The following is a 144,179-nucleotide window of genomic DNA, read 5'->3' as shown; positions in this document are numbered from 1 at the left end:
AATCTGAAGAATAAGAAGGAGAAAGTTATGGGAAGAACACTGTAGGGGAAAGAGTATTCTCAACACAGGGAACAGCAAGTGCAAAGGCCCTGAGGCACGAACAGTCTTCCAGTGTTGAAACAGTGGAAAGAAGACCAGAGTAGCTGGAGTGCAGAGTGAGAGGGAGAAATGTTAGGAGAGGAAGCTGAAGAAGTGGGCAAAGGCCAGATCGCTCAGGGCCTTATAGGTCACAGGAAGGCACTCGGATTTTATTCTAAGCCGAATGGGAAATCACTCAGTTTTAGGCCAAGGAGTAATATGATCTGATTCACTTTTTAAATAAGTTTTTTATATTAAAATAATTCTAGATTTACTGCGAAGTTGCAAAGATAGTACAAAGATTTTCCATATACCTTTCACTCAGTTTCCCCTTAATGTTAACATTTTACACAACCATGGCATTGCTCTTAATTTTTCAAGATATTTAAATCATAAAGAAATGTTGGGTCATAAAATATCACATAACATCATTACCCAGAGAACATCTCCTAAATAAGATCTGACTTCATTTTTAAGAGATTCCTTTGGTGTCTGTGAGGAGAATGGACTGTAGGTGGGCAGGAGTGGAAGCTCTGAGATCAGGGAGGGGGCTGATGAAAAATGTGGCATCACTGCTCTGAGCCTCAGTTTCCTCATCTGCAAAATGGGAATGATATATCTCCCATCTCAGAAGGTTGTTGTGAGAATGTACCTTACCCTGTACCTGGGGAGATAAAAGTAATAATGAGGACAATGATGATAATGATGAAGATAATAATAGTAATAGCTAGCATTTACTGAGTGCTTACTGTGTGCCAGTTTTTGTGCTTCAGGCCCTTCATGCAGAATCAGGAAAGCAGATTCTCTGGGATGTTCCCAGAAGCCTTGGAGAAGGGGGATTAAGATGGGTCTTTCAAACCATCCTTGGCCCTCATAGAGTACATGTTGATGTTGGGTGTTTCTCTGTTTAAGAAGGCCCCAAATATATTTTCATCTGGACTTACCTAACAGAGAAATTAGGATGGTTATTGCCTTGCTAAGTGTTTCTTAGCTTCACAGAATGACTCACTCCAGGTTGGGAAAGTAGCAAGTCGTCCCGATATCTAGAGGGTGGATGACACTGTTGTTTGGAACTAAGTCTGGCAAAGGGAAGCTCATTTTGGTGCAGGGCCTCTCAACCTGGGCACAGCTGACCTTTGGGGGCAGATCATTCTCTGCTGTGGGGCTGTCCTGGGCATTTAGGATGTTCAGCAGCATCCCTGACCTCTACCCACCAGATGCCAGAAGCATTCAAAAATGTTGCCAGGTGCCACCAAAAACCACCCTCCCACTCCTAGATGAGAACCACCACTTTGCAGCATCTGGGACCTGTGGCAAAGCGGCTTTGAAGTTGCTCTGTTCTTCTGTCAGTCTTAACCCTGTGTGGTAAGTGCTTTGCCAGAGTAACTCCTCAACTACTAATACTAATATAATAGCCATCATTTATTCAGATTTACTATGTGCTAGGCATTGACCCAACTCTTGCTTTATCTATCTATCTATCTGTCTTCCAGCTTTACTCCCACTTAATGCATAAGTCATTATTCTCCATATATAGATGGAGAAACAAGGCTCAGAGAGGTGACTTGACGAAAGACACACAGCTAAGGAGCGACAGAGCCTGGATTTGAACCCAGATTTATCCAACTCCAGGGGCCATGCCCTTTAACCACTCTGCTACTCTGAGCCTCTGGAGCCAGAGGTGTTAGAAAATCATGTGGGGAAAAATATTTTATAAACAGTAAAGTGCCATTCTGGTATCAAGTAGGAGAAGCAGCATGGAGAGAACTTGTTCTGGACTCTCAGGTTGGAAAAGCCAAGTTCTAGTGCAGAGTTCACACATGACTCATTGTGTGGCCTTGAGCAAGCCACTTACTTGACTTACTAGGTGAAACAAGCTTAATAAGCCCAGCCCCGCCTTCTCCCACTATGAGCAAGATGGCACACAGTGCTGGGACTGTGATCTTTGCATATGTGTTCTTTTAAATTTCATCCACAATAATTCTAGGAGGCACAAGCCCTCCCTCCACCCCCTTTTTGAGTTGAGATGAAATTCACATAACATAAGACCATTTTACAGTGTACAATTCAGTGCTGTTTAGTACATTCACATGTTGTGCAAACACCATCTCTATCTAGGTCTGAAACATTTTCATCACCACAAAAAGAAACCTTGTACCTATTAGCAGCCACTCCCCATTCCTCCTTCCTCCCAGTTCCTGGCACCACCCACCTGCTTCCTAACTCTGTCTTTGCCTATCCTGGATATTTCATATAATCAGAATCATACAATACACGACCTTCTGTGCCTGGCTTCTTTTTTTTTTTTTTTCCCCAATAAATTTATTTATTTATTTATGGCTACTTTCGGTCTTCGTTTCTGCACGCGGGCTTTCTCCAGTTGCGACAAGCAGGGGCTACTCTTGGTTGCGGTGCGCAGGCTTCTCATTGCGGTGGCTTCTCTTGTTGTGGAGCACGAACTCTAGGCGCGGGGGCTTCAGTAGTTGTGGCACGTGGGCTCAGTAGTTGTGGCTCACGGGCTGTAGAGCACAGGCTCTGTAGTTGTGGCGCACTTGCTCCATAGCATGTAGGATCTTCCCGGACCAGGGCTTGAACCCGTGTCCCCTACATTGGCAGGTGGATTCTTAACCACTGCGCCACCAGGGAAGCCCTGCCTGGCTTCTTTTACTTAGCATCATGTTTTTGATGTTCATTGACATTGTAGCCTGTGTCAGTACTTCCCTTTTATGGCTGAATCATATTCCATTGTATGGAGTGACCACATTTTGTTTATCCATTTATTCATTGATGGACATTTGGGTTGGTCCAGCCCTTTTTTCAGATGAGGGACACAAGACCCAGCAAAGTTAAATGACCTCACCAACATCACAGAGGAATTGACAAGCTGCTGGCTCTGGATTTTAAACTATGAAGACCGAACTGTCTTTTACCTGTCTTATCTATACTGGAAATTTCCTAACACTGGTTGATGATGAAAACATTTCAAATGAACTACTGAAAGCTTAGAGCAAAGCTTGGATTACCCTGTTCACAATCTAGAGTTAACAAATGCTAACATTTGGCCATATTTGACTTGGACTTTTTTTAGGTAACAAAAGAAATAAAGCATTATAGTTGAGACTCCCTTTGAACCCCTTCTCCCTTCTACTCGCTTCCTCCCCCCTCCCCAGCGGACCTTGCCTGAGATGTTGTGTAGGTGATTGTGTTCTTACCAGTATACTGAACAAACTAACAATCAACAAGGAACTAACAACAACCTTACCCCCCGGGGGGGTAAATGGAATGCTCTTCTTTTTGGCTGTGCAGCATAGCTTGCAGGTCCTCAGCAGTGAAAGCACCATATCCTAACCACTGGACCCCCAGGGAAGTCCCTCAAATGCATTTTTATAAAGCCAGATTTATTCCAATAAAAAGACCATCTTTGACTCTGAGAGTAGGGCTTTCCAATTTTATTTATATTAAAATGTCCTTCCTAAAGTGAAATGGTGGTGATAGTGACAGCTATTTTTTGAAATGTTCCACTTGGCAAAAGAAAAAAATCCTATAATGGGAGGATGGAAAAATAACTTGTGGCATGTTTATGCAGTGATGGAAATGAATGAAACCAAGCTACATGTCTCAATATGGATACATCTGGAAGCTAATGTCAAGTGAACAAAAGCCAGCTGGGGAAGGATTAGGACTGTACCATACTATTTACATAAAAGTTAAAATGACAAAATATGTTATATATTAGGACAGTGTTTTTTAAACTTTTGGGGGGCCACAGTGCTCTGTAAGAAAGATATTTTAAAAATAGAATTACTATATGACCCAGCAATCCCACTACTGGGCCTATACCCAGAGAAAACCGTAATTCAAAAGGACACATGCACACCAATGTTCCCTGCAGCACTATTTACAATAGCCAGGTCATGGAAGCAACCTAAATGCCCATCAACAGACAAATGGATAAAGAAAATGTGGTACATATATACAATGGAATATTACTCAGCCATAAAAAGGAACAAAATTGGGTCATTTGTAGAGATGTGGATGGATCTAGAGACTGTCATACAGAGTGAAGTAAGTCAGAAAGAGAAGAACAAATATCGTATATTAACGCATATATGTGGAAACTAGAAAAATGGTACAGATGAACTGGTTTGCAGGGCAGAAATTGAGACACAGATGTAGAGGACAAACGTATGGACACCAAGGGGGGAAAGTGGCGGGTGGTGGTGGTGGTGGTCTGATGAATTGGGCGATTGGGATTGACGTATACACTGATGTGTATAAAATTGATGACTAATAAGAACATGCTGCATAAAAAATAAATTAATTAAAAAGAAAGATATTTTATGTCTCAACCCAGTACACATATATACAGATGTAAAACTTGAACAAAAATTTCACAAGACATATTTACCTTACTATGTATCATACACTCTGATTATTTTTTAATCCTATTCTATCCTTATTATTAAAATGCTGGTTGTGACCGTGTAAACTGATTTTGAAAAATACCAGTGTAGGAATATACCCCATGCAGTTAAAAGTATAAAGACAAATGAGAAAGAAACATACAACATTCAGGAAAGTGTTTCCATGTAGCGAAAACATAAAGACACATTCATGAAGCACATCATATTTAGGAGGAAAGGAGAAAGGAGGAGATTGGGGAGGGGTACACAGGGGTGCAATTTTCTTTCTAATGTTTTGTTTCCTGTATTGGAGGGTGGGTATGTGGGAGTTTGTTACATTACTTTTTAAAAATCAACTTCATTTGAGGTACACTTTGCATACGATAAAGACAACCATTTTAAGTGTACAGTTTAATAAATTTTGACCAATGAATATGCTCATGTAACCACCTCCACAATAAGTTATAGAACATTTCCAATACCCCCAAAAAGTTCCTCCAAGCCCTTTTGTAGTCAACCTCTCTCCACCCCCAAATCCCGGTCCCAGGCAATGACTGATTTCCTGTCTGAAATTGTAGACTATAGTGATCTTTTCTAGAGTTTTAGATAAATGGGATCATACAGAGTGGGCTCTTTTTGTGCCTTGTTTCTTTCACTCAACGTAATGTTTTTAAGATTGGTACATATTGTGTGTGTCAGTGATCCTTTTTATTTCTGAGTAATATTCATAGTATGGATAGATAATAATATGTCTATCTATTCACCTGTCGGCAGTCATTTGGGTGGTTTCCAGTTTTTGGAAATTTTTTTGATAATGTTCATGTCCAAGTTGGTTTAATAAAAAATAAATATACAATTTGAGATAGTTCCAAAATAATAAGAAGAAAAGGGAACCACAAAAAACAAACAAAAAATAATAAGTATAATCTACAACACCCCTCCCCACATCTGCCATGTTATTCTGGCAATTTTTCTGGTGTCACATCCCCGAGTCAACGCTTCCTCGCCAGCAGTCTGGAAAACCACTGTAGGCCACCTGCAGCGGAAGTTAATGATGGGCCACTGGGCAGAGAAACCGGAGGTCCCTAGAGCCCATCTTGGGTTTTGCTCTGGGCTGGCCTTTTCTCCTAGGAAATATCGATCACAGTAAAGGGGCTGCTGGCTCGGCTTAGAAGCCTTCTGGGGATCTCGGATCTGCGAGGAGGTCTGGAATGCCCAGCCCTCCAGCTCTCTTGCTGAGGCTCTGAGCCACACACTGACAGTTTCTGGAAGTGCTTTCCACCAGCCCTTCCATCTGCCCACACACTGGCCCCTACCCAGCCCAGCAGCGAAGTTCCATCCAGATTTCCAGGCCCTCCAGAACCAAACCAGATCAGGCTACCAGGGCCTGACTCAGAGCAAATTGTCTTTTTTGCCCATGAGTGTTCAAACCTCATCTCCTCTTCACAGCCCTGAAATTACAGTAATGCTGTGGTCTTGGACATAGTTGGGAAATAAAGGATAACCCTGGGGAGGGCAGAGGGCTATGAGCGGGCTCAGAACAGCCAGTTCTGTGCTGCTGGCTGCCCCCTCTCTGGGTTCACCTCCAAAGGCCATTCTCTGCCACCCCCATATCTGTTCCACCAGGTGCTTGCCTGTTACCTGGAATCAAACTCCAGCTCTTTCCCCTTAGTAGCTGAGTAGCTTTGGGCAAGTGACATCGCTGAGCCTCAGTTTTGTGAAGTGAGGTTAGTGCAGGATTGAATGAAATGATGTATGTGGGCTGCTTAACATGGTACCTGAAACATAAGGCAGCGAACTGTATTTTCTAAAATTGGCCATGATGATATTTCCGGTCCCATTTGCTCTTCTATAACCTTACCACTCCCCTATCAAGAGATGGAATCTAGGTTCCCTCCCCCTTAAGTCTGGGTAGGAGTCTCTACAGTGGAAGTGATGCTATGTGGCTTACCTGGCTGGGTCTCAAAAGGTAATATACACCATCCCACTCTCTCCTGGCCTGAAATAAGTCAGAGAAAGACAAATCCTGTATGTTCTCACTTATTTGCTGAGTCTAAAAACGCCTAACTCATAGAAAAAGAGAGTAGAATGGTTGCCAGGGACTGGAGGGTTGTGTATGGGTTGGGGAGATGTTGGTCAAAGGGTACAAACTCCCAGCGATAAGATGAATAAGATCTGGAGGTCTAATGCACAGCATGGTGACTATAATTAACGAGGCTGTATTGCATACTCACAGGTTGTTAAGAGAGGAGAGCTTAAATGCTATCACCACACACATACAAAATGGTAATTATGTGAGGGAATGGAGTTTTAACCTAATTGTGGTAATCATTTTACAATATACACATGTATCTATCTAATCATCACATTGTATACCTTAAACATGCATATGTTACAGGTCAATACCATCTGGATAAAGCTGGGGAGAAAAGGTAGAATGACTCCCCCAGCTCTCTCTGGTGACACTGGCTCCGGGAACCCTGCCACTGTGCTGTGAGGAGGCTAAGGCCACATGCCGAGGGTCCAGGCAGGTGTTCTGGCTGCAGCCCCAGGTGAGGTTCCAGTTAACAGCCAGCATCGACCATCAGACATGCAAGTGAAGAGTTTTCAGAAGGTCCTAGCATCAAGCAGTCCTTCCAGGCCCCTTCCCTTACAGCAGTCACTTCCCTCCACTCCGGGCAAAGATGAGCTAAGTGAATGATCGCTATTGTTCTAAGCCGCCAAGTTACAGGCTGTTTTGTTGTGCTGCGATGGATAACCAGAGCACAGAAAGGCCACAGTAAACCTCGGTGGATCATTATTGCTGTCTGTCTTTTGCTCACACTCCATGTTCCCCGTTTACAGCAAATCCAAACACATCCCAAGTCCAACCCTTTCAAGTTCAAGCCACCGTCACCTCTGGCCTGGAGGACTTAAAGTAAACTGTTTCTACTTTGCCTTCCTGTTGTCTCTTCTCCACCCAGCCTGCGAACCAGCTCTTAGAAACAAAAGTATGATCATGCCTTTCTCTGCTCTGAAGCCTCCAATGGCTTCCTGTCGCACCTGGAATAAAATCCAAACCCTGACTGTTGCCTACAAACACTGGTGTGCTGGTAAGTGGTTATGTCTGCTCTCAAAAAAAAAAAAAAAAGCCCTGATTTATAGCATTTGCCAGCTCTTAGAGTCCATATGAAGGAGGCTATGACACACGACAGCTGCCAGGCCCTGTGTCACACTCCAGCCTCAGACTCTATCTACCACCTTCCGCCTTGCCACTGGCAACCACTCTGGCCTCCTTGCTATGCCTCAAACATTCCAAGCACGTTCCCATCCTGAAGCTGTTCCTTGGATAGAAATGCTTCACCCTAGGTATTTGCTCCCTCTCTCCATTCAAGTCTCTGTTCAGCTGTCACCTTGTCAGAAGGCCTTCCCTGACCACCATACCTAAAATAGCCCTCTCTCCCCAACCCTTCTGTCCCCCTTTCTCCCCTCACCTTCTTCTCTTTTTCTCCATGTCACTCCTAGTTTTATCTGCCATTGTATTATGTCTTTGTCCACCTATTTTCTGTCTCCGCATGGGCAGGGATTTTGTATGCTTGGTTCACTGCTATATTCTGGGTGCCTGGCACATGCAAGATGCTCAGTAAAAATCTGTCAAACAAACAAATACATCGAAGCTATTGAAACAGAGAAGAACAAACCTGACTCCATATTGAATCTATTCCTTTAGCTCTAACCTTTGTGCTTTGTTGCTTCTGCTGAGTCATGCTGGCTCTGCACCTTTTGTAAAAGAATGTTACGTATAAACTGAAATATACAGGATAGCCCAGTTCTCAAGGCTCTGACCTTTAAAGCTATAACACTTTCCCATGCATATAGAGATAAAAAGTGGCAGAACTAAGAATAACATTTGTCTAGTTGGAGGTTTATAAGGAACATTGTGACCAGACCTACTGGACAGCTATAAGAACAAAAAATTCCGGCACCAAGAAATTTGCAAAAACTAGCCACACCCCCTCCCCTTTTCATATAAAAGAAGCCTGAATTCTAACTCTGGCAAGATGGTTCTCTGGGATACTAGTCCACCAACTTCTCCATCTGCTGGCTTTCTGAATAAAGTTGCTATTCTTTGCTCCAACAACTCATCTCTTGATGTATTGGCCTGTCCTGCAGAGAGCAGTGCAACCTAGGATTTGGTAACACTGTTAATAATATAGCTGCAGGACTCCCCTGATGGCAGTGGGTAAGACTCCACACTCCCAATGCAGGGGGCCCAGGTTCCATCCCTGGTGGGAGAACTAGGACCCACATGCATGCCGAAGCTAGGAAGCCCGCAAGCTGCAGCTGAGAAGTCTGCATGCCACAATTAAGACCCGGTGCAGCCAAAATAAATAAATAAAATAAACTGATTCCTTTAAATAATAATAATATAGCTGCAAAATGGGGATAATAATAGTTGGGGGCAGAATTCAATGAAATGATGCAGGTAAATGCTTAACACAGAACTCTTAAGTAGGAGTGTGTTGTAAGGTTGTTAGTTACCTCACATCACAAGGCTGTCTGAGGCCCAGGGGACAGTACCTGGGGACAGTGAGGAACAGTGGTCATCTCTGTGCATTTCATGTGGCAGAGCAGGCCTCTGCCAGGCACTAGAGTGTCCATCATTGCAGGGTAAGAAAGCAGTCCCTAGGGCCGAGGACACTCTCTCTGGCCTCACTGCTTTATAGGCTAAGGATGGAAGAGCACCAAAGGGATTCTTGGGGCTTGAGAAACCTTGCTTATTTTGACGGTAGGAATGGAGGTGAAGAACAAATGGCTCTTTATTGATTTTATTTTCCAAGTTCCAAATCAGCATTGCAGTGTCATCAAGAGACATAAAAATTAAAAGAATCATCATCTCCCTTCCCCAAACCACCACCTCTATTCTTACTCCGGTTTTCATTCGTTTGTTTTGTGGTTTTGTTTAAAAATAAAAACAAGGTCCTGATCTTTGGTAATAGTTACTGAAATATTTGTGGGTGAAATGACATGATGTCTGAGATTTACTTCCAAGTAACTTGTTTGCAAGTTGGGTTCTTTGGAAGCAGGCATTGAGATGGAGGTTGAGGATGCAAGATGTATGTACTGCTTTGAAAACAGACAATGATTTATCTATTGTTTGGTGTAAAAAGCAAGTTGCAGAGCAGTAAATAAAACATCATCCTGCTGTGCAAAATAAAAAGCATGAAGGTAGAGGATGTTTCTGGAAGGATATGCAAGAAACTGTCAACACTGGGGTAAGACTGAGTGGGAGTAGGTGTCTACAACCCCTTGCCACCCTCTGCACTGTTTGAATGTTTAAAGTATTGGACACACATTACTTTCATACTAAAAGTCTCAGGCTAAAATGTTGGCCACGATTGTTCCTCCACCTTTTAAAATATTTAACATTCTACTACTCATTTTTAAGTAATGCATCTAATACATGGGCTAGGGGCTGAACTGTGTTCCCCAAAATCCATACATTGAAGTCCTAACCCCCAGTCCCTCAATGTGGCTGTATTTGGAAATAGGGTCCTTAGAGGTAATTAAGGTAAAATGAGGTCATTAGGGTGGGCCTTAATCTAATATGACCGGGGTCCTTATAAGAAGAGGAAATTTGGACACAGACACACGCAGAGGAAAGACTAGGAGAATACACAGGGAGAAGACTGCCATCAACAAGCCAAGGGGAGAGATCTTAGAAGAAACCAACGCTGCTGACGTCTTGATCTTGGACTTCTGGCCTCCAGGGCTGTGAGAAATAAATTTCTGCTGTTTAAACCACCACTACTTTGTTATGGTAACCCAAGCAAACTAATACAATGTATCAAATATTTGGAAAATGAAGAAACGTGGAAAGGATAAAATCATACATAATTCTACCACCCAGCAAAACCCACAGGAAGATGCCACTTCTGGCTCAGAGTGAGAAACAAGGGGCTCTGACCACTCTTCTCCCTCTGGAGAAGGCGTTCCTGGCTATTGCCTTCAGAAAGGTGGGAAGAATTTTGCATCGAAAGAGCCTGCTTCACACAAACTGGATGGCATTTGGCCTTTTCAAATTGCTGTGGGCTTTTTATTACAAAGAGATGCTTCCCTTAAAGGTGATAAAAATCCACACCAAAGAATTTGAGCGTGACATGATTTAGAGCAGGGGTCAGCAAACTTTTTCCATAAAGGGCTAGACAGTAAATATTTTTGACTCTATGGGCCAAACGATCTCTGCCCCAGTTACTCAATTCTGTCACTGTAATATGAAAGCATCCCAGACAATATGTAAATGAATGGGTGTGGCCATGTGCCAATAAAACTTTATTTACAGGGCTTCCCTGGTGGTGCAGTGGTTGAGAGTCTGCCTGCCGATTCGGGGGACACGGGTTCCTGCCCCGGCTCGGGAATATCCCACATGCCGCGGAGCGGCTGGGCCCGTGAGCCATGGCCGCTGAGCCTGCGCGTCTGGAGCCTGTGCTCCGCAACGGGAGAGGCCACGGCAGTGAGAGGCCTGCGTACCGCAAAAAACAAAACAAAACAGAAAAACTTTATTTACAAAAACATGTGACAGGGGACTTCCCTGGTGGCGCAGTGATTAAGAATCCTCCTGCCAACGTAGGGGACACAGGTTCCAGCCCTGGTCCGGGAAGATCCCACATGCCACAGAGCAACTAAGCCTGTCCGCCACAACTACCGAGCCTGCGCTCTAGAGCCCGCAAGCCACAACTACTGAGCCTGTGTGCCACAACTACTGAAGCCCGCACGCCTAGGGCCCATGCTCTGCAACAAGAGAAGCCACCGCAATGAGAAGCCCGCACACCACAATGAAGAGTAGCCCCCGCTCGCCGCAACTAGAGAAAGCCCATGTGCAGCAACGAAGACCCAACACAGCCAAAAATAAATAGTACAAATTAAAAACTAAATAAAAAAAAAAAGTGACAGGCTCATGGTTTGGTCTGACAACCCTTGGTTTAGAGCAGTTATTTACTTTTGAATATAATTTAATATTTTAATTAGAAGCAATGATTACCTTAAGGAGAAAGTCTCAGTTATTGCTAATAAGTCCTAACCTTGATAATCTCTTTTTATATATTTATATATTAAAATTTATTTATTTATGGCTGCTTTTTATTACATATGTAATAATACATATGTCTCAGTCTGTTTGGGATGCTATGACAAACATACCATAGACTGGGTGGCTTATAAACAACAAACATGTATTTCTTACAGTTCTGGAGGCTGGAAAGGCCAAGATTAAGGTGCCTCAGATTGGGTGTCTGGTGAGAGCCTGCTTCCTGAGCCATAGACAGCTGTCTTCTCACTGTGTCCTCACATGGCAGAAGGGGCGAGGGAGCTCTGTAGGGTCTCTTTTATAAGAGCACTAATCCCATTTACGAACCTCAGTTTATTCTCTGTAAATTGGGATAATGATGGCATCTACTTGGGGGAGATTGGGGAGTTAGATTCAGTCAGGCAATTCATGTAAAGGGCTGAGAGTTTCCCTGGCAGCAGCAAGAATTCAGTAAATGGTAGTTGTCATGGTGACTGTACTGTCCTCAGAATGATAAGGGAACTTCAGTGCAATATAATGTAAGAGCAGTGGACTTTGAGCCAGGATGATTCAGTATAAATGTTAGATTGTCCATTAATTAGGCCAGTCACTCTGGACACGTTAAACTTCTCAGCTTCAGTTTTGCTTATCTGTAAAATGGGGGCAAGGTCCAAATGGGGTTTAAATATATATATATATATATATATATATATATATATATATATATATATATATATATATATGATAGCCTCTATTCAGGCCCCTTTATTTTTCTATTAAAAAATTTATTGAGCATCTACTATGTGCCAAGAATTATTCTAGGTTCTAGTGCTATGGCAGTAAACAAAACAGACCACTGCTCCCCCCAAAAAAGAAGCACTGGGAAGAGGTGGGGGAATACAATAGACAAGATAAACAAGTAAACTATAGAGAATGTTATATGATTATATAATGAGGGAAAAGGGATAGAAAATTGGGACTTTTATTTGCAAGAATCAGAAAGCCAAACTCCAAGTGGCTTAAGCAGAAAATTTAATTGCTTATGTGCATGAAAAATGCATGAACAACTTAAAAAACATTCAGGTGTGGCTTGATCCAGGAGCTCAAATGATGATATCAGGGCTGATCAGATATCAGGGATGATAGCTCCTCCCGTCGCTCCATTCAGTTTCCCTTTGTGCTAACTCCACTCTCTCAATTAGATGCTGCCCTGTGGGTGGAAAGATGGCTGCCAGCAGCCCCTACTCTCATAACACCAAGACCAGCAGAGCAGAGAGCCAGCTTTTCCCTAACAGACAGAACAAAAGTCCTAGCCTGACTCTCAGTGGTCCAAACTGAGTTGGCAATCACAGCAACCGGAGGCATGTGAGGCTCTGATTGGCCAGGTCTGGGTCACATGACCATCCTGGTCATCGGAAGTGGAGTTGCTATCACTTACACCAAAAGAACCACTGGTTGGGGGAGGGGATGTCCTGAGGAAAATTGAGGTGTTGTTCCTTGAAGAGGGTGAAAAGATGAGGGTGGGTGGGTAGCGAAACAGAGTAAGGTGATCAGTAGATGGCAGCCAAACTTGAAGGGAGTAGTTGGCTTCCTTTTTCCAAAGTTCTAACCTGTCTATCCTTGGCTGAGTCGGAAAATTATTTCTGAAAAATTTTCAGCAGTTCTGGTGTGTTCTGCCAAAAAAGAAGTATCAGTCAAGATATAAAGGCCTAGCTGCTTAATTAATGGGCCTGGCAGGAAGAAGGACAGGTGTACTGTGAGTACAATGAACACCCAGTGAGGTCGGGGCAAAGGGGGAGGGGAAGAAGGCTAATGTGGTTTCAGGGCAGCTCCACCCCCTCAGACATGATCTGATGCTGCTGCTGATGTTTCCCCTTCGTGTCTTTAGAGAAAGTAGGAGACACCTGGTTGGATCCCTTGGACGGGTAACAAGGTGACTAAGAGGAGGGCTGGACTCCAGGGTGGGAACAGGGCAGCAAAAGTCTGCAGGAGTCAACCTGGAAATTGTTTCCTCTTTGCAGGACTTGAGAACTTTCCTGGGCAACCACCAGATAACACAGTTCTCCTATGCCATGCCCAGAGCATAAAAAATAATAAAATACAAAGAAGGATGTACATCATAGAATTAACTTTGGCTGCATATAACAGAAACTCAGTACATATTAGTTTGTTTTTCTCTCACTTAAAACAAGTCCATGGGTGGGCAGCTCAAGGCTTGTGTTGCCACAAAGTCATCAAAGACCATTTGTCTAACTTTGCTCTCTGCTTTCTTTTGAATTGGCTTATGATCTCAAGGCTGCTGGAAAGTTTACTCTGCCCACTCAAGGGAGGAGCAGAGCAAGGGCATGAATGTGTGATTCCATTACGGGAGGAATGAAAGAACTCCAGTCCCCCAAAAGGGCCAAGACAGAGTGTTAACACTTCTTTTTAAGAGCACTCACTTCCCATCTAAGTGTCTTGCAACTTGCGGGTGTGCAGTAAATATTGCCAAGTGAATTATATCTTCCTGGCTGCTCCAACACAGCAGCAACTTCCTGCTCGTATGGAAAATTGAACATGCAGCCATCTCAGCTAAGATTTATTGCACATTTTCAAGTCAGGCACACTGCTTAGAGAAGCATCTTGCATGCATCTTTTTTCTAGTTGTGAAGTATCTTATTATTTAATAATGATTTTAAACATCAGGGATCTGAGGCCCAGAGAGCTTAAGTGACTGGCCCAAGGTCACACAGGGATCGGGGACTTGAACCCTCATGTGCCTGACTCCAAAGGATCTTTTCTTAACTATTAGATGAACTTGCTTCCTTGATTCTCAAAAAAGGTCAGTACTGTAATATTCATTGCAAAGTCATCAGAGCTAACGCTTATGGGAGGCTTATTGTATGCCCAACTTTGTTCTAAGCATTTTATGTGAATCATCCCATGTAATCCTCATGCACAATCCTAAGTACTATAATTATCCCAGTTTACAGATGTGGAAGCTGAGTCACAGAGAAGTTAAATAAGTTGTCCTTGAGTGGCGGAGGTAGCATTCAAACACAGGCAGCCTGACTGCAAAGCCTGTAGCAGATACTGTCTGTGCCTCCCGCATATCCTTTCAGCAATCACCTTCTTGTGCAAGCTGATCTCTGATGGTTCACACTTCCCACCCTGCACTTGAACAACCCTAACAGTGAGTGCTGCCTCAAAATTTGTAACCTGGGCACCTCACTCACCTCCCTCTAGTCCTGGACCTGCTAACTTCCAGAACCTGGACTTGGCTCTGTCCTCCAGGGCTGGCTGGGCAAGTATAGGGGCAAATCAGAAGTGCCAGGGAATTAACATCCCCTGGGGAGCACTCCTCAACCAATGACTGACAGGAGTTGAAGGATAAATACACCAGCTCCCTCCCCTCAGGTGGGATCATGTTCTACACAGTTCCCAGTGTTCCTCAGAGCCTCAGCTGCCCACAGTGGTACTTTGTACCATTTTATTAACTTCATTTCCTTCCCTTTCTCCCTTCCTTACTCCCTTCCTGATATTTCCTGGAGTCATCTCTCCAATAAACAATTTGCAGTAGAATCCTTGCCTCTGAGTGTCTTTGGGGGGAACTCAAACTAAGTAGAGCTTAAAGTTCCAGCCACTACACCGATTGCCTACATATATCAAGGTTATTTGTAAGCACAAACAAAACTAGCAACTTAGAAAATACCTGGAGGGCACCTAAACAGGGAACTGGCTAAATCAATCTTTGTGTGCATGTGTATATCTTGCTGTATATGCATGTGTGTATGTGTGCATGGGTGTGAAGTTGTGTGTGTACAGACCTCTCAGATGGGCTTCTTACCTTAAAGCTCAAGGTCATCCAGTCCAGCCAAGAGGAGGCAAACTTTGAAGAGTGAACCAATTTCTCTTTCCAAACAGTTTGACAGGAAGGGCATCTATTATAGATAAGATCAGCACAAACGAATTTGCCATTTGTTGTGAATTTTCAGAGTTCAAGCCAGAGGACCTCAACCTGTGGGTATTCTGTTCTTCTGGGGTTTTTGGTGGGGAAGGGCTTCTTTCAGACGGCTGCATTCATTTTAATAAAGGTATAGTTGTTTTAACAAAGAGACACCAACTAGTTGTTACTGAAATTAGATAGAAACTATTCTCTTTCATATAAAGATATAAATACAGAGCCTGGGGCTATATGGCATCCCTAGAATCATTAGATGTCCAGATTCCTTCCATCTTGTTTTTCTTCTATCCTCAACATGTGCCTGCCAGCTCATGATACAAGACGGCTGCCTGCCATCATGTCTGCATTTGAACTATGGAGAGCTTGTTAAGCATGTCCCCTACATTTTTTTTTTTTTTTTTCGGTATGCGGGCCTCTCACTGTTGTGGCCTTTCCCGTTGCGGAGCACAGGCTCTGGACGCGCAGGCTCAGCGGCCATGGCTCACGGGCCCAGCCACTCCGCGGCATGTGGGATCTTCCCGGACCGGGGCACGAACCCATGTCCCCTGCATCGGCAGGCGGACTCTCAACCACTGCGCCACCAGGGAAGCCCTGTCCCCTACTTTTAAGGACACTTCTTAGAACTTACACATACCACTTCTGTTTACATCCCATAGGCTGGAAGGTAATCATATGGTCATATCTTGCTGCAATGGAACTACAGTGAAGTGTAGTCTCTATTCTGGATGGCCATATCTGGTCTTATTACTGAACAAAAAAAGGAGCAGATATTGTGGAACAAGTCTCTAAGGAGGGCCTCACCAAGCCTATTGGCACCCCAGACTAGTAAATAAATAAAACCACTACTCTTCAAATGTGTGCTACATATTAGAGCAGTTTATAGCAGGGGCTGGACTTCGCAAGGGGAAGGGCAGAGAAAGAAGTGTGGGAGTGGTCTGGTTGGTTTCTCCTCTGGCCCCCAGATTAACAAAATAAAGCCCCTCCTTAGAATGCTAGTATGACATGGGCTTGCATTTCTTTTGGGACTTCTGCCCTTTACTCAATGCCAGCAAACTTTTCAAAGGCTTCCTTCTGATTACACTCATCTCTAAGGTGAGTCCCCGTGAATGGCTTTCTTGTTCTGTCACTGCGCAGGGTTAGCCCCGTGAGTGATGTGTTCAGACTGCTGCTCTGCTGCTTCCTGGCTGTGTGACCTTGGGCAAATGACTTCACCTCTCTGAACTTCAATTTCCTCCTCTGTGAAACGGAGTTAAGAACAGTGCTTTCCTTGTACAGCTATTGTGAGAGGAGAGATGAGATCACAGATCTCAGTCTGACCCAAGAGCACCTGATATAATTGAACTATTATTACCATTCTCAGTGAAATTTTAAAAAAAGAGTGTCTCGGGACTTCCCTGGTGGCACAATGGTTAAGAATCCACCTGCCAATGCAGGGCACATGAGTTCAAGCCCTGGTCTGGGAAGATCCCACATGCCACGGAGCAATGAAGCCCGAGCGCCACACTGCTGAGCCTGCACTCTAGAGCCCGTGAGCCGCAACTACTGAGCCTGTGTGCCACAACTACTGAAGCCTGTGCGCCTAGAGCCCACACTCCACAAGAAGAGAAGCCACTGCAATGAGAAGCCCGCGCGCCAAAATGAAGAGTAGCCCCCACTCGCCACAACTAGAGAAAGCCCACGTGCAGCAACAAAGACCCAATGCGGCCAAAAAAAATAAATAAAATAAATTAATTTAAAATAAATAGATAAAATAAAAATTAAAAAAAATAGTGTCTCCTTGATAAACTGTTTACAAGGGTACTATCCATTGGAAGTAAAATATTAGCCATATATGGAGTTTAAACTTTTTCTGGTCGCCACATTAAAAAAGTAAAAAGAGCAAGGGAAATTAATTTTAATTACATATTTGATTTAACTCAATATATCTGAAATATTATCATTTCAATATGTAATCAAATAAAGTATTCATGAAATATTTTGTACTCTTTTTTAGTGCATTAAGGCTACAAAATCCAGTGTGTATTTTACACTGACAGCACATCTCAGTTTGGACCAGCAATATCAAAGTCTCAGAACCACATGTTAGGAATGGCTGCCCTGTGAATGCCATAAGCGATAAGCCATCCTTCTCTGGTTTTGTCTATGTGTAGAGCCAAAGAAGCGTTATTATGCATCCAAATCTCTGGGACCTTGGCCAAGCCTATCTGCCGGAAGCTTTCAGAGTATTTATAGGTAACTGATCTTCAGAAAATGGAAAGTAAGACCATCTCCAGCCCCCACTGTCCTCCTTCAATCTCAGGTTTGCTGCCTCAACTACTGTTTTCTAGAGGCCCAGTGGGAAGGGTCTGAAAGGAGTAGTTAAGTACCTATGTAAATGTGTAGGAAGAAGTCCGGAAGACTTTTCACCAAATTGTCAACAGTGGAAATGAGGGGTAACATCAAAGCAGACTTTAGTTTTATCAATAATACCCCTAATTTTTTCCACCAAGAATGTATTCGTGTGTTACTTATGTAAGCAAAAGTAGAGGAAGAGATACAGAGAGAGAGATAGAGAAAGGCAAAGAAAAGTAACCATGATTTGAGGTAAATCCCCAAGAGTTTGAACAGAAAACACGGTGAGTGTGTGTGGGTTACCAAGTGGGCTTTGGTGCCAGCTACTTGCATTTGCGCCTCAGCCCTGCCATCTACTAGCTGGGAGACCTCGAATAAGTTTCTTATGCTCTCTGGGCCTCAGTTTCTTGATCTATAAAATGGGGATGATAATGGAACCTCCATCTCTGGGTTGTTTTAAGGATTAAATGAGGGAATGTGTGGAAGGTGTTGTGATCGTGTCTGGCATATAGAAAGTGCTCAAGAAATGTTTTTGAGATTTCTGATGGGGAGAATGTAGCAGGAGACTCTCTTGGTAAAAATACACTGGCGTGAGAGCTGGGAGATCTGGATGCTAAGTCTGGGTCTACCATCAACTAATTTGTGTGAACTTGGGCCTCATTTTTATATTAATACAAATACTAACAACAGCAATATACATTGTTTTAGGTACTTCCTATCACCCAGGAGCTTTACGTGTTTAATTTCATCAGACTTCCCTCTGGGAAGGTACTACTATTATTTCCCTTCTACAGATGAGGAAACAGAGGCTTAAAGAGCTGCAGTAGTTTGCCCAAGGCCACAAAGCTTCTACCTTCCAGTGGAGGGATATACATTCATGCTGTCTGCTTGACGCAAGAGCCCGAGATGACGCCCACTGCACCACGCTGCCTCACATAAGGTCTTCTCCAGCTTTGCTGGTCTGTGATGCTGGGAGTTGAGTTGCTTGCTGGGAGTTAACAGTTCTGGGTTACAGAACTAGTTCTTTTGAATTTTTGGGCCCCAGAGTTTGCCTATCAGCTTTTTCATCTGTAAAACGGGGTCAAGAATAACACAGTGCTCTGCCTTTGAGGGGTTTCTTTCCAGCTTTCTCCTTAGGTCCTCCTCTAGACCTTCCTACCTCATTTTCTTTTCTCTTTCCAAACACTTCACTCGAGAGATCACGATGAAGATCACAGGACACAGGTGGAAGGTCTCTGAGATGCTTAAGATGAGATGTCTAAGCCAGACAGCACAAGAAGAGGAAAAAGACAGACTTTGCAGGGAAGGAAATCTGAATCAGATTACATTAAAGTATATGAGTGGGGGCTTTGAGAGAATGGTGACATGTGCATTGTGGGACAGGGTCCCACAAGGGAGCACATGGTGCATACATGTGTGCATCCTCACACAGACACGCTGTCTGAGACGCCCTGGTGGCCGATGTTCTGGGGAAAACAAGGAAGTTGTTAAAATTATCCAGCTGTTCTGTCTAAATATGTTGCAAATCTGGTAGCCTGGAAACCTCTGGGTGACTTTTTATTTTATATTCACTGTCTTGCTGTCTGGACCCAACCTCAGGGCTCTAGAGGAGGAAAAGGGGGAGGAGAAAAAGAGAAACAGGGGTGGATTAGAGGCAGGGGGTTGGGGAGAGGAAAAAGCACAGAGAGAGAGAGAGAGAGAGATTGAAGGGCAAAGACAGAGAGACAGAGACAGAGACAGAGATTGAGGGTGGATTGGAGGCAAGGGGTGGGTGAGAGGAAAAAGTGGGGTGGGAGATTCACTTAGAGAGACAGACACAAACATACAAAGACAGAAAGACAGAGGGAGAGAGACAGATGGACAGATAGATAGGAAGCGGGAGGAAGAGAGAGAGAAAGGTAGAGGAAACTCAAATAAGGAGATGAAGAGAGATAAACACAGAGAGAGTGATGGAGAAAGAGAAATTCATATAGAGACAGAGACAAAAACAAAAGAAGAGGTAGAAAATAGATGAGATAGACTCAGGAAGAGAAAGACTGACACAAACATACAGAGTAAGAGGAAGAAATTGACAGACTGAAAGCAAGAAATCCACATACAGAGATGGAAAGGAAGACATAGACAAACACACACACACACACACACACACACACACACACACCGAAATATTCAAAGGGAAAGATTCACATAAGAGAAGGGCTGCCAGTCCACTGGGAAAGAGGGGGACAGAGGTAGAGAAAGACAAAGAGATTGAGACTGGGAGAGACAAATAGACACACGGAGCAGAGAATATAAAGAGACAAAGAACAAGAGAAGCAAAAAGAAAAAGGCAAAGAAACTGAGATCCACGCAGAGAAAGAAAACAAACCATTCAAACAAAAAGAGCCATCAGGATTTTCTGTTCTGCCAAAACATCCTGGGAGTCAGAGTGAGTTGTGTTAGGCCTTCATGCAGAACATTAATCTTTTTGAAGGAAAGAGTGGGCTTTAAAAAATGTTTTTGATATAAGTAATTGCTCCCCAAATGGGGAATTATTTTATTCCTTTTTCCTTTTCTCTTTATAACATCAGAACGTTCTGAGGAGCACCAAAGACAGCATTTGAGAGTTGATATACTTTCCAAAAATATCTAGCATCAGCAGTATCTTTTTAACAAGAGAAAAAAAAGTTTCCAGACAAGAATGAGACTTCTCGATGAATGCTGTGGGGTGCAGAGCAGACTGCCAAGTAGAAAGTACTAGATCCGGGAAGGAAATACCCTTGCACTTCTCACATAGTGGCTTCCCAGAGTGCTGCAGAAGGAGGAGTTCTGAGGCCAGGTCTCAGGGAGAAAGAATGCTGAGATCTATAACGTTGTCGCCACGCTCAGGGATGGGGCAGTCTTGGTGGTGTTTGCCATATATTTGCCGTTCCGTTACCAGAATCTAGTCCCTGCCTGAAACACTGGCACAGTCTGAGATAAGAGTGCAAGTGGAAGCCCAAATACCATATGTCTAAATACATTAAAAGTTAGAAAAGGATGCGGAATGGTATGAGGTAGCCCTGGCAAGGAAGGGTGTGAGGGAGCCGCAGGTGAGGCAGGGTGAGAGGCAGCCCCGCGTGAGGGAAGGTGAGAGGGAGCCCCGGGTGAGAGGAAGTCCCGGGTGAGGGAAGGTGAGAGGGAGCCCCGGTGAGGGAGGGTGAGAGGGAGCACCGGGTGAGGGAAGATGAGAGGGAGCCCCAGGTGGGGGAGCGTGAGAGGAAGCCCCGGGTGAGGGAAGGTGAGAGGGAGTCCCGGGTGAGAGGAAGTCCCGGGTGAGGGAAGGTGAGAGGGAGCCATGGGTGAGGGAAGGTAAGAGGGAGCCCCGGTGAGGAAGGGTGAGAGGGAGCCCCGGGTGAGGGAAGGTGAGAGGGAGCCTCGCGTGAGGGAAGGTGAGAGGGAGCTCCGCGTGAGGGAGGGTGAGAGGGAGTCCCGGGTGAGAGGGAGCCCCGGGTGCGGGTGGGTGAGAGGGAGCCCCGTGTGCGGGTGGGTGAGAGGGAGCCCCGGGTAAGAGTGGGTGAGAGGGAGCCCCGGGTGAGGGAGGGTGAGAGGGAGCCCCGGGTGAGAGGAAGTCCCGGGTGAGGGAAGGTGAGAGGGAGCCCCGGGTGCGGGTGGGTGAGAGGGAGCCCCGGGTGAGGGAGCCCCGCGTGAGGGAAGGTGAGAGGGAGCCCCGCGTGAGGGAAGGTGAGAGGGAGCCCCGCGTGAGGGAAGGTGAGAGGGAGCCCCGGGTGAGAGGGAGCCCCGGGTGAGGGAGCCCCGCGTGAGGGAGGGTGAGAGGGAGCCCCGCGTGAGGGAAGGTGTGAGGGAGCCCCGGGTGCGGGAAGGTGAGAGGGAGCCCCGCGTGACGGAGGGTGTGAGGGAGCCATGGGTGAGGGAAGGTGAGAGGGAGCCCCGGGTGAGGGAAGGCGAGAGGGAGCCTCGCGTGAGGGAAGGTGAGAGCGAGCCTCGCGTGAGGGAAGGTGAGAGGGAGCCCCGGGTGAGGGAAGGTGAGAGGGAGCCACGGGTGAGGGAAGGTGAGAGGGAGTCCCGCGTGAGGGAGGGTAAGAGGGAGCCCCGGGTGAGGAAAGGTGTGAGGGAGCCCCGCGTGAGTGTGGGTGAGAGGGAGCCCCGGGTGAGGGAAGGTGAGAGAGAGCCCCGGGTGAGAGAAGGAGGGAGGGAACCCCGCGTGAGGGAAGGTGAGAGGGAGCCCCGCGTGAGGGAAGGTGAGAGGGAGCCCCGCGTAAGGGAAGGTGCGAGGGAGACCCGGGGGAGGGTGGGTGAGAGGGAGCCCCGCGTGACGGAGGGTGTGAGGGAGCCATGGGTGAGGGAAGGTGAGAGGGAGCCCCGGGTGAGGGAAGGCGAGAGGGAGCCTCGCGTGAGGGAAGGTGAGAGCGAGCCTCGCGTGAGGGAAGGTGAGAGGGAGCCCCGGGTGAGGGAAGGTGAGAGGGAGCCACGGGTGAGGGAAGGTGAGAGGGAGTCCCGCGTGAGGGAGGGTAAGAGGGAGCCCCGGGTGAGGAAAGGTGTGAGGGAGCCCCGCGTGAGTGTGGGTGAGAGGGAGCCCCGGGTGAGGGAAGGTGAGAGAGAGCCCCGGGTGAGAGAAGGAGGGAGGGAACCCCGCGTGAGGGAAGGTGAGAGGGAGCCCCGCGTGAGGGAAGGTGAGAGGGAGCCTCGCGTGAGGAAAGGTGAGAGGGAGCCCCGCATGAGGGTGGGTGAGAGGGAGCCCCGGGTGAGAGAAGGTGAGAGGGAGCCCCGGTTGAGGGAAGGTGAGAGGGAGCCCCGCGTGAGGGAAGGCGAGAGGGAGCCCCGCGTGAGGGAAGGTGTGAGGGAGCCCCGCGTGAGGGAAGGTGAGAGGGATCCCCGGGTGAGGGAGGGTGAGAGGGAGCCCCGCGTGAGGGAGGGTGAGAGGGAACCCCGCGTGAGGGAAGGGGAGAGGCAGCCCCAGGGTGAGGTTGGGTGAGAGGGAGCCCCGGGTGAGGGATGGTGAGAAGCAGCCCCGGGTGAGGGTGGGTGAGAGGGAGCCCCGGCTGAGGGAGGGTGAGAGGGAGTTCCGCGTGAGGGAGGGTGAGAGGGAGCCCCGCGTGAGGGAAGGTGAGAGGGATCCCCGGGTGAGGGAGGGTGAGAGGGAGCCTCCCCACCAAAAAGAAAGGAAAAAGGAAAAAAAAGGAAATAAATCTTAGAGATCAGGTTGCATTCTAGCGGGTCTTGTCTTCTTGCTCATGACCCTGGCAGCCAACCCCATGGGATTTCCCTGCCAACCCACAGACTAAAGGAGGTCAGTGCCTCTCTGGGCCAGTCTTGCCACTAGCAGTCCAGAGTGGCAGCTGGATATGCAGGACAGGGCAGTGTGACCGCTGGGTCCAGGCCAGGGATTGCCCGATGGTGACTGGACCTGTGATGGGACTTCCCAGTCAACCTGCCTGAGGATTTCCAGACAGTCACAACCACCTCCAAAATTATACTTCCCTAGTAAATGATAGGGAGGGAGAATAGTTATCTGGGGAACATAGCCCAAGATAACCAATTTTGGGTCATTTGAGGAGGCCAGCTTTAAACCAAAGCAGCCTCTATGCCCTCACTGCCCACTTCAATTCTTGGGCATAATACATGGTCAGTAAATATTTGGTGATAAAAAAGAATGAATTCTTTTTTTTTGTTTTTTAAACATGTTTATTGGAGTATAATTGCTTTACAATGTTGTGTTAAAAAGGAATGAATTCTGTAAAGATACTTCTCTGTAGATGAGTGCACTGAGTCTCAGCTCCTAGAACTCAGTGATTCCTCCCAAAAGTGAGGGGCCATCGAGTGCTGGGAGGTGGGGTTGCTGTTTTTGTTTTATGAGGGGGCTGGCAAAGTGACATTTGAGCCAAGACTGAGGGAAGTGAGGGAGCCAGCCATCAGGATGTCTGGGGGATGATGTTCCAGGCAGTGGGAACAGTCAGTGCAAAGGTTCAGAGACAGGATTGTGCCTGGCATGTCTGAGGAACAATGAGGAGGCTGTTGTGACTGGAATGAAGTGAAGAGCCAGAGCAGTGGGTGATGTGGTCAGAGGTCCCTGAGGCCACCTCCCATAGGGCCTCATGGCAATGTTAAGGGCTTTGGCTTCGACCCTGAGTGAGATGGGGGCCATCAGAGTTCAGAGCCCAGAATGGAGTTATATTTTAAGAGGATCCCTCTGGCTGCTGGGTTGAGAACAGACCAGACAGAAGCGGGGGCACCAGTGAAGAAGCTGTGGCCTAGTCCGGTGAGAGGCAGTGGTGGCTGGGCTAGTAGCGTGGAGATGGGGAGAAGTGCTCAGATTCTGGACATCTTTTGGAGGCAAGAGATGACAGGATTTGCTAACAAATTGGATTTGGGATTAGAAAGAACAAGAGAGTCAAGGGCGATGCAAAGATTTGGCCTGAGCAGTTAGAAGGATGGAGCTGCTGCCATTCCCTGAGTGCAGGAAAGACTATGGAAGGGGCTGGTTTAGGGCAACAGATCAGGAGTTCAATGTCAGACATGAATTCTGGGGCGGGATGATGGAGTTCTTCGGCAGGCAGTACTGCATCAGGTGGTTGCTCTTTCTTTTTTGCTCCTTGTGGAGCCTCTTGGCTTCCTTTCTATATTTTGATTCTTTTTCTTCTCTCTGCAAATAGGTTTGCTCTGTGCTTCAATGGACTTCAGCATGGAAGCACCAACCCCGTTCCTGATTCCAACACTACTTGACCAGGTTTGGCCTCTGTCTCTTAGTTTATTGTTTAGAGCAGCAATTTTCAAATTATGTGCCAAGGTACCCTGGGGCTTGTGGCCACATCACTCCAGTCTCTGCCTCAAGGATGGATGAATGAGACAGACAAGTGAGTCAAGACTGACAGATGCAACTCTGAAGTGTTTCTAGAGCATTTGACCCAGCCTGGAGAAGTCAAGGGAGCCTTCCTGGAGGAGGTGACATTTCAGTTGAGACTTAAATGACTAGAAGAACCTAGGTAGGTGGGAGGAGTTGAGGAAGTGGGAGAGGGCATCTCAGGAAGAAAGAGCAGCAATGGTAAAGGCCTGGAGGTAAGAAACAGCACGACACACTGGGGAGCATAAGCAGTTTGATGTGGTTGGAATAAAGGGTGGAGGCAGTTAAAGAAGTGAAAGACTTTGCATGCTAAGCTAAAGAGTCAGAAATAAAATATGAATTAAAAAGTATACATATTTTAAAAGGATTCATACTTGTGTGCTTGTTGTAAAATATCCAGAGGTATATTAGAAATCAAAGCCCCCATAATCCTAACTGTTACAGGAGATGATATCTAATAATATTTGGGGGTATACCTCTTTTTTCCTTTTAAAAGATTGAGATATAACTATATACAGGAACATGTGCAATTCTTAAGTACAGATTGACGAGTTTTTACCCATCTTTATACCTGTGTAATCATCACTAAGATCAAGATATAGAACCAGCAAATGTGGGGTCTTTCTAGGTTTTTTTTCTGTTTATTGGCCAATAACCATACACATGTAAATACTAACATATATGGATATATAAATGCGCATGCTAATATGCAATATAATTTTATGTATATATAAATATATATGTACTTATAGCACATACATATATAATAATTTTGTATATATAATCTGCAGTATCATTTATGTATATATACTTATAAAAAGTAGAATCATTCCTGACATAATATTCCGCAATATTCTTTTTTCACTTAACATGGACATTTTTCCATATCAGTACATAAAGATCAAGAGAGAAAACATCTGGTTTATTCGTGCATTTATTCATTTACTCACTCATTCAACAAATATTCTTTTTGAGGTTGTATGATATGTTCAACTGTGTGTCACTGAAGGGATTTAAACAGAGGAGGGTCATAAAGAGGAACAATAGAACAGGCTTTACTTTTTAGATAGATCATTCTGGAAGAAGTATGCTATCCCTCACTCCCTTTGGTGGAAGAGGAGGGGTAAACAATTTTCCTTCTCAAATATTAAGCAGTTATTTTTGAATAGGTGTTACATTCAATGATTCAATATTCAAAAGAGGCAAAGGACATTTTAGTGAAATCTTCCTTTCAACCATCCCTCAAGCACCCATTTCCACTCTGGAGAGAAAGCTATCATCACTAACTTCTTATGCATCCTTCCAGAGACAGTGGCTGGATACATGAGCAGACACGTGTACATTTTTTTTTTAATCCTTTAAAAATTCATCTTTTCGTACTCAACAACATCTCTTAGAGACCACTCATATCAGTGCATAAAGAGCATCCTCGTTCATTTTTTGTGACTGCACAGTTTTCTATTGAAGGGAAGGACAAGTTCTGTTTTCAAACCTTGCCCCAAAGCCTGGCATCTTTTAGTCCCTGCCAGACTTCTCTCTGCCCCTGGTCGGTGGACACCTAGGTTGACCAGGAGACAGGGCTCTGAGAGCTGGAAATGTTCCGTGACCTGACTGGGAGTCTCAGAGGCTGAACGTGGGAGGCCCCTAGGAGATGTCTTGTGGCCTCAATGCTGTTCTCACTCTCTCTGTTATTTCAAAAAGCTGCCCTGGCTTGTTTATGGTCCTGTCCCCCTTGTTCCTGTGCCTGAGTTTGTCAGCAGTTGGCCTGAGGGTCCTCCTGCCCACATCTGTTCTTGGTCACTCTCCCCCGAGGGCATCCAACTGTTCCACAGCTGTCTCAGAGCCCCCAGGCCTGTGCCCACATTTTCTAGCAGACAGGGTCACCCTTGGCCATGGGATGAAAGTACTCATTTAATGAATACCTACTGTGTGCCAGGTTGTCTGGTAGGCTTTTACAAGTTAGTTCATAACAATTCTACCATGTATACCATTTTATGGATGAGGAAACAGAGGCTCGGGTAGGGGAGGTCAGAGCTGGGTAACGGTGAAGCCTGAATTTGAACCCACCAACACCAGACATCTTGGTTCTCCTTGTATCCTGGGGCTCCCTGAATCATTAAGGAGTAAGCACTCAATAAATATGTGCTGACTGACTGAATGAATGAACTTGAGAGATATTTCCTGAGGTCTTGTTTGTCAGGCACTGGTGTAGGCACTAGAGATGGGGCAGTGAACCAGAGAGACTTCTTAGAGTGAAATTCTAGTGAGGAAGACAATCAAACAAGCAAAAGTAAGATAATTAGGTGGTAATAGGAACTGTGGAGGAAAGATAACAAGATGTGGAAGACGGGTGGGCCAACTTTAGATAGGGACAGGACAGGATGTGTATGGAGGTGACCTTTGGATTGAGATCTGAATGGCAAGAAGGGGCCAGCTATACAAATAAGTGGTAGGGAGGAGAGGATTCCATGCAGAGGAAACAGCACGTGCAAAGGCCCTGAGGTTGGATCAAGCTTGATGTGTTCAGGGGACAGAAAGAATGCTAGTGTGGCTAGAGCAGAATACAAAGGACAGTAGGAGGGGGTGAAGTTCAAGATCTAGGCAGGGGCCAGATCATGCAGGGGCTTACCAGCCAAATAATGGCTTGGAGGGCTTAGGTAGGGGAGTAATATTTTCTCAGGTTACTGTGTGGAGGATAGGCAGGAGAAAAAGCAGGCAGCATGGTGAGGAGGCAACTGTGGTCCCTGGTCTGAGATGGAAGTGACATGGACCAAGGTGGGAGCCATGGAGACAAAGAGAAGAAAACATACTGGGGATATATTTAGTAAGGAAAGCCAACAAAATTTGCTGATGAATTACAGTTGGGTGGTGGGAGAAAGAGAAGAACCAAGGATAATTCCTTGGTTTCTGGCTTGAACAACTAGGTGGATGATGAGGGAACCATTTATTGAGATGGGCAAGATGGGGGAGAAGTAGGTTTTCCTGAGGGCTATTGGGAGAGAGGAGGATGAAGTAGAGTTCCATTTTGGACACAGGAAGTTTGCTATGCCCATTAGACATCCCAGTGGATGTATCAGTTAGCAGCTAGATAATGAGTCTGGGACTCAGGGAAGAAGGCAGAGCAGGAGACTGATGAGTCATCGTAAGTAGGGTATTAAAGCCACAAGCCTGGTGAGAGTGTGTGGGGAGCGAGTGAAGACAGACCCTTCATCGAGAGAGGAGGAGGATGAGGATGCATGTCACCGAGGGACAGGGGGAACTGGATTCCAGAATGATGACCAGGATATCCAGCTACTCAGTCTCAAACCCAGAGGGGACCCCATGGTGGGGGTCACTGTAGTCTTCTGGAAGCTGGATCTTAGATGCTGTCCACAGGGCCTTTGACCTGCTCCAATGCCCTCAGTCTGAAGGCCCTCAGACAGCATTACCTGGAATTGCTGTTTACCTAACACCTTCCTCCAAGAAATTCAAAAGCCTGGCTGGGTCCCCAAAGAGCCTCCATTCTTCCCTTGGGGACTTTACCAGAATGCAGGCCAGGAAACTGGGGCAGCAAGTACCTCATTCAAGGTCACAGGGCTAGGGTGTAGCTGCCTGCAGAACCAGGGAAGCAAACCCCTCATTCACCCACATTCATATTGGTTTGGTTTCTGACGAGGATTTTGTTTTGCCAAGTGGAATATGAAAACTAAAAAATAACTTCTCAGAGTAATAAAGATGTTTAGCAGGGGAGGATTGGGAGAAGACATTCTGAATCACAGAGCTTGAGGAGAGAGAAGTTTAATATAGTTTGATAACATTTGGCTTGTAATATGTGATATAATACCATCCTTGGTCTCTACTTGGAAACTTCAGCAAAATCTGCTGCACTTCAGTGCTTTGGGCGTTAAATTTGTGGTTTGGTGATGGAACAATGTACTGAAACCAGTTTTTGGAGGGTCCTGGGGTCTGAACCACATATGGGTTATGTTGGGAGTAGATTTAAGAAGGCTAAGGGATACCATGGAATGCTTCTTGTTCCCGTCTGGAGTTCTTGGAGGGCAGGGGACACATGTGACTCCCTTCTTTGTCCCCAGTGACCAGCACTGGACGTGAATAGAGTAGGGGATCAGGAATTGTTTCTGCAATGAAGGTATCAAGAGAGGAGTAGCTGAGTGAATGAGTGAAGTGTAAAGAAGCTTATGCATAAGAGAGGGAAGAAAAGTGGACACCAATGAGAAAAAACAAAAATGAAAAGTCTAACAATACCAAGTTCTGATAGCCGGTCTCCAAGATGGCCCCCAATAATTCTTGCCTTCTGATGTTCACACTGGTATTCATTTTCTTCTGCTGTGTAACAAATTACCATAAATTTAGCAGCTTAAAACAACACCTGTTCATTCTCACAGTTTCTGTAGGTCAGAAGTCCTCTTTTCAGGGTTTCGCAAGGCTGAAATTCGCAAGGCTGAGGTGTCAGTGGGGGCTGTGATCTTATCTGAGGTTCAGAGTCCTCTTTTGAGCTCATGGATCATTGGCAGAATTCATTGCCTTCTGGTTGTATGATGGAGGTCCCCATTTTCTTGCTAGCTGTTGACAGGGCAACACTGTCAGCTCCTAGAGGCTGTTATCAGGTCTTTGCTAAATGGCCTTCTCCACGGATAGTTCATACATAGTTATTTCCTTCTTCAAAGCCAGCAGCAGAAATCTTTTCTTTTTTTTTCTTTTTTGCTTTGAATCTTTCTGATCTTGTTTAAGGGCTCACCTGATTAGGTCAGGCCACCCAGGGTATTTTCCCTTTTGATTAACTGAAAGCCAACTGATTAGGGGCCTTAACTACATCTGCAAAATCTCTTCTGCCAAATAATGTAACATAAACGTGAGAGTGAAATCCCATTATATTCACAAGTCCCACTCACACTCAAGGGGAGGAGATTCTACAGGGCATGCACACCAAGGGGTGGGAGTCTTGGGGGCTATTTTAGAATTCTGCCTACCACAATACCCTTGTGTAGAACTCTCCCACACTGAACAGGAATGACCTGTGTAACTAGAAGCATATTGCAAAAATGATGGTGTGTGAATTCCAAGACTTGGTCATAAAAGACATTGTGGCTTCTACCTTGCACTCTCTCTCTTTCTTGGATTATTCTTTCTGGGGGACTCCAGTTGCCATGTTAGGATGCTCAAGCTGCCCCAAATATCACAAGGATACACAAAGAAAGAAAGAATTTATTAAAAACACATGGAGATGTCTGTCACTTGGAGTCTGGCACCCAGGGCTGTCACAGAGCAACCTGTAGTCCTAAACATGTACTCTCCTGAATACCATCATTCAGGCCCCCGGGAAAAGCTTCTCCACATCGCTTAGACTGTGACCTCAAAATAACAGTTGTGTCTGAATGCAATGAAGGTTCATGGGTAGTGCTGCTGCCAACATTGGAGATGAACATTCTAGCTCTGGTTCTAGTGCAGGGATAATTTGGGAATTGGAAGCACTTAAATAAGAGCAAATACAATGTATTAACTTGCAAAATCCTTCCTCTCTGATAGCATAAATGCACAAAGAACTCTCAGGCTTCTCCTTGTGTTCCAATTTGTGGCTCTGGATGCACTCACACATTAGTGTAATCTTTGCAAGCACCGTGCATGGCCACTGCGGGAGACAGACTCTAAAATGCCACTCCCCCCACCCCAATTCTCACCTTCTGGCGTTCATGCTCCTGTGTCATCCTCTACCCTTGAGTGTAGGCAGGATCTGTGACTTGCTTTTAACCAACAGAATGCAGCCAAGCTGATAGGATTTCACATCTGTGATTACCCCGCATAAACTGTAACTACTGTCTTGCTTGCAGACTCTCCCTATTGACCCTCCTTTGCTGGCTTTGATGAAGTAAGCCACCATATGGAGAGGCCCACATGGCAAGAAACTGAGGATTTTCTCCAGCCAACAGCTAGGAAGATGCAGAGATTCTCACTCTGGCAGCCCATGAAGAATCGAGTCCTGAACCACCACGTGAGTTTGGAAGTAGGTCCTTCTTCATCTGAGTCTCAGCTGAGACCCCACCCCTGACTGACATCTTGATTGCTGTCTTATAAGAGACTCTGAAGCAGAGGGTTCAGCTAGGCTGAGTCTGGATATCTGGGTTGTGATATAATAAATCTGTCCTGTTTTAAACTACTAAACTTATGGTAATTTTGTGCACAGCAATATATAACTAATACAGCAGCAGAGGATCATTTTGAAATATTAATGATTCATATTACTCTTAAATTTGAATATATGTAGATCCAAATGTAAAATGCATGAAGTGTGATACGTTTCTTTACATTGACTTCCAGACATTTGAACTCTAAGATTGTTAGCAATTTTATTTTTTAATATTTATTGGGATTTAATTTAAAAATTCATATTTGTAGCTTTATTTATTTATTTAAAAATATTTATTTATTTATTTATTTTGGCTGCGCTGGGTCTTAGCTGCGGCATGTTTAGTTGTGGCACAAGGGATTGTTAGTTGCATCATGCAGGCTTCTTAGTTGTGGAATGTGGACTCTTAGCTGCAGCATGCATGTGGGATCTGGTTCCCAGACCAGGGATTGAACCCGGGCTCCCTGCCTTGGGAGCATGGAGTCTTATCCACTGGACCACCAGGGAAGTCCCTGTAGCTTTATTTTTCTTTCTTTCTTTTTCTTTTTTTAAAATTTAATTTAATTTATTTTTTTATACAACAGGTTCTTATTAGTCATCAATTTTATACACATCAGTGTATACATGTCAATCCCAATCTCCCAATTCATCACACTCCACCCCCTGCCGCTTTCCTCCCTTGGTGTCCATACGTTTGTTTTCTACATCTGTGTCTCAATTTCTGCCCTGCAAACTGGTTCATCTGTACCATTTTTCTAGGTTCCACATATATGCATTAATATACGATGTTTGTTTTTCTCTTTCTGACTTATTTCACTCTGTACGACAGTCTCTAGATCCATCCACGTCTCAACAAATTACCCAGTTTTGTTCCTTTTTATGGCTGAGTAATATTCCATTGTATATATGTACCACATCTTCTTTATCCATTCATCTGTCGATGGGTATTTAGGTTGCTTCCATGACCTGGCTATTGTAAATAGTGCTGCAATGAACATTGGGGTACATGTGTCTTTTTGAATTATGGTTTCCTCAGGGTATATGCCCAGTAGTGGGATTGCTGGATCATATGGTAGTTCTATTTTTAGTTTTTTAAGGAACCTCTATACTGTTCTCCATAGTGGCTGTATCAATTTACATTCCCACCAACAGTGCAAGTGGGTTCCCTTTTCTCCACACCCTCTCCAGCATTTGTTGTTTGTAGATTTTCTGATGATGCCCATTCTAACTGGTGTGAGGTGACACCTCATTGTAGTTTTGATTTGCATTTCTCTAATAATTAGTGATGTTGAGCAGCTTTTCATGTGCTCCTTGGCCACCTGTATGTATTCTTTGGAGAAATGTCTATTTAGGTCTTCTGCCCATTTTTGGATTGGGTTGTTTGCTTTTTAATATCGAGATGCACGAGCTGTTTATATATTTTGGAGATTAATCCTTTGTCCATTGATTCGTTTGCAAATATATTCTCCCATTCTGAGGGTTGTCTTTTATTCTTGTTTATGGTTTCCTTTGCTGTGCAAAAGCTTTTAAGTTTCATTAGGTCTCATTTGTTTATTTTTGTTTTTATTTCCATTACTTTAGGAAGTGGATCAAAAAAGATCTTGCTGTGATTTATGTCAAAGAGTGTTCTTCCTATGTTTTCCTCTAAGAATTTTCTAGTGTCTGGTCTTACATTTAGGTTTCAAATCCATTTTGAGTTTATTTTTGTGTATGGTGTTAGGGAGTGTTCTAATTTCATTCTTCTACATGTAGCTGTCCAGTTTTCCCAGCACCACTTATTAAAGAGACTGTCTTCTCCATTGTATATCCTTGCCTCCTTTGTCATAGATTAGTTGACCATAGGTGCTTGGGTTTATCTCTGGGCTTTCTATCTTGTTCCATTGATCTATATTTCTGTTTTTGTGCCAGTAGCATATTGTCTTGATTACTGTAGCTTTGTAGTATAGTCTGAAGTCAGGAAGTCTGATTCCTCCAGCTCCGTTTTTTTCCCTCAAGACTGTTTTGGCTATTCGGGGTCTTCTTTGTCTCCATACAAATTTTAAGACTTTTTGTTCTAGTTCTGTGAAAAATGCCATTGGTAATTTGATAGGGATTGCATTGAATCTGTAGATTGCTTTGGGTAGTAGAGTCATTTTCACGGTATTGATTCTTCCAATCCAAGAACATGGTATATCTCTCCATCTGTTGGTATCATCTTTAATTTCTTTCATCAGTGCTTTATAGTTTTCTGCATACAGGTCTTTTGTCTCCCTAGGTAGGTTTATTCCTAGGTATTTTATTCTTTTTGGTGCAAAGGCAAATGGGAGTGTTTCCTTAATTTCTCTTTCAGATTTTTTATCATTAGTGTATGGGAATGGAAGAGATTTCTGTGCATTAATTTTGTATCCTGCTACTTTACCAAATTCATTGATTAGCTCTAGTAGTTTTCTGGTGGCATCTTTAGGATTCTCTATGTATAGTATCATGTCATCTGCAAACAGTGAGTTTTACTTCTTTTCCAATTTGTATTCCTTTTATTTCTTTTTCTTCTCTGATTGCTGTGGCTAGGACTTCCAAAACTATGCTGAGTAATAGTGGTGAGAGTGGACATCCTTGTCTTGTCCTGATCTTAGAGGAAATGCTTTCAGTTTTTCACCATTGAGAATGATGTTTGCTGTGGGTTTGTGGTATATGGCCTTTATTATGCTGAGGTAGGTTCCCTCTATGCCCACTTTCTGGAGAGTTTTTATCATAAATCGGTGTTGAATTTTGTCAAAAGCTTTTCCTGCATCTATTGAGATGATCATATGGTTTTTATTCTTCAATTTGTTAATATGCTGTATCACATTGATTGATTTGCGTATATTGAAGAATCCTTGCATCTCTGGGATAAATCCCACTTGATCATAGTGTATGATCCTTTTAACGTGTTGTTGGATTCTGTTTGCTAGTATTTTGTTGAGGATTTTTGCATCTATATTCATCAGTGATATTGGTCTGTAATTTTCTTTTTTTGTAGTATCTTTGTCTGGTTTTGGTATCAGGGTGATGGTGGCCTCCTAGAATGAGTTTGGGAGTGTTCCTTCCTGTGCAATTTTTTGGAAGACTTTGAGAAGGATAGGTGTTAGCTCTTCTCTAAATGTTTGATAGAATTCGCCTGTGAAGCCATCTGGTCCTGGGCTTTTGTTTGTTGGAAGATTTTTAATCACAGTTTCAATTTCTGTGCTTGTGATTGGTCTGTTCATATTTTCTATTTCTTCCTGGTTCAGTCTTGGAAGGTTATACCTTTCTAAGAATCTGTCCATTTCTTCCAGGTTGTCCACTTTATTGGCATAGAGTTACTGGTAGTAGTCTCTTAGGATGCTTTGTATTTCTGTGGTGTCTGTTGCAACGTCTCCTTTTTCATTTCTAATTTTATTGATTTGAGTCTTCTCCCTCTTTTTCTTGATGAGTCTGGCTAATGGTTTATCAATTTTGTTTATATTCTCAAAGAACCAGCTTTTAGTTTTATTGATCTTTGCTATTGTTTTCTTTGTTTCTATTTCATTTATTTCTGCTCTGATCTTTATGATTTCTTTCCTTCTGCTAACTTTGGGTTCTGTTTGTTCTTCTTTCTCTAGTTCCTTTAGGTGTAAGGTTAGATTGTTTATTTGAAATTTTTCTTGTTTCTTGAGGTAGGCTTGTATAGCTATAAACTTCCCTCTTAGAACTGCTTTTGCTGCATCCCATAGGTTTTGGATGGACGTGTTTTCATTGTCATTTGTCTCTAGGTATTTTTTGATTTTCTCTTTGATTTCTTCAGTGATCTCTTGGTTATTTAGTAACGTATTGTTTAGCTTCCATGTGTTTGTGTGTGTGTGTTTTGTTTTTTTTTTGTAAAGCAACCCTAGGGGTTGAGCTATTCTTTTTTATTTTATTTATTTATTTATTTATTTATTTATTTATTTATTTATTTATTTATTGGCTGCATTGGGTCTTCTGTTGCTGCACGTGGGCTTTCTCTAGTTGCAGCGAGCGGGGGCTACTCTTCGTTGTGGTGCGAGGGCTTCTCATTGCGGTGGCTTCTCTTGTTGTGGAGCACAGGCTCTAGGCATGCAGGCTTCAGTAGTTGTGGCACATGGGCTTCAGTAGTTGTGGCTCACGGGTTCAAGAGCGCAGGCTCAGTAGTTGTGGCACGCGGGCTTAGTTGCTCCGCAGCATGTGGGATCTTCCCGTACCAGGGCCTGAACCCATGTCCCCTGCATTGGCAGGCGGATTCTTAACCACTGCGCCACCAGGGAAGCCCTGTTTGTGTTTTTTACGGTTTTTTTCCCTGTAATTCATTTCTAATCTCATAGCGTTGTGGTCAGAAAAGATGCTTGATATGATTTCAATTTTCTTAAATTTACTGAGGCTTGATTTGTGACCCAAGATGTGATCTATCCTGGAGAATGTTCCGTGTGCACTTGAGAAGAAAGTGTAATCTGCTGTTTTTGGATGGAATGTCCTATAAATATCAGTTAAGTCTATCTGGTCTATTGTGTCATTTAAAGCTTCTGTTTCCTTATTTATTTTCATTTTGGATGACCTATCCATTGGTGTAAGTGAGGTGTTAAAGTCCCCCACTATTATTGTGTTACTGTCGATTTCCTCTTTTATAGCTGTTAGCAGTTGCCTTATGTATTGAGGTGCTCCTATGTTGGGTGCATATATATTTATAATTGTTATATCTTCTTCTTGGATTGATCCCTTGATCATTATGGAGTGTCCTTCCTTGTCTCTTGTAACATTCTTTATTTTAAAGTCTATTTTATCTGATATGAGTATTGCTACTCCAGCTTTCTTTTGATTTCCATTTGCATGGAATATCTTTTTCCATTCCCTCACTTTCAGTCTGTATGTGTCCCTAGGTCTGAAGTGGGTCTCTTGTAGACAGCATATATATGGGTCTTGTTTCTGTATCCATTCAGCGAGCCTGTGTCTTTTGGTTGGAGCATTTAATCCATTCATGTTTAAGGTAATTATCGATATGTATGTTCCTATGACCATTTTCTTAATTGTTTTGGGTTTGTTTTTGTAGGTCGTTTTCTTCTCTTGTGTTTCCCACTTAGAGAAGTTCCTTTAGCATTTGTTGTAAAGTTGGTTTGGTGGTGCTGAATTCTCTTAGTTTTTGCTTGTCTGTAAAGCTTTTGATTTCTCCATCAAATCTGAACGAGGTCCTTGCTGGGTAGAGTAATCTTGGTTGTAGGTGCTTCCCTTTCATCACTTTAAGTATGTTTTGCCACTCCCTTCTGGCTTGTAGAGTTTCTGCTGAGAAATCAGCTGTTCACCTAATGGGACTTCCCTTGTATGTTATTTGTCATTTTTCCCTTGCTGCTTTCAATAATTTTTCTTTGTCTTTAATTTTTGCCAATTTGATTACTATGTGTCTCGGTGTGTTTCTCCTTGGGTTTATCCTGTATGGGACTCTCTGCGCTTCCTGGACTTGGGTGGCTATTTCCTTTCCCACGTTAGGGAATTTTTAGACTATAATCTCTTCAAATATTTTCTCGGGTCCTTTCTCTCTCTCTTCTCCTTCTGGGACCCTTATAATGCGAATGTTGTTGCATTTAATGTTGTCCCAGAGGTCTCTTAGGCTGTCTTCATTTCCTTTCATTCTTTTTTCTTTATTCTGTTCTGCAGTAGTGAATTCCACCATTCTGTCTTCCAGGTCACTTATCCGTTCTTCTGCCTCAATTATTCTGCTATTGATTCCTTCTAGTGTAGTTTTTTTTTTTTTCTAGTGTAGTTTTAATTTCAGTCATTGTATTGTTCATCTCTGTTTGTTTGTTCTTTAATTCTTCTAGGTCTTTGTTAAACATTTCTTGCATCTTCTCAATCTTTGCATCCATTCTTTTTCTGAGGTCCTGGATCATCTTCACTATCATTATTCTGAGTTCTTTTTCTGGAAGGTTGCCTATCTCCACTTCATTTAGTTGTTTTTCTGTGGTTTTATCTTGTCCCTTCATCTGGTACATAGCCCTCTGCCTTTTCATCTTGTCTATCTTTCTGTGTATGTGTTTTTTGTTCCACAGGCTGCAGGACTGTATTTCTTTTTGCCTCTGCTGTCTCCCTGTAACTTTATTTAAACAACTTATTTTAAAATGTTATTTTAATTTTTCCATTTGCATTTTGCCTTTTGATTTCAAAAGATAATTTAATAAATTATTTAATTTTAACTGAAAAAACTGATAAAATATTCTAGAAGAATTACTTTAGAAAACATCTAAAATAATTTTAATTTGCTAATTTTTTAAAATTTACTTTAATTTACACTTCTCCTGAAAATATATTCACACTTTGTGTCCTTTGATATATAATTTCAATTTATTTTTTATTCCTTTAGATCATTACTGCCAATAGCACAGAAATTATGTAAAAATCTTGATTATAAAAAAAAAATCTTGATTATAACAATAGGGTGAGTGATTTTTCTAAAATGAAGGCAAGAAAAACAAACTTTATGCAATAATATATAGCAATTTCTTAATTATGCATGTCTTTTAAAATTATTCATTTAGACATCACTGGCACATCAATACAACATAATTTAATTCCATCATCTTTGATATTTTGCCAATTTTCAGACATATAAAAACCATAGCTTCACATATATATTTTGACTTTGTTTTAATGAAGGTATACTTGTTAAAATAGGAGGTTAGATCATATTTTTTTTGACAATTTGTAAGCTTGATTTTTTTTAATAGGTCTTTACTGAAGTATAATTGCTTCACAATACTGTGTTAGTTTCTGATGTACAACAACGTGAATCAGCCATATGCATACATATATCCCCATATTCCTTCCCTCTTGAGCCTCCCGCCCTCCCTTCCTATCCCACTCCTCTAGCTTATTGCAAAGCACCGAGCTGATCTTCCTGTGCTCTGCTGCTGCTTCCCACTATGTAAGCCTGATTTTTACCATGCAGACTTTTAGACACATGGCCTGTGGGCCTCCATTTGTACTCTTGTTCTGGGTGCTCTGTATGTCAGGGCAGGCTGCCCAAAGTTACCCAGCTGATAAATGGAGCCGAGATTCAAACTCCCACCTGTCTGGACTCCAAGGTGTGGGCTGTGTGACATGTGACCTGATCTGTGTCAGTTCACAGTTCAGTGGAGGAGCTGCCATCTCAGGAAGCCCTAAGTGTCACTGAAGCTGGGATACTCTATGGTCAGGGGCAGAAGAGGCTACAGAATTTGTGGGTTCCAGTGCAAAATGAAAATGCATTATAATTATAGTTAATGAATTATTAAGGATTCCCAGATGCTGAGAGCACTAAAGTAAGCAGGAGGCCTTTCTAAGTGCAGGGTCTGTGCAACTGCATGGTTGGGGGGCTTCCTGGAGGTTGTGGCACCCGGTCCCCCTCTTCCACTTATAATAGGTAGATTTGGGTGTGGTGGAAAGAAGGGTCAAGAGCAAATGGGAAAGATGAGGACCATCTATTTATAGCACTTTCTTTTAAAAACCAATTTATTTAAATAAAAATGTGTCATTCAAAGGAAAAATTAAGGAAATAAAAGCATATGTGATATGCAGATATGGAAAAAGTTGTGATGAGTCATTTGAATGACTGGGGGTTGGGAAATTGCTGTCTGGGTGTGTGTGTCTACAAGCGTGTAATTGTGAGCGTGTGCACGAGTCTGTATATGAATCTTTGTATCCTTGAAAATGAGTGTGAGTCTATGTCTGAGTGTGGTTGTGTGATATATTTGTACAAGTGTGTGACAGTGGATGTGTGTCTGAGCATGTGTGTACAATTGTGTGAATATGTGTAGGGGTGTTTGTGTGGATGCGTGCATGTAAACCTTTCTTATCCTGAACTTCTGCAAGAAGAATGTGGAATTATGAGCTTGCTAACACTGGACGCATTTCTAATACCTGTGTATATATCAGCTATCGCCACAATGACGCTGTGTAACAACAAACAGGGAAATGGGAAAAGACTGTTAATGCATTGGATAGGCGATTTTCTTTTGGGGTGATGAAAATGTTCTAAAATTGATTATAGTGATGGCTGTACAACTGTGAATCTGCCAAAAAAAAAATTGGATGGTACTATTTAAATGGGTGAATTTTATGGTATGTGAATTATTTCTCAATTCAGCTAATAAAAACCAACAAGAAAGAGCTAGTTTCTTGTTCATTAGTCTAGAGTGAACTATAGCTCTGCTGGAATCATCTGAGGCTTGGCTCCTGGTTGCTGAAGAGTTCAAGTATATTCCACATGCTTCTTCTTCATGTCTTTCATCCTCTTTTTTGGCTCAGCAATGGCTCAGTTATATTCTTTTTGTGGTGAATAGCAGAAGTGCAAGGGGGCGAACAGTCACATGTAAGGTTTCCTACCACCTTGGCTCAGAACTAGCTCATCACTTCTGCCCACTTTGCACTGGCTGAAAAAAATATCATACGGTCAAGTGCAAGTCCAACATCTACAGGACAGGGAAATATACTTGTCTCACTCTCAAGCCCTTCAAGGTCATATAGGGGAAGGGAGTGAAGACCTGAGAAGGATAATCCAATCTACCACAACTGCGTAACATGTTGCTCCTGCCTCTTTAGAGATCTGGTTAAACAGGTCATAGACCCGAATTCCAAGTCTGGGGCAGCCTCAAGTCTCCCCATAATTTCTGCCCATTCTGGTGTCTTATTTCCTCATGCTTCTCTCTTTCCCGAGCTTCTCCCTGTCTCAGGGCTCTTGTGCCTATGTGCGCTATCTTTCTTCCACCCTGAGTCAAACTCAGATAAGAAACCCAGCCTCACTGCTATTTTTGAAAAGAAATCCAGTCACACCCAGCACATAGTGCATTTAGCAACTTTGCGGAAGATTTCAAGGCTTATGGAGAAGGGTCACATGGCTTTTTGCACAACCTTCTGTATTTAGGGCTCCACCCCTCTCCCCCTCTGCCCAGAGACTGCAGGGAAGACTTCCTAGAGGAGGTGACATTTGACAAGATTTTGAAGGCTGAGGAAGAGGTGGGCACCTCTTCCTGAAGAGTTCCAGGGAGAGGGAACAGCATGGATAAAGTGAGGCAACATCTGGAATAGTTGAGAAAAGGCGAGTACAGTTGACCCTTGAACAACGTGGGGGTTAGAGGTGCCCATCCCTACAACACACAGTTGAAAATCTGCCTATAACTTTACAGTCAACACTCTGAATTTGTGGTTTTGCATCTGCAGATTCAACCAACCTCGGATCATGTAGCACTATAGTACGTATTTATTGAAAAAAAATGCATAAAAGTGGACCCTCAGAGTTCAAACCTGTTTTGTTCAAGGGTCAACTGTAGTCGGCATGGCTGGAGTGGAAGGTATGAGCTGGGGAGATCCATGAAGTGGCATGGCTGGAGTGGAAGGTATGAGCTGGGGAGATCCATGAAGTGGCTTGTACTGGGTCCAGCTGGGTTAGAACTCTTTTTCCAGAATTACCTTCCCTGTGTGGTTCTGGGTTAGCATCGAACATAAGAGAAACTTGTGTGGGTTTTGGAAGATGGATGTAAAACTGAAGCCATGTTTTTTATGCTCTGAAGGTCAACCCAGGGCCCCAGGCACTGTGGACACTGGTGCCACTTGGTCCTCTCAGTTGTCCCTGTGGCTCCAAGGTCATCCTCCCAGGTTCCAGTTTGTCCTTGCTCTCATTCATGTCCAGGGCTCCTCCTTGACAACTGATCTAAGTGATGCAGAGGCAAGATCATTGAATAGATTCCTCCACCAGCTCCCACCACTGTGTCCAGTCTTGTCCCTGTAATTCTTTTTTCTATGGTGTTCATAGTGGTTCTCTGGTTGAACCCTGACTGATACATCCAGAATCATAAAGACCTTTATGTGCCACACTGAGGAGTTTGGGCTTCATCTTTTAGAATGGTTTTTCTCAAATTTCAGTCATTTGAGGGCCACTGTGACAGAGGTAATGCTAAATATTCACCAAATCCCCTTCTTCCCAAGCGTATGTCTACACCTCCAGCCTCTTTCGCAGCTAGGTGGGACCATGTGATGAATTCTAGCCAACAGAACATGGGCTGAAGTGAAGTGTGTATGTTCAGGCCTGGCCCCCAAATCCTTCCATGTGACACTGCAGATGCATTCTCGTTTCTCTAGTGTGCCAGCTGAGTGCAGAAGGTCCAATGGTGGACTTCAAAGGCCGGAGGGTTTCAGAGCCCTTAGCTGGAAGGAGCCTGGATCTCTGAATGACTCCCTGAAGCAGAGGCTCCCATTTCCCTGCATTTGGCTGTGACTTAAGATATAGAACTTTATTATGTAAAGCCAGTGGGATTTAGAATTGTTTGCTAGAGGGGGTAGCTGACCTTAACAAAAACAACCACCTTCACAGTTTTAGTCATAACCTTTTACCATCTGTATCATTATTGATTTAATCACTTAAAATTCACTGTTTATAACCTTAATTTATTTAAAAAGAGAACTTTGTGTCACTATTCATAAATAGAAAAGCAGCTTCACTCATGGTAGGGAGAAAGTAATAGTAAAAAATAAATGCAATGGAAATCAAACCATGATATGAAATTCTTGTTATATCCTGTCCCTGCTAAGGGCTCTGGAGCCTGAGAACTGCTTTTATTTTGTTATAGAGAGATTAATGGGTGTTTGATAGGTGTTAAAGACAGATTAGCACCAAACTGAGACTTTCTTTTTAATGTTCTTGAACTACCAGTGATAATCACCACACTATGAAAATACATGAGCCAAAGAAAGCTGAAGAGTTTTAAAACTTTTCTTATTATGGAAAATTTCAAACACACGTACATAAATTTAATGAGAATAGTAATATAACACCCCTTGTGTGCATTACCCAGCTTCAACAGTGATCAACTTTTTGCTATTCTTGTACATCTATTCCCCCTCCCCCTGCTTCCTTTTTTTGATAGAATATTTTAAAATAAATCTCAGACGTTATATAATTTCACCCACAAATACATCAGTATGTACTTTTTTTTTTTAGCCTCACTACCCGGCATGCGGGATCTTAGTTTCCCGACCAGGGATTGAACCCTTGCCCCCTGCAGTGGAAGCGTGGAGTCTTAACCACTGGACTGCCAAGGAAGTCCCTTCAGTATGTACTTCTAACAATAAAGACATTTAAAAAATTCACACAACACCATTTTTGTACTTAAAAATCAACAATTCCATATTATCATTTAATACTCAACTTATGTTCAGTTTTCCCTAATGACCACAAAAATAAGGTTTTGCAGTTGGTTTGTGTAAATCCGGATCTGAACAAGGGCACACATTGCATTTGGTTGATATGTCTTTTTTAACCCTGAGGTGGATTGATTGCAGTAAATGGCCTCTCTCCATATTCACTGCCTTAGCCATCTGACTTGGCAGCTTCTCCTGTTGAGAGGTGGAGTCTATTTCTGGACCCTGGAATCTGATCATGTGCCTTGCTTTGGTCAATAGAATGCAGCTGGATGATTTCTGGGTCTGGGCCTCGAATTGTCTTGCACGATTCCACTTATTCTCTTGGATTCTTATCTCACCCAGGAGAGCAAACTTAGGCAGCTTGCTGTGGGGTAACCATGTAGGGGAGGACTTTCTTGGGTGAGGCCATTCCGGACCAGCTGGTCCCCAGCTGACCTGTCAGCTGACCATAGATGCATGAGCAAGCCCAGCCCAGATCAGCTGAGCCTGGGCCAGACCAAAAGAACTGCCCAGCTGACCACAGAACCATGAGAAATAATACATTGTTATTTTAAGCCACTATGTTCCAGTGTGGTTTATTACATAACATTATTGTGGCAGTTAACTGATATAAATCTACAAAATTTCTGCTCCTTTTTAAAATGTCATTTACTTGCTAAAGACACTAGGTCATTAGTTCTTTAGTTTCTGACATTCTAGATTTTTATATCCCATGTGTCATTATACTACATTACATTCTAGATCATTATATCCCATGTATCATTTAATGTTAGTTCCTGTATTTCTTATAAACTGGTAGTTAACCTCGAGGCTGGATTTGATTCAGGTTGGTTATCTGGGCAAGGATACTTTTAGGCATGCTTCCTCGGCCTCACATCAGCAGGCACACAAGGTCTGGTTAACACCCTTCGAGTCACGTTAAGATTGATCAGTGGGTTCAGTGAATAATTTTAAACAAGAATGGGATAACCGGGGAGACTTCCTGGAGGAATCGGGCTTGAGTTGGACCTCTTTAAAGGACAAGTGGGATTTAGATAGGCCAAGGGAAGGAAGAAATATTCCAAGTGAGGAGAGAAGGAAGGATGTGTGAGTCAGAGAGTGTTCTGAAAATACTGAGCAAAAACTGGTTAATCCTCCCTCATCTCAGCTTCCATTGTTATCCTCTGCTCTAGAGGCCAGGGCAGGAACCAGATTTTATCTCAGGTTTTAATTCTAATAGGTGCATGGAGTATTTTGTTGGGACACATTGTGAAATCACATTCCTGCTCAGTGGAAAAGATTGCTATGATCAACTAGTGATGTCTGGTATGGTGGTATGGTTGCTGTGAATCTGCCAGAGATCAATGACTGCCCAACCACAGGGTCTTAGACATTGGACCCTAGAAGGAAATAAGGGCTGAATGGGGTACCTGACATGAACTGTGGCAGTCCTTGTTGGTTGTTTACTAATCTTCATTTGCCTTTTTGTTTTTGCTAATGGAACCTTAGGTATTGGATGGCAGGGATTGATTTAGACATGAACAATGACCCAGTTCTGGCTAATGAGAAATAAGGGGAAGTCTGCTCCTGGGGCTTCTGCAGAATTTTTTCTTCCTGAATTGAAAGAAATGTGTGAAGGGATGCTTCCCACCCTTTTGGAGGTGGTTGTATAAGGACATGATGCCTGGAGCAATGGCAGCCATCTTGTGACTGTGAGAAGGCATGGCCAACATGTCAAGGATGGTGGAGAAGAAATATGGAAAGAACCTGTTTTTTTTTTTTTTTTTTTTTTTTTTTTTTTTTTTTGCGGTACGCGGGCCTCTCACTGTTGTAGCCTCTCCCGTTGCGAAGTACAGGCTCCAGACACGCAGGCTCAGTGGCCATGGCTCATGGGCCCAGCCGCTCCGCGGCATGTGGGATCTTCCCAGACCGGGGCACGAACCTGTGTCCCCTGCATCAGCAGGTGGACTCTCAACCACTGTGCCACCAGGGAAGCCCAGAACCTGGGTTTTTGATGAAGGTGTTGAGTCATGAACAAACTCTGGAACCACCTATTGCCAAATATTTTCTTGTGTAGAAAGTAAACCTCTATCATTTAATCCATGTTTAGTCAGGCATTCTTTTATTTATTTATTTATTTATTTATTTGGCTGCATCGGGTCTTAGTTGCAGCATGCAGGATCTTTAGTTGAGGCAGGTGGAATCTAGTTCCCTGACCAGGGATCGAACCTGAGTCCCCTGCATTGGGAGAACGGAGTCTTAACCACTGGACCACCAGGGAAGTCCCTAGTCAGGCATTCTTTTACTTGCAGCTAAGGACAGCCCAAAGGATACACTGACCATACTCCATGCTTCATGGGCATAGTCCAGACTAGCATTTTCAAGCCATGGCTGAGTCATGAAATCAATTTATTGGATCATGACCAACATTTTAAAAAATGAAATAACATAGATTATATGAGAATGCATGACACAGAGAAAGGATAAATATTGGTTTTGTTGAACTCTTGTTTTAATTATGTGGGTCCCAGGTTATGTTCTCCAAGGAAGCAGATCCTGAGACAGAATTTAGTGTTTGGAAGGTTTATGAGGGACTGTTCTTGAGATCAACTCCTGTGGACAGGAGGGGAGAGAAACAGGAGTGGGCAGGGGGAGAGGTCAAGCTGGGATGGAGGTCTAACAATGATCTTGACTATCCCCACGGGGAATCTGGGAGTTAAAATGGCTCTTCAGAAATTGTCCTCAGTTGGGCTAAGATGGCCAGGTTTTTATCTTCCCCTCACTGGACATGAACCATCTCGGGAAAGAGGTGTGACTTTGAGCAAGGAGGCTCCATGAAGATAAGGCAGGGACTCAGTCCAAGGGGCTGACAGCTGGAGGCTCTCTGCAGACAGCACTCCCAGAAGCTGGGACAATAAAGCCTTCCTGGGATGAGGATGGAGCGCTTCATGTCTGTCAGTGTCTGTGTTTGTGTGTTAGAGTGAATCAGATTGTGGTGTAAATGCATTCCTTATTGTGGGTCCTGGTCAAAGCAGTTTGCAAGCCTCTGGAAAGCCTGGGTTATGCTTCCACCCAAGTTGTTTTCCTCCTAATTGCCTTTTGGGGTGTCGTCACTTTTCCCGAGGCTCTGCTTGTGAGAGGCAGCCCTGTCTTGTGAGACAGTGCCCTGGCATATTTGAACACCAACACTGAGCTGAGCTGTTGGTCCTGCCCATGCATTAAGAAATGGCAACTGCTGGGCTTCCCTGGTGGTGCAATGGTTAAGAATCCGCCTGCCGATGTAGGGGACATGGGTTCGAGTCCTGATCTGGGAAGATCCCACATGTCATGGAGCAACTAAACCCGTGCACCACAACTACTGAGCCTGTGCTCTAGAGCCCGCGAGCCACAACTACTGAGCCTGCATGCCACAACTACTGAAGCTGGCGTGCCTATAGCCTGTGCTCTGCAACAAGAGAAGCCACCACAATGAGAAGCCCGTGCACCCCAACGAAGAGTAGCCCCTGCTCGCTGCAACTAGAGAAAGCTAGTACGTAGCAACGAAGACACAAGGCAGCCAAAAAGAAAAAAAAAAAAAGAAAAAGAAAACCCTGAAAGAAAAAAAAAAGAAATGGCAGCTGCTGCCAATGTCCCCAAATGAAAATGACTAAGGAGGATTAAAGCCAAGTGATGTCATCATGATCCCTGATGAAACAAACACACAGGAGCTGTCTAGTCCCCCAGGGTGCCGCTTTAGCCTGTCTTGGTAGGCTTCTTCCTTTTTTTTTTTTTTTTTAACATCTTTATTGGAGTATAATTGCTTTACAATGGTGTGTTAGCTTCTGCTTTATAACAAAGTGAATCAGTTATACATATACATATGTTCCCATATCTCTTCCCTTTTGCATCTCCCTCCCTTCCATCCTCCCTATCCCACCCCTCCAGGCGGTCACAAAGCACCGAGCTGATCTCCCTATGCGGCTGCTTCCCACTAGCTATCTACCTTACGTTTGGTAGTGTATATATGTCCATGCCTCTCTCTTGTTTGGTCACAGCTTACCCTTCCCCCTCCCCATACCCTTAAGTCCATTCTCTAGTAGGTCTGTGTCTTTATTCCTGTCTTACCCCTAGGTTCTTCATGACATTTTTCCCCCTTAAATTCCATATATATGTGTTAGCATACGGTATTTGTCTTTCTCTTTCTGACTTACTTCACTCTGTATGACAGACTCTAGGTCTATCCACCTCATTACAAATAGCTCAATTTCGTTTCTTTTTATGGCTGAGTAATATTCCATTGTATATATGTGCCACATCTTCTTTATCCATTCATCTGATATGGACACTTAGGTTGTTTCCATCTCTGGGCTATTGTAAATAGAGCTGCAATGAACATTTTGGTACATGACTCTTTTTGAATTATGGTTTTCTCAGGGTATATGTCCAGTAGTGGGATTGCTGGGTCATATGGTAGTTCTATTTGTAGTTTTTTAAGGAACTTCCATACTGTTCTCCACAGTGGCTGTATCAATTTACATTCCCACCAACAGTGCAAGAGGGTTCCCTTTTCTCCACACCCTCTCCAGCATTTATTGTTTCTAGATTTTTTGATGATGGCCATTCTGACTGGTGTGAGATGATATCTCATTGTAGTTTTGATTTGAGTTTCTCTAATGATTAATGATGTTGAGCATTCTTTCATGTGTTTGTTGGCAGTCTGTACATCTTCTTTGGAGAAATGTCTATTTAGGTCTTCTGCCCATTTTTGGATTGAGTTATTTGGTTTTTTGTTATTGAGCTGCATGAGCTGCTTATAAATTTTGGAGATTAATCCTTTGTCAGTTGCTTCATTTGCAAATATTTTCTCCCATTCTGAGGGTTGTCTTTTGGTCTTGTTTATGGTTACCTTTGCTGTGCAAAAGCTTTTAAGTTTCATTAGGTCCCATTTGTTTATTTTTGTTTTTATTTCCATTTCTCTAGGAGGTGGGTCAAAAAGGATCTTGCTAATGATTGCTGTGATTTATGTCATAGAGTGTTCTGCCTATGTTTTCCTCTAAGGGTTTGATAGTTTCTGGCCTTATATTTAGGTCTTTAATCCATTTTGAGTTTATTTTTGTGTATGGTGTTAGGGAGTGATCTAATCTCATACTTTTACATGTACCTGTCCAGTGTTCCCAGCACCACTTATTGAAGAGGCTGTCCTTTCTCCACTGTACATTCCTGCCTCCTTATCAAAGATAAGGTGACCATATATGCTTGGGTTTATCTCTGGGCTTTCTATCCTGTTCCATTGATCTATATTTCTGTTTTTGTGCGAGTACCATACTGTCTTGATTACTGTAGCTTTGTAGTATTGTCTGAAGTCAGGGAGCCTGATTCCTCCAGCTCCATTTTTCGTTCTCAAGATTGCTTTGGCTATTCGGGGTCTTTTGTGTTTCCATACAAATTGTGAAAGTTTTTGTTCTAGTTCTGTGAAAAATGCCAGTGGTAGTTTGATAGGAATTGAATTGAATCTGTAGATTGCTTTGGGTAGTAGAGTCATTTTCACAATGTTGATTCTTCCAATCCAAGAACATGGTATATCTCTCCATCTATTTGTTTCATCTTTAATTTCTTTCATCAGTGTCTTATAGTTTTCTGCATACAGGTCTTTTGTCTCCTTAGGTAGGTTTATTCCTAGATATTTTATTCTTTTTGTTGCAATGGTAAATGGGAGTGATTTCTTGATTTCACTTTCAGATTTTTCATCCTTAGTGTATAGGAATGCCAGAGATTTCTGTGCATTAATTTTGTATCCTGCTACTTTACCAAATTCATTGATTAGCTCTAGTAGTTTTCTGGTAGCATCTTTAGGATTCTCTATGTATAGTATCATGTCATCTGCAAACAGTGACAACTTTACTTCTTCTTTTCCGATTTGGATTCCTTTTATTTCCTTTTCTTCTCTGACTGCTGTGGCTAAAACTTCCAAAACTATGTTGAATAAGAGTGGTGAAAGTGGGCAACCTTGTCTTGTTCCTGATCTTAGTGGAAATGCTTTCAGTTTTTCACCATTGAGGACGATGTTGGCTGTGGGTTTGTCATATATGGCCTTTATTATGTTGAGGAAAGTTCCCTCTATGCCTACATTCTGCAGGGTTTTTATCATAAATGGGTGTTGAATTTTGTCGAAAGCTTTCTCTGCATCTATTGAGATGATCATATGGTTTTTCTCCTTCAATTTGTTAATATGGTGTATCACGTTGATTGATTTGCGTATATTGAAGAATCCTTGCATTCCTGGAATAAACCCCACTTGATCATGGTGTATGATCCGTTTAATGTGCTGTTGGATTCTGTTTGCTAGTATATTGTTGAGGATTTTTGCATCTATGTTCATCAGTGATATTGGCCTGTAGTTTTCTTTCTTTGTGACATCCTTGTCTGGTTTTGGTATCAGGTTGATGGTGGCCTCATAGAATGAGTTTGGGAGTGTTCCTCCCTCTGCTATATTTTGGAAGAGTTTGAGAAGGATAGGTGTTAGCTCTTCTCTAAATGTTTGATAGAATTCGCCTGTGAAGCCATCTGGTCCTGGGCTTTTGTTTGTTGGAAGATTTTTAATCACAGTTTCAATTTCATTACTTGTGATTGGTCTGTTCAAATTTTCTATTTCTTCCTGGTTCAGTCTCAGAAAGTTGTGCTTTTCTAAGAATTTGTCCATTTCTTCCAGGTTGTCCATTTTATTGGCATATAGTTGCTTGTAGTAATCTCTCATGATCTTTTGTATTTCTGCAGTGTCAGTTGTTACTTCTCCTTTTTCATTTCTAATGCTGTTGATTTGAGTCTGCTCCCTTTTTTTTCTTGATGAGTCTGGCTAATGGTCTATCAATTTTGTTTATCTTCTCAAAGAACCAGCTTTTAGTTTTATTGATCTTTGCTATCATTTCCTTCATTTCTTTTTCATTTATTTCTGATCTGATTTTTATGATTTCTTTCCTTCTGCTAACTTTGGGTTTTTTTTGTTCTCTTTCTCTAATTGCTTTATGTGCAAGGTTAGGTTGTTTATTCGAGATGTTTCCTGTTTCTTAAGGTAGGATTGAATTGCTATAAACTTCCCTCTTAGAACTGCTTTTGCAGCTTCCCATAGATTTTGGGTCGTCGTGTCTCCATTGTCATTTGTTTCTAGGTATTTTTAAATTTCCTCTTTGATTTCTTCAGTGATCACTTCGTTATTAAGTAGTGTATTGTTTAGCCTCCATGTGTTTGTATTTTTTACAGATCTTTTCCTGTAATTGGTATCTAGTCTCATAGCGTTGTGGTTGGAAAAGATACTTGATACAATTTCAATTTTCTTAAATTTACCAAGGCTTGATTTGTGACCCAAGATATGATCTATCCTGGAGAATGTTCCATGAGCACTTGAGAAAAATGCGTATTCTGTTGTTTTTGGATGGAATGTCCTATAAATATCAATTAAGTCCATCTTGTTTAATGTATCATTTAAAGCTTGTGTCTCCTTATTTATTTTCATTTTGGATGATCTGTCCATTGGTGAAAGTGGGGTGTTAAAGTCCCCTACTATGAATGTGTTACTGTCGATTTCCCCTTTTATGGCTGTTAGCATTTGCCATATGTATTGAGGTGCTCCTATGTTGGGTGCATAAATATTTACAATTGTTATATCTTCTTCTTGGATCGATCCCTTGATCATTATGTAGTGTCCTTCTTTGTCTCTTATAATAGTCTTTATTTTAAAGTCTATTTTGTCTGATATGAGAATTGCTACTCCAGCTTTCTTTTGGTTTCCATTTGCATGGAATATCTTTTTCCCTCCCCTCACTTTCAGTCTGTATGTGTCTCTAGGTCTGAAGTGGGTCTCTGGTAGACAGCAAATATATGGGTCTTGTTTTTGTATCCATTCAGCCAATCTGTGTCTTTTGGTGGGAGCATTTAGTCCATTTACATTTAAGGTAATTATCGGTATGTATGTTCCTATTACCATTTTCTTAATTGTTTTGGGTTCGTTATTGTAGGTCTTTTCCTTCTCTTCTGTTTCCTGCCTAGAGAAGTTCCTTTAGCAGTTGTTGTGAAGCTGGTTTGGTGGTGCTGAACTCTCTCAGCTTTTGCTTGTCTGTAAAGGTTTTAATTTCTCCATCAAATCTGAATGAGATCTTTGCTGGGTAGAGTAATATTGGTTGCAGGTTTTTCTCCTTCATCACTTTAAATATGTCCTGCCAGTCCCTTCTGGCTTGCAGAGTTTCTGCTGAAAGATCAGCTGTTAACCTTATGGGGATTCCCTTGTGTGTTATTTGTTGTTTTTCCCTTGCTGCTTTTAATATGTTTTCTTTGTATTTAATTTTTGACAGTTTGATTAATATGTGTCTTGGCATATTTCTCCTTGGATTTATCCTGTATGGGACTCTCTGTGCTTCCTGGACTTGATTGACTATTTCCTTTCCCATATTAGGGAAGTTTTCAACTATAATCTCTTCAAATATTTTCTCAGTCCCTTTCTTTTTCTCTTCTTCTTCTGGAACCCCTATAATTCTAATGTTGGTGCGTTTGATGTTGTCCCAGAGGTCTCTGAGACTGTCCTCAGTTCTTTTCATTCTTTTTTCTTTATTCTGCTCTGCAGTAGTTATTTCCACTATTTTATCTTCCAGGTCACTTATCCGTTCTTCTGCCTCAGTTATTCTGCTATTGATCCCATCTAGAGTATTTTAAATTTCATTTATTGTGTTGTTCATCTTGTTTGTTCATCTTTAGTTCTTCTAGGTACTTGTTAAATGTTTCTTGCATTTTGTCTATTCTATTTCCAAGATTTTGGATCATCTTTACTATCATTATTCTGAATTCTTTTTCAGGTAGACTGCCTATTTCCTCTTCATTTGTTAGGTCTGGTGGGTTTTTATCTTGCTCCTTCATCTGCTGTGTGTTTTTCTGTCTTCTCATTTTCCTTATCTTACTGTGCTTGGGGTCTCCTTTTTGCAGGCTGCAGGTTCGTAGTTCCTGTTGTTTTTGGTGTCTGTCCCCAGTGGCTAAGGTTGGTTCAGTGGGTTGTGTAGGCTTCCTGGTGGAGGGGACTAGTGCCTGTGTTCTGGTGGATGAGGCTGGATCTTGTCTTTCTGGCGGGCAGGTCCACATCTGGTGGTGTGTTTTGGAGTGTCTGTGGACTTATGATTTTAGGCAGCCTCTCTGCTAATGGGTGGGGTTGTGATCCTGTCTTGCTAGTTGTTTGGCATAGGATGTTCAGCACTGTAGCTTGCTGGTCGTTGAGTGAAGCTGGGTACTGGTGTTGAGATGGAGATCTCTGGGAGATTTTCACCATTTGATATTATGTGGAGCTGGGAGGTCTCTTGTGGACCAGTGTCCTGAAGTTGGCTCTCCCTCCTCAGAGGCACAGCACTGACTCCTGGCTGCTGCACCAAGAGCCTTTCATCCACACGGCTCAGAATAAAAGGGAGAAAAAGTAGAAAGAAAGAATTAGTAGAAGTAGAAAGAAAGAAAGAAAGAAAGGAGGGAGGGAGGGAGGAAGGAAGGAAGGAGGGAAGGAAGGAAAAAAAGGAAAAGAGATAAAGTAAAATAAAATAAGATAAAATATAATAAAGTTATTAAAATAAAAAAATTATTAAGAGAAAAAAAAGAAAAAAATTTAAAAAACAACAACAAAAAAAACGGACCGGTAGAACCCTAGGACAAATGGTGGAAACAAAGCTATACAGACAAAATCTCACACAGAAGCATACACATACACACTCACAAAAAGAGGAAAAGGGGAAAAAATAATAAATCTTGCTCTCAAAGTCCACCTCCTTAATTTGGGATGATTCGTTGTCTATTCATGCATTCCACAGATGCAGGGTACGTCAAGTTGATCGTGGAGCTTTAATCTGCTGCTTCTGAGGCTGCTGGGAGAGATTTCCCTTTCTCTTCATTGTTCTGATAGCTCCCAGGGGCTCAGTTTTGGATTTGGCCCCGCCTCTGCGTGTAGGTCGCCGGAGGGCGTCTGTTCTTCGCTCAGGGAGGACGGAGTTAAAGGAGCCGCTGATTTGGGGGCTCTGGCTCACTCAGGCCGGGGGGAGGGAGGGGCACGGAGTGTGGGGCGAGCCTGCGGAGGCAGAGGCCGGCGTGACGTTGCACCAGCCTGAAGCGCGCCGTGCGTTCTCCCGGAGGGGTTGACCCTGGATCCCGGGACCCTGGCAGTGGCGGGCTGCACAGGCTCCCGGAAGGGGGGTGTGGAGAGTGACCTGTGCTCGCACACAGGCTTCTTGGTGGCGGCCGCAGCAGCCTTAGCGCCTCATGCCCGTCTCTGGGGTCCGCGCTTTTAGCCGTGGCTTGCGCCCGTCTCTGGAGCTCCTTTAAACAGCGCTCTTAATCCCGTCTCCTCACGCACCAGGAAGTGAGGTAAGAAAAAGTCTTTTGCCTCTTCGGCAGGTCCAGACTTTTCCCCGGACTCCCTCCCGGCTAGCCGTGGCGCACTAACCCCTGCAGGCTGTCTTCACGCCGCCAACCCCAGTCCTCTCCCAGCGCTCTGACCAAAGCCCGAGCCTCAGCTCCCAGCCCCGCCCGCCCTGGCGGGGGAGCAGACAAGCCTCTCGGGCTGGTGAGTGCTGGTCGGCCCTGATCCTCTGTGCGGAAATCTCTCCGCTTTGCCTTCCGCACCCCTGTGGCTGCGCTCTCCTCTGCAGCTCCGAAGCTTTCCCCCTCCGCCACCCGCAGTCTCCGCCCGCGAAGGGGCTCCTAGTGTGTGGAAACCGTTTCTCCTTCACGGCTCCCTCCCACTGGCGCAGGTCCCCTCCCTATTTTTTGTCTCTGTTTCTTCTTTTTTCTTTAGCCCTACCCAGGTAGGGGGGGGGGGTTTCTTGCCTTTTGGGAGGTCTGAGGTCTTCTGCCAGCGTTCAGTAGGTGTTCTGTAGGAGTTGTTCCACGTGTAGATGTATTTCTGGTGTATCTGTGGGGAGGAAGGTGATCTCCGCGTTTTACTCTTCCGCCATCTTCCCGGAAGCCTCGGCTTCTTCCTTACTCTCATTTTATTTCTTCTATCTCCCTTCCTCAGCAAATTGTCTTTAGCAAATTGTATTTTAAGTCATGTAATTATAAGTGGGCTAGAGGCTCGGAGCAAGCTTTGCTCTTGACAAAAATCTGGAGGAACCTCCCATGCTGTTGGTTTGCAAAACCCTCCATTAGTGGCTCTTTGATTGTTGCCTGGAACAGGTGGGGAAAGGAAGGTAAAAACTGGAGGAGCTGTGCCTCTGCCCTCTGACTGGGAAAGAAGGCCCCCAGCTTTCTGCAGAGATAGACTTACAGTCAGGCTTCCTGTGTGCCAGAATCCCCTGGGGAGCTTGCTAGAAATACAGATTCCTGGGTCCTTCCAAAGATCCAATGAGTTGGGCTCTCCAGGAAGGGGGGAATGTAACACAGGAATCTGCATTAAAATTTTTTTTTTCACTTTGAAATAATTCTGCTCTCACAGAAAAGTTGCAAGGATAGTGCAAAGGAATTACGTATATCCTTTGTCCCATTTGCTCAGTCATTTCTTTCTTTCCATATATAAATATGCATATTATTTTCTTTTCTGAATCATTTGAGAAGCTGTAAACGAAATGCCTCTTTACCGATGCTTATCTCCTAAGAACAAGGAAATTCTCTTACATAACTGCAGCATAATTATCAAATTCAGGATATTAGCATTGAGGCAATACTATTATCTAATCCACAGTTTGTGGCAAATTTCCCTAACTGTCCCTCCCACCCCATTTAAAAAAAATAATCCAGAATCACGCGGTGCTTTTAGTTGTCATTTCTTTTTTGTCCCTTTTAATCTGAAACAGTTCCTCAGCTTTTTTTTTTTTTTGTCATTTATGACCCTAACATTTTGAAGCGTCTAGACCAGTTGTTCAGAGACTGTCCCTCAGTTTGCATTTGTCTGTGGCACGTGTATTTTTAACGTCTCCTTTGACTTTGAGCCCTTTGAGAGGACTGGGCAGCCCTAAGATGCGGGTACTCGGAACTCTTACCTCTCAATAATGCCGACGCTCAAAGCACTTTAAAAAAAATAGCTTCGTGGGGTACCAGACTTAGCTCCTCAGTGGTTTTTTTTTTTAAATTAATTAATTTATTTTTGGAGGCGTTGAATCTTCGCTGCTGCGCGAGCGCTTTCTCTGGTTGCGGTGAGCGGGAGCTACTCTTTTTGTGGTGCGCGGGCATCTCATTGCGGTGGCTTCTCTTGTTGCGGCGCTCGGGCTCTAGAGCACAGGCTCAGTAGTTGTGGCGCATGGGCTTAGCTGCTCCGCGGCATTTAGGATCTTCCCAGGCCAGGTATGGAACCCACGTCCCCTGCATTGGCAGGCGGATTCGTAACCACTACGCCACCAGGGAAGCCCCTCAGTGGGGTTTAAAGTTTGGGACTTTTGTTTTAAGCTCCGATTTGCTCAGAACTCAAATCCAAGAGATTCTTTAGTTGGCTGTGTTGTTAGGCTGGCAGAGCCTGCAGGGATCCCACTGGGCTTTTAATTTCTCCCAACTTTGAGTTCTGGCAAGGTCGGTGAGCAGGCTGCTGGCTTGGGGTGGGAAGTGGGCTGGCGGGAAGCAGAAGGAGACAGAGGGGTCAAGACTAGGCAAGTAGTAAAAGAGAAGCTATCTCCTCCATGCGCACCACGAGCAGGCAAGGGGCTGCACGCTTGGGCGGATTTGCTCGCTCAGTCCCCACAGCCATTCCAGGGGTGAAACATCGTTAGCTCCATTTGGCAGATGGGGCAAATGAGGCTCAGAAAGGTGACATCACTTATCCTTCCCTGCTTAGTTAGGATGTGGCTGAGCTGGGATTTGAACCTAAGTCCATCTGATTCCATAGCCCATGTTTGCTTAATCATTAGGGCACCCCACTCACCAGGGAACAATGCACTAAGGGAAATTTGTGGTCTGAACGTGAATTCATGAAACAGGAGGGCAAGAGTGGGTCAGCTCGACTCTGGTCTTGGGACCAGAAGCATCTGGGGCACTGTGTCTGGCTGGGTGGCAGGGTGTTAGGGAGACGTTTTGCTTGGGTACAGTGCCCAGGATCACCTGCTCCAATCCCTGCTCAGCCACTTCTGGGGCTTGTCACCTTGGCACGTTGCCTAACCTCTCTGTGCCTCGACTTTCCCTGGTATAAAATGGGGATAACCACATTACCCACCTCATAGGATTGCTGTAAGGATTAAATGAGTTAATATAGTAAAATGCTCAGAACAATATCTGGTAAATACCATTGTGACTTACATTAATGTTAACCATCATCTTCATCATCATCATCATCTCATTATCAATTACAAACCCATGGGTGTGTGGAGCTGAGTTGGGCATCTTTGGTGAATTCATTCTTACCCCTGCTGCCTGGCTCTGAGCTGGTCTCTTCTGAGTCATTTTACTTCTTTGTCCTCATATACCAAATGGAGACCTTTCCCCAACTCCCTGGCCTTCAGATCCACTCAGAAGGAGGTTAACCCTCTCTGGCCCTGAGAATTCCAAGTCTTTATATTTCAGGATTGAGCCGAGAGCCTTGTTAATTGCCACCACCTACTGGAGGGCCAGCCTGGGTCCAGCTCACTGCCATAAGTTGTCCTAACACCCCAACTTCTCATTCACTCACACCCACACTCAGTGCCTTTACTGAACACCTGCTGTGTACCAGTCACTGTGCAGGGTGCAGGGGCTATACTATATCAAGGAAGATAGGAGACAAGGTCCCTGCCCTCGTGAAGCTCACCTGCTAGAGGGGGTGACAGAAACCTGGCAAGTAAACAACAAATAAATGAATATATAATAGCAGAGAAAATAATGACAATTAAAGTAAAAAAAAAGGCAAAGCATGGGCTTCCTTGGTGGTGCAGTGGTTGAGAGTCTGCCTGCCGATGCAGGGGACACGGGTTTGTGCCCCGGTCCGGGAGGATCCCACATGCTGCGGAGCGGCTAGGCCCGTGAGCCATGTCCGCTGAGCCTGCGCGTCCGGAGCCTGTGCTCCACAGCGGGAGAGGCCGCAACAGTGAGAGGCCTGCGTACCACAAAAAAAAAAAAAAAAAAGGCAAAGCAGAGAAGGGGGCTAGAGAGTGACTGGGAGGGGGGCAGGAGGTGTGGTGTATGAGTATTTTAGGTTCAAGGAAGTACCTTTTCCTGGGATGCTCTGGTATATTCTGGGATACATGGGATGGCCAGGTAAGATCCCTGGGAATTTATTGCTGACAGGGCCATCATTTCTAATGGGTTTCCTCTCAGTAATTCTGCGCCCCCTGCAATCCATCCTCTACACTGTGGCTAATGTGCTTTTTCCAGATATGATCACATCACCCACTTGCTTCCCCAAATGGCAAGGATGAGGACTAAAATTCTCCCTGCAGCGTGTCTGACCTGCCTTGTCCAGTCCCTTCTGCCTCCAGCCTCAGCTCCAGTCACACCCACTCCCATAGTGGGGCTCAGCCAGGCGACCCCACTCCTACTACCTGCTAGGAGTATGCTTCCTGCCTCGGTAACACCCATTCTTCATCTCAGCTCAAATGTCCCTTCCTTCAGGAAGTCTTCCATAACTAGGTCAGACCCCCACTTATCAACTGCCACTGACTCCCGGGACTTTTCCTACTTAGCACTTGCAATAAATCCAGCTTGTAATGAATCCTGTATAAATCGAATCCCCAGTGGAATTCCAGGGCACTCCTGGTCCTGTTGGATACTTGTTTGTTGGGATCCAAGACAATTTGCTAATTTTGAAATCAGAAAATAAAAACTTCCCTCTTCCAAGAAAGTCTTTCCCTGCTTCTGAGAAGGTGATTACCTGTCGAGTTTAGAGCCCCTCTGGCCAGGCTCCTGAATGGGCAGGAACGGAGGCTGCGTATTTGCTTTCCTGCTGAAGCAAAGCGGTAAAATGAACTGGTAGGGCCCTTTGACAGGAGACCCAAATCAGTCAAAACTGCCAAACAACCATGTTCCCTGGCCAGACAGGACCACCAGCAGCACCATGACTGGGATCTCCGCTCTGGCACACACCGTGTGGCTGACAGGGTCTTGCTGCTCCAGCCAGGTGTCAGGCCTGAGCCTCTGAGGTGGGAGAGCCAAGTTCAGTACCGCCAGAAACCTCCTGGCCCCGTGTAATATTAATCGGTGAGAGCTCTCGCAGAGATCTCCGTCTCAATGCTAAGACCCAGCTCCACTCAACGACCAGCAAGCTCACCCCATGGCAAACAACTAGCAAGACAGGAACACAACCCCAACCATTAGCAGAGAGGCTGCCTAAAATCATACTAAGTTCACAGACACCCCAAAGCACACCACCGGATGCGGTCCTGCCCACCAGAAAGACAAGATACAGCTTCGTCCACCAGAACACAGGCACCAGTCCCCTGCACCAGGAAGCCTACCCAATCCACTGAACCAACCTTACCCACTGGGGGTAGACACCAAAAACAATGGGAACTACAAACCTGTGGCCTGCAAAAAGGAGCCCCCAAACACAGTAAGTTAAACAAAATGAGAAGACAGAGAAATATGCAGCAGATGAAGGAGCAAGGTAAAACCCCACCAGACCAAACAAATGAAGAGGAAATAGGCAGTCTACCTGAAAAAGAATTCAGAGTAATGATAGTAAAGAGGATCCCAAATCTTGGAAATAGAATGGAGAAAATACAAGAAACATTTAACAAGGACCTAGAAGAACTAAAGATGAAACAATGATGAACAGCACGATAAATGAAATTAAAAATTCTCTAGAAAGAATAAATAACAGAATAACTGAGGCAGAAGAATGGATAAGTGACCTGGAAGGTAAAATAATAGAAATAACTACTGCAGAGCAGAATAAAGAAAAAAGAATGAAAAGAATTGGGGACAGTCTCAGAGACCTCTGGGACGATATTAAATGCACCAAATTTTGAATTATAGTGGTCCCATAAGAAGAAGAGAGAAAGAAAGGGACTGAGACAATATTTGAAGAGATTATAGTTGAAAACTTCCCTAATATGGGAAAGGAAATAGTCAATCAAGTCCAGGAAGCGCAGGGGGTCCCATACAGCATAAATCCAAGGAGAAACATGATAAGACACATATTAATCAAACTGTCAAAAATTAAATACAAAGAAAAAATATTAAAAGCAGCAAGGGAAAAGCAACAAATAGCATTCAAGGGAATCCCCATAAGGGTAACAGCTGATCTTTCAGCAGAAACTCTGCAAGCCCAAAGGGAGTGGCGGGACATATTTAAAGTGATGAAAGGGAAAAACCTACAACCAAGATTACTCTACCCAGCAAGGATCTCATTCAGATTTGATGGAGAAATTAAAACATTTACAGACAAGCAAAAGCTAAGAGAATTCAACACCACCAAACCAGCTTTACAACAAATGCTAAAGGAACTTCTCTAGGCAGGAAACACAAGAGAAGGAAAAGACCTACAATAACAAACCCAAAACAATTAAGAAAATGGTCATAGGAACATACATATCAATAATTACCTTAAATGTGAATGGATTAAATGCTCCAACCAAAAGACACAGACTGGCTGAATGGATACAAAAATAAGACCCGTATATATGCTGTCTACAAGAGACCCACTTCAGACCTAGAGACACATACAGACTGAAAGTGAGGAGATGGGAAAAGATATTCCATGCAAATGGAAACCAAAAGAAAGCTGGAGTAGCAATTCTCATATCAGACAAAATAGACTTTAAAATAAAGACTATTATAAGAGACAAAGAAGGACACTATATAATGATCAAGGGATCAATCCAAGAAGAAGATATAACAATTGTAAATATTTATGCACCCAACATAGGAGCACCTCAATACATATGGCAAATGCTAACAGCCATAAAAGGGGAAATCGACAGTAACACAATAATAGTCGGGGACTTTAACACCCCAATTTCACCAATGGACAGATCAATCAAAATGAAAATAAATAATGAAACACAAGCTTTAAATGATACATTAAACAAGATGGACTTAATTGGTATTTATAGGACATTCCATCCATAAACAACAGGATACACTTTCTTCTCAAGTGCTCATGGAACATTCTCCAGGATAGATCATATCATGGGTCACAAAACGAGCCTTGGTAAATTGAAGAAAATTGAAATCATATTAAGTACCTTTTCCGACCACAATGTCATGAGACTAGATATCAATTACAGAAAAAATAACTGTAAAAAATACAAACACATGGAGGCTAAACAATATGCTAAATAACCAAGAGATCACTGAAGAAATCAAAGAGGAAATAAAAGAATACCTAGAAACAAATGACAATGAAAACACGACAACCCGAAACCTATGGGATGCAGCAAAAGCAGTTCTAAGCAGGAAGTTTATAGCAATACAATCCTACCTCAAGAAACAAGAAAAAGCTTGAATAAACAACCTAAACTTACACCTAAAGCAATTAGAAAAAGAAGAACAAAAAACCCCCAAAATTAGCAGAAGGAAAGAAATCATAAAGATCAGATCAGAAATAAATGAAAAAGAAATGAAGGAAACAATAGCAAAGATCAATAAAACTAAAAGCTGGTTCTTTGAGAAGATAAACAAAATTGATAAACCATTAGCCAGACTCATCAAGAAGAAAAGGGAGAAGACTCAAATCAACAGCATTAGAAATGAAAAAGGAGAAGTAACAACTGACACTGCAGAAATACAAAAGATCATGAGAGATTACTACAAGCAACTATATGCCAATAAAATGGACAACCTGGAAGAAATGGACAAATTCTTAGAAAGGCACAACCTGCCAAGACTGAATCAGGAAGAAATAGAAAATATGAACAGACCAATCACAAGCACTGAAATTGAAACTGTGATTAAAAATCTTCCAACAAGCAAAAGCCCAGGACCAGATGGCTTCACAGGCGAATTCTATCAAACATTTAGAGAAGAGCTATCACCTATCCTTCTCAAACTCTTCCAAAATATAGCAGAGGGAGGAACACTCCCCAACTCATTCTACGAGGCCACCATCACCCTGATACCAAAACCAGACAAGGATGTCACAAAGAAAGAAAACTACAGGCCAATATCACTGATGAACATAGATGCAAAAATCCTCAACAATATACTAGCAAACAGAATCCAACAGCACATTAAAAGTATCATACACCATGATCAAGTGGGGTTTATTCCAGGAATGCAAGGATTCTTCAATATACGCAAATCAATCAACGTGATACACCATATTAACAAATTGAAGGAGAAAAACCATATGATCATCTCAATAGATGCAGAGAAAGCTTTTGACAAAATTCAACACCCATTTATGATAAAAACCCTGCAGAAAGTAGGCATAGAGGGAACTTTCCTCAACATAATAAAGGCCATATATGACAAACCCACAGCCAACATCGTCCTCAATGTTGAAAAACTGAAAGCATTTCCACTAAGATCAGGAACAAGACAAGGTTGCCCACTCTCACCACTCTTATTCAACATAGTTTTGGAAGTTTTAGCCACAGCAGTCAGAGAAGGAAAGGAAATAAAAGGAATCCAAATCGGAAAAGAAGAAGTAAAGCTGTCACTGTTTGCAGATGACATGATACTATACATAGAGAATCCTAAAGATGCTACCAGAAAACTACTAGAGCTAATCAATGAATTTGGTAAAGTAGCAGGATACAAAATTAATGCACAGAAATCTCTGGCATTCCTATACACTAATGATGAAAAATCTGAAAGTGAAATCAAGAAAACACTCCCATTTACCATTGCAACAAAAAGAATAAAATACCTAGGAATAAACCTACCTAAGGAGACAAAAGACCTGTATGCAGAAAATTATAAGACACTGATGAAAGAAATTAAAGATGAAACAAATAGATGGAGAGATATACCATGTTCTTGGATTGGAAGAATCAACATTGTGAAAATGACTCTACTATCCAAAGCAATCTACAGATTCAATGCAATCCCTATGAAACTACCACTGGCATTTTTCACAGAACTAGAACAAAAAATTTCACAATTTGTATGGAAACACAAAAGACCCCGAATAGCCAAAGCAATCTTGAGAATGAAAAATGGAGCTGGAGGAATCAGGCTTCCTGACTTCAGACAATACTACAAAGCTACAGTAATCAAGACAGTATGGTACTGGCACAAAAACAGAAATATAGATCAATGGAACAGGATAGAAAGCCCAGAGATAAACCCACGCACATATGGTCACCTTATCTTTGACAAAGGAGGCAGAAATGTACAGTGGAGAAAGGACAGCCTATTCAATAAGTGGTCCTGGGAAAGCTGGACAGCTACATGTAAAAGTATGAGATTAGATCACTCCCTAACACCATACACAAAAATAAGCTCAAAATGGGTTAAAGACCTAAATGTAAGGCCAGAAACTATCAAACTCTTAGAGGAAACATAGGCAGAACACTCTACGACATAAATCACAGCAAGGTCCTTTTTGACCCACCTCCTAGAGAAATGGAAATAAAAACAAAAGTAAACAAATGGGACCTAATGAAACTTGAAAGCTTTTGCGTAGCAAAGGAAACCATAAAGAAGACCAAAAGACAACCCTCAGAATGGGAGAAAATATTTGCAAATGAAGCAACTGACAAAGGATTAATCTCCAAAATTTATAAGCAGCTCATGCAGCTTAATAACAAAAAAACAAACAACCCAATACAAAAATGGGGAGAAGACCTAAATAGACATTTCTCCAAAGAAGATATACAGACTGCCAACAAACACATGAAAGAATGCTCAACATCACTAATCATTAGAGAAATGCAAATCAAAACTACAATGAGATATCATCTCACACCAGTCAGAATGGCCATCATCAAAAAATCTAGAAACAATAAATGCTGGAGAGGGTGTGGAGAAAAGGGAACCCTCTTACACTGTTGGTGGGAATGTAAATTGATACAGCCACTGTGGAGAACAGTATGGAGGTTCCTTAAAAAGCTACAAATAGAACTACCATATAACCCAGCAATCCCACTACTGGGCATATACCCTGAGAAAACCATAATTCAAAAAGAGTCATGTACCAAAATGTTCATTGCAGCTCTATTTACAATAGCCCAGAGATGGAAACAACCTAAGTGTCCATCATCGGATGAATGGATAAAGAAGATGTGGCACATATATACAATGGAATATTACTCAGCCATAAAAAGAGACGAAATTGAGCTATTTGTAATGAGGTGGATAGACCTAGAGTCTGTCATACAGAGTGAAGTAAGTCAGAAAGAGAGAGACAAATACCGTATGCTAACACATATATATGGAATTTAAGAAAAAAAAATGTCATGAAAAACCTAGGGGTGAAACAGGAATAAAGACACAGACTTACTAGAGAATGGACTTGAGGCTATGGGGAGGGGAAGGGTAAACGATGACAAAGCGATAAAGAGGCATGGACATATATACACTACCAAACGTAAGGTAGATAGCTAGTGGGAAGCAGCCGCATAGCACAGGGAGATCAGCTCGGTGCTTTGTGACCGCCTGGAGGGGTGGGATAGGGAGGGTGGGAGGGAGGGAGACGCAAGCGGGAAGAGATATGGGAACATATGTATATATATAGCTGATTCATTTTGTTGTGAAGCTGAAACTAACATACCATTGTAAAGCAATTATACTCCAATAAAGATGTTTAAAAAAAAAAAAAAAGAAAACTATAGGCTAGTATCACTGATGAACATAGATGCAAAAATCATCAACAAAATACTAGCAAACAGAATCCAGCAGCACATTAAAAGAATCATACACCATGATCAAGTGGGGTTTATCCCAGGAATGCAAGGATTCTTCAATATACGCAAATCAATCAATGTGATACACCATATTAACAAATTGAAGGATGAAAACCTTATGATCATCTCAATAGATGCAGAAAAACCTTTTGACAAAATTCAACATCCATTTATGATAAAAACCCTCCAGAAGGTAGGCATAGAAGGACCTTACATCAACATAATAAAGGCCATATATGACAAACCCACAGCCAACATCATTCTCAATGGTGAAAAACTGAAAGCATTTCCACTAAGATCAGGAACAAGACAAGGTTGCCCACTCTCACCACTATATTTTTTTTTTTTTTTTTTTTTGCGGTACGCGGGCCTCTCACTGTTGTGGCCTCTCCCGTTGCGGAGCACAGGCTCCGGACACGCAGGATCAGTGGCCATGGCTCACAGGCCTAGCTGCTCCATGGCACATGGGATCTTCCTGGACCGGGGCACGAACCCGTGTCCCCTGCATCGGCAGGCGGACTCTCAACCACTGCACCACCAGGGAAGCCCATCACCACTATTATTCAACATAGTTTTGCAAGTTTTAGCCACAGCAGTCAGAGAAGAAAAAGAAATAAAAGGAATCCAAATCGGAAAAGAAGAAGTAAAACTGTCACCCTTTGCAGATGACATGATACTATAAATAGATAATCCTAAAGATGCTACCAGAAAACTACTGCAGCTAATCAATGAATTTGGTAAAGTAGCAGGATACAAAATTAATGCACAGAAATCTCTTTCATTCCTATACACTAATGATGAAAAACCTGAAAAAGAAATTAAGGAAAAACTCCCATTTACCATTGCAACAAAAAGAATAAAATACCTAGGAATAAACCTACCTAGGGAGACAAAAGACCTCTATGCAGAAAACTATGACACCGATGAAAGAAATTAAAGATGATACAAACAGATGGAGAGATATACCATGTTCTTCGATTGGAAGAATCAACATTGTGAAAATGACTACACTACTGAAAGCAATCTACAGATTCAATGCAATTCCTATCAAACTACCAATGGCATTTTTCACAGAACTAGAACAAAAAAATTTCACAATTTGTATGGAAACAAAAAGACCCCGAATAGCCAAAGCAATCTTGAGAAAGAAAAACGGAGCTGGAGGAATCAGGCTCCCTGACTTCAGTCCATACTACAAAGCTACAGTAATCAAGACAGTATGGTACTGGCACAAAAACAGGAATATAGATCAGTGGAACAGGATAGAAAGCCCAGCGATAAACCCACGCACATATGGTCACCTTATCTTTGATGAAGGAGGCAAGAATATACAATGGAGAAAAGACAGCCTTTTCAATAAGTGGTGCTGGGAAAACTGGATAGCTACATGTAAAAGAATGAAATTAGATCACTCCCTAACACCATACACAAAAATAAACTCAAAATGTATTAAAGACCTAAATGTAAGGCCAGACACCATAAAAGTCTTAGAGGAAAACATAAGCAGAACACTCTATGACATAAATCACAACAAGATCCTTTTTGACCCACCTCCTAGAGAAATGGAAATAAAAAGAGATGGGACCTAATGGGACCTAATGGGACCTAATGAAACTTAAGAGCTTTTGCACAGCAAAGGAAACCATAAACAAGATGAAAAGACAACCCTCAGAATGGGAGAAAATATTTTCAAACAAAGGAACTAACAAAAGATTAATCTCCAAAATATTCAAGCAGCTCATGCAGCTCAATATCAAAAAAACAAACAACCCAATACAAAAATGGGCAGAAGACCTAAATAGACATTTCTCCAAAGAAGATATACAGACTGCCAACAAACACACGAAAGAATGCTCAACATCACTAATCATTAGAGAAATGCAAATCAAAACTACAATGAGGTATCACCTTACACCAGTCAGAATGGCCATCATCAAAATATCTACAAACAACAAATGCTGGAGAGGGTGTGGAGAAAAGGGAACCCTCTTGCACTGTTGGTGGGAATGTAAATTGATACAGCCACTGTGGAGAACAGTATGGAGGTTCCTTAAAAAACTACAAATAGAACTACCATATGACCCAGCAATCCCACTACTGGGCATATACCCTGAGAAAACCATAATTCAAAAAGAGTCATGTACCACTATGTTCATTGCACCACTCTTTACAATAGCCAGGACATGGAAGCAACCTAAGAGTCCATCAACAGATGAATGGATAAAGAAGATGTGGTACATATATACAATGGAATATTACTCAGCCATAAAAAGAAACGAAATTGAGCTATTTGTAGTGAGGTGGATGGACCTACAGTCTGTCATACAGAGTGAAGTAAGTTAGAAAGAGAAAAACAAATACCGTATGGTAGCACATATGTATGGAATCTAAAAAAAAAAAAATGGTTTTGAAGAACCTAGGGGCAGGACAGGAATAAAGACGCAGACGTAGAGAATGGACTTGAGGACACGGGGAGGGGACAGGGTAAGCTGAGACGAAGTGAGAGAGTGGCACTGACATAAATACACTACCAAATGTAAAATAGCTAGCTAGTGGGAAGCAGCAGCATAGCACAGGGAGATCAGCTCTGTGCTTTGTGACCACCTAGAGGGGTGGGATAGGGAGGGTGGGAGGGAGATGCAAGAGGGAGGGGATATGGGGAAATATGTATATGTATAGCTGATTCAGCAACTAAGACAACAATGTAAAGCAATCACCAATAAAAATGTTAGAAACAAAACAAAACAAAAAAAGGAGTTCAGAGCCCAAGCACTAAACTCCCCCTGAAAAGACCCAGGATTCCAGTCTTGCCCAGAGTGTCCTCCATTGGTAGTGTCCACTCACCCCCACCCTTATTTACCATCTTTGGGCCCTGCCCCGTTTCAGAGGAGGCCAGGCCCCATGTCACCCAGGCTCCTGAAAAAATGTTGGAGAAGCAAATGAATTGTGCGGGTTAATTCAAAGGCCACCTTTGGGCTGTTAGGAGCACAAATTGTTCCTGGGGACTTTGGCTTGCTTCTGGGAGGCCAAGGGAGGCATGAATTCACCTCTGACTGCTCCCAGGGTAGTAAAGCAGGTCCTGAAGTTTTCTCTTGGCTGCTCCCTGTCATTTACCCAATCAGTGAACCTGATTGAACCCGGGCACGCCCCTACTTGGAACAGAAAACACTGACTTTTTTTTCCCTGATTATTGGCTACCAGGATGTTTTACTACTCATCATAATAATCACTAACACCTATTGCTAATTTACTAAGCTCTTGATACCCATTAATTTAATTAATTCTCACAAGGACCTTATGAGGCAAAACTATTGTTACCCCCAACTCACAGAAGAGGAAATTGAGGTCTGGAGAGCTGTGGCAAAGACTGCTGAGTGTCCCCCAACATCTATTCTAAAGTTTCCCTTATCTAAAGTAAAAGTAATCCAATTTTTAGCAGGTCATTTCACAGCCTCCTTTGTGTGTAGGTGTGGACATGTGACTGAATTATGGCTAAAGGGTGTGAGGGTTACTGGAGAATTCTCCCTAAGAGATGTAGATGTGCTCGCTTTGCTGTTGCTTCTTTGTCCTTCTTTTACCTGCTGTCTGGAAAACAAATGCCACCATCTTGGACCATGATGTAGGGCCCCGACTGAAGGTGCATTTGACTGGGAGGACCCTCGGTCCCTTACACTGTTGACCATCATAACCAGGCCTGGTCTGGACTTTTTCAGCAGAGGGAAATGAACTTCTTTCTTCTTTAAACTATTTTCATTTATTGAGCCAACTTCAATATCAAGCACAGTGGCAGAGCTAGGATTCGAACCTATATCTGTGAGGCTCTTAACCAATCTAATTGTAATTGTTGGAGTGCATCGTGTAACACTGCAGGACACGTGCCACCTTGGTGTGAGGGAATTAGGAGCCAAATTCCGTGTCACCCCCATAGGCCTTCTCTGCGTGGCCCGTCTGCTGTGGAATCTGAGTGAGAAGAGAGGCCTCTGGTGAGGATTTGAGGCCATGGACAGTGGGGGCTGAGGGAATTCATGCATTTATTCTACAGATATTTACTGAGAGCACACCATGTGTCAGGCCTGTGTTAAATGCTGAAGTCTTCCAGGTCAGAGGTATGGGAGATTGCAACGTGGCCCCAAGTCCCTCCCATCCCTGTACACTCGCCCCTGTCATTGTGGCATTGCTGTCTCTTCTATCAAAAGATGGAATCCATTTCTCAAGCCCTCAAAGCTCGACTTGGCCGTGTGAGTGGCTTTGGCCTGTTGGATGCTAGCAAACATGATGCAAACAAAGTCTTGAAAAGCACTTGTGCATTGGAATTTGTTACCTCTAGCTGCTGGGAACCCTGCAATCACCACTGCGGGGAGGAGCTGGGCTAGCCTGCTGGATGAATAGGGATGCGTGGTCATTGAGCTAACTGCTAGACATGTGAATCTAGAGGATGCTAGATCTTCCAGTCCCAGCTGAGCCAGCCGAGGCCAGAACTACTCAGCCAATTTGTAGAATCATGAGAAATATTAAGTGTTTGTTGATTAAAGCAGCTAAGTTTTGGGGTGTTTTGTTATTCAGCAAAAGCCAACTAGTTCCAGGGGTATTAGTGGGTATGCACTGACTACAAGTTTTGATAGGATTCATTATTTAATAGATCAAGAAGTTCAGGGTGGGTTGGGCAGTGCCGATTCAGCAGCTCAGTGGTGCTATCAAGGACCCAGATTTTTTCTTTGTCTGTCTGGTCAATCATTGTCAGCGTGTTGCCCTCTTCCCCAACCTTGTCCCCTCAAGTTGCCAAGATGGCTTCCATGTGCCTCAGGCAAGACAGCATCCCAAGCATGAAGTTGCAACTCAGTGGGCAAGAGCCTTCTTTTTGAGTAGCTCTTTATCAAGTAGAAAAATATTTTCTAGAAGTTTCCACCTAGAAAATATTTGGCCAGGACTGGCCACATGTCCACACCTAGGCCAATTGTTGGCAAAGAGAAATAGGATTGACATATTTGGCTTTGACTAATCATGGTTTGTCTCCTGAGGTTGGACACATTGCTGCCCAAACAAACTTGGGGCTCCTCTAGCAAGCAAGTTGGGGGAGTGGCTGTTGGGGACATTTCCTGCAACACTGGGGACACGATATGAGCAGAGTTGCTGTGACTAAAATGTGCAAAGTGTGTTCAAGAAAGCAGTGAGCAAACCTGTGCAGTCAGAGGGCAGGAGGTGTCCGAGAAGCATTGCCTAGAGTCACTGTCATGGGTGTTCTGTGAAGATTAGAAAAGGGTCCTTTGCTCAAGTCAGTTTGAGAAAGGTAGAGTTACATAACGTCCCACAGCTTGTGCTGCTGTCGCTGTTGCAGACCCCCTGGGAGCCTTGAAAATGCTAATACTAATATGCCCCACAAATTTCCACGGACAGGAGCAGGGAGGTGGACTGTGTGTTTTTTCCTAAACTGTGTTGACCACAGAAGGTTATTTTCCTCAGATCATCTCCCAGTATTTCCGCTCATGGAACAAGCTTTCGGAACTGCTAAGGGACAGTTGGTGCAGTGGCTCTTGACCAGGGTTATGGAGTCCCCCAGGGAACAGTGGGCAACATCTGGAGACATTTTTGGTTGCCACAGTCTGGGGGCCTGGGTACTACTGACATCAGGTGGATTGAAGGCAGGGATGCTTCTAAACATCCTGCAATGTACAGGGCAGCACCCACAACAAAGAACTGTCCAGCTGAAAGTGTCAATAGTCCGCACAAAAACCTGTACATGAATGTTCACGGCAGCATTATTCATAATGGCCAAAAAGTAGAAACAACCACAATGTCCATCAACTGATGAAAGGACAAACAAAATATGGTCTATCCCTACAAAGGAATATTATTCAGCTGTAAAGATGAATGAAGAACTGATACACACCACAAGATGAATGATCCTTGAATACATTATGCTAAGTGAAAGAAGCCAGATACAAAAACCACATACTATATGATTCCTATGGAATAGGCAAATCCATAGACAGAAAGCAGATGAGTGGTTGCCAGGGCTGGGTAGTGACTGCTAATGGGTATGGCGTTTCTTTTGGGGTGATGTAAATATTCTAAAATTGATTATGATGATTGTTGCACAACTCTGTGAATACACTAAAAAGCATTGAATTGTACACTTTTAAAAAATATTTTATTTATTTATTTGGCTGCACCGGGCCTTAATCGCGGCACACGGGATCTTGGGTGCTGCAGGTGGCATGCAGGATCTTTAGTTGCGGTATACATGTTCTTGGTTGAGGCATGTGGGTTCTAGTTCCCTGACCAGGCATTGAACCTGGGCCCCCTGCATTGGGAGCGTGGAGTCTTAACCACTGGACCACCAGGGAAGTCCCAGAATTGTACACCTTAAAAGGGGGAATTGTAAGATACAGGAATTATATGCCAATAAATCTGTTTTTTTTTTTTAAAGTCAGTAGTGCTGAGGGTGAGAGACAGTGAACTAGTAGGTAACTAGGTTGACAGAAGAAAGTGGGGGGATCAGTTTAGAGGACCATGAAGGGTAGGCTAAGGAGTTTGAATTTTATTGACACTGATGGGTGACAAGATTAGTGGACTCAGCCCTGTATATACATCCATATTTCAAGACTCTTTGAGTATGTGCTGTGTGCTGGGCATTTTCATGTACATCATCCCCTGTAATCCTCATGATGAATTTGTAGCTAGGTCTGCATTCCATTGTTCAGATGAGTAAGCTGAGGCTCAGAGAAGTTCACTGACTTGATTGAGGCTGCACAGCTGGTAAATTGTAGAGCTGGGGTCTGGATGCATTTGGATTTGCCCTTGACCCCTCAGGATTTCCACTGCTGTATGCTGACTCTCAGTGAACCATCTGCCTTGGCTCTCTCCTGCCTCAGTCCTGGTTGCAGCCTGTGGTCCTGGCAGAGCCCCAGGAGGCCCTCCCCAGAGTGCTGACGCTCATCCCTCTGCCCAGGCTGCAGCTGGCATCTGGATAGGGGTTGGTTGCTTAGCAACATGGGCGCAGATTCTGCCCTGAGCCAAGGGAACCATTTCCTCAGTCTTGGCTGCAGGAATTTCAAGGAGAACAGCTCCAGGAGGGCCTGAGGGAGCAGGGCATGGGGAAAGCAGGAACAACTATGTCCCCGGGAGGGCATGGAGATGGGGACCCTCCTTAAGGAGAAGACTCAGCTTCAGGGACAGTGAAAGAGAACCAGAAGACCTGCGTCATTCATAAAGATGTTATTATTATGACCACAGCAACATTTCTTGAGCACTATCTGTGTGCCAGGCACTGTGCTAAGTGCTTTATAGTCTATGATCCTTTCCAAACCCCAGGCAATAGGTTACTATTATTATGTCCCTTTTGCAAACGAGGATCCAGGGCTCATGGAGGTTGACTTGTCACACAGTCAGAAAATGCAGAAGCTGGGATATGAACCCAGGTCTTCCTTTTCTTTTTCTTTCTTTTTTAAAAAATAAGCTTATTTATTTATTTTTGGCTGTGTTGGGTCTTCACTGTTGTGCAGGCTTTCTCTAGCTGTGAAAAGCATGGGCTACTCTTCCATGCGGTGCACGGGCTTCTCAGTGCGGTGGCTTTTCTTGTTGCGGAGCACGGGCTCTAGGCTTGCAGGCTTCAGTAGTTGTGGCACATGGGCTCAGTAGTTGTGGCTCATGGGCTCTAGAGTGCAGGCTCAGTAGCCGTGGCACATGGACTTAGTTGCTCCGCGGCATGTGGGATCTTCCCGGACCAGGAATAGAACCTGTGTCCCCTGCATTGGCAGGAGGATTCTTAACGACTGCACCACCAGGGAAGTCCCAAACCCAGGTCTTTCTGATGCCCCAGCTCAGTCCCCATTACAGCCCTGGCTGGGCACTTGATAGAGAAAATATACTATGGGGCTCCCAAGGCCCTGGGCAGCCTGCCCCACTCTCCCTGTCACTCTGCTTGCTCCAGACATACTGTCCTGGCTTTATTTCCTCAAACACTCCTACCTCCTTTCAGCCACAGGGCCTTTGCACATGCTGTTCCCTCTGCCTAGGTTGCTCTTCCATCTACTCTCTTCACTTGGTTTACTCCAACTCATCCTTCTGGTCTCCAGTGGAACATCACTTTATTCATTCATCCATTGATCCAAACCTAGTTAATGGGTGCCTCCCAAAGCCAGGTAAACATTAGCAAATAAAATGTATGACCCCAGGCTTCTTGGAGTTTATAAGCTAGTGGAAGAGATAATAGATGAATAGACAAGCCACAATTGCATGGGAAACATTCCCTGACTCCTCTGCCCTTTGGCAAGAATAATTATCAATTAATTGTATAATTATTTATTTAATGCTGGTCTCCCCTTCTAGGATGTAGGTTCTCTGAGGCCAAGGACTGTGAGGCTGTACTGTGAGGGTCAGTACTATTATTATCCCCACTTTATAGATGAGGAAACTGAGGCACAGAGAGCTTGAGCAACTTGCCTAAGGCAAGAGCTGGTAACTGGTGGAGCCAGGATTTGAACTCATGGCTCCAGGGTCCATGTTTTCAATCAGCAGGTTATGAGCAGTTTAGGAGGAAGAAAGAAAGAAAGAAAGGGAGAGAGAGAGAGGGAGGGAGGGAGGGAGGAAGGAAGGAAGGAAGGAAGAAAGGGAAAAAGAAAGAAAGGAAGGAAGAGAGAAAGAGAGGAATGAAGGAAGGGAGGAAAGAGAGGGAGAAAGAAAGAAAGGAAGGAAGGAAGAAAGAAAGAAAGAAAGAAAGAAAGAAAGAAGGGAAGAAAGAAAAAGCAAGCTCGCTTCAGCAGCACATACACTAAATTTAGAACGATACGGAGAAGATTAGCATGGCCCCTGTGCAAGGATGACATGCAAATTTGTGAAGCGGTCCATATTAAAAAAATTTTTTTTAATGAACTAATTTTTTAAAAAATTTGTTTATTTTTGGCTGCATTGGGTCTTCATTGCTGCGCACAGGCTTCCTCTAGTTGCAGTGAGCAGGGGCTACTCTTGGTTGCGGTGTGCAGGCTTCTCATTGTGGTGGCTTCTCCTGTTGCAGAGCATGGGCTCTAGCTGCACAGGCTTCAGTAGTTGTGGCATGCAGGCTCAGTAGTTGTGGCTCGCGGGCTCTAGAGCACAGGCTCAGTAGTTGTGGTGTATGGGCTTAGTTGCTCTGCGGCATGTGGGATCTTCCCGGACCAGGGCCCAAACTTGTGTCTCCTGCATTGGCAAGCATATTCTTAACCACTGTGCCACTAGGGAAGCCCGTTCCATATTTTTAAAAGACAGCCTCTTCAATAAGTAGCGCTGGGAAAACTGGACAGGTACATGTAAAAGAATGAAATTAGAACACTTCTGAACACCATACACACAAAAAAACTCAAGGTGGATTAAAGACCTAAATGTAAGACCAGACACTATAAAACTCTTAGAGGAAAACACAGGCAGAACACTCTTTGACATAAATCGCAGTAAGATCTTTTTTCATCCACCTCCTAAAGTAATGAGAATAAAAACAAAAATAAACAAATGGAACCTAATTAAACTTAAAAGCTTTTGCACAGCAAAGGAAACTATAAACAAGACAAAAAGACAACCCTCAGAATAGGAGAAAATATTTGCAAACGAAGCAACTGACAAAGGATTAATCTCCAAAATATACAAACAGCTCATGCAGCTCAATATTAAAAAAGCAAACAACCCAATCAAAAAATGGGCAGAAGACCTAAATAGACATTTCTCCAAAGAAGACATACAGATGACTAACAAATACATGAAAAGATGCTCAACAACATCACTAACTGTTAGAGAAATGCAAATCAAATCTACAATGAGGTATCACCTCACACAGGTCAGAATGGCCATCATCAAAAAATCTACAAACAGCAAATGCTGGAGAGGGTGTGGAGAAAAGGGAACCCTCATGCATTGTTAGTGGGAAAGTAAATTGATACAGCCACTATGGAGAACAGTATGGAGGTTCCTTAAAAAACTAAAAATAGAACTACCATATGACCCAGCAATCCCACTACTGGGCATATTCCCATAATTCAAAAAGACACATGCACCGCAATTTTCATTGCACCACTATTTACAGTAGCCAGGACATGGAAGCAAGCTAAATGTCCATCAACAGAGGAATGGATAAAGAAGATGTGATATATATATATACAATGGAATATTACTCAGCCATAAAAAGGAACAAAATTGGGTCATTTATAGAGACGTGGATGGACCTAGAAACTGTCATACAGAGTGAAGTCAGAAAGAGAAAAACAAGTATCATATATTGTAATATTGTATATCGTATATTAACGTATATATTGAAATATAGAAAAATGGTATAGATGATATTATTTGCAAAGCAGAAATAGAGACACAGAGAACAGATGTACAGATACCAAGGGGGGAAGGGGGCATGGGAGGAATTGGGATATTGTGGTTGACATATATACACTATTGATACTATGTACAAAATAGATAACTAATGAGAAACTACTGTATAGCACAGGGAGCTCTACTCAGTGCTCTGTGGTGACCTAAATGGGAAGGAAATCCAAAAAAGAGGGGATATATGTATACATATAGCTGATTCATTTTGCAGTAGAAACTAATACAACATTGTAAAGCAACTATATGCCAATAAAAATTAATTGAAAGAAAGAAAGAAAGAAAGGGAGAAAGAAAGAGGCAGGGAGGAAGGGAGGAGGGAAAGAAAGAAAGGTGAAAGGGAAGGAGGGAGGGAGGGAAGAAGGGAGAAAGGGAAGAATGGAGGAAGAAAGAAAAAGAAAGAGAAAAAGAGAGGCTTCCCTAGTGGCGCAGTGGTTGAGAGTCCGCCTGCCGATGCAGAGGACACGGGTTCGTGCCCCGGTCCGGGAAGATCTCACATGCCTCGGAGCGGCTGGGCCCCTGAGCCATGGCCGCTGAGCCTGCGCGTCTGGAGCCTGTGCTCCGCAGCGGGAGAGGCCACAGCAGTGAGAGGCCCACGTACCGTAAAAAAAAAAAAAAAAAGAAAGAAAGGTTCCATCAAGGGTCGTGCCTTCCGTGACCAGCCGGTCCTGCAGGAAGTTGTGGTCTGTTTCAGAGCCAGGCCCAGCCTCCTGGGTCCCCACCTTCCCTGCAGCTGTGAAGCAGCCCAGGGTTGCTCAGTAGGCTGGGAAGATCATTGCTGCCCACGAACTTGGTTTGGGCCATGGGAAGGGAGCAGTAGAAGACAGCTTTGAATGTCAGAGGGAATGTCAGAAGCAACCTTTGCTTCTCTGCTGGGCAAACTGGGGTCTCAAGAGTACAATCTCACAGCTCCTGAATCCAGCCCAGGGTTCTAGAAAGATTACTCTGCCCCAGTATTCCAGAGTGTACATTCTCACAAGTCTGTGAGCCAGTAACCTGGGCTTTCTGGGGCCTTTTTTGTTCTCCTATCAAGGAAAGATTCTGGCCAGAGAGCCCTTGAGAACAGTTTTATGCAAGGCTGTGGCCACGGAACAGAGCCAATCCCTTTTTATACAAAAGAAGTCTGGTGTTATCGAGCTCATACCAAGTGCCAAGCAGTGTGCTAAGAATTCCACGTGCATCCACACCTCCAATGGTATATAGTGAAGATCTTGTCTCTATTTGATGTAAGTTGTTCCCCTTCTTACCAGCTGTGTGACCTTGGGCAAGTTCCTTCATTTTTCTGAGCTTCCATTTCCGTTTGACGTTAGAAAGATGAAGGTACTTGTCCAAAGTCACATGCTTATAAGAAGGAAAGACAATTTTTCCATCCACAAAACTTTCCTGAGTTCTTAATATATGAAAACTTATAACTATTTTGGGGTAGGAAGTGGGCAGAGCTGATTACGACTCTACTGCTGCTCTCAAGGAGATTACAATCTCGAGAAGGAAGAGCAAATGTGTTTTGTTTTTTTTTTTCCTGACAGAAAGCTAGAATCAGCGGGTAATGGCTACCTGCCTGGACGCCTGCATCCTGGATCTGCGGGGAAAGAGTTCCAGGATTGATTAGTGATGTCTGCCGCAGGATCCAACTTGATGATCTAAGTACCAGTGGCCAGATGGGGACTGTTAAGAACAAAGTGAGGGTCTGCATGGAGTTCTGCAGGGGTGGGGGAAGGAGAGAGGGGAGACCACCATTTGCGCTTGAGAGAAAACTCATTGGAGATGGTAGCCGTGCTCTGAGGGGAAAAGGGTGGACTATGGCTGTGAACACGTGTGTGGCACAGTAGCTATCCAAACTGGAGGCCAGCAGGCTAGAGAGGGCACAGGCTCTGGATGAAAAGAAACCTGAATTCAAATCCTGACTCAGTCACTTTTTAATGTGTGACTTGGGACATATCTTTTAACCTCTCTGAACTTCAGTTTCCTCTTCTGTTATTGGGTTGATTGCTGACTCTTGCTACAGTGTCCACTGACAACAATAATCCAGGGAGGTAGTATTGTCAGCGCTGCTCCTTGCTGGGCTCCTGGGTTGGCATTCACTCCATAGCCTGTGAAAACTTGTGCCCTCTGGTGCCACAATGTGAATGACTACCTCCTGGAGTTGTGTGACATGGCCGCCTGGATGAAAGAACAGAGGCCAGAGAGGTTAAGTCACTTGCCCAAGTCACACAGCTAACACATGGCAGAGGTGGAATTTGAGCTCAGGTCTGTCTGCTCCACAGCCCAAGCCTGTAAGCAGCATGACCTCCTGCCCACGAGCGATTTGCCAAACCTGGAAAACAGTTCAGCCTCTATAACAGTTTGAACTTTGGCAGATTGATAAAGGTGTGTAACTTCCCCACCTGGATTTTCCTGCAGGGATAGGTAGCCAATGAACTCATTTTCATGCCTGTGAAAATCCCGAGCATAGTGCCTGGTGTGCAGTGAGAGTAACTCAGAGTGGTGAGGTTGAGGGCTGCTGGGAGACTGAACCCCACTCTGAAACTAAGTGTGAGAAGGGCAACCCTAAAAGAAAGAGGATGGTAGTAGAATTTTCAATGAGAGGGAAGCAGATGAATTCTTGGGCCTGGGGAAACAGACTTGGGGGGAGAGCGGTGCTCAGCTGTCAGAAGGGCTACTGGTGTATCCAACTGCAGGGATGCCAATCAGTTAGGGTCCCACAGGGGACATGGGGGTAACTGCTGATCAGTAATGAAGGGCTTGTAACAGCTGTGAGCAGGAGAAAGGGAGCCGGCAGTGGGTGGTGACACTTCTGGGACTGGCAGGAGCAGGGAGCCCGTGCCCAAAGGCATGAAGGGAAAGGTTGCTCTGGAATCTGGTGAGAGCTGTAGCTTTATGAAGGAGCCGCGCTGTAGGGAGACGAACGCAAACTTCATCCAGGCCACCTGCATCCAGACACCATGGGGGCGGCCCCCCAAACCTCACAGACTGAGAGGGGTCAAGGGATAAACCTCCAAAGGGATACTGGGATGCCCTTACCACAAGAAAGTAGGAAAACTCGACAGACGTTCATCACACAACCCTGACCAGGATGATTTGTGAACATTCTGGCAGCTCTCAAATTCTTTAATTTGATGACCATTGACTCGATCAGCTTTTATTTTTTGGGACATTAAGTTATGTGGAATCTGGTGGAGCTTTCAAATGATGCAGATTCAGGGCGGGTAGCTGGGGGGATGGGGAAAAGGGGTTAAGAGAGGCATGTTTATCTACAGCCCGAAATCAGGTGGCCCACGTGTTCAAGCCAGAGAGTTTCCCAGAAGGTGAAAAACACACCACCCCCAAAGTCCCTGCTGTTATTAATCAGCAAATGTCTCAGCAGCAGGTGTGCATGAGTGAATTTTGGGGTCACGGCAGGTAATCCGGTCTGGCCAGGCCGTAACAGGTGACCTGACTGTCTGCCTGATCCTGAGCCACTGGATAAGGGGATTAATCTAAATCTCTTGGAGGAGAGGACGTTTTTCGAGAAAGCCTGGGACCCAGAAAGTGAAAGCTGACTTAGTGACCTCAAACTCCGTTCCTTGGGATCATTTAGAAAAGGTGCCATTGAGGTTGAGACCCCCAGGGATGCAGGGGCAGAAAACACGGAGCTTAAAGGGTCTGGGAGGAATGGAGATAGAAAATCAGGGAGATAGAAAATCCGGGGAGTTCATGCCCTTCTCAAGGGGGCAGTTAAGACCCAGTGCTAGTTGACAGTCACTGAATAGAGCCAGATGGGCTGGATTTGGATCCTGGCTCTGCCTCTTACTCATTGTACGACATTGGGCAAGTCACTTCCTCTCTCTGTGACACAGTTTCCTCGTCTGTAAAATTGGACAATGATAAAACCCACTTCATAGAGATGTTCTGTATGAATGAATGTTTGCAAACGCCTAGAACAGTCCCTGGTATGTAGTAAAAAGCACTATATATAATGTTTGCTAAATAATTAGATAAATAAGAATATAGGTTATTTGTTGTCAGATCTTCCAATCTTTATAGGGAACTAAACCTGGAAATCTAAGTTTTAATAATCATATTAATGGCAAACACTCAAGCAGTTTCGAAACACCTTAAATATTGACTGAATGTTGTAAGGTAGATACTGTTATTATCCCCATTTTACAGATTGGGAAACTGAGGGGGTCACATGTTTTGTCCTAAAGTTACATACTAGCAAGTGGTAGAAATGGAATATAGGGTGACAAACCATCCTGGTTAAAACCAGGACATTAGAAGCCCCACCTCCCAGGAAACTCTTCAGTTTGGGAGAACCAGGACTGTTGATCACCCTAGCTTCAAACCTGGTCAGCCTGGCTCCAGCATTCTGCTCTTAGCAGCATACTCTATTTTCTTTTGCATGAATGCTCCTGATTTTTAAATGTTGGCCACTGTGGGCCAAACAATTTGCAATTCCTGAAAGAATCTGATATTCCCTTGCATCAAATTTCCCAGTTGTTACAGAGAAGTGCCTGTGTTTCCTCATCTGTAGAATGGGAAAAGAATAACACAGACCTCATAGAGTTGTGGTGAGGATTAAATGAGTTCATGTACTTAAGGCACTTAGAGTAATGCCTGGTGTGAAGCAAGTGCTATATAAATCTTTGCATGTATTATTGTTGTTCTTAAACAGACATTATCAAGACCCTCTCAGACTTCCTGAATCTGAATCTTGGCTTGAGGTCTGGGCATCTGTTGTTGTTGTTGTTGTTGTTGTTGTTTTTAATGCCAAGTTCCCCAGGCAACCAGGTTTGGGAGTCAGCAATCCTGGGGTCAAGTCTGAGTAGTACAATTAATGCTCTGTGTGACCTTGAACAAGTTTCTTCACCTCTCTTTCTTCCCTTTGCAAAGGACCAGGAGTCCTGCCTCTCTCAGAGGGTTAATGTTTAGAGGCTTCTAGAACCTCTTGGAAAGGGAAAACATTTGATATAAGGCAGGTGAGGAGGTAAAGAAGTAAGAAGGGAAGCCCCACATTGCACTTGGAGGGGACTTAGGATTCAGGCCTGGGGGCTAGGCTACAGGATAGTCAGGATGCTAGGCTATGCTGAGTGACAAAGAGCCCCAATAACTCAGTGGCTTAAAACAAGTGTTTGTTTCTCACTCTCACTCCACATGCTAGTTATTAAGCTGCTGTCTCTCAGCTCCAAAGCTGCCCTCCCATACGTTGCTCTGTGATGCTGGGGCTGGGACCCCACTAGCCACATTCCTGGTTTGTCAGCTGCTCCTGGTAGGCTCTCCAGGCTCCGGACAGCCTGGAGGAAAGAGGAGGGACTTGCTCCTTCCTTCTGTTGTCTGTTCAGGTCAAGGTCACCCAAGCAACACTTCTGCATCCTGGCAGTGGCTACTGGTTCCAGTCCCTGGGTTTTTTACACACACCCCTGGAACCAGCCTCCTTGTGTCCCCGCAGTGCCGAGCACTCCCCACTTGGAGGTCTGAGTCCCAGCTCTGAGGGGGCCTCTCCTCCAAGGCTCTGGGTTCTGACACTCCAACCTCCACCCTTTGTCCACCGGCGCCAGGGACAGTGGCTGCTTCCTGTATCAGCATCTCTGTGTTGCCTAGTTGCTCTCCTGTGCTTTTTCAGCCCTCCAGCATTCATTCTAATTCTCTGTTAAAATGACTGCTGTGGTTTCCTTTTTTCTGTCAGCCACCCTGACCCACACACTCCATGCATACTATGAAACAGAGTTCACTCTGAGACCCAAGCTAAGGGAGCAGCCCACCTGGAAATTGCCAGGCATAGTGGCATAGGGGAGAGAGCCTGATGGACCACACACTAGCTCTTAAAGCTTCTGCCCAGAAGTAATGCGTCACTTCTGTCCACATGTCATTGGCCAGAGTAGGTCATGTGACCACATCTGAGTTCAACACGGGATAGGCAGTGAATATTTATGATCAGTAGTACAGCCTACTAGTGTGTTCTTGGAAAGACTGAGAAACTATACTCTTTTCTCCTTCCTGACAGTCAACCCTAATCAGATCGCTAATTAGATTTTCCTGAATAATAATAACCAGCAAGTTATTGTGCATTTACTATGTGCTAGCCTAAGCGCTGATTTTCAGAGAGTCCATGGGTAGGTAGTTGTTACCCCTATTTCTCAGAAGAGAAGAGGCTCAGAGAGGGGACGTGACTTGCCTCAGGGTATAGAGCTGTAAGAGGCAAAGCTGAGATTTACACTCGAGTCTGTCAGACTGAAGCCCAAATTCTTCACTTCTGAACTCTGTGGGGTGTCCCTTCTTGCTCCCATTCCAGAAACCCCGGGGAGGGCAGACAAGGAAAAGCAGGTATTTAAACTGGCTCAACCCCTTTAACTGGCAAATCCTGCCTCCCACTGAAAGTTGCAGGTTCTCTACAGGGCAGCCCACTTCTGGAGCTCAGCAATCCAGAAAACTCCCCATGATTCTGCCCCCGGGAGCCTGCTCCTCTGGCCAGTCCTACTGCTGGCCTTGGCGCTTGGTTTTCACCCTCCAGCTTCCTCGTCCAGCACCTTGCTCAGCCCCAGCCTGGCTCAGGTTCTGCCCAGAGAGCGTTCCCAGGAGGGGAGACAATGTCCAGGGTCTGGGACCCCATGAGCCTGAGCTCTCCCAGGGCTCTGTCACCCCTCAACATTCAAGGGACACTGGGCTCTGCTTGGGGCAATAGCCACTTGAGTCTTGTCCCAGCAGACATGAATTTCCTCAGTTAGAATATAAGCTCTTAGTGGTCTGAACTGTGTCTTTTGTATCTTCTGCACAGTATTATTGACAGCTGATGCCCTCAGGCACCCCAGGCATCAGGCACTATGCCTATTTCAAGGGTACCTGGGATTTGTTTTAATCAGGTGTGGTAAGACACACAGAGGTGGAAATGACTGCCATGAAGGAAGAAGTTTATACTCTCACATCCCTAGAAATAGGCACAGCAGACACAGATGTTTAAAAAGAACTCACTTCTCCTGTGTTCCTTCTTTACTCACACTATTACCACACTCACAACACTTGTGACACCAGATGTGTGAGTTTTTTTCCCACAATTCTCTGTGATGCCAGCTGGGTGTCCTACAGTTTAACTCAATTCTGACACCGTCTACCTGGAGCCCCATGACACTGCCCCCCACTTCAGGTGCCAATCGCCAAGTCATAGGTCCTCAGGTTACCCACAACTTCTGTCCAGCTTGACTATACATCAGAGGTTCCCATGACCTCCTCCCCCTTGGATTCGATTATTTGCTAGAACAGCTCACAGAATTCAGGGAAACACTGACTTACGTCCACCAGTTTATTATATAATAAAGGATATAACTCAGGAACAGCCAGATGGGGATGCATGGAGCAAGGTATGGGGGGAGGGATGCAGAGCTTCCATGCCCTCTCTGAGAGCACATCACCCTCCCAGCACCTCCACATGTTCACCAGCCTGGAAGCTTTTCGAACTCCATACTTTGGGGATTTTTATGGAGGCTTCATCACATAGGCACGATTGATCGTTAACTCCATTTTCAGGCCCTCTCCTCTCTCTGGAGAATGGGGGGGCGGGGCAGGCTGAAAATTCCAAGCTTCTAATTATGGCTTGGTTATTCTGGTGACCAGACCCCAAAAGCCCACCACAAATCACCAAAAAAGCCCACCACAAATCACCTCATTTGAACAAAAGACATACCTCTCACCCAGGAAATTCCAAAGAATTTAGGAAATCTGTGTCAGGAACTGGGATTGAGATCAAATATTAGGGCAAAAGATGTTCTTAATGCTCTTATCACTTAGGAAATTCCAAGGGTTTTAGGAACTCTGTGCCAGGAACCAGGGGCAGAGACCAATATATATATTTTCTATTATTTCACAGTGTAGGGAAAGGTACATGGGGAAGAACCAGGGTCAGTCAGGAGGCAGAGGGAGTGAGGGGAAAACGTAGGCAGGAGGTTTTACTGTAGTTTCTGCAGGAAGAAACGTGCAAGGCAGAGTAAGCAGGCTGAGAAGGTTTAGGATTGGCTCATTTGATTACTTATAACAGGCTCTAGGGTGCAGGTTCCTTCCCCAGTTGTCTGGTACCTGGCCCTGGGGCGATTAAGGCAGGGGGATATTGGCCTGGAGCTAAGAGCTTGATAAAGTAGATGGTTGGGGTGTGGGCTTTGGATTGGTTGGTTTGCAGGGGAAAGGCACACTCCCAGGGGAGTTGTTTGCTCTCTCTAGGAATTAGCTAATCTTGAGAGGGGCAGTCCTTTCTAGTGTCAGCAAGGCCCTGAGATGTCAAGGCATCAGAATAAACAGATATGCTTACTACAGAGCCTTACAAGTATCATATTGCTCAATATTTGAAACCAATCTATTATTTCAGTTGGCGTGAGTTCAGCAGCCAGTAACAAAAGAACTGATTAATAGAGGCTTAAGAAATAAGATGTTTAATTCTGACATAAAAAGTCTTGAGGAGGAAGCTTCCAGCTTTAGTTTGTCAACTCAACAGTATCATCCAGGACCCAGACCTTTTCTCTCTTTTGCCTTTTTTCTGTTCAGCATGTTGGTGACGTGGCTCTATATAATCCCAAGAAGCTGACTCAGCTCCAGGCATCAAAGCCCCACAGAACATGGTCCCAATGAGATGGAAAGGTATTTCAGTTATCTATTGCTGTGTAACCAACCATGCCAAAACTTAGTGGCTTAAAACAACAAGTTATTATTTCTTACACTTCTGTGGGTTGACATGAGTACAGCTGGGGGGTTTTTCTGTCCCACATGGTCTTGGTTGGGGCCATCCACTGAAATGCATTCAGCTGGCAGCTGAGCCAGGATGGAAGATCCAAGAAAGCTTCACTCACATGTCTAGGGCCTTGGTGCTCTTCCACGTGGCCTCTTTATGTGGCTACTTGGGGTTCCTCACAGCATGGTGGTCTCTGAGTAATGAAGTGTCTTTCATGGTGACTGGCTTCCAGGGCAAAAGTGGAGGCTAACAGGCCTTCTTAAGCCCTATGCCTGGAAGTGGCATAGCATCACTTCTGCAGCATTCTAGGGGTCAAAGCAAGTCACAAGGCCAGCTCCAATTCAAGGGGAGCTGTATCCGCAATAAAAGTAAGAAAAGGAAGGAAGGAGAGAGTAGATATTGGGGAGGCAAATGGCAGGGTCTGCCACAGTGAAGCATCAGTTTCCCCTTGAAGAGGTGGTCAGACAAGAGACTATCTTTCCTTAGAGCAGTTGAGTGGCACGGTGGGTGTGTACTACTGCTTGGGGCACCAGGGTAATATAATGGCATCCAGAGTCTTCTCTTTCCCTCTCCCTCTCTCTCCTAGTTCAGTGTGCTCTACCTGCTCATTGCCTCACCCACAGGGGTGAGACCATCGTAGGGAGAGGATGATAGCACATATGGGGAGGGGGAAGAGCCCAGTTATTTGCTTTTTCAAAAAGACGGAAGCATTTGGCACCGCTCCTGGTGCCAAATTGAAATTAATGCTGGCTACACTCCCAGCCTGGCTCCCATCCCCTCTGGAGGGCAGAGTCTCTGCAGCACTGAATCCAGGAAGGTCACTTGCTTGTCACAGGGGAAGGTGGGCGAGGGGCTGCAACAGTCAGGGCCCTGGAAGAAAACTGAATCCAGTTCAGATGCTCAAGGGGCCTTAGAGAAGGGACTGTTCTCAGAGGGTGGGCAGGTTTAGGGGATCAGAGAAGGGAGGTAGAGGCACTGAGAGATTAGCAACAGAGGGAAGCCATTACCACAGTAAAGGCAGGGAGAAGCAGGGGAAGGAACTAGTGTGACCGAAGCCCAGCGAGGGCAGGAGCTGGGGAAGGCATCTAGACAGAGGCTGTAGTTGTGGAGGTGTGTAGCCGCCAGCAGGGACATGATATTGAAGGAGGGAGTTTGAAAGAAATGTCCCACCTCTCTCTCCCCCTGCCTTCTGATCTCCTGCTGGTCCTTCCCATTGGCTACACCCAGTCAGAAGCCGGAGGGCAAGGGAGCCCATGGGTGATGTGGGCCATACTACTGATTTCTGGGAAACACAGGGCAGGCAGAGGAGGCTGGAGAATGAATTGGGGTGGGGTGGGCGAAACAATACAGTTGTATTATGCAGATGCCCAAAAGATATGGTTATTTTTGTATAACTACTTTTCAGTACTCCAGAATGTCCCCCATTCATAGATCTGCCACAAGTTACTTAAAAAATCCTTCTCTTGGGAGTTCCCTGGTGGTCTAGTGGTTAGGACTTGACGTTTTTATTGCTGTGGCCTGGGTTCAATCCCTGCTCCAGGAACTGAGATGCTGCAAGCCACTTGGCAAAAAAAAAAAAATCCTTCTTTTCTTTGTAGAGAGCTGTTTTATTGAAAAACGATATACATATATAAAAGGGACATGTCAGAAGTGCACAGCTTGATGAATTTTCACAAGAGAGCTTATCCATGTAACCAGATCAAGAAACAGAACATTCCTAGCACCCAGGAAGCCCCCTGAGTCTCCTTCCAGTTATCACTGCCCAGCTCCCCTCCACCAGAGAGCCTGGATTCTGACTCCCAAATAGCACAGGCTCATTCTCCTGTAGAGATAATGTTACAATGGGCATCTTTGTGTCTTCGGATTTTTTATTTTTTATTTATTTATTAATTTTTGTCATTGACTTGTTTTCTTAGGATGAATCTCCAGATATAGGTTTCCTGGGTTGAAGGGTGTAAACATGTTTATTGCTCTTGCTGTATGAGGCTACATTACTTTCTGAAGGATATACAGATTCCTTATCACTTCTTATCTCAAGTCAGCCACTGAGATTGTAATTGGTGACTCTGGCTTCAGTAGAAGGTAGCCAGGAGGGGGCCAGTTCTGGATCCCATTAGGGAGGAATCTGAAACTCTAAATACCAACAATGCCTGCTCTCTTGGTATATGATGTTTTTGATTGCAAATGACAGAAGCTGCTGTAGGCAGACATGGAGATTATTGCAGGCAATTAGGCAGTCCGGATTCCTGGGTGGGTTTGCAGCTCTGTAGCAGGAACTGAACTCAAATCCCCCCCGCCCCTGGGCCCAGGCACTTCAGCTCACACCTCCGTGCACTGGAGGTTCAGCCAACATTTGGATCTGTTCCCAGATCCCCCAAGCGGACTTCCCCTCACATCTCATTGGCCACCCCAATATTTCAGTGGGCTCACTTTCTATGAGATTCAGTGCTCTCCACTCAATTCTGGAACACAAATCAGGGTTTTATTAGCAAGGAAGATGTGATGGAAGGGCTTTGTGTGTGGTCAGCCTCTGAGCAGTGCATATACTTGGGGAAAAATAGCTGCTCCAGCCCTGACTTCACACAATCTCTTGGCTCTTGTACCCCATACCTATTAATCAGTCTTTTGTTTCTCAAGGAATTTTTTGTCCAAATTCTGTTTTCTGGGAAAGAAGCTCTGATTTGTCTAACCTGGGTGAGGGGTTCTTGTCCAGTCAGCCATAGCAGAAAGAAGGATTTGGTGACACCACATGCCACCAACATGGAGATTAGGCCACTCGGCAGGGCTGGGCTGGGGTGGGTAGCCTTTGCTGAGTTACCCAAAAACAAAAGAAAGCAGTACCGAGGGCCCCAGTGAAGTAGGGACACCCAAAAGTATTTTTTCCCCCAAACGGTTTGTTATTTCATTTGAAAAAGCATTATGGCAGAAGTCAGAATCCTGTCAGACTACCTGACCCTTATCTTATGGATCAGTACTGTTTTTATTTTCAATGCCATAGGTGGGATGAAATACTTTACAATGTTTTCAGGCTTTAAAGTTCTCAACTTGGCCCTGGCAGTCTGAAGAAATTAAGGCTCAGAGAGGTCAACTGACTTTCCTAAGAGCATGCAGCACATCAGTGGCAGAGCTAGGACTAGAACCTGGATATCTTAACACCTTGCCCAGTGTTCTCTCCATTATATGACTCTGCCCTCCCCTTTTTTGAGAATTATTTTCACAGTCCCTGTGGAGGGGCCATTGTGCCACCTGATAGCAGCCCCCTGGCTCTTGTTATTGTGCCAACAGTGGACATAAAATCTAGACTGGCCAAATTGGGTTGTCTTTCCTGGGAAGTTGAGATTAAGAAGACAAAGATTGATTTTTTTTAGTTCTTTTTTTTTTTTTTTTTTGCGGTACACGGGCCTCTCACTGTTGTGGCCTCTCCCATTGCGGAGCACAGGCTCCGGACGCGCAGGCTCAGCGGCCATGGCTCATGGGCCCAGCCGCTCCGCGGCATGTGGGATCTTCCCGGACCGGGGCACGAACCCGTGTCCCCTGCATCGGCAGGCAGACTCTCAACCACTGCGCCACCAGGGAAGCCCTGATTTCTTTTAAACTGGGATCTTCCTCCAGCTTACATGCAATAACCATGATATTCATATAATTTAGCATGCTTTTGGCTGCAAGTAATGGGAATCCAGACTGGCTTAAACAATAAGAAAATGTATTAATTCCTTTAACAAGAGGTGCGGAACCAAGGTGGATTTCAGGTATGGTATGATTACAGTTCCAGCTACACTGTTCTGCAATTCTGTCTAGGCTCCTCCCTCCATAATGTGTTGGCTTTGCTCTCACATTGCTTTCCCTTATGGTTACAAGAGGGCTGCCAGCAACAATAGGGGCAACATGCTTCCTTGTTCTCATCCATGGAGCTAGAAAAAAGCATCTTTCCAGCTCTGGACTGTAAGTCCTTTCTTTCTGTCTGATTAGGCCATTGTCAATTATGTGCCTATTCCTGGACCAGTTGCAGTCTCCAAGAGAATGCTATGCACAGATTGATTTAAAATTAGGTTCCAGGTCCAATCATTGGCAAGGAGGATGGGATGGCTGTGATGGGCTAAGAGTAATTGAGAGCTATCCTGGAGATGTGTGTGAAAATCAATTTCTTTTGGCCATGTAGGCTGAATGGGAGAGGGATGGTTACCTGAACAAATTGGGATCTGTTGGGAAGGAGGAAGGGGGAACAGATGCTGGAGAGCCAAAAATAAAACCATTTTGAGTTATTTCAGGTGGGTTTCTGATCCTTGTTGTCAAAGACTCACTTGGACAATCAACTTCCTGGTCTGCGGCGAAATGCCTTTGCCCAGCCCCTCTGTATCCCGATTCTGATTTTCTCCTCCGTTCTGTAGACTCAGCTGTCGTCAACATTTCCCACCGCTAGCTCATCGTTTTGGCAAGCTGGCATCTCACTCTGCTCCAAGCCCCGCTGATGGAGCTGAAGATCCCTTTAGCAGAATTGATTCTGGCATGTTTTAATTTAAAAAGCCTTGCACTTCTCTGCATGGAGGCTGCTGAAATCTGTGCCCATAAAAGCAGAGAGTAAATTCTTCTGAGGAAAGCCTATTTTTAACAAGTCCTGAACCTAATTGAACTTAATCATTTTTCAGTCGTTGACACTTGAAATTATGAGTCATTGGGCTATATATGGAACTGAGGGCTAGAGCAGCCCTTTAAATATCATATCGATGGTAGATATCAGCTTCCAGAAGAACTTCTCAGGTTTGGAGCTGTGTTTTCACTCAGAATTGTGATAAAGCATGGGTCTCTAGAGACAGCCCTGGGTTCAAATCCTGAATCCCCCACTTACTGCAAAAGTCACTCTATTTTCTCAAGCCTCAGTTTCCTCATCTGTATTGAAAACAAGCTTTTTTTTTTTTTTTTTTTTTGGCCGCAATGCATGGCATGTGGGACCTTAGTTCCCTGACCAAGGATTGAACCCGTGCCCCCAGCAGTGGAAGCACGGAGTCCTAACCACTGGACTACCAGGAAATTCCCTCTTCATCTGTAAAATGAGGCTGGCAACACTTGTCCCAAAACATTTTGTGTGAATCATCAAGGCCTGACATGAAGCTGCTTATGATCATTATTTATTCTACTTTTCATTAATATTCATGTTTTCTTGCAGAAATGTTAATGTGTTTGATTTTGACATGTTGCCCAAATCCCATTAGTAAAATATAATGTCCCACTAACTTCCCTCATGGTTACAACATGGCTGCTAGCAACATCAGGGTCAACATGCTTCCTTGTGCACCATATGACCTTTCTGAAACCAAAAACACAGTAACTTCTAAAACACATCTTGTCCCAAGAGTTTAGGTATAAGAGAATGGAGAACTTAGTAAGACTGAGCTACAAATTCACTCAAGGGGTTGGAGGTAAGGTGGAAATCACAGGCATCAAAATTACCCTAGAAAACCAGTACCCCTAATCATTTCCCTTCAGTAATGTGGCTGCTTCTTGAGTTTAGCCCCAGAGGAAGTGGTTGGCTTATGTTTCAGGGCCATTTGTATGAAAAAATGTCTATCTTTAAACCATCAAATGCGGTTAGGCCAGTGAAAAATGCTCATGCCAGGAGTCACAGGTGATCTGGGTCAGACTGGGGTGCCCATGTCAAGCTCACAGAGCGTGGGGTGGGTGCTCCTAAAGAAAATTGATGGACAGATTCCTCTGCACCCATGGTTATTTGTCTCAAGTTCTTTCTTTTTTTGCAGAGCAGAAAGATCTGAGTTCTGGACTTCTCTGGTGGTGCAGTGGTTAAGAACCTGGCTGCCAATGCAGGGGACACGGGTTCGAGGCCAGGTCCGGGAAGATCCCACGTGCCGCGAAGCAACTAAGCCCGTGAGCCACAGCTACTGACCCTGCGCTCTAGAGCCCATGAGCCACAACTACTGAGCCCACGTGCCACAACTACTGAAGCCCATGCACCACACTACTGAAGCCCGTGTACCTACAGCCTGTGCTCCACAGCAAGAGAAGCTACCGCAATGAGAAGCCCACGCACCACAACGAAGAGTAGCCCCCGCTCGCCACAACTAGAGAAAGCCGGCGGGCAGCAACAAAGACCCAAGCAGCCACAGCCAAAAATAAATAAATTTATTAAAAAAAAGAAAAAGAGAGAGAGAGAGAGAGAGATCTGGGTTCCTTTGTAGTGTACGTACCCAGCAGGGTTGCTGTAAGTACGAGTGAGTGTGAGATGGGGAGTAGGGAGACAGTGAGAGGACATGCAGGTGAATGAGAGAGGAGATGGAATGGTGATTGTATGGCAGTGTGAGTGGCCGAGTCAGGGAAAGAGAGCGGTAATTGAGTTAAGAAGTTAGTGGCGTGAGGGTTAGTGGCTAGTCTGGTGAGGGGTCGCCGCGGGGGAAGAGGGGTCGTTGAGGAGTCTGTCGTCCTCCCCCGCCCCCCCCCCAAAAAAAAACAACTTTCCTCTCACCAGCTGCTCTGGTCCTCTCTTAAGGGCCCTGGACCCTCTTGGCACCTTCCAGGGGAAAACGCCCCGTCTGTGCGAGTCACAAAGGCGCCCGTTCCAGGGTTCCGAGAACGCCCGGACGTGAGAATGGGGGTTGGCTCAGCGCAGCCGCACAGCAATCAGTCCTCCCGGCGCCGTCGGACACGCAGCTGCAGTGGCCGTTGGACACGCGGTGGGAGCTGTCCTGCAGGGCATCCCTGGTAAGTTTCACTGCGCGCGCAGCCGCGCCTGCTGCTCCACAGCTCCCCCTGCTGGGGAAAGCAAAGACGTGGCGGCTGCCCCTCTCCCCTTCGGACGTTTAGCTGCCCCTAAACCTGGAAAATATCTTGGCCCCCATGAATTAAACGTAAATAAATTACAGTGTGTAAAATAACTCCAAGGAAAGTACAACAAACTTCCATTTCCCCCTGTAACGATCCCAATTTTAAAAAATCTGTGGGTGTTTCTGCACCTCTGCTTGATTAGTGCTCCAAGCACATGTTTAAACCATGTTATGCATGCAGCCTTGGCTTCATTTTTTTTACAGGATCCTCCTCTCTCAGACTTGGAATTTATAACCCACATAGTGGCCTGTCCCAGGGGCCCTGCCCTTCAGGGGTCAGGATTTTCTTTTAAGGTCAGATTGTTAAAATTCAGCAGCAGAGGAGGATCCAGCCTCCTCTACCCCAGCTAATTAAATATTAGACAATAAAGTCTTCTCCCACCTGGGAGGAGACTTTATTCATTTAAATAGCATTTGCTAAGAGCTTATCATGTGCCCAGGACTACAGATACTGTAGTGGATAGACTGAGGTCCGGGGAGCAGGAGGCATGTTTGTGATGCTCCCTGACCTGGACCTCTAGATCTCTTAGCACTTTCCAGTGCACACAGATGGGCAGCTTTGAGATTCCTCCCAGGAACCACAGACTCAAATTCCTGCTGGCTCCAGGCAGTTACAGGAAATGTGGGAATTGGGGGGAGGAGGAGTTAGGCAATGGGGAGGAATGGAGCCTGCAGCCAGGAGTGTGAGTGCATGACCCATATTCACATCTTAAAACACTGCCTGCTAAAAAGAACTGAAGGCAGGTTGAATTTGTCCTGTGGGCCTCAAGTTTGAGACCCCTGACTAAGAGGGTGGTGTGCCAGGGCCCAGGACACCCTGCAGGTGCTCTCTGAAGGCCTAGCTGTGAGAATGGGGGTCGATCTGTTCCCAGGGAACAGAGTGGGTCCAGCCCACAGAGCACAGAAAGGGAAAAACTTGTGTTGGTGTCTGGAAGCCGGAGAAAAGCCGGTATCCCAGGGGGAGCCTGGTTGTGGGTGTGTGTATGTATCAGCGAAAAGGTAGGCGTTGACGGAGCCTCCAGCTCCTGGGGAAAAACACACAACACAACCAGTTAACTCAAGGGCAAGATAAACTGACACTTGAAAATCCTGATTCACAGACAAGTTACATTCATCAGACACCTGTCATGTGCTAGGCACTGCGCTAAGAGCTTTATATACATTATGCTGAGTGTGGGGGTGAGCATCCCCATTTCTATAGATCAGGAGACTGAGGATCAGAGAGAGAAATCACATTGTCAGTGAATTTCAAGTATACTTTATTTAGTCATGCTTTTAGAAGGGTGCATTACAGATCCACTTAGGATCAAAAGAACCCTTAAACATAGAAAAGCTTCTGCACGATGTGAAGTCGGAGCTGCACAAAATTCTAGAATTGAAAGAGGTCCTAAAGTGAGTATTCTTTGCCCAAACCTTATCAGTCTAATAAATCCTGCCATAGCCTCTACCCGTACCTTGAGGGCTCTTCCAGAAATAATCAAGCTATGGAACCATAGTCTTTATTCCACTTCCCTGCCTGTGGGAATTTTCCAACATTAGATATTTTCCTTCAAATATGATTTACCAAAAATCAGTTAGTCCTCAAACCCTCTAGAAACCCTCTAGAACATATTAGGGAAATGCCAGAGGTCTTACAGTCTCAGCCACTATATTCTTATCACCCAGCAGATTGAGAATCATTTTCAAGATAGTGGATCATGTAGGGCAGGAATGATCTAGGCTGCAATGAACAAAATACTTGATAAGGGTGCCTTAAACAATAGTGACACTTAGTTATTTCACTTAACGAGAAGCCTAGGGTAGGCGGTTCCAAGGATGGGGCAGTGGCAAAGTGTCAGTGAGGCCCTAAATTTCCCCCCATATTTCTTCTTTGTTCTCTTTAGTGTGACAGTGATATTTCTCCTCCTGGTCACAGGATGGTTGCTCCAGCACCAACCATTGTAACCTTCACAATAATTTCCAAAAGCAAAAGAGAGGGGAACATGGACAAGCTCTTTTTATCACAAAGGAATAGGAATAGACATCTCCTTATGTCTCTTTGGCTAGATCTGAGTCACATGTTCATCTTTCAACCAATCATTGACAAAGGGAAATGGGTTACTATGATTAGTGGGAACCAATCATGATTCATCCTCTGGAACTGGGCAGATTGAGGAGGGATAAGCTCAGAGTCCTGTTAGGAAAGAAGAAGTCAGAGCGTTCTTAGAGTCATACTAGTTGCTGTAGCAAAGATGCCCCCTCATTTCATTGGCTTAACACAACAGAAATTAATTTCTCTTTTTTGTAACAGTCCAATGAGGATTTCGTGGTTGGCAGGTGACTTCTTCCACAAGTTGATTTAAGAGACCTGTCTTGTGGCTCTGCCCATCTATGGCTGCGCCTCACATAGATGTCAGATTGGGAAGACAGGATGGAAATGTCACATCCACTTCTTAAAAAGTCATGGTCTGGAAGTGACACACCTCTCTGCTCACATTCCATGGGTGAGAATTCGTAGCTCTGCCTGGATTCAGGAGGAGCTGGGAAGTGTAACCCCTGGCTAGGCAACTACCTTAGCAACAACCCTTCATGAAGGAGAAGTGACTGTTGGAAGGCGATTAACTCGTCTCTTACAGGCTGATCTTCTTACATCCCTGCTTTTAAGGAACATCTTGGCTTTTCCAGACCTCTTGGCCAGTCACTTCCCAGTGGGTACTGCCGCCTACACTAGACCACACATCAGTCTCTGAACACTCCTCTTATTCACTTGCTTCTCAGGGAAGTTCTCTTGCCCAGGCAGTTCTCTTTACCCCAAATTCCTTCCCCACTTTTCTTCTCTGCATGGTGAACTCCTATTAATCCTTCAAAACCCAAATTGAAAATCATCTCCTTTTTGCAGCCTTTTCCACTATTTTGCCCTGGGCAGGGTTCATACCACCTTGAAGGTTAACTTATCCCTGAATTCCCTACAATATTTAGCACACAGTAGGGGCTTAGTTTTTATGCTAAAGAGATCTAGGTACTTCAGGCATGAGAACTCATTTGGTTGCAAGTGACAGAAAACTCATCTCGGATTGCTTTAGGAGAATATGTTGGTTCATGTAATTGGACATGACCCAGAGGTATCTTCAGGCTTGGCTATATCCAGGGGCTCAGATGATTCCCCTACGGTTCAATTTCTCTTGATTTTGTCTTCTGTCCTCAGTGATAGCTTTATTCTCAGGCTCCCTGAAGAGGCAAGATGGCTGCCAGCCACTCCCAACCTCATTCACATAGGTTAAAGTGCAGCAGGAAACAGAGTTTCTCTCTTCCTGTGTGTGCAAGCTTAAATTCCACTATTCACTCTGCTTGGACTAGGCAAGGTCATGTGCCCATTCCTGAACTGATCACTCAGGCCAGGGGGCTGGAATTATGCAGATTGGCCAGGGATCTGGCACTCTGATTGACCCATCCAGAGTCATAGGTTGCAATCCAGAAGTTGATGGAGTAGGGTCAACCTCAGGGGCGCAGAAAATGACCAGGAGTAAGGGAGGGAGTGGCTTCCCACTGGAAATTCCAGGTATTGCTACCAGGAGACAGAGGAATGCTGGATGCCCCGTAAGCCCACATAATTTTTTTTTTTTTTTTGTGGTACGCGGGCCTCTCACTGTTGTGGCCTCTCCTGTTGCGGAGCACAGGCTCCGGACGCGCAGGCTCAGTGGCCATGGCTCACGGGCCCAGCCGCTCTGCGGCATGTGGGATCTTTCCAGACCGGGGCACGAACCCGTGTCCCCTGCATTGGCAGGCGGACTCTCAACCACTGTGCCACCAGGGAAGCCCACACATAAATATTTTTTATGCTGAACCTTCATCCTATGAAAAGACCCATATCGCACCACATCGTAACAGCCACTGTTTACTGAGGACTTACCTTGTGCCAGGCTTAGTGCCTTACATGCTGAACAACCTGTGAAGTGGCTTCTAGAATTTCTCCTATTTTCCAGATGAGGAAACCAAGGCCCAGAGAACTGAAATGACTTGCTCAAACTTAACAAGTGGCCAAGGAGGAATTTTTGCTGAGATCTGATGGTTGACACAGCAATGCTTTAAACCACTGCACTGTAGGACCCCTCAGTGGGTGGCAAAGCTAGAAGTTTCTTGTTTAAGAATCTAGCTCCTAAAGCCTGGGAGTTGGGGTGCAGTGGATCTTACAGCCCCATAGGGCTCAGAGGGTTAGCATTGTCGCCTTCTTTGAATACCTAATGTCTCTCAGTACTACTGGCTCCTGCTTTAAAAGTGGGGGGGAGTGTCCCCACAGCTGAAGCTGGGCGAATTTCGATGTAACCCCATCAGAGGAGACACTGCCCTGATGCCATCTTGCCCCTCTTCTTTGGGAACACAAGGAGCAAGAGGGTAACAGACATGCCAGAACCATCTGCCTGGCTCCTAATAATAAATCATGAGAGGAACAGGTTTCAGGCAAACATTGCTTAAAAAAAAAAAAAGCCTCTTCTCACACCCGGGCAGCCATCTGCCGTGTCCTCCTCGTGTGCCAAGCTGTGGGAGGAGGAAGGTCTGCGGGAGGTGGGGAAGGGAGAGGGTGCTGCCGGGTCCTGCACCACCAGCAGGGGTGGCTCACAAGTTCTCTTCCTTTCGCCACTGTGGACAGGTATCGCAGAGAGAGAAAGGAGCACTTGCTAGCTTTGACCTCCCTGGATACAATGTCTGAGGAGAGCGAAAGCACAATTCCTTCAAGATGTGGATGGTGGGTAACAGCAGCTCCTACATACAGAGGGCTTACTGTGGGGTCAGGCATTGTGCGGTCCTCTGTACACGTATTAACTCAACTAATCCTGACAACAAATCTATGTGTGCCCATTTTATAGATGAGAGACTGGAGACTCAGAGATGTTAAGTGACTCACCCAAGGTCACACAGCAAGACCACCTCTTCAGTATGCAGTAATGAGGTCCAGCTTCCTCTCCACCCTGGCAACCCAGGGTGGGTTTTCCATGTAACACCTAAGCAGTTGACATCACCCAAGGGTGGTCTTCCTACTCCAGCCCTGCCCCAAGCACTCTTCTTGCCCTCCACCCTTAAGCTGAAATGTGGGCTTTTCTAGTCACCTAACCTGTTGCTTAACACTCACCCTGTCTCACTCAAAAGAAGCACAGAAGAAAAGACCCTGAAAATTCCCAGGAACCTTCGGAGAAGACCAAAGAGCAGCTGGCCGAGGCAGAGCTTCAGAAGCTGAGGCAGCAGTTCCGGAAGATGGTGGACAGTCGGAAGTCCTTTAACTTCTGCTCCCAGCAGAAGATCACAAACCAGCAGTAAGTGATGCTCAGAGTTCTGTACTGAGTGAACTTGGAGAAAATGTTGGGTTTGGTTTCATGGGGCTTGCCTTCTGATGGGGTCTGGGGCAGGGACCCACTTGGAATAGCTTCAGTGGGGAGAGGAGATTTATTCTCAGAGTTCAGGGTGTCTCAGGGACTCCAAGGGGAGCAGCGCACCCATGTCTCAGTGAAGGACCCAAACAAGAAAGTGATTCTGGTTCCTGTTTCTTTCAACACATGGGTTTTGTTCTTTCCTCTCTGAATCTCAGCCGTGGCTGGTGGGAGATGGCTGCCTCCAATTCTTGAGCGACCAAAGGCCACACAGAGAGACTGTTCTTAGTCAATTCCAATCCCAAAATTCCCAGGAGAGGGAGAATCTGATTGGCTTAGCTTGGGTCTGGTGTCTACTTCTGGCCCATTCAGCTGTGGCCTGGGGGGGGGTGCTGAGCCATAGGACAAAAAATAGCTATGGGTATCCCCAGCGGTTCTAGCAGTAAAGGTGGGGAGTTCCCAGAGAAGGGGAAATCACCAGTCGGTGGATACCCCAAAGGACGTTTCCTGCTTGTGCGTTATTATGGGATCTGCAGGCCTGAATATTTGAAATTGAGTTGCCCTAGAAATTATGGTGTGTATAGTTTCTTTGGGCAACAGAAGGGTGTTCCCTGAGGTTGAATAAACAAACATTAAACAAGCATTCTTAGATTCCGTCCAAAGAAATGTGATTCCTTAACCACATTCATAATGTTTATACAGGCAGTAACTGCCTATTGTTAGAAAATTTTACTGTTAGATGATGTGTGAAGTTCAGAGGGTAGGGAAAAGGGGTTCTTTAGATTTTCCATGGATTGGTTCACTCAGAGCCACTGCTAGTCCATATGGGATCATTACGTGAATTAGAAAAAGGCACCCTTTCTCAAAGACCCTTTAGTGCCATCTGCTGGAAACATTGTCATTATGTAGGGATTTTGTTAAAACAAGACAAAGTGTCTCGCAGAAAAGTGGAGTAAATCAACAAATCAATGACATGTTTTCAAGCAGATGGTGCTCCCTTGGGCTGTGCAGTCCACAACCTGCACATCTGTGCTGGTGACCCTGATTCACAGCCTACCCTTGGTGGGCATCAGGAAATGCCTACTTCTTGATGTGGTTTCAGTTTTTCTTGAATCTTACTTACCCTTCTGCATCTCACTCTACCCCGATCCATTTGATCTGGTTTCACTGTGGTGGAACTGAAGGGGAGGAGAGTGGAAGAGACCTGGGGTGAGGTGAGTGAGGTGCTTAGGGTGTAATATTTAAGGAGGTGCTTTTCCCCAGCGCAGACCCTGCACCTATACCACCCTGAAAATGAAGACCTCCTTAAATTCTGGGGCACCTCACTCCCCTCACTGCAGTCCCAGCCCTGCCTAAAGGCGGACAAACCTTCCTTTTGCTTTTCCGACCTCACTGCACCCCCGAAAGCCTAACTCTGACTTACTATCCGGCTCTCTCTCTCTCTTTTCTCTGCACCTTAGCAAAGACCCCTCCCAAGAGGGGCTTAGGGGGAGAAAAGTCCCAAGGGCCAGGTTAAGAAGACAAGATGCTCTAGAACTGGGCATGCACTCCAGTGGTTGTTAGCAACATGTGGCTATTTACATTTGCAATTTATTAAAATAAATAAAATTAGAAATTCAGTTCTTCAGTTGCACCAGCCACGTTTCAAGGGCTCAATAGCCACACATGCCTGATGGATGCTGTCGGACAGCGCAGCTAGAGGACGTTTGCATCACTGCAGAATGGTCTACTGGACAGTGCTGCTTTAGAACATCAGTCAGCAAACGGTGGCCAATGGGCCAAGTCTGAGTGGCTGCCTGTTTTTGTAAATAAAGTTTTATTGGCACACAGCCACGCCTCTTCATTTTTGTGTTGCCTATGATTGCTTTGTTGAGTAGTTGCAACAGAGACCCTCTGGCCTGCAAAACCCAAAGTATTTACTCTTTGGCCCTTTATAGAAAAAGCTTTGCAGACCCCGCCCTTGAACATTCTTTGCTGTTCTAGAGTGGCGCTTCCAAAACTTTAAAGTGCGTACAGGTCACTTGAGGATCTTGTTACAAAGCACATTCTGATTCAGTAGGTCCTGGATTGAGACCTGAGCTGCTGCATTTCTCCAAGCTTCCAAAGGGCATTGAGGCAGCTAGTCTGCAAACCGCACTGAGCAGCAGGAATAGGCTGCCCAGACTTTGCCAGAAACTCGGCCTCTGTACCATTTCCTGTTGCTCAGTTGCCGTGCAGTTGCCTGAGTCTTCTTTTCTCTTTTAGAAATCCCTGGTTGCTCACGTCCCTGACACCCTCTCTTCTCCAGAGCAGACAGAGGAAGAGAAGGAGACTCATCAGCCAATTTCATAAATCAGTAGCCCCTGAGTAGAAAAGTTGGTGGGGGTTAGAAGTTCCTGTGCAGCTCTGTGTTGATGCACAATTGAAAGATCCTGCCTCATGGGCTTGCCTCTTATTACCAGAGATAACTGGCTGTAAAGCCGGAAAAGAAAGTCTGCAAAATCAGACAGATGTCAGTGAGCTGCTGGCAAAAGAGAACTTGAGGGCTCTCACCATGACTAGGTAATGGGTTTTGACAGGCACAGCTGCAAATTGTTCTGAGGAGTAAAAAAAAAAATGCCGCTCAGAGAAGGGCGGAGCAGTGGAAGTTGCAGTGAACTGGGTCAAAGGACATCTGAGTTCTGGACCTGGGTTGGAGACCTTGGGTGAGTCTCTTCCACTTGCTGGGGTGGGAAGTACCCCTCTGAGTCTCCTTTCAGGACCAAGGGGCCTGGAGTGTCTGATCCAGGCAAACTCAGGGGTTCAGGGTTAATCACATGCTGCTTTCCCAACAGCAAGGAAATCAAGACCCTGCAGGAGGAGCAGGATGAGATCACCCTGCTTTTGAATCTCATCAAGTCCTCCAGGAACTTGGATCTGAATGAGAAAAACTACATGGAGCTGTGTTTCCTGCTGCAAACCAAGGAGGACTACGAGGCCCTGATTAAATCGATGAAAGTGCTGTTGGCTGAACTGGATGAGAAGGTGTGGTCTTTCTCTTAAAGGGTTAACCAGAACACCGAGCAAGGGGAAGGAGTGCAGGAGGTGTACTCCCCACCATATCCCCACCGTTGGCTTTTCTAAACGTGACTGTGGTCACTGTCTCCACCACCATTGTAACCCCTGATCTCTCAGCTCTATTGATCCATTTCCTCACTGTGGTCTCCACTGCCTCCCCATTACAGTAAGACTAAATGCCCCAATCCTTACTGTATCAGTCAGGAGAGGTTAGGTTATGCTGCAGTAACAAAATTCCCTCTCCCTAACTCAGTGGTTTAAAACAACAAAGGTTTCTTTCCCATTCATGGTTTATGTCTATCGTGGATTGGCTAGGGGCTCCTATATCCTCTCATCCTGGGGCCAGGCTAATGGGATAGCCCCCATCTTGAACGTTGCGAGGTACTGTGGTAGAAAAAAGTGAGTCCTGAGGGTCTCACACTGGCAGTTGAATGCTCCAGTGACATGTGTCACTTCTGTTCATGACTCATTGGCTCAAGATAGTCTACCAAACCCGTAGTTTGGTAGACTATCTTGACCCAAAATAGTCAACTCTACCCATTCACAAAAGGGCCTAGGAAGTGCAACCCTCATGGATCCAGAAAGCAAAGAGCTAGAGACATTTGCTATACAGTGTTAATCCCTTAGTATCGTTTGAAAGACCCTGCCTACTCCTCTAGGCTCATCCCATGTCATTTCTTCCTTAACTCTTCACACTCCAGCTGCAAAAGACTTCTTTCTTTCTTTCAAATAATGCTGAGCCTTTTCTCACCTCAGGGCCTTTGCACATGCTCCCCACACTGCCTTACCCTAGTTGCTTATCTTTATGTCTCAGCCTGAAGGTGACTTTCTCAGGGAGGCCTTCTCTATGCCCTCTCTCCGGTTTAAAGTATATGCCCCTGGTGTTAGTTTCTTGGCCAGGAACAAATAGCACACTCTGTAGGGTACTCGGACGAGTAGGGCATTCTGGAACCTGGAGTAAATACCGCAACCTCTCTTTCTTCTCACCTCTGACCCCAACTACAAGGAAGCCATTGTGGATCCTTCCCGGTTAGCTTCCTGGGGCACAGAGCAGGGTGGAGAGTAGGTCTTGGGGGGCGAATAGAAGATCCCAGTGCACCCCCTACCCTCTTTCATGTCACCCCATGGCACCTCCTTCACAGTACCTTTCACGGTGGTAATTATGCCTTAATATGGGTGTTGTCTAATGTCTCCCTAACCTGTCACCTGCGTGAGTCTGTTTTGTTCCCTACTGTACCCCCTGTTCCTATCCCAGTGTCCAGCACCTAGCAGGTCCTCAATAAATATTTACTGACTGAATGAATCTGGAAATCTCATTACACCTTTCTTCTGCTTCAAACTCTTCAGTAATTTCCAACTCTTGCTGTGATAAGGGCCCAAGTTCCTGGTGTATTTGCCGGCTCTGCTGCCTCAGCCCCTCCTGCCTCTTCCACCTTCTCTCCTGCCTCCTTCTCCTCTGTGCTCCATCCACACTGGCTGCCTTCATGGATCCACAGTGCTGTCTCTCACCTCCAGACCTTTGCACATGCTGTTCCCCCTGCCTGGAGTGATGTTCCCCGTCCTCTCTGCTTGGGGGAGTCTTATTCATCCTTTGCGTCTCAGCTCAAATTCTGTTTCTGCAAGATAGTTGTCCCCTCATCTTTCTCTGCTACATGCCCCTGCTGTGTGTGTGCAAATTACCATCTATTTCCTCTCTCCTAGGGCTCATCATGCTTCCTGGCTTGTTTCCAGTCCTAGATTGTAGGTTCCCTGAGGGCAGGGACCACTCTGTCTTGGTTACCATCATACCCCTGTTGTCTGGCACCAAGCAGGGGCTTAATAAAACTGATGAATGAGTGAATGAATGAATGAGTGGACAAACATATGAATGTATGAGAAAGGAGGCAATAAAAGTGAAGAAGAAAAATGGGGATGTGGATTCTCAGAAACATTAGAAAAGGCAACCTAGTTTTGGAATCCTCCAAAGAGTACGGCACTCACTGCCCAACACAAAAACCCACTTGGTCTAATTCCATCTCAGTGCAGGCAGCTCCCAGAATCCCCTCCTGCTGTGTCCACCACACAATGCCCAGAGCTTTGTCCTTTCAAGGGGTCAGTGGAGGTGAGGATATCACTGGGCCCTGCTTAGCCTCACAAAATAATTAATAAGCTGATGCCTTCCTGCTGAGCATCTAGTGTAGGCAACGTATTTCCCCATCAGCCACAGCCTTGGCTAATGTCTCCCATTGGGCTGAAGCCTAATTACTTTCAGCATCACAAAAGCAGCGTCTGACATAAAGGTGCCAAAGGGAATACAGCTCTGAATTTAATCACAAGAGCTGATGCCACAGCTTCCTTTGGCAAGTAGGTGGAGCCCTAGGACTCTGGGGGTCAACTCGGGCTAGGGCAGGCATCCTTTCAGAGCATGTGATGCCACACCTAATATATGGTGGAGGATGCTGCCCTCCCATATATCAAAACAAGTCATTTGTTTTATTTCATAAGAGAGCTGGAGGGGGTTTGTGTTGAGGACGCTGCCTTGTGCATAGAACAGGAGAGGAGAACGGAGTAGAATAGGAACCTGACTTGACTTGAATCTGACTTTGTCAGCACTGATGAAGTAATTTGTTTTTGCTGTGAGGGAGTTTGTGGGGGAGTGTATGTGTGTGTGTTCCAGCTAACGTCCAAAGCCTGGCTAATATCAATCATAAACAGCATTCATATACCTTACTAGTTTTGGGTGAGACCCAATGGCTCCCTTGGTGCCTGATCTTTTGCTTGAGAATGTGTTGGGCTGCAAGTATTGATAATAGAATTCTTGACTGGAAGCAACTGGGAGAACAGAGGTTTGTTTTTCTCGCTTAATATGATGTCTGACTAGAAATAGGCCATCCCAGGGATGGTTTAGCAGCTCTACAATGATGGGTTCTTCTTTTTCTCTATGACTCTCTTGACCAGCCTTCCCCTCATGGTCACAAGATGGCTGCCAAAGCTTAGCTAGTATAATGTCTCATATAATTGCATTCAAAAATAGGAAGAAAAGATGGGAAGTTTTTGTACATGATATTCTCTTCTTATGAGAGGGAGAATATTTTACAAAATTCCTCCAGCAGATTTTCTCTGATTGGCCAGGGCTAGGGTATATGCCCATTCCTTGGCCAATCACGGGCCAAAGGGAAATGGAATTTCTGTAATTGCTTTGGGGTAGACCAGGGGCAGCAGATTACAGTGCAAGCACCAAGTCTGGTCTGTTTGTTTATGGCCCTCCAGCAAAGAATGGTTTTTACATCTTAAATGTTTACTTTTTAAATGGTTATGTGAGTACCTACATACTAATCTCTTCGTCCTTGAAGCCTAAAATATTTACTATTTAGCCCTTTAAGATAAAGTTTCCCAACCCCTAGTTTAGACCAATGATGATTTATCCCTTGGGTTTGGAGGCAGAGCCCACCTTCCATAAGTAGATTACTGGCAATAAGAAAATGTTTTTATCTCATATAACAGGAAGTATAAAGATAATGCAAGCTTCAGGGTTGGTTGATTCAGCAGCTCAATTAGGTTATCAAGGTATTTGTCTTTGTCCTTTGGGGACAAGACAGCAGCAGCAGTTCCAGGGACCACATCCAGATGGAACAATACCGTCAGGAGAAGACAGACCATCTCTTCCTATGACTCTCTTAGGAATGAGGAAACTTTTTCCAGATGCTTCCCTACCAGACAGCCAGAGGCTCCAACTGGTTTAGTCTTGCCCATCCCTGAATAAATAAATCATAAGAAGAGTGATTAGAGTTACCATGCTTGGCTTGGATCAGTCTTCTGGGGTGGGATGGGTATTCTTTCCCAGAACACCCACGACGGGTTAACCACCCACCATGTCCACCACAGTACAGTTCTGGCTGTTGTCACCTCTGCCAGCCTCCTGGTTCTGGAACATTCTTCTGTCTTCCGTTAAGCATCTCTTGCTGCCTAAAAACCATCTTTCATCACTTTTCTGTGGGTCTTCCATGACCCTAAATGTATGAGTAGACCAGTGGCCTTCAGAACAGGCTGAGCCTGACAACATGAAGGCTTTGGCCTAACATGTTAAAAATCAGGAGATTTCATGTAAAAATTCAGATATCTGGCTTCCCTTTTAAAAAAAACTGGAAGATCTGGCAATATTGGGCCTGAATTTCCTTGAAGCAACTGTAACTACATAGTGTTGTGGGTGACACTGCCATTCTTTATGTTTTCCTCTCTAACAGATCCCTGACTTTATTCAGGTGAGCATGTGCCCAGCTAAAAAGCTAGATTTCCCATTTTCCCTTGCACCTAAAGGTAGACAATGAAATGTAAGGGGATATCTGTTAGGGGTGTCTGGGAAAGTTTTGCTTTCCAGGTATAGGTCGTACCCTTCATCCATATTGCTTCCTCTACTTTCCTCCCTGGAACATAACTGTGTGAAGGCTGGTGCAATGGCAGCCATCTTTTGAGGGAGAAGCCAGGTGAATTACAGAGATCTTGTTTTTACCTCCTGGAGTTACTGAACTTAAGCCAGCAGTGTATTATGAGAGAAAGATAAACCATAATTTGTTTAAACCATTGTTAGTTGGGCTTTCTGTAATTTGTAGTTGCATGTGTTTCTAATTGATACAAGCTGCTGCCCCTGAAGGAAGGCTGCTGAGATCTGTGCCCATAAAGGCAGAGAGGGTAAACTCTTGTGAGGAAAGCATATGTTTTTTAAAATGCTTCATTTTATTTTATTTTTTGGCCACACCGCACGGCTTGTGGGATCTTAGTTCTTCCACCAGGGATTGAACCCGGGCCCTCAGCAGTGAAAGGGAGGAGTCCTAACCACTGACCGCCAGGGAATTCCCAAGGAAAGCATGTTTTTAGCAAGACCTGAACCTAATTGAACTTAATCATTTTTAGTTGTTGACACTTGAAATCATGAGTCACTCAACTGCCAATGCCCCTTTTTAACAGCAAATGTTTGGTAATACCTCCTTTACAATCCTGAAGTGAAATTCATAGATGATATAATCCTTTATCCTTCTTCTTTTAAATCAATATGATGCCATAACTATAATGCAAAGGAAAAATGAAGGAAAGCTACTTATACTAAAATTATATGTATTTCGATACGTGCATGTTTTGGCCTGACTTATCGAGACCGGGGCCAGCAAATTGCTCTGCAGAGGCCCTGATAGTAAATATTTTGACTTTGTGGGCCACACTACTCCACTCTGCCTTCATAGTATGAAAGCAGCCATAGACAATGCAAAGAATGGGCATGGCTGTGTGCCAATAAAACTTTATTTATGAAAACAGGCAGTGGGGGGCTTCCCTGGTGGTCCATTGGGTAAGACTCTGCGCTCCCAGTGCAGGGGGCCCGGGTTCGATCCCTGGTTGGGGAACTAGATCCTGCATGCATGCGACACCTAAGAGTCTACATGCTGTAGCTAAAAAAAAGAAAAAGGATCTTGCATGCCGCAATGAAGATCCCACGTGCTGCAAGTAAGACCCAGTGCAACCAAAATAAATAAATAAATATTAACAAACAAACAAACAAACAAAAAACAGGCAATGGGGCAGATTTGGCCCAGGGCCTTAGTTTGCAGACCGCTGGTCTAAAAGATATAGTCAGAGGCCAGTATTATTGATATGCAGAATCACTGAAGATTCCACACTGCAGACCAATTTGGACTTGTTGTATCCACAACTCAAAGATGATGATCCAGGTTGTGCTGGTGTCATGATTTCCAAAATGGTGGCCAACTCTTGGTAAAGTTCCAAACAAATCAACGAACATTCTCTTGATTTATACAGTGACTACATTCCTGGATAATTAAGTGTCTATTAAAACCTAATGAAAAATACTGTGTGTGTATATGTAAAAGACAGTTTGATTCTAGGTACAGAAAATTATAGAGAGGTTCTTCACCTGCCTAATATCCTGAGGGGCACTGGAAGGTCAAAAGGGGTGGAGGACAATTCTTGGATGTTTGGTGCTGTCTTACATGTTGCAGGGTATGTGACATCTCATGACCTGCCATTAAGTGCCACTAGCGTCGTCATCATTGCAAGAGCAAAAAACAAAACAAAACAAAACAAAAAACAAAGGTTACAGAAGGCTTCTTGGGGGAATAATGCCATTTCTGCTGGAAACTGTGGCTTTAGGGCCAGGTGAAATTTTCGCCCACAGGTAAGTGAAATGTACATGCACGGGTGAGAGTAAAAACCCTAAGTTGCCTCATTTTGCCCCAAACTGGCTAAGGTTAAGTTGAGTTGAGCATACACCCAAGAGAGAATTAAAATTCCATTCATGGGAAAAGAAAGAACATTGCAGTTTTTGTTTTACCACACTTGAGTTAGTGAACTGGCACATTTGTACCCATACAGATGTTAACACAGCTGGGTTTTTTCTCTCTCTCTCTTTCTCTTTTTCTTTTCAGATCATTCAGATGGAAAAATATATATATAAACCAAAGACAGATCTTCTCAAAAATACAGGAGGCCAATAACCCCCAGAAACTGCAAAAACGGATCCACGTTTTGGAAACCCGTTTGCATCTCGTACGTAAGGTGTTCTCTGGGGGAATTCCCTGGTGGTCCAGTGGTTAGGACTCCATGCTTCCACTGTAGAGGGCACGGATTCTATCCCTGGTCGGGGAACTAAGATCCCACGTGCTGCAACGTGACCAGAAAACAAACAAACAAAAAAAACTCTGCAAACAACTCTGCCTCCCTTTGCTAAGAGGGAAGAATGATGTCTGTGAAGCCATTAGCAGAACATACTCATCTCATTGGTTGAGTCGGGATAAGGTGAACGATGGTGTGCACACAGGCCAGGCAGCACTCCAACCATTGTTCTGTGGGCCTGGGGTGGGAGGTGAGGCGAAGACCCTTCAACCCTCTGGCTGCCTTCTGGAAGCTTGTCTCATGCCCCAGGAGTGAGCCTTATTTTGAAGCAGAGCCCTCTTTGCAGGTCACTGTACACTTTGACAAGATGCTGACCACCAATGCAAAGCTCCGGAAGGAGACTGAGGACCTACGGTATGAGAAGGCTGCTTATGACAACATCTATGAGCAGATTCATCGGCGCTTGTTGATGCAGAAGAAAACAATGAATATGGCCATCGAGCAGTCTGCGCAGGCCTATGAGCAGAGGTGGGCTGGGGGAGAGACCCTGGGGGCAAAGATGTCTCAGCCCGCTGCTGAGCTTCCTACTCTGGGCCACCTCTACCCACTGTGCTTATGTGTTGAGGAACCTGAAATCATCATCATAATAACTCTGAGTGCTGATTGTGTGTCAGCCAAGCATGATGCTAGATGCTCTGGGTAGTATTTCAACCTTCACAACAGCCCTAGGAGTTATTATCCTCATTTTACAGACCAGAAAATGGAGGCTTAGAGATGCCAAGATACTTACCTGAGATCCAAATAAATGGCAGATGTGGTGGAGTTGCGACTCAAACCCCTATGCTGTACCATCTCCCCCAGGTGTCCCTGCCTCTAGTCCTAGGGGTCCCTCTCAGTCTGGGCTGTCTCCCAGCTTCACACCTAGAGGGGCAAAAAGCATGCAGTTTAGTGGTGAAGAGTGCAGATTTTGGAGTCAGAGAGATCTGGGTTTGAACCCTGGCTCCATCACTACTACATTGTTGGAGGACCCCTTCAGGTGGTAGTGAGGATTAAATAATATGTGTATATAAGCGAGTGGCTGGGACATAGTACTTGACAAGTGGTGATGATGATGGTACTAGTGATAATGGTGATGTGTGATGATGCTGATGGTGTTGATACTGCTGATGGTAATGATGATACTGATGGTGGTGGTGGTGGTGATGGTGGTGAAGATCATGATGGTGGTGGTGATGCTGCTGGTGATGATGTTGCTGATGGTGATGATGATCATGATGATGGTGGTGATGGTGGTGGTGATGATGATGATGATAGAAAATGATTTCCTGAGGGTGGTCTAGAGCTGTCAACTGCTGTCATTCAGGTGGGGAAAGTTGTTCCTCTACTCCCAGAAACCTCCATGATTAAAAGGAGTGATGGTCATTGACCAGTCAGGAAGTCTGTCTGGACTGGTAGGGAGAGGGGAGGAGAAGGACGGCGCCTCCGGACACTCAGACTCTGTCGTGCCCCCCTCGCCCAGGCTGGAAGCCATGGCTCGAATGGCTGCCATGAAGGACCGCCAGCAGAAGGACATCTCTCAGTACAACCTGGAGATCCGAGAGTTGGAGCGTCTCTATGATCATGAAACCAAGCTCACATCCTTCCTACGCATCAAGCTGAATGATCGAGTTTGAGGAGCAGTCCAAAAAGGAAGAAGGTAATGCTTTCCAGGTGTCCTCTTTTCTCTCTCTCTCTCTCTCTCTCTCTCAACTGAAGGTGCCCGAGTCTCCTTGTAGTAGGTTTGCCAAATTTAGCAAATAAAAATACAAGATGCCGTTAAATTTAAATTTCACATAAACAATGAATAAAATTTTAGTCTCATGTAGTATTTGAGACATACTTATACTAAAAACTTATTTGTGGTTTATCTATAATTGTGACATATTTATACTGTTAAAAATATATCATTTGTGTCAGGACTACCCTGGTGGTCCCATGGCTAAGACCCTGTGCTTCCACTGCAGGGGGCAGGGGTTCGATCCCTGGTTGGGAAACTAAGATCCTGCGTGCTGTGCAGTGTGGCCAAAGGAAAAAAATATATATTGTTTGTCTGAGATTCAAATTTAACTGGATGCCTTGGGTTTTATCTGCCACCCATAACCTGTAGGATGTGTCCTCACCCTGTGGCTCTCCTTCCATTGTTTAGAGGAGGAGCTTGTGTGTCAGAGGTCCCCAAGACCACCCCCGGGCTGGGTGATTCTCAAAGAGGACTCACAAGACTCAGCAGACATGGCTATGATGTAGGGACACAAAGAAAAATCAGCAAAGAGAAAAGGTGCGTGGGGCGAAGTCCAGAGGAAACCAGGCACAAGCTTCCAGGATCTTCTCCCAGTGGAGTCACACAGGGCATGCTTAATTCCTCCAGCATCTAATTGTGACAACACATATGAAGAGTCATCTGCTTGGGGAGCTCATTAGAGACTTGGTGCCCAAGATTCTTACTGGAGGCTGGTCACGTAGGCACCCTCTCCCCAGCACATACCAAAATTCCAGCTTCCCAGCAGGAAGGCAGGTGTTAGGCATAAAGCACACTGTCCTTACAGTCTGGGCTCAGGAGCCACACTTACCGTTTAGGAAAGTTTTATATCAGTGTAGGGAGCTGTTCACCATTTAAGTTCCCAGATGAAGGCCAAGGGCCAACCTTGCAAGCAGGCCTTTCTAAGGAGAGCAGTCTCAGGTCTGCTATGTTAACTCTCTCCTCAACAGATTGAAGGGAGAGCCCCCTGTGCAGCTGCATTTGTTTTTTTTCTTTCAGCCCCTTCTGTCCCTTCCTACCTTATTTGCAACTGTATGGCTGGAAGTGTTTTTCTGAGAAATCCCATCTCTCACTCTCTAACATTACAAAAACTACCTTTTGGACCTTCTGTCCATCCATCCATCCATCCATCCTTCCATCCTCCATCTATCCATCCATCCATCCACCCATCCATCTTCCATCCTTTACCATCCATCCTTCCATCCTCCATCCACCCACCCATCCATTTACTGAGCCACTGGCTTATGCCAGCTTCCATTCTCTATGCTTGGCATGCATGGCTTCCATTTAGCCTTCACAATATCTCCAAGAGGCAGACATTATTATTAACACCCCCAGTTGACATATGAGGGCAGTGCAGCTGAGAGAGGATACATGGATATAGCCAAGGTCCTCTGCAATGTAAGTAACAGATCCAGGACCCCATCCCAAGTGTGTCTGCCCCCCAAAGCCTGAGGTCCTACTACTCTCCTCTTCTCTCTCCTAATCCACTGAGCAGCCTCAAGATTCCACTAGGCATCCAAGACCCGAACTGTGCAGTCAATAGGAGTTCTCCCATTCACTGCCACTCCAGTTGACTTGTGCGTCCATCCTTCCTCTTCTCACTGCCTCAGCCTTGTCATCTTTCTCATCACATCTCCTCTAGCAGCTTCTGCTGGGTCTCCCAGCCTCCAGGCTCCTCCTGTTCCTGTGACACGGCAGGGGTAAGTTCTTCATGATCAGCTGACTCCTTCCTTCATCCATCCAACCATTGCATTCTTGGTCTTCCAACAAATTTTAATGATCACCTATCCTGAAACAGGCACCATGTTGGGGACCAGAGACAGAGCAGTGATCAAGACAGTGTTAGTCCTTGATGTCACGGAGCTTATGTTTTAGATATGGAGACACACAAAAAAACAAGCAAATAGACAAATACAAACACTTCAGGTTGTGATAGAACCTTTGAAGGAAGAAAACAAGGGACTGAGATGGAAAAGTAACAGGGAGACCTCTCTTGGATAGGATGGACAAGGAGGGGCTGTTCAGACTGTGATCTAAAGGATGAAAAGAGTCCAGTTGTGCAAGGGTGAGGAATCCAGGCAGAGACAAAGGCCCAGAGGCAGGAACGTGTTAACTGGAGTGTAGACGCAAAGCTGGAGAAACAGGCAGAGGCCACTCCTGCAGGACTGACCATGTGCCAGGAACTGGGCTACGTGTTGGGAGACGGTGGGGAGTAAGACAGAGGTCCTGTCCTTCTGGAGCTGAACTTCTGTCAGGGGAGATGACAAATTGGCAAATTGGCAAAAGTTAATCTGATCTCTCGGGAACCCATGAGCATGATGAAGAAAACAAAACAGGATAATTGACAGAGAGTAACCAGGGGCTGCTTTATCTAGGGTGGTCAGGGTGGGCCTCTTGGAGGAGGTGCTGTTTGGGCAGAGACTTGAATGATAGGAGAGAACCAGCCACATGGAAGACTGGGAGAAGCACATCCCAGGAAGAAGGAATTGCAGGTGTAAAGGCCCTGAGGTGGGAGTGAGGTAGGCATATTTCTAGAACAGAGAGGAGGCCAGTGTGGCTGGAGTGAGTTGATGCCAACAGGAGAGTGGTAGGAGATGAAATTGGAGGGGTGAGGAGGAGCCAGACCACACAGGCCCTTATAGGCTGCACAGGGAGCTCACGTTGATTCTAAGTGTGGTGGGAAGCTATCAGAAGATTTAGGCAGACTAGTGACTGAGTCTGATAGTGACCAGGCACTGAGGGTTAGAGGGGATCAGATCTTAAATTATGCCGAGAAACTTCAGCTTCATCCCAGGGACAGTAGGGAGCCACACATGAAAAGGGGTCACGTGGCCAGATGTGCCTAGGAAGATCTAGAAAGATCCTTCCGATTGCCATGTGGAGGCCAAATCAGAGAGACAAGGCTGGATTCAGGAGAGGTGGGGCTATTGCAGGCATCAGGCTGGGGAGCAAGGCTTGGAGAACTTTGTTTGTTCTAATGCCTTGAATCTGCCAAGCCCTGAGACTGCTTAAGGCCCTCTGCCAAGAGGGCTTCCCCGGCCTTCATCCTGCTCACGTCACCTCCTTCCCTGGCCACGCAGCTACCCCATCACAGCACCTACTACATCTCCTCCATTGCCTGGGCCACAATGGTAATTATTGGATTTCTTTTTCTGTTTACTTGGCTATCTCTTTTTCTTTTCTCTTTGTGGCTGATTCCTCCACTAAAAGCTCTGTGGAGCAGTGATTTTGTAGCTATGGAGCCCAGCACAGTGTCTGGAACATAGTAGACAATCAATTAGATATTCATGAAGTGGCTAAGGAGGGAAGCTTCCACTCCATCTCATGGGAAAGTCTAGCCCCCTCCCCAGGGCACAATGATAATGCTATGGAGCACATCCCTCCACTGGGCACTACTCTGAGCGGCTTCCCTTTCAGACTCATGGTTGCCAGTTCTTCCTTTTCTAGCTCTCAAGGCAAAGAAGCATGGGAAGAAGAACAAGGGTGAGAGTTTTGAGAGCTATGAGGTGGCTCACCTCCTGCTGCTGAAGCTGACAAAGAATGGCAACCTGAATCAGCTCATCGAGGAGTTTCTGGCCAAGGAGGAGAAGAATTTTGCTCAGTTCATGTATGTCACAGAGCTCAACAATGACATCAAGATGATGCACAAGAAGAGTGAGAGAATCCAGGTCAGGGCACCTCTTCTTCCCCAGGCCAGGGGCCCACCTGCTCCCACAGCAGCCTTCCCCAAAGCGGGTTCCTTGGAACACTCTTTGAGATACTCTGCAGAAAAAAGGGCTTCAAGTCAAAAAAGTTTAGGAAATACTATATTCCCCCAGTGTTTTCCTCCCTACATTTTAACCTTCCTGAAATTGGTATTTGTCTTCCAGTTGATACATACACTTAATGTGTTCATGTCCCCTCACCCCCAATAAGTGACATTTAAAATCCATGGTATGTCTTATAATCCAGAGTTCAGTAAACTATAGCCACAGCCAGATATGCCCTTTGGCCTGTTTTTGTACAGTCCATGAGCCAAGAATGGTTTCACATTTTTAAAGGGTTGTAAGGAAACAAAGTATGCAAGACAGACCATATGTGGGCTGCAAAGCCCAAAATATCGACAATCTGGCCCTTTGCCTTAAAAGCTGGCTGACCCCTGTTAATCAACAGCTTCACAGAATTGAGGAGAGATGGTAAACTAATCTTGGAGAGAGTTGATATATATGAGCATAATAAAGGCTCTGACAAATCCTACAGTAAAGAAACTATTTACCTTGTTGAATCCATAATTTCCCAAACTTAATTGGCTCCCTGGACTACTTGCTCCGCAGAACACACATAACCAGCCTTTGTAACTGTCTGCACAGGAGAGAGTCTAAACTCCTTAGTGTGACACTCCAGTCCCTTCAAAATTTGGCTTCAACCTGCCCCTGCATGCTCAGCTCCCATCATGACCCCCAAGGCACTCTCATCAGCTGCCAGTCCCAGCTTCCCCCTGCATTTCCTTCCTCTGAGGCTTTCCTCATGCTATTCCCCGCCCCTCCCACTTTTCTTCTGATGCAATACCGCTCATTAGTCTTGACAGATGTCACCTCCTCTGGGAATTCATTACTCTTTCCTCTGAGGTCCCTGTGCTCAGGGGAGACTGAGGGGAGCCCTTCCTTTTGCAATGTCACTGTTTCCTGAATGTGGGGTCATGTGCAAGTAGCTATGCCTGTGGGAAAATGTAATTCAGAAAAATATAAGGAAAAAGTACAGGTCACCAAAATATCACCACTCAGAGACACTGCCAATAAATATTTTGGTGACATTGCTTTACGAAGGCAGTGTGCACTTAAGCATGTGTCCGTGCGTGCGCACACACACACATACGTACACACACTCCCCTAGATGCCCACTTATAGTACTGGGTGTATACTAGATAGTTCGTGCTGTTTAATAAACTTTTTTCTTCAACAATTCATCATAGATACTGCCCAACATCTTCTATGTTCTTTTCAGTGGCTTCTGGAGACCCTAGATGCTCTGTGGTAGTATCACAAAATTCTTTGTAAAAGAACAGATTCCCCAGGCCCTATCCCATACCTACAAACCTAGATTCTCTGAGAATAAGCCAGGAATTTGCATTTAAACCATATATTTTAAAAAATTAATTAATTAATTTATTTTTGGCTGCATTGGGTCTTCGTTGAGGAGCGCGGGCTTCTCATTGCAGTGGCTTCTCTTGTTGCGGAGCACGGGCTCTAGGCACGCGGGCTTCAGTAGTTGTGGCACGTGGGCTCAGTAGTTTTGGCTCACGGGCTCCAGAGCGCAGGCTCAGCACTTTCAGCGCATGGGCCTAGCTGCTCCGTGGCATGTGGGCTCTTCCGGGACCAGGGCTCAAACCTGTGTCCCCTGCATTGGCAGGAAGACTCCCAGCCACTGTGCCACCAGGGAAGCCCTAAACCATATTTTAATTTGAGACCCTTTCCCCCCCACAATGTAAATGTACCATCGTTTACTTAACCGATCCCCAACCGGTAGACATGTAGGTTGTCCCTAACGGAGATTACAGATAATAGCACAAGGGACAGCCTTGAGTGGCCACCTTGCCCACATGTCCTATTGTTTCCATGGGACAGACTCCTAGAGATGGTATTGCCCCATCAAAAGGTGCTTGCTGGGCTTCCCTGGTGGCGCAGTGGTTGAGAGTCCGCCTGCCGATGCAGGGGACACGGGTTCATGCCCCGGTCCGGGAGGATCCCACATGCTGTGGAGCGGCTGGGCCCGTGAGCCATGGCCGCTGGGCCTGCGTGTCCGGAGCCCGTGCTCCGCAATGGGAGAGGCCACAACAGTGAGAGGCCCGCGTACCGCAAAAAAAAAAAAAAAAAAAAGGGTGCTTGCCTTTTACATTTGGACACACTGTTCTAGCCCAGGAGTTCTCAAATCTAGTCCCTGGACCAGCAGCATCTCCTGGGAACTTGCGAGAAATGCACATTTGTGGGCCTCACGCAGACATACTGAATCAGAACCTCTGGTGTGGGGCCCGGATATCTGTGTTTTCACAAACCCCCAGGTGATTCTGATTCATGCTAGAGCTTGAGAACCCCTGCTCTGGAGCTGCCCGTCCATTACCATAACCATCAGCTACATGGGGCAACTTAAGTTTAAATCAATTTAAATTAAATTAAAAAATGAGTTCCTCAGTGGGACTAGCCACATTGCAAGTGCTCTGTGCCCGTGCGTGGCTAGTGGCTGCAGTGCTGGACGGCACAGATAGAACATTGCCACCATTGCAGCAAATCCTACTGATTATACACAATTCTCCAGAAAGGATGAACCACCCACCTGCTCATGCCTACATCCTCCTTTTAATTCAGAAACATCAGAAAGAACCTCCATGGACATAAGAGGGGTCCAGGGGTTCTGGGGCTACTTGAAATGGATAATTTAAATCCTCACCAACGCCTCGAGGCATTGGCTTATTTTTAGGTATGTTGGGCAGGGGAGCATTTGCTTTTCCTTATGGTCTGGTTCTCTCCTGAGCAGAATGAGGTTATCCGCTCGCAATCCCAGCAGAAATCATCACATGAGGACAGCTGCTCCATCCTGAGACAGCTGGAGGTAAGACCAGGGTGGGGAGGGAGGGATGCAGGAGTCTCCATTGTCTGTCAGGTGACCTGTCAGTTGGTTCTCAGGAGGAGGAAGATGTCTGCCCCATGACTATCTACTGGCCTGGGTCATGTCTTGACATGTCCCGACCTTTTGTTACAGGCAGCCTCTGCTACAGATCTTGCTGCAGAATTTTGTCCCTGAGGCTCTCTTTGTCCATTTTAAAGACTCTCCCACTTCAGGGAACCTATCTCAGGCCCTTGTGCCTATAATTTCATCCCAGGCTGGTAAATTCCAGACAGATCTCTGCCTCAGTCTTTTATTCTCTCTCCCCCTTGTCCTGGCTGTGGCCTGTTCTCAATCAATAATAGTAATTACAAACATTTCCTGAGCCATTACTACATACTAGGCACTGGGCTAAGTGCTTTGCTTGCATTATCTCATTTAATCCTCACAACAGCTCTATGAGGTAGGTGGTATGATCTATTTTACAGATGAGGAAACTGAGGTTCAGGGAAGTAATCGCCAACATCATGGAGCTGGGATACTGCATGAGCTTTGCATTGCATTCAGCTGCTAATAATAGGGACCCAAAATAACAGTGGCCTAAGCAATAGAAGTTTATTTACTTTGTTAAAACATAAATCTGGAGATAAACACTTCAGGGCTGGTCATTATGTCATCAGTAACCCAGCCTTCTCCTTTCAGTTTTTACATCTTTAGTGTGTGGCTTACATTCTCAAGGATGCCTCATGGTTGTATTATGGCTGCCAATGGCCCACCCATCACATACACATTCCAAGCAGAAAGAAAGTAGGGAAGGAAAAAAAGGCCTTGCTAATTGAGTTAGTCAGCTTAAAAGTTTTTTCCCTGAATTCTCAGCCAGTGACTTCTGTATCTATGTCTCACTGGCCATCCCTATTGCAAAGGAGGGTTGGAGATATAACTTTTAGCCGGCACATTGCCACCCCGAATACAATCAGCATTTTGCTATTAAGGTATAAGGGGAGAATGGATAGCAAATGCCTGGCAAAGATATGACCAGAGAGTTTGACTGCAAAGCCCTGTTCTAATCCAGTAGTTCCTGGCCCAGGAACTACGATCCTTGGTCATTTCCCTTCCTTTCTCTGTGGCTTATTTCTACTCTTGGCATGCAGGTGGCAGAAAGGGTTGGCCATGCCATTCTCTCATGCGCCACTGGAGGGCAGCAAAGCACCTCTCAGGCTCAGCAACCTCTCCCAGGACTCGGGGATGGGGAATGTAGACTTGCAGGCAGGGCCCAAGTTCAAGGAGACTCTCCTTAAGTTGGACACATGCTTGGGGTCCCACATCCTCGGCTTTGAGCCATCCAGTGTCCAAATGCTTCCTTGGGGTTGGGACTTGTGCTGTTCTGCCTCTTGGGGTTTTGAAGGCCTAAAGGGGGACACAGTTTGGGAAGGCTGACCAGGCAACCCCAAGCATCTCCCCCTGAAGACCTCTGCCTGAAGCCCTCCAGCAGCTCTTTGTTCCTTTGGCTTTAGTAGGAACTCCTGGAACCTCTTTTCAAATGCAAATACTCTAAGCAAGAGAATTTGTCTTAATAGCAATGGGCTCACTTAGAACCCACTTTTCTTACCCCCCTGCTAAAGATCGCTTCCATCTCCTCTACTCTTGGAACCTTTCCACTTAACTTCCATTTCATCCTCCCCTCTGGGAGAAGTGGTGAGACCAGTCCTTTAATGGGAGGGTTTTGCATAGGAGTTAAGCAACCAGGCCCTGGGAACAAATGCTTGGGTATGACTCCCAGAAGAGTTGCTTCCTGGCTGTGTGACTTTGAGAAAGTGACTTAACCTCTCTGAGGCTCTGTGTCTCACCTGTAAAGTGGGGATTAAAAATTGTACTCACTTTGTAGGGCCGTGAAGATTGAATAAGATACTGCAATGTACACGCTTGGCACAGTGCAGGGCAGAGAGCTATAAACATAGCTATCATTATTGTTGTTGTTTATCCTGTAAGTCAATAAAACCTCAAATCACCATCATCTTGTTACCAAATAATTGTCCAAATAAAGAGTTGTGCCCATGGTCAGGTATTAGACAACTCAATACAGAGGAGCTAAACACAAGTTCACTTTTCTTCTCTGACCTCAATATTCCTCATCTGAAAACTGGGGCAGTTGTGAGGATAAGTTAAGATGATGTGTGTAATATGCCTGGAACATTTTAGGTGCTGGACATGTGTTGTCACTGTCACATCAGGCTTTAAGAAATGTTTTTAATCATGTGATCTTTTTTTTTTTTTTGGCTATGCCGTGCAGCTTGTAGAATCTTAGTTCCGTGACCAGGGATTGAACTCATGCCCTCTGCAGTGGAAGCACAGAGTCCTAACCACCGGACCACCAGGGAATTCTCAACCATGTGATCTTTTAATGCACCTTTAGAATGAGGGGGGGGCTCTTGCTGTCATATGAGGAAATGCAGCCCTGGGAACTGAATATTCCAGTGTTTGGGATGGAGGAAGCTGCCTGGTGTGGTGGTTGAGAGACAGTTCAAACCATGGCTTCCCTCTCCTGGCTGTATTCCTTAGAGCCTCAGTTTCCTCACCTGGAAAATGGGGGTGTGAATAGGGCCCTTTGGGATCCTTATTTGGAATGGTCTGTACGGAGCTGGTGGGAACAGGGCCCAGTTCACCTTTGCAAGCTGAGAACTCAGAGTGACAGGCAGGAAGCCACTGAAGCACTCATCCCAGAGCAGCGATTCTCAGTCTGGGCTGCAAGTCAGAATCACCTCGGAGGCTTTAAAATTCCTGATGCCTAGGCTGCATCCTAGACCAAGATGTCTAAATCTCTGAGGCTGGAGTTTGGGCAGCAAATATTTAAATACTCCCACGTGATACCAATATGAAGCCAAAATTGTGATCCAGTGGACTCACAGAAGTTCTCAAATTTTATCATGCATCAGGATCACCTGCATTAAATACAGATTGCCAGGCCCACCCCCAGAGCCTCTGATTCATTCCGTCTGGACTGGATCCCAGGAATCTGCATTTCTAACAAGTTCCCTGGTGAAACTGATGCTGCTTGTCCTGGAACCCCACTTTGAGAACCACTGTGCTCTAATGTGATTTAAACTGAGTGGTGAAATTGGTTTGTTGGATTGCACCAGCATTTAAAAATAACAAGAGGGCTTCCCTGGTGGCGCAGTGGTTGAGAGTCCGCCTGCTGATGCGGGGGGCACAGGTTCGTGCCGTGGTCCTGGAGGATCCCATGTGCCACGGAGTGGCTGGGCCTGTGGGCCATGGCCGCTGGGCCTGTGAGGCCACAGCGGTGAGAGGCCCGCGTACCGCAAAAAAAAAAAAAACAAGATAGAATAGAACAGAACAGAATGGAAAATACTAGAACACACAATAAGAATATGATTTGTGAATCTATAATTTCATTTGATTAGATAAATATATAAAAATACACACACGTATATAAGTATTGGGCTGCAATGTAAAATATATTCCTTCCTGTGGGCCATTTTTAAAAAATGAGTCACCAGCTTTTTAAAAATACTGTAATCCAGTACACATGTAGACACACATACACATATGTAAGTAAACAAAACTTACATTAAACAATAACTACCCTCACTACCTGCAATGCATGTTAGTATTTTCTCTTCCTTTCTTTTCTGATCATTTTATTTCATTTTTTAAAAAAATGTGGGTTGAGGCCAATTTAATGATTAAATTGATCAGCACCCCTTTAGAGGTTTGCAGACCTGCACTTTGGAGATCCTGGCTCCAGAGGGTCCTAAATCCTCATCGCCAGCAAAAGCTTTCATGTGAGGGCTGAGCCCAGGGTGATGACCTGGCTGACCTGGATGGGAATTGGGGTCTGCCACAGGAGAAACTAAAGAAGACCATGGAGCAGGCAGATATGTATGAGAACAACTACAAGGAGATCAACAAGACCTTGGAGTATCTCAAGAACTCGGTTGAGAATCTGTTTAAGAAGGTAAATTGTGATGCCACCAAGATCCTGGTGCAGTTAGGGGAGACAGGGAAAATCACTGATACCAACCTCCCACAGTACTTTGGTGAGTCGAGCTGGGGTAGCAACCTTTTCCAGAGATTTCTATGACCAGACCCAAGGACTTGTTCTTTTGGAGGTAGTGAGCCTGGTGGTGAAGCATATGGGCACTAAAGCCAGCTTGGTTGGGTTCAAATCTTGGTTCTACTCTTACTAGCTGTGTGACTTTGGGCAACTTTCTGAACCTCTCTGTGCTTTAGTTTTTTCATCCAAAAAAATATTGGGAGGATTAAATAAAAGAGTAGTTCTTAGAGAAATAGTACATGATCATCTCAATAGATGCAGAAGGAAGTATTTGACATAATTCAACATCCATTCATGATAAAAACTCTCAACAAACTAGAACTAGAAGGAAACTTTCTTACCTGATAAAGGGCATCTACAAAAACACCTACAGCTAACCTCATACTTAATGGTGAAAAAACTGAATGTTTTTCTTCTAAGATCAGGAACAAGGCAAAGATGTTTGCTCTCGCAACTCCTATTCAATATTGTGTTGGTGGTCCTCGATAAGGAAATAAGGCGATAAAAAGTAATGAAAGGCATTTAGATTGGAAAAGAAGAAATAAAGGGCTCAGAGCAGTGCCTGGCATGTAGCAAATGCCTATTAACTATAACACACATTTCTAGGCATAGGCCTTGAACTCAGGATAGAGAGGGAGGATGCACGTACAGAGATCATGACAATTTAGAATGAATGGCTTCCACTACTCTTAGAATAAAATGTAAGGCTCTTAATACAATCTGTTTTTGAGAGGTTCCCAAGACACCTCCCTCCCACCAGTTTCAGTGATTCACTAGGAGGGCTCCTGGATTCAGCATATAGTCATATTCATGGCCCTGATTTATTATAGCAAAAGGATACAAAGCAAAATCAGCAAAGGAAAAAGGGGCTTGGGGTGAAGTCTGGAGGAAACCAGGAGCAAGGTTCCTCTTCCAGTGGGTTCACACAGAATGAGCTTAATTCCTCCAGCAATGGGTTGTGACAACACAAGTGAAATGTTGTCAACCAGAGAAGCTCACTGGATACTCATTGCCCAGGGTTTGGATTGGGGGCTCATCATATAGGCACCTCCAGCATGACACATACCCAAATTCCAGACTCCCAGAAAGAATAGTGAGTATTCAGCATAAATCACATTTTTTATACCACAGTTTAAATATGATGAGCCACTCTTTTAACAGTTAATGGTAGTGGGGACCTTCCTGAAATGCAAATTCCCTGATGCTATCCAAGGGCCAATCTGGTAAGCAGCCCTTTCTAAGAGCAGTCAGGCTTTGCTGCGTTAACTCTTTCTTACCCACAGCCTATCAGGTTCTTTATAGCCTGGCCCCTACTTACATTTTTCATCATCTCTTGTCCTGCTCTCCCTCCTTTCTCACCACATTCAGCCACAGTGCTCGCCTCTCTGTATTTTCTTTCTTTTTTTTTTTTTTGCGGTACGCGGGCCTCTCACTGTTGTGGCCTCTCCTGTTGCGGAGCACAGGCTCCGGATGCACAGGCTCAGCGGCCATGGCTCACGGGCCCAGCTGCTCCGCGGCATGTGGGATCTTCCCGGACCGGGGCACAAACCCGTGTCCCCTGCATCGGCAGGCGGACTCTCAACCACTGCGCCACCAGGGAAGCCCCTCCTCTCTGTATTTTCAAATCCCTCCCCCAACTCATCCCCGCCACAGGGCCTTTGCATGGGCTGTTCCAGGGATACTCATCCCATGCCCAGTTCCTCCTCATTCTCAGATCTCAGTTTAAATGCCCTCCCTCCAGCAAGGCCTCCCTCTGCTGCCCCATATGAAGCTGGTCCTCCCCTACCCACTATTATTCACTCTTACAGCAGTCCTATTATTTAATACTCACCCAGTTTGTCTCTATGTACAGGTAATTCTCATTATCTGAATCTATGAGGTTCTTGAGATCCAATAGCAAGGTTCAGATGCAAATCTTTTTGGTTCCTGACTTTCAGAGAGAATAGAAACGGTATGGGTTGTGTGAGTTTTTTTCAAAAAAATTATCCAGATCCAGTAGTTACTGAATTCAGATAATAGGCATCTGGATAGTGAGGGATACGTGTATTTATTTGCTGAACTTGCCTTTCTCTCCGTCCCCCCATTCATACTGAAGCTTATGTGCTTCATCAGGACAGGGACTGCACCTCTGTTATTGTTTATCGTCATTTTGTTTTTCTTCCATGCACTGTAGCACCATGCCTGGCATGATAGGCATCCAATAATAATTTGTGGAATGAATGAATAAATGAATGAATGAATTATTCTGGTGACTCCATGAGGCTATGAAACACGGTGGGAAGGGCAGCTCCCTCAAACTCAGAGACAGCACTGAGGAAAAAACCATAGTTTAAGGCAGAGCTTGCCCAGGGCTCCCAATTTTTAGTGTAACCCAGTGTTCCTCAATCTTCTTTTCATTATTGTCCCCTAAGGAGCCTTTTTATATTTTTATTTAATTAAAAGTTTTTTAAAAAAAATAAAATTATTTATTTATTTTTGGCTGTGTTGGGTCTTTGTTGCTGCACGCGGGCTCTCTCTAGTTGCGGAGAACAGGGGCTACTCTTCGTTGTAGTGTGCGGGCTTCTCATTGCTGTGGCTTCTCTTGTTGCAGAGCACTGGCTCTAGGTGTGCGGGTGTCAGTAGTTGCAGTGTGTGGGCTCAGTAGTTGTGGCTCGCGGGCTCTAGAGTTCAGGCTCAGTAGTTGTGCCGTATGGACTTAGTTGCTCTGCGACATGTGGGATCTTCCCGGACCAGGGCTCGAACCCATGTTCCCTGCCTTGGCAGGAGGATTCTCAACCACTGTGCCACCAGGGAAGCCCTAAGGAGCCTTTTTAGACATTCTTTTCCCAACTGCTCCACCTTGTGGAATTTTAATACAGTTCATATACCATATAACTGTTTATGTCTTGTATGTATATCTGTACTTTATATATTAAAGAGTCAGATTATTTTTGCTTCTCAAGAACCAAATTGTGCCCTCTAGGGAACGTGTGATGTAACCCAAGAGAAAGCCTTGTCTATAGGAGCTCATGACCTGCTCCACTTCCTGTTGCTACCATTCATCTCCAGCAGGAGGTGCAACCTCTAGCCCCCCCCACCCCCGCCCCCACCGCCCCGGGACTCCCATCTCCCAGCAGCCCTCTTGGTTCTGTTTATTTTTTTCCAGCCATCATTGAAAAGAAGACCAACGACCTGCTGCTGTTAGAATCCTACAAGCGGATCATGGAAATGGAAGTGGCGGAGATGGACGTCCCACCACCCTTCATCAACCCCTTCTGGGGTGGCTCTGCCCTCCTCAAGCCTGCAGAACCCATCAAGGTCATCCCCCCCGTGCTCGGGGCTGACCCCTTTAGTGACAGGTTGGATGGAGGTGAGTTCTTTCTTCCCGGACTTCTCTTTCTACTGCTCAATGACTCAGCCACAGATTCTGAAGTTTAGTTATCCTGGGTACTTTAAAAAAATTGCAACAACTTTGTGACCATTTGATGAACCTTAAAATGTGTAAAATTTCCAGGTTGTCAAGTTATGGGCACAGGAGATTTCCTGATCCTGGCTCCCACCTTCACCCTATGCTCTTGAGACTTGCTCCTCCATCTGTGACCTCCTTTCCTCAGCCCCATCCACATCCCCCAACCCCGTGGTTGAAGTGCCCGAGATGGTTCACGCCAGAGCTGAACTGTGGCCCTGCGGGCGCCTGCACGTTGATCTTTGCTTTTGGAGGCTGAAGCTCATGATACTCCCCCTCGTGGGGGTCTTCCCTTCTCTCCGAAGGTGGGGATATAATCGGCCCCACATAGTTTTTGGAGGGCAGTTTGGCAACACGTTCGGGAAGTCTGAGAAATGGTTATGTTACTGAGCCAGGTTCGGTTTTTGCGATATGCAGCAAGCCAAACGCTGAGAGTGGAGGGTTGCAGCTGAGAGGGGGCGTTATTCACAAGGCAGCGAAGCGAGGAGATGAGATGGGAGAACAAACATCCAAAATCCACCTCCCTGAAAGCAAGGGGCTCGGGTATTTATGGGATAAAGAATAAAGAAGCAGGGTGGTCCAAGGTGTGGGGAGTGTGAGGAAAGGCAATTGGAAAACGGTGCGGTAATCGGGGTTCTGTGCCGGTGTAACTAAGCTGTGGGCCTCTGCACATTCAAGAGGTCATCCAGTGACACTCGCACGTGCTCAGTTAAAGGATTGGTGGTTCCTTCCAGTGTTAACCAGCTCACCTAGAACTAGACATAGCTGAATCCAAGCTCCTGGAAAACAGCTCAGGCAAACACATTGTTTAGGCTAAATGCTGCTTGGAGGACAAGCAAGTCTTTTGTAGCAATAATTAAAACGACCTTGCTTAGTGAAGGCAGGTTACAGGTGAAATGGGGTTGACTAATGATTACCTACGGTTTCAGATACACATGTTGAGTCTGTAATCTCACTTGTGGGGATTGGTCCTTCAAAGAAAAACTTATTCGAGGGTTAAAGATGGAAGTAGGAGGGTGATTGAACTGGAAATGACTGAAATGCTCACCCGTTAGAGATTGGTTAAATAAGTTATAGTTCACCCATGCATGCCATGGAATACTATGCAGCCACTAAAAAGAATGCAGTGGGCTGACATGAACTGACATGTATATATGGCATCTAGTGGCCAGGGATGCTGCTAAAAATCGTGCAGTGTACAGGACAGCCCTTCACAACCTGATTTATAATAAAGGGAGGCGGAGAGAGAGAGAAGGAAGGAGGAGGAGGAGGAGGCGGAGGAAGGGAAGGAGGAAGTTATCTTGATGATGCATATAAAAACGAAGAGGATGTATACTGCTGACTTACAGTGGGTATTTCTGGGTGGTGGTTTGCAGAGAACTTTGCATTTCTAAGTTAATTCTGTATTGCTTAGAATTTTCTTTAAAATGACCTTGCATGACTTGAGTAATCAGAGGAAAAAAATTGGTATTTTGAAAAGCTGCCCCTCTTCTGTGAGCAACGTTTCAATTGTGCAGGTGTGCCAAGGAGGGAGGGAGGGGATGGCCAACAGGCGCTCATGCACAGGTGCACAGGCGTACACACATCTCCTGTTTGATTTATTCAAGGCACCTGAGACTTAGCAGGAGTGAAAACTGGGGCTGATGTCAGCCACCTTAGCACAGCTTCCCTTGGCCCTTTGAGTGCTTAAAGGAGGAGGGTGGCAGGGCACAGCTGTTGAGAACACTGTCCTCACAAGGTCAGGAATGTACAGATGTTGTCTTATTTCCGTTCAAGGGAATGTTGATAAACATTAGGTTCTCTTAGCCCACTAGCCTCTATGGCTTGTATGTGTGAATTAGAAGAGGCAAGCCCCTCTGGGCAGATTAATTAGGAAAAGGAGCCCCTGATGGGTAGACAGGGCTTGGCAATCAAGTGGGGGGCTGGATTTCAGCCCGGTAGAAACAGGTGTCTTTGTGCAATCTGCATCCTGAGCAGCGGCACGTGGTTACCCTATCTCCTTGATACTAAACCAAACTCATTTTTACATCCTCATCTTGGAGAAAAAAACAGTTATTGTCTGGCCATCCCTGAGCAGTACATCTCTGCCTGTCCTCCCCCTCCCTGGACTTTGAGAATTTTTACACTCCAACCCCCAGCACTATGGAGGGACACCAAACCAGGCTTGGATATCCTTGAACAGGGCAGAGAGGCACTGTCCCTGGGAAGGAAGCCCACCCCCTGCTGTGCTGGGTTTGATTTCCAAATTCCTCACACTAGTCCCATCTTTGGCACAGTGGACCAACCCCTGGACCACAGCAGCCTTCGGCAAATGGTGCTCAGCCACTACACTGCAAGAGAGTCTAGAAACAGGGATTTACACATGGACAGCGTGCCTGAAAAGGGGGACGATCTGAGGCCCAAGAAGAAGTTAACAGTCTGAGGTGGACATGGCCATGTTTGTACCATAACCAGAGAGAGTAAATGTTTTGTTCCGTAACCCCGGTGCCTCTTCACATTCATTACTAAGAGACTGGGGTGCTGGAGCCACCCCAGGATGGGGTAGAGGAGCAGGAGGGTCGAGTTCCAAAGCCAGCAAGGGGACAAGAGTGGTGTGAGGTCACCACAGCTAGGAGCCAAAATACTGATTTCACGTCCTGGAACCAGTGCGGCAGACGCTCACAGGTGGGAACCAGGAGCCTTGGAGGCTGTGTGTGTGTGTGTGGGGGGGGGGGGGGTGGATGAGTGTGTCACTGTGGAGCTGTGTCCAGAGTGTCTTGCCCAGAAACACAAACTCCACTCGAGCGCTCTGGGCTGGGGCCTCTCCCGGGCCTGGCCGTGTCTCTGTAGGAGCCCCAGGTCACAGGTTCTGGACGTGGGGGATATGGGTTGTTGTAGGGTTTGGATCATGATGGGTCATCATGGCGTGGGGGGCCCCTGAGTCCCTGCCTTCCCAGCTTGCTGTTGGCTTTGAAAGGGACCCCCCTTCCCAGCAAGTGATGTCATTGGAGCTGACCCTGAGCTCCTCCTCCGGGGGCTCTGGTGTTGTTCTTGAACCTTGAAGACTCGCTCCAGTTCTGACTCCTTCAACCACCTGGACCCCCTCATACCCCCTGGTCGACCCCAGCTGCCACTCCCACTCCCAGTTTCAGCCCTTTGTTTCCATCACATCATTTGCTTTGGCTGTGTCCTGGGTTCTTGGGGTTCTCTTGAAAACTTAGAGTGCCCGGCATCCACTCCCCTTTCTTCCTAAAAGGCATTTGGATTTTCCTTTCGGGAACGGCCCCTCCCATCCTCAGGCCATGTGGTTTGGAAGGGGCTGGTTTCAACCCCAACACAAGAGTTAATTGTGTGACCAAGTTTGCCAGTCAGAGCACTACACCTGTTTCGGAGTTAGTTCAGGTATCCCATAGGCCCTGTTCTGGGATTTGTGTGGAGCTGGGAGAGAGGGAGGTGCCTTCTTTCCACTAGGATTGCTGTGGGGATAGACAAGAGCTAAGAACTGCTGGTGACCATTCTGTCACCACTGGGAGCAGAGCAACATGAAAGAAAGCAGAGCAGTGGAGAGGCCTCCTCAGGTTCTGTTGGTACTGTTTGAGCTCCTGGATGCAGCTGTGCCTGAAGCCCTCAGACTTCTCAGTTATGTGAACTCATTTGTCTCCTAAGTTGGGATTCTTGCAGCCAAAACAGACCTCAGTGTTTCAACAATGATTTTGATCACTCATAATCAAGAGTCAACTCACACCTAGGCCTAGTTCCTAGACCCCAGGCAGGGTCAGAAGTCATTATCTATGTATGTCTGTGTCCCTCCCTAATTTGCCAGGAGAGAAATACAGACAACTTCTACTTTATATGAAATTAGAAATTAACCTCTTACAGTTAATGGATGTGATTTTTTGGCAGTGTGCATGTGAGGCCTCTTCTTCTTAACTTATCCCGGGGCCTAAACACATCTATGGGAGAAGCACTCCAGTGGCATTCTAAAGGAAAGTACACCGGGGAAGCTAGGCTCTACCAGTGCTCGAACTCTTTGAAAGAAAGGTTTGTGGTCCTCTGGTTAGCATTCCAGTAAAATGTGGACTTTCATAGAAATAGTCCTGAGTGGCTGTGAAGGTCTATTTTTTTTTTTTCCTGGCCACGCTGTGCAGCCTGCGGGATCTTAGTTCCCCGACCAAGGATGGAACCCGTGGCCCTGCAGTGGAAGCATGGAGTCTTAACCACTGGACTACCAGGGAAGTCCCTGAAGGTCTATCTTACAGAGTCACTAAGATTCAATAATAATGACAGCAGGGCCATCACTAGCTCATACACCACCTTCATGGGAACTAGCAAAGGGTCTTCCATACTCAAGGACACACCATAAACAAATACACAACCTCCTGTTTATTTGAACATGGCCTCTGGATGGATTTCCATCTGCTGGCTGTGTGGCCACATGGTATCTCTAAGGCACCCAGGCTGTGAAGAAGATGGAGGTAGATAAATGAGGCGGCCACACAGCCAACAGGCCAGGGGCAGGGGTGGTGGCATTACTGGGCAAGGTGAGAAGAGGGCAGGGACGCCCCCCCATCCACCCACCCAAAGGCAGTCCCCTCCCTTAGTCCTTCTCTTCTCCATGGGTGATGATGTGCACCAGGTTCTTATAGTCCAAGTTGCCAGTCACATCAGGGGGGAAGGCGGCAAACATCTGGTCGATCTGCAACGAACCAGCAAGACATGCTGAGGACATGGGGAGGGGCAGTGGAGGGGGGAGGGCTGTGTGCAGGGCAGCCCGAGTGGAGAGGCAGCTGGGGGCCTGGAGGACATGGGTTGCGTTGGACATATCCCTCCGTGCCCTCCTGCTTCCTTGCCCTTTGTAGCTCTTCCACAGGTGCCAACCCCAAGGGCCATCCTGCAGGGATGTTCCCGGGAACCAACCTGCGATGGGGAAAGAAGGGATCGCAAACTCAAGTGTGCAAAGGGGCAGGCAGGTTATGTAGGGGAGCAAGGTGGGCCTGGTGGGGACTGTGGCTAAATGGAGACTAGTCCATCTACAGAGGTCACAACTGCTCAGGGCCAGTTAATGTGTCCACATGGGCAAGGAGGTCAGACTCTTTGAGGGAAACTAGAAATTAAATATTTTAGAATGTGCAATTTCTACATTTAAAAAGTATTGGCTAGTTATGTTTTTTTTAATTTGGGGTTAATAATAGATAACATTTATATTGCCTTTATCACATATCAGCACTTTATACATGTGAACTCATTTAATCCTCACAGTGTACTATGAAGTAGATTCTATTATTGTCCCCACTTTACAGATGAGGAAATTGAGGCACAGTGAGGTTAAGGAGCTTGTCCAAAGTCCCAAAGCCTGGTGAGAGTTGAAAGGCAGACTCTTTCAACTGCTTGAGTTTTGAGGGGGAGATCCAAATAAAATTTTTAGTAAAATGTGAAACTTTATGGAATCAGGCCAGAGAGGCTATAAGGGACTATTTTATTTTATTTATTTTTTATTTTTTTGCAGTACGCGGGCCTCTCACTGTTGTGGCCTCTCCCGTTGCGGAGCACAGGCTCCGGGTGTGCAGGCTCAGCGGCCATGGCTCACAGGCCCAGCCGCTCCACGGCATGTGGGATCTTCCCGGACCGGGGCACGAACCCGTGTCCCCTGCATCGGCAGGTGGACTCTCAACCACCGTGCCACCAGGGAAGCCCGGGACTATTTTAAATAGACTCATTAAGGTTCATTAGTAACGTTGACAAGGCAGTTGCTTGTTTATACAGGGCCTTCGGTGAATTAGCAATAGTGCCCCTTCTTCCAGGCACATTGCTGCCACCTGCCAGAAAAAGTCATATATTCTGATTTCTAAAAAGTTATAATAAGACACTTTACTGCCATCTGCTGGAAAACTATTGCAACAAATAAATACTCTGCAGTATATATTATTAAGGGCATCCAGGAGGATTGTTCAGTGTATAACCTACACGACTGTATGTGGTGACCCTGCATGCCACCTTCACTTCATCAGGAAATTGATACTCTCACCAGGTATCCATGCATTATGAGGAAGACAGAACCTGGAGTCAGACAGACCTAGGTTTGAATCCAGGCCCCGGCATTTCTCATTAGTGTTGTCCTTTCAGTCAAAGCAAAGTGACTTTGCTTCCCTGAGCCTCAGTTTCCCCATCTGTAAAATGACGATAATACTAGTCCCTACCTCACAGGGTGATTGATAGAGTGAAATGAGATAGGGGCTTAGTAAACAAGAGCAGATTCTCTCTCAGTGTGGGGTCAGGGGTGTTTTATATAAGAGAGTCTGGAGAGGGAGTCCCCAGAAGGGTGAGGCCAGGAACTGAGGTGCAGAGAGTGTCCGAAGGGCCCGGTTACCTCCTCCTTGGAAAACCTCTCCGCCTGCGTGGTCAGCATCTCCTGTATGCTGCAGAGAGAGAAAAGCAGGTATTGCAGCCGGCTGTGTGGAGAGGGCTGGGGGGAGAAGCAAGGAACCCCAGGTCTTCCCCCACAGATCCCACTCACTAATCAGCCCTGAGCACCCCTTTGCCTTCAGGGTCAAACACTTTGAACGCGTTGAGAATGGTCTCCTCGGGGTCTGCCCCTGAAACAGAAAACAGAGTTAAAATGTGCCATGGGTGGCTGGGAACCTCTGGTAAGGAGGAGAGGTCCTGTTGCCTCCTGAGCACTGAGCCTTGGCGTTTTGAAAGAGTGGGCTGAGAATCCAGTTCTTTCTATCTTTCTTTGTTTCTTTTTGGCTGTGTTGGGTCTTCGTTGCCGTGAGCGGGCTTTCTATAGTTGTGTCGAGCAGGGGCTACTCTTTGTTGCGGTGCACAGGCTTCTCATTGTGGTGGCTTCTCTTGTTGCAGAGCACAGGCTCAGTAGTTGTGGCTTGCGGGCTCTAGAGTGCAGGCTCAGCAGTTGTGGCACATGTGCTTAGTTGCTCCACAGCATGTGGGATCTTCTCGGACAAGGGATCGAACCTGTGTCCCCTGCATTGGCAGGCGGGTTCTTAACCACTGCGCCACCAGGGAAGTCCTGAGAATCCAGTTATTTCTGAGGAAGCCCAAGGTCAAGCATGGATCTAGGCTTAGAAAGACTCGGATTCAAATTCTGACTCCAGCATTTGGTAGCTGTGTGGCTGCAGGCAAGAGACTGTCTGTCTCTGAGCTTCAGTTCCCCATCTGTAGACTGGGATAAGAATAGAAACTATCTCCTAGATGCTATTAAATAAGGTGATGCATATAATGTGTTTAAAGTGCTTAGCATGAGGTCTGGATCAGGGTAAGCCTTGGAGCACTGTTAACTTCTGTTTTTATTGTTTTTTCTTCCCCCTGACGTTACTCTGCCTTCATGTGCCAACCCCAACATGTTCTCCCAGTGCTTTAATTGATGCCCAAAGATGAAGACACATAAAGACAGACAGACATACACAGATGCACAGAGACACATATACACAGATATACATATACACACATAGATGCACAGATATACACATGAACTTACCCTTAAGTTTCTCCCCAAACATCTGTAGGAACACAGTAAAGTTAATTGGACCTGGAGCCTCCTTGAGCATTTCATCAATTTCCTCATTTTTCACATTCACACGCCCTAGGGCAGGAGACACACACTTAGTAACTCCAAGCTGGGACAGAAACAGCTGTCAGGACACTGGCATTTGCCCTTGTAATCCTACTTCAAGGAATCTTGTCTAGAAATAATCAGAGACGGAGTGGATGGGGCCAAAGATTCACGTGAGAAGATGTTCTCAAAAGTGTTATTTATAAAAGTCAGACAACTGGAAACAACCCAAAGAGGGTTTAGTTACTTTTTAAAATAGTGCCTTCAGAACCTGGAACAATTTATACAGATGTTTTAATATTTTATTCAATGGGAAATGCTTGTATTATAAATTAGCCCTTGTTACTTGGAGGTGGGAGAGACATCAGAATTACCTGAGGGAACTTTTTCAAATTATACCTGCTATAACCCATACAGCCTTGGAGATTCTGATGTACCTGCTCTAGCCACTGCCACAGGCCGTATAGTAAGTACCTTTGTGTAAGTTAGAAAAAGCCGCCCCAACTTAAGATAGTTTATGTTTTAAATGTAAAATTCTACAGTGGCTACAAATATGAATAGTACTCTGTATAATTGCTCACTACACAACCTGCACAGCTGTTCATGGCCCTGAGTTCTGGGGTTAGGAGTCGAGGAGCGGTTAGTGGTGGCAGGTTGGACACTTATATTTTGAAACAGCTCCATGTACTCATCCTCATCTTCCTGAGATGTTAAATTTTAAAAGCTGAATCCAAAATAGAATGATTCCAGCTATTAAACACACACGTGCACGCATGCTCACGCGCACACACACACACACACACACACACACACACACACACAAGATGCCTAGAAAAAAACTTAGAGGCTGAGATGTTAACAGTGGAATGTGGCCTAATGGCCAACGTTGTTTCCTCTTTATACTTTTCTGAGTTTTCCAAGTTTTCTATTGTAAACTGCCATTGCATTCAAATCCACACAAAAATTAATTTGAAAGAAAAATAAGACACATGTGAAGACACTCAAAGACTAAAACACTTCTTTCCTATCCTCTGAAATTTGCCTTGAAGACAAATCTTGGTTGAGCTGTTTCTTTGGAAAATGACAAGCTCTTGACCTTTTTGATGGCCCCACCTCCTGCCCCTCACGGGAGTGGGATAAGGAGACCCTCCTGCAGGTGTTGGTGGGGCGACGTACCAAGAGCAGCAAAGGTGTCCCTCAGATCGTTCTTGTCTATGAAGCCATCCCTGTTCTGGTCCATGATGGTGAAGGCCTGTGAAAGGGAGGCGGTTGTCTGGTCAGCCCGAGAGAAATTGGGGGGAGGAGCCCTAGACGTTATGCCAAGGGCTGGGGGCAGTGGGACTCTGGGGTTTTCAAGGCACATCGAAGGACATTAGATCAAGAATCAAAGATCTGAAACAGTCTAGCAGTTCCTCAAAATGTTAGGCCTAGAGTTACTGTAGGACCCAGCAATTCTACTCTTCGGTGTGTTCCTAAGAGAAATGAGAACATATGTCCACACACACACCTGTAGGTGAATGTCCACAGCAGCACTATTCACAACAGCCCCAAACTGGAAACAACCCACATGTCCATCAACTGATGAGTGAATAAACAAAATGTGGTCTCTCCCCATGATGGAATATCATTCAGCAATAAAAAGAAGGAAATTCTGACACATGCTACAACATGGATGAACCTTGAAACATGATGCTGAAAGAAGCCAGACACAAAAGGCCACATAGTATATGACTCCATTTCTATGAAGCTTCCAGAACAGACAAGTCCATAGAGACAGAAAATAGATCCGTGGTTGTCAGGGGCTGGGGGGGCGGGAGAAATGGGGAGTGACTGCTAATGGGTATGAGGTTTCTTTTGGGGGCGATGAAAATGTTCTAAAATTAGACAGTGATGATGGTTGCAAAATTCTGTGACTATATTAAATAACCACTGAATTGTACAGTTTAAAAAGGTGACTACATGGTACGTGAATTATATCTTTATAAAGCTGTTATTGAAAAACAAAACTAAGTTAAAAACTGGAGTCTGTCTCCGCCAGCTCGCAAGCCCGCATTATCTGTAAAACAGAGCCAGTAATCTTTCCCAGCTGGCTCCAGAGAGACTCTAAGAGCTTTGTGAACGCCCAGGTAATTTACAAATGATGTATTATATCTGTGTTTTTTTAGTTCTTTTAGCAACTGGTTCCTGAAAGTATTTGCATCCCCAGGTCATACCCCCAGCAGCTGATCTCATTCCAGAGGTTGGGACAGAGTGAGGGAGAAGGGAGGGTGTAGTCTTCTCCATGGAAGGGGACTATTTCAAGTTCAGATATGATATTTCATCCCAGGAATTCCTCTTTCTCTGGCAGCTTATGGGCCACGGCGTTCCTGTGATCTGAATGTTGGTGCGGACAGCACGGGCCAGTCTTCATGTCCCATTGGAAGCCCCAAACAGTTTCCCCTTTTATATAAAACAGTGTCCTCTCCATCATAGCTTTAACGTATTTTCCTCTGAAGGGCCAGGTGAGAATGTGGATGACTCAGTGTGAGCCATCAGGACTGCTGGAAAATTAATTCAGTTTATCCTTCTGAGTCTGCGGCAGTGGCTTAATTTTGCCTAATTGGTACTTAGGTTTGCTTACTAAGGCACATGCGCATAGACTGTGATAGGGTTTCAGACCCGGCTAGCATCCAACAACTGAGGACTGTAAAAATTAAAATCTAAGATACTCTCAGACATCTCTCAGATTGACAAAAATAACTTCTGAGACGTTAACGCCCTATGTTGATGAAGATGTGGCGGGAAAGGCACTTTCTCCTCTTGGTGCTGATGGGAGTCAGAATGATCACAGCATTTCTGGAGGGCAACTTGGACCAGTGGTTATACTTGGTTTTAGTTCCTTTTTTAAAAAGTTCCTTCGATCCAGCTGTTCTGCTTTTAGGAATTTACCCCAAGGAAATAACCAGAGATACAAGCAAAGATGTGTTATTTATAATAGTACAACATTCTGTGTATAACATCCAACCATAGGAAGCAGTTTAAATAAATTATGGAAAATGTTGGTGCCGAATTGCTCAAAGAAAAACAGCAGGTACTGATTAGTGTGCTTTGTTTAACAAATGTGTACATATTTTGGGTTGGCCAAAAAGTTCGTTTGTGTTTTTCCATAAGATCTTATGGAAGAAAATGAAAGAACATTTTGGCCAACCCAATGTATAACAAAAATCACTGGAAGGGTGAATACCAAAACGTTAACTGATTATCTCTGGGTAGTAGAATTGTAGGTCAGGTCTTTTTTTTTTTTTTTTGTGGTACGCGGGCCTCTCACTGTTGTGGCCTCTCCTGTTGCGGAGCACAGGCTCCGGACGCGCAGGCTCAGCGGCCATGGCTCATGGGCCTAGCCGCTCCGCGGCATGTGGGATCTTCCTGGACCGGGGCACGAACCCTTGTCGCCTGCATCGGCAGGTGGACTCTCAACCAATGCGCCACCAGGGAAGCCCAGTCAGGTCATTTTTATTCTTTGTGCATTTCTGAAATTCTTTCCTACATTTTCAACAAGACACATGCTTTACTTTGAGCAGCAAAAGTTAATTTCTTTAAGTCATTCACACACACATTCAGACCGAATTTGGGGTTTTGGGGGAAGATAAAGACAACCTAACTGAGAGGTCCTTGCAGGGAGTATGGAACGAGGGAAGGGCTCTTTCTAGCGTGTGAGAATCTCCACCCAGGCGTATGATTCCACAGCTGCACCCACCTCCTTAAATTCCTGGATCTGGCTCTGTTCAAACATGGAGAACACGTTGGAATTGGCGCCCTCTGGTCTCTTCTTGGCTTTCTTAGGTGACTAGGGTGTAAAAAAGCATCGATTAAAAAAAGTCAGAGGCTGGGAATTAGAAGACTAGGTCAGGTGTCATCTCTGGGTGAGCCTCAGCTACGTATCTGTGAAATGGGGGTATGGTGCCCACACTCATCTCAAAATGGCGATGCTGGAAAGATAAAAGGACATGGAATAAGGTTTCTCAAAAGCACCCCAGTTCTGGTGGATGGTAAAAGACTGTGGATCTTGCAGCAGCTCCTTTGCAAACTAGCGGAGGTAGAGGTCTGTCTCCGGGGATGGAGGCCAGGCTTTCGGATCAGCCCCAGCAGGACCCAGCTGCTTTTGTTTCGATGCATTTCACAAAAAGTTCAGTAATGCACAGAAGGAGAATTGATTGGAGGCGAAAAAGAGCCAGGCTCACTAAACCATGAGGAATGCGAGATGAAATGACACATTTTCAGGGTGTTAAAACCCAACTGCTCTGTCCCCCTCAATTTTCTCTTGATCCAAATGGCAGCAAAATCTCCTCTCTAAATGTTCTGTCCTCGCACCGTGCAAACAGCAGAGAAGAGCGAGTTAACATTTCCCCACCCGCTTCTGACTTGAGTTACAGCAAACGCTTGAACACTGCATATGTTATTGCATTTAATCCTCATAACTGCTCTGTGAAGTGGATGCTATTATTACCATCGCCATTTTACGGGGAGGCAACCGAAGCTCAGAGAGGTTGGGTCATGTACCCAAGGTCACACAGTCACAGAAAGGCAGAGCTGGTATTGAACTTGGGCAGACTGACTCCAGAGTCTGTGCCCCTAACCACAGTCCTACACTGACCCTGATTTGGGGGCTTCCTGCTTCAGGAGGGGGACACCTAACCAAAAACATAGGGAGAAAGGTTTTAAATTTGCAAGTTCAAAAGGTGAAAACAAAAAAGATTCTTTTCCCCAAATGCCTGAACAAGAGAAAAGAATTACAATTTGATCCTTAGAAGTGTTCAATCCCATTTTGCAAGCCCTGGGCATTATTGATTCCTCGAGAGGTCAGTAGACAAGCCATAAAAAGGCCAACTCTCTTATTTTGTTTTTGCGAGTACCCGGGAGCTGCTGTTATTTGTGGCTTATCGGGGCATTGATTGGGGTTCCTCTGTGTGCACACAGCGAGTAGTGCTTTTTCCACCAGGGTCTGGGGCCCCAGAAAGCTGCCTTTCTCCCCCTCCCCTTTCGTCCTTTGCTTGTAGGTGGTGTCCTCACCTCGCCGCCCAGCATCACTTACCTCCGGGGGCCCTTGATACTCACCATGGTGGAAAGGACACAGCACTGCTCCCCCAGAAGAATCCCACAGGCTGCCCAGCTCTCCTCAGCCCAGGAACAATAAATACTTCCTCCCCAAGTTTAAAAATAACCCCATGACCACTTTTGGCAGTAGTAGGTGAGGCGGACACCACCTAAGGCCCCCCCACCCCCACCCCATGCCGTTCTTCTGAAGTAAGGGCAGCTCACTCGCCACCCAGTGACACGTGAGACCCAAAAAGGCATTCAAGGTTAAATAGACTGGCGGCTGGTGCATGGGGAGAGATGTGGCTCACTTTCTGCAGCGCTTGGGTGGTCAGCACTTGTGCTTGTCTGTTTTGAGAAGGAAAATGGCGGGGAGGGAGACTGTTAAAATTCTCTAACATTATCAGGCATGGGTCCCACCTCAGGGTCTTTGTACCTGCAGTCTCCTCTGCCTGGAATGCTTTTCTGTCAGACATCTGCAAGCCTCCCTTCCTCACCTCCTTCAGGTCTTTGCTCAAACGTCACCTTCTCAGTGAGACCTCCCTACCACCCTATTTAAAATAGCCGTTTAGCCCTGCCCTGCAGAGACCTTTCTCTGCTTTGTTTTTCTCCCCAGCATTTACCACTTTCTAACATACCGTGCAATTCACTTATTTTGTTCACTGTCAGTGGACAGCTCCGGAGGGTGGGTCCTCTTTATTTTCCCCACCACTCTCTCCCGGGCTCCAACCTCGTGACTGGCAGGCACACAGCAGCTGCTCAATGAGTATGTGTTAATTGACTGAAGAAATAACAGCTCTCGGGCTTCCCTGGTGGCACAGTGGTTAAGAACCTGCCTGCCAATGTGGGGACACGGGTTCGAGCCCTGGTCCAAGAAGATCCCACATGCCACAGAGCAGCTAAGCCCATGCGCCACAACTACTGAGCCTGTGCTCTAGAGCCTGCGAGCCACAACTACTGAGCCTGTGTGCCACAACTAGTGAAGCCCGTGTGCCTAGAGCCCGTGCTCCACAACAAGACAAGCCACCGCAATGAGAAGCCCGCGCACCGCAATGAAAAGTAGCCCCCGCTCGCTGCAATTAGAGAAAGCCCGCGTGCAACAATGAAGACCCAACACAGCCAAAAATAAAGAGAGGGAGGGAGGAAGGAAGGAAGGAAGGAAGGAAGAAATAACAGCTCTCATGGAGTGCCTGTGTACACGTCTCTTGTTCCAATTTAAATTTATAATCACTCTGTGTGGTAGAGACCACCTTATTTTCAGTGTCCCCATTTCACAGATGAGGAAACTGAGGCTGAGAGGCAAAATGAGCTGCCTGGAATCAGGCAGTGAAGTTGGGAGTGGATCTGAGGCTCATTTGCCTCCAGAGTCCAAGCTCTTAAACGGCCTTGGGAAAGGCTGTTTGCTCTCAGAACGCCAAGCACTGTGGTTGTTAATCTCCCTCAGGATGGTTTTCCTCCTGTGGCCTCACAGGCAGCCTTGGGATCCAAGGAGTGAGAAGTCAGGGCTTGGAATCAAGCCATGGCCTTGTTTAGTGGCCATGGGTGACGGGCTCCAGAGTCCACGCCTCTAAGAAGCAGAACATTCTCTCAGCTGTCCTGTCCCTGGTGGTGTGGCCCCAGGGCCGATGGCTGGGCCAGTGGTCACCCCCTCTGTGGAGCCTGCTTTGCGCCATGCACGGGGCTAGTGTGGGAGACTGCCGCCGAGTGACAAACTCCACACCCTTATGACGCTGTGTGCAACGGGTAGATGGATAAAAATAAACAAATGCATAACCCAGAGAATTTCAGGTAGTGACACATATTACAGAGAGATGAGATAGAGAGGTGGGTAGTGCCGGGCGGTAGTACCGAGCAGAGACTGGGGGAGAGTGCTTCTGGCCACAGGATGGCAAAAGCCTCAGAGGAGGATGGATTGGGAATCTTTGAGGAGCAGAAGGACCATGTGACTGGAGCTGAGTGTGGGCCAGGGCACAAAGTGAGGCGAGCAAGGTGGGCAGGGCAGATCACGTGGTATGGCCTTGGGATTTCATTCCAGAAGCAAGGGGAGTTCCCAGCAGGGAGACCCTTTAGCTAACCAGCCCCCGGGCTGCCCGTGCCAGGGACAATCTGATTTGGGGGCAAGGCCAGCAGGCAGCACCCTGGAATGAGATCCTATCAACCAAATCAATCTACAAATATGTGCTCAGTTACTCTGATGTGCTGAAACCTTTGTGGATGTTGCTGGAGAAAACTGGAAGATCCTTGACCCCCAGGAATGAACAAAGTAGTTAATAAACAAGTAACACAGACTTTGCTTTCCTTGCCAAGGGCCTGAATAGGGATTGTTAGAACATTTTCATTCAACCTTAGGCAGTTTGAGGCAATGGAGTGGAGTGATTGAGCCCTCAGGCTTGGAAGTCAGACAAAATTGCATTTGAACTGGTGGGCTCTGTGTGACCTTGGGCAAGTGACTTTACCTCTCTGAGCACATAAAGAAAACCTTCCTTTTGAGATTTTCCAGAGGGTGAGTGGCGGTGAGGCCCAGGCAGGTCCTCATTAAATGGCAGTGATCACTCACTTCCTTTCTCAGGTGAAAAAAAATGTTCAATTTTGGGGGTGCAAACCTAAGAATCATTTATGGCCATGACCAAAAAAAACGGTGTGAGTTTTTACCTCTCTAACATGGGTTAGAATTACCCAGGAACCTCTTCTAACAGAATCTTTAATAACAAAAAATGTGTTTTCCTGTATGGGTACAGGCACAGGTACACACACTTGAGTGGGCACCTGCATCCACACACACGCACACACATGCCCACACGTCTGTGTGCGGACCAAAACACACCCATGCACTCGTGCACATACACAGAGGCACATATTATACACAGACTTATGCACACTTATACACACATGCACGTGCACACAGACAGGTCAAAAAGAGCTTTTCTCTGACAACACCAGAATAAATGTTTCCCTAGCTAATAGGCACACCATGGATTTTTGTTAAAACGCTTGTGCGAGCAGTCAGTAGCTATAAATGACCAAGCGAAAAGGTTGTTGCAGCCATAGCGGATGTGTAGAATGCATGGTGAGGGTGGAGGATCCCTGGTTCAGGGGTGAGGATGGGCTCAGGCCCTCCAGAGGTAGGTGGTGCCCCTGAAGGGCATCCGTATAGCTGGGCCCTCTGAGAACATATTTTATTCAACTGAACCTTTAGGAGAAGGTGCTGGGGGGAGAGTTCTGGCTCCATAGCTAGAGGTGTGGGGTCTCAATCAGGGTAATAAGTCTCTCAGGGCCTCAGTTTCCTCATCTGGAAAATGGAGACCATAATAGTACACAAACCCCCATAAGGCTGTTGAGAGGATTAAGTGAGATTGCGTATGTCAGGGAAATTCTGGGAACATGTGGCCTAAGTAGGGCATGGAGTCACATGGCTGCCAGAACTTGGGCCCACAGGCTGGGTTAGACCTTAGGCTCTGTTGTTGGAGACCCAAATACCCACTCTGGTCAATGAGCTGGGCCAGCATTGGGGAGTCCCCCAGAGCCCTGGGACAAGGCCCTGGGAGTGGCAATCCGGGAAGACTTGGGGTTTGGGTCTATGTAGACATTCAGGGGTACGATTCAGCATCAACCTCAACCTGCACCGGGGGAGGGAGCTTCGTGGGTGGTCTGAGGCCTCTCTATCCTCGAGGCTGGCTTGGCTAAGGCACCTTGCCTAGGAACACAGTCCCACTGGGCCTGAGAGCTTTCTACTGCTGGTGGGATTCATACAGCTAAGAAGTGTCCAGCAACCAGACCTAAGTTCCATGCAGCCGAAGAGAAAAATAACTGCCCACCTGAACAGAAGTCAGAGAGAAGAACATTGGGCAGAACAATCAGAATAGCAAATTCTAGAACAATCAGAAAACAAACCTAGTGGATTCGTTTCTTACTGCAGCTATAAAAATATTGCCATAAATTTGGTAGCTTAAAAGAGCACTAATTTATTAATCTCACAGTTCTGGAGGTCAGAAATTGAAAATGCAGGGCTGCATTCCTTCTGGAGGCTCTAGTGGAGAATCCATACTTGCCTTTTCCAGCTTCTAACACCTGCCCACACTCCTTGGCTTGTGGATGCATCACTCCAGTCTCTTGACTTCAACCTCTCTGATCCTCTTGGCTCCTTTCTGTCTTCTGAGGACCCCTATGATTACACTGGGCCCACCTGGATAATCCAGCGTAATCTCCCCACCTCCAGATTCTTAGTCACATCTTCAAAGTTCCCTTTGCTATGTAAGGTAGCATATTCACAGGTTCCAAGGATTTGGGCATGGACATTTCTGGAGAGTTTTATACTGCCCCCCACATCTAGTGAGCACAGGAGGAAACAGAGCAACAGCTGAGTAATATTAATTACAACAATAAAATTTAAGTGTATTAAAATTCATGGAACTGTACACGAAAAAAGGTCAATTTTATTGAATGGTAATTTAAAAAATTACCCATTGACAATTTTTTTAAAAGGCGTGAGGAGAGGGAAAAAATATAAGTAGTGCAAATAGATGTACACTATTTTAAAGCAAGAATGATTTTGACCCCAGTTTCAAAGGACATGAATTACTTAAATATTTATTGGTGCCCCCCTTTATGCAGGGTCCTGTTCTTAAGGCCTGATGTATGTCAGTAAAACTTCGTTCGGGTAAGGGGAGAGTCATAAATACTAAGCTTCAATTTGAGAAAAGTAAGAATTTATGTTCATCTGCCTATGGCACAATAATCTTCTGTTTTGAAAATGTAGCAGTGTGTTAATTTGATTATTTTTTAAAACCCACGTATTGGCTTACTACATAAAACAAAAACTGAAACAAACAAACATAGAGAAATACCAGTGAAACCCCAAAATGACATCCTGGAGCTTTAAGACCTAATTTTTGAACTAAGAACTTAACTAGATGAATTGTCAACAAGGAGGGTCCCTGTTGCAATCCACATAGTGGTTTGGAAGATGGTGTGCAGGGAATATCTTGGAGGAAAATAATGAAGAGATGCAAACCATAAATATTCCAGAAGGAGGGGCTGAAACTAAACAAGTAATACAAGAAAATTTTCTTCAGCTGAGGAGAGAAGGAAATCTGTAGATTGAAAGGACTCCCAAGCTCCATGTGGGATGGATGAGGAAAAGAACACAAACCGAGGTATATCCTGGCAAAATTCACAAACTCCCAGGATTAAGAGAAAATTTGACACATTTCCAGGCTCCTGTGGAAAAAATATGAATGGCATCAGACTTTTCCTTGACAATGCTGGAAGCAAGGAGCCAGAGAACGGGGGGCTGCAGCCCACAAACCCCAGGTTCCAGCAATTGGTCATCTGCCAGATTGAGGACAGGAAGAATATTTGCTTTTGATTCTCCTTGAGATGGCCTAGTGTGACTGCTCAGGGTTTTGGAATCAGATAAACCAAGGTTTGAATTCAGGCCAGCTGTGTGATCTCAGGCAGGTTTTTTTTTTTTTTTTTTTTGCGGTACGCGGGCCTCTCTCTGTTGTGGCCTCTCCCATTGTGGAGTACAGGCTCCGGACGCACAGGCTCAGCGGCCATGGCTCACGGGCCCAGCCCCTCCGCGGCATGTGGGATCTTCCCGGACCGTGTCACGAACCCGTGTCCCCTTATCGGCAGGCGGACTCTCAACCACTGCGCCACCAGGGAAGCCCTCAGGCAGGTTTTTTCCTCCACTCTGAGTCTGTTTCCTTATCTGTAAAATGAGGAAAATAATAGCATCGCCTCATAGGGTTGTCATGAGGGTCAAATAGGATAGAGCATTGTGAGCCCTCGATAAATGTTAGCCACTGTGATTGTTTTGGGGTGCTTGGTTGTTAGACCTGGGAACACCTTTCCCCAGGCCTGGAAAACGTGGTCTAACCTGGGGGAGGGGAAGTCCTTGAAGGAAGAATAGTCCTTTTCCACTGACTATTTGGAGCCTTGACATGGAGTGTCTCAGGGTCAAAGTGCCCATTTGAACTTGGATCCAACACCTTTGCCTGGGTTGACTGTGTTTTCAGTGGACAAAAGGGGGCTTGGAATGAGGGGAGATGGGTAAGGAGACTTTGGATTCCTATAAGCCTTTGATTCCCACTTTGCTGATGATCACTGCTCCTCATATTTTTCTAAGGTAAACATTAACATTTTAAATTTCAAAACAGTATATGGATGAACAGGCAAAATGGATCTGTGCTGTTAGGGGTCAGAACAATGGGAGTTCGTAACTGTGAGGGGCCTCTAGGGGTGGGTTACTAGGTTTAGCCCCCCCCCCCCAAAATATATATATATATATAGAATGCCCAGTTAAATTGGAATTTGAGATAAACAGTATTTGGGGGATCTTTTGGGACACTGGGAATGTTCTGTATCTTGATCTGGGTGCTGGTTACACAGATGTGTTATGTTTGGGAAGATTTATCGAGCTGCAGTTTTATGATCTGTGCCCTTCTCTGTGTGCATGTCCATAAAAAGTTAAATTAGTACAATGTGAATGAATACATTCTTACTATAAAGCAGTTTGAAATGCTACAGAAATATTTTGACTAAAAATCTTCCTTTCTGTCACTTCAGCCAAATCCTCCCCAGGGGGAACCAGTGTTTGTGGTTTGATGTAAAGTCTTTTAGACTATATTTTTAATTCTTTGGTTTTTAAACATTGAGATACACCTGTAATAAGGCGCATGCCTCTTCAGTGCCCAGTGCGGTGAGTTTTTCATATGCATACACCATGTCACCACCACCCAGGTCAAGACCCAAAACATCCCAGCTCCCGGAGCCACATCCCTGTCAACACCCCCCAAAAGTAACTGTTTTTTGACCTCTAGCACTGGAGATTAGCTTTGCCATTCTAGAACTTCAGGAAATTCCTTCCAGACTTTTTTAAAATAAAATTTTAATTTTAAGATTTACAGAAAAGTTGCAGAGTTCTCATGTCCCCCTCATTCAGTTTCCCCTAATGTTAACATCTTATGTTACCATGGACATTGGTCAAAACTAAGAAACTGACGTTGGTGCATTACTATTGACTCAACTCCAGACTTCATCTGGATTTCACTGGATTTTCCACCATTGCCCTTGTTTCTGTTCCAGAATCTATTTCAGGATTGCATCTCAGCTTCTCCCTCTCTCACTCTCTCAACTGCTCTCATTTGCACACACAAATATACATTTTTTGCATTAATATCATATCACGCACATACATGTACATACTAATATACTTTTTCACATTAATGATATTGACACACACACACACACACACACACACACACACACAAGCCACCTGGACCTGTCTACTGCACGATGCGCCTTGGAAACCTTTTGAGAAGTCCTCCACCCTGGCCTCACTGATGGGGATGGGATGCATGTCTTCCCATCTGTGGCCAAGCGAGAGGCTGGTGGCAGAGCCAGGTCATGCAGTGGACATACTTAATACATGCTCAGAGCACCAGCTGAGCAGCGGTGTTGACAAAAAAACAAAGGAAAACCCAACAAACTTATTTTTGGAAAGGATTAGATATCTTTTTAAAAAGGATTAAAATAGTCACCAAAGGGAAATTCAGAACATCGCGAGATGTTTTTACGCCGGTTTGACCATTTCATACTGTTTTTATCTTGCATTTCATATGAGGTGGTGGGAGTTGGCGTCTTTGCTGTTTTTGAGTCATGTAAAGGTTTTAATCCAGCTCCGGCAGGGGGTATTTTTTAATTTGTTTCCTTTGTAAGTACTTTTTTCTCTTTAGCTCCTGGAATTCAAGTCTAAGCCTTTATATCCCTTCTAAGGTAAAAAGGAAGCTCTTCTCTGTATGGTTGTTTTATAAAACTCTTCAGTGGATCAAATGAGTACATATATTAATATCAGTAAATTAAAGAGTTAATCTAGTAACACGTCAATATTTAAGACAGAACCTGGCACAGGAAAGTGCCATGTATGTGCTCACTGTGATATCATTGGAAGCAAACTGGTTTAGTGGGTCGCCTTGCCTTGGGCGTGATGCCCCTTTAAGGCGGGTGGTGAAGTCAGCCATCTCCCAACAGAACAAAGGCATACCAGGCCCTGCCATCCCAAAGTTGGCTGGCTGATTGGCTCTGTCACCAAGTGATAACGCCTATCTTGCTGTGTCAGGGCCCCCAGCTGTCAGCGAGAGCCACCAAGTGGGGAAGGTGGCTTTTCCAACAAGTCAGACCTGGGTAGACAAGCTCTGTGCCCAGCAGAGATGGGGCAGCCGCAGTGATGGGGCAGCCACTGTGTACTGAGTGCAACTTGGGCAAGCAGCATCAGCAGACTGTGCCTCGGTCTCTTCATCTGTGAAATGCGTATAATAGAGGTCCTTATTTCCAGGTGTTCCCAGCATTCTTGTGAGGCTTGAATGACTTAACCCATACTTGCAAAGTGCTAGGACACTCTGGGCACACAGTGAGTGTTCAGTAAGTGTCAGCTCTTATTCTAGAGCACTGGCTGTCGGCCGTGTCCAGGGAGATGGGGTAAAAAAGGTAGTATGTTCAAGCATGAATTCATTCTTTCTTCTCGCTCTACCAATCTCTTTGCCAATTCAAACGACCAGACCAAAATCCTCAGCCATCTTGATTTTGCCCCGCTGGCAAAAAGGTCTATCTATTCTGCCCCTGTCAGGTCTTGCAAATCCATATCCCCTACGTCCTGCCACAGGTCTGGCCTATGGTAGTAGATCTCGATTTGTTTGAGGCTGCTCTTCTCTTGCCTTTCCACCCCTGCCTTCCACGTACCTCCCACTCCAATACTTTCCCCCCATACCCAGCTCTGATGATGAGCTGTACATGTTCCCGAACTCTCAGTGGCTCCCCACTACCTGAGGAGGGACTCTCCCCTCCTTGGTCCAATAGTTAAGATATTTTACCGCTTGACCCTGATGTACCAGAATGATACATCAGGGTCCATTGAAAGCTGGGTTCCAGGTCAGCTTCTTCACTTCCTTGACTGTAGGGCCTTGGACAAGTGACTTAACTGCTCTGAACCTCAGATTCTTTACTTATAAGTGGGGGAAGCAATAGTGCTGACCTTAGAAGCTTGTTTTTATAGTAAAACTAGATCATTGTGCTGCTAATGACAGCAACTAACATTTATTGTGTGCTTGCCCTGTGCCAGGCACTGTCCCAGGTACCATCCATTTAGTCACTCATGCAATTCGTGTGAATGGCGTTGCATGGTGCCAGGCACAGCACAGAGTATGTGCACCATGAGTACACGCATGCGTGTGTGTGTGTGTGTGTGTAGTTATTACTGGTTACCTTTCCAGCCTCGTTTCCTATGCCAGCCCCAACCTCACCCTCTAGGCCCCTCGGGCAGAGCTCTTGGGGGAAGATGATCTGTGACACTTGGACATGTTTGAGTTGTTGAGTTGTTCCTGCCTTTAGTGACACCCTCATGGTGTAGGAAGGACACACATGAGCTGTCTGAGTGTGAGCAGGCATGTGCTGGGCCTGGAGGGGACATTAAGGCTTGTACTGGATCATTGTGGGTACGTAATAAGGCCCCGGAGAAAGCAGGCCTGCCCACTGGGGCCACCACCCAGCCACTGTACCGTGAGCTCACCAAACTGAGGTCCCGAGAGAAATCAGATCATTATTGTCCCGCTTATCTAGAGCTCCCTGTGTGACAGGCACTGACCTAAGAGCTTTACCCATCATCTTATTTCATGCTCACAACACTGTGAGGGAGGTACTAGTGTTAGACCCATTTTCCAGATGAGGAAACTGAGGCTCAGAGAAGAGCAGTCACACTTCAGGGCCTCACTGCTAGTGCCTGGCAGATTTGAACCCTGAATGTGAGACTCCACCACTGCAATTTTCCTCACACTGCTGTTCCAGTTTTGGGCCTTAGGGACCCAGGTCCCAGCTCTCACCACCCTCAGGGAGCCCAGAGGTCAGATCCGGTCCCAGGCAGCCAGACAACCCTCTGGTGGCTTTTCCTCCCCTGGTATTTTTAGCCCTCAGTCATCTGCCTTGCCTGCGTGGGGGGACTGAGGCACCCAGACAATTCCATTTTTACTGGTGCCCTTCAGATGCCCGCTGCCCACGCCCGCTCGCCCCGCAGGCTCAGCTGTCTTGGTGGCATGCCTGGCATTCCGGGGGCATTGTTCCTCTTGGTGAGGCCCAGATTCCAGCAACAGCTGCTGCCCGACCTCCCCCACTAGCTTTTCCACACTCCTCTGCCTGCCTGTCTGAGTCCCCTTTGCTGAAACCGTGGCATCATGACAGCCAAAACTGTCACTAACACCCCGCTCTGGAGCTGTGTTAAGGCTGCGCTCCCAGCTCATTAGTCACCCTACCTGGGGTTCTTGGGTGAAGGACCTTTCAACATGTCTTCATCTCACACAGCTTGGCAGGGCTGGGGCCCCCGCGCCTTCCTGACACAGCCACGGGTGTTCACAGGGCTTTGATTCTGGACCAGGATTCTCAGCCTTGGCTCTGTTGACATTTGGGTCCAGATCGTTCTTTTTTATGGGGCAGGGGCTGTCCTGGGCATTGCATGACATTGAGCAGCGTCCCTGGTTTTCACCCAGCAGATGCCAGAAGCAACCCTCTCCCAGACGGTGACAACCAAAAATGTCTCCAGACACGGCCAGCCGTCCCCTTGTGGGGGGAAATTATCCCAGGTTGAGAACCACTGACCTCGAGAATTATTACTAGGATGGGAGAGATGGGTTCCGTGCCAGTGAAGAGTCTGAGGATGGTTAGGGGTGCTGAAGTCCACCGACCACCCTCTGCTTTTCCTCCTGCTGTCTCCTGGCCTGGCTCTGGGGAAGGAGGGACACTTGGAGTCAGGTGCGATAGAATGTCACCTCTGCTGCCTGCTGCTTGGATAATGGAGGGCAAGTGACTCTTCCTTGCTGAACCTCCCTTTTCTCATCTGTGAAATTGGGTGGGTAAGAACACCAACCTCATGCGGTGCTGCGAGGCTGGATTGAGATAACACTGAACAAAATGCAACTTGGGTTTTGCCTTCCGAGGTCTTCATAAATCCTATTTCTCAGGGTAACCTATGCCCACCCTTGGATGAAAAGTTGACTTTTCTGTGCATGGCTTTTCTGCTCATTCTTAGGTAGAAGACAGTCCTATGGTCATTTAGTCCTAAATACAATCTTACTTCAATATTTAGAATGTCTAGCCCCAAATGGCAACCAAAATTCAAAACTTCTTCCTTGAATTCATGTCCAGTCTTCTGTCCTCCCTCAGCTCAGGACTGCAGGGAGTGCACAACTGTCCTGATCAAATCCCTGTAACCACTCACCTGGATGACTCCAACAGCCTCCTGGCTTCCTGTCCTTGACCCTCCACAGACTGTTGCCACATGGCAGCCAGAGGAACCTTTTCAAAGTTGGTTGTCTTCACCCATACTTTTTTTTCTTTTTTTAATTATTTATTTATTTTTGGCTGTGTTTGGGTCTTCGTTGCTGCCCGCGGGCTTTCTCTAGTTGCAGCGAGCGGGGGCTATTCTTCATTGCGGTGTGTGGGCTTCTCATTGCGGTGGCTTCTCTTGTTGCCGAGCCCGGCCTCTAGGCAAACGGGTTTCAGTAGTGGCTCAGTAGTTGTGGCTCGTGGGCTCTAGAGCGCAGGCTCGGTAGTTGTGGCACATGGGCTTAGTTGCTCCGCGGCAAGTGGGATCTTTCCGGACCAGGGATCGAACCCCTGTCTCCTGCATTGGCAGGCAGATTCTTAACCACAGCATCACCCGGGAAGTCCCTTCACCCATACTTTAAATTGCTCCCACTCTCTTAGGGTAAAGACTCTTCCATCCTTCTAGACCCTACTTCCCTCCCCTCTTTATCTACATCAGAGTGTCTCAATGTCACCATGCAAGGCCCTAGAACTTTCTGTCTCAGGTCTCTGAGGATATCTACAAAGGAGGAATAGCAAATACAAGGCACACGGCATGCGCACACCACTCTCTAATCCGGTGCCCATGGCAGACATTGCTAGTCAATCACAGCACTCTCCCTCATTCAGTCATGCTCAATTGGAGCTGGCAAGGGAAATGAGCTGACATCCTCGACCTCTCTGACATGGCTGGAGGTGGGGGATAAAGAGGGATGCCATCAGTACTATTGACATTTGGGGCCAGATAATTCTTTGTTGTTGGGGGCTGACGTGTGCATTGGAGGATGTTGAGTAGCATCCCTGGCCTCTTCCCACTAGATGCCACCCAGTCATAGCAATCAAAGAAATTACCAGACATTGCCATGTGTCCCCTGGAGCAGGGTGGCAAAATTGTCTCCATTAGAG

At 45.3% G+C, this 144,179-nt stretch overlaps 2 protein-coding genes across 2 annotated transcripts; one reads left to right on the top strand and one right to left on the bottom strand.

The window, feature by feature from the left end:
- Positions 1–93,574: 93,574 nt before the first annotated feature.
- On the top strand, positions 93,575–121,724 carry CCDC63 (coiled-coil domain containing 63; the record flags this gene model as incomplete). Its single annotated transcript, XM_079942468.1, is given in 12 exon segments — positions 93,575–93,718; positions 96,586–96,775; positions 103,222–103,245; positions 103,247–103,342; positions 103,755–103,936; positions 104,928–105,071; positions 105,073–105,104; positions 108,654–108,874; positions 111,717–111,791; positions 115,648–115,840; positions 119,003–119,206; positions 121,579–121,724. Coding segments are annotated over 12 exon segments (1,566 nt in total). The 5' UTR covers positions 93,575–93,659.
- A 2,126-nt stretch (positions 121,725–123,850) lies between these two features.
- Positions 123,851–131,983, bottom strand: MYL2 (myosin light chain 2). The gene is made up of 7 exons (XM_079942151.1): positions 131,946–131,983; positions 130,588–130,677; positions 128,028–128,103; positions 126,777–126,881; positions 125,796–125,874; positions 125,649–125,697; positions 123,851–123,977 (listed from the first exon to the last, which is right to left on the bottom strand). The coding sequence occupies exons 1-7, from the start codon at positions 131,946–131,948 to the stop codon at positions 123,879–123,881; spliced, it is 501 nt and encodes a 166-aa protein (XP_079798277.1). The 5' UTR covers positions 131,949–131,983; the 3' UTR covers positions 123,851–123,878.
- Between the last annotated feature and the right edge of the window lie 12,196 nt (positions 131,984–144,179).

This window comes from Stenella coeruleoalba (assembly GCF_951394435.1).
Source record: "Stenella coeruleoalba genome assembly, chromosome: 14".
In the NCBI taxonomy this organism is placed as follows: domain Eukaryota; kingdom Metazoa; phylum Chordata; class Mammalia; order Artiodactyla; family Delphinidae; genus Stenella; species Stenella coeruleoalba.
Note: the sequence above shows the minus strand (reverse complement) of the source record. Positions and strands in the feature narration are given on the sequence as shown.

What these genes read in the sequence shown, in the direction of transcription:
- MYL2 (XM_079942151.1), bottom strand. An exon ending in GGACACCTTTGCTGCTCTTG is followed by an intron (nt 126,882 to 128,027) that starts GTACGTCGCCCC and finishes CTCCTGCCCTAG; the next exon opens with GGCGTGTGAATGTGAAAAAT. An exon ending in GTTTGGGGAGAAACTTAAGG is followed by an intron (nt 125,875 to 126,776) that starts GTAAGTTCATGT and finishes TTTCTGTTTCAG; the next exon opens with GGGCAGACCCCGAGGAGACC.